Genomic DNA, 109102 nt, shown 5'->3' with positions numbered 1-109102 from the left:
TCTGGCTATTCACGTTTCTCCTTGGAGGAGAGCAAGCTGGGAAAATATTGTTGAGGCCTTATCTGTAAGATCGACTTACAAAAAAGCTGGGAAAGAGGCAACTTGAGAGTTATTGGCCCTGGGGTTGCTCTTCCTAACACTGTCTATCTCAGAGCCACGAGCATGTAAAATTTGGGCTTCATAATAGTACTTTTTACCCCTATGCCCATCCCCATTTGCCTCAAAACTAAGCCTGTGAACAAAAATATCATTGAAGTCAATTAAAGTTTTGCCCCGGGGGCTAGGGTAGTATGGAATTTACAATGATTAGTCTATTATGAAAGTAGGAAATGAGTCAGAAATACCTCCTCCTTATCCCTGCACTGGCCCTTCGATGGTGTTTGAAGTCCCTGGTGCACCCAGTCATTGCAAAAGAAGAAAATGAAACTCTGGGATTGCACCCTCTCTTCCAGTACCACAAAGTTGAATATGATCAAGATATCCCAGTTAGTCAGATGTCATGTTAAGTGCTGTTTCCTACCCTTTACCAGGGAGGCCCAATGCCTGCCTAGCTTTGGAGATTCAGTGGCTGCAGGAGGTGGGTCACTCCAGGATTCCCAGATAATGAGCCTGCTCTAAGTCAAACATCCTCTCCTGTTGGATACTTTTTTCCCTCAGAGCATTTGCCTCTGCTCTGCCCACCTCAGACATCATCACCAGAAGAAATGCCCTCAGAGGCAACATACAAAAGACAAATTTTACACCTCGGTATCATCCACACAATTCCCAGCTAATTTGATCAAGGTAATCATGATTTAATTAGACTCACAACAACAGAATATGATACGGGTGGCTGGAGGACAACACTACATCTGTCCCTTTTGCCCTTTCCATGGGCTTGATTTTCTGGGTATAAAACTGTACACATTGCTGCAAAGCTCTCGGTTCTTTTTTTTTTTTTTTTTTTTTTTTTTTTTTTTTGCTTTGCCTGCATACTCACTCATCTAGAAGCACAGCTAATGAATTGACTATTTTTTTTTCAAGATACATGTGCCCAGAGTTAAGTCTGCAGATTGGAGTCACATTGTTACGTCTTTGTATGGATTAGCAACAATTGGGGACCAACTTGGAAAGCATGTTTCATCTGTGCAGATAAGGAGACACTGAGGGATCAAAAGCAGCAGTCAAGACAGAGGAAATTTGTCATGACACCAGGATCTTTGGGAAGGAAGAAATAAGACAAGGAGTAAGTCTGAGAAGTGAAACATAAGAATTTTGCCTTCCGTTCTGGTTTACCTGTGATCATCCAGACTTCTTCCCAGCTTCCACCTTACCATCCAACAGAGACATACATTTTTGTATCAAGGATGAAATGAAGGAAGCAACATTAATAAGCAATTCCATCTGAAAGCAATGAGTGATTTTTCTTTTTCTTGAAGAGTACATTTTATCAGACCTCTTTGAGGTTGAGGGCTAATTTACCTGCTGAATCTCTTCTTATTTTGATCTGTGAGCCGAAATCAACTGTGTTTTTTCTTAGGTTCTAGATTCTTATCTATATATTAGGTTTCTTACTAACCACCGGTTGATGCTGTGTAGGTTTTGATATTTTATTCTGTGGAACCAACAAGCCTACCTCAGATCTCATGCTTCCAGATCTCAAATACCCCTGAGGAACCTTCTCATCCTTTTTTCTCCATAAAAAGGAAAAGTAGGATAGGTATTGCATGGGATTGTGACTAAACTATCACTGAACTTTGTCTTAGAAAATATCCTCTTCCAGACAGGACTTCTGAGCACAGCAGGTTCCAAGAAGGAGGAATGTAGTTCTTTAACATTTTCTGAGTAGGTATGTTTCCTGCAAATCATTCAAGAAAATGTCAAACAGAGGGAACATTGCCCTGCCTATGCGGGGTCTTTAACTCTCTCTCTCTCTCTCTCTCTCTCTCTCTCTCTCTCTCTCTCTCTCTCTCTCCCATTGTTCAAGTAGGGATTGCACTCTCTTCCTGTAAATTGTTTCTGAGGATCATGACTTTTGATTGACTTTCCAGAAAAGCCAGTGGAAATGAACAAAGAATTATTTTTTGAGTTATCAGAAGATGGAGGGAATGACAGATTCTACATTCCAACTTCATGTTCTTTGACCAGCAGTTTCCACTGATGTGAGAGACACAGCTTCTTTTGAAAAAATTGACTAGCCAAATCAGTAGGGGCTAATTCATCTCCAGATGCATCAGAAACAAATTCAAAGAAACAAAAAGAAGCATATAAAGGTACAGAGGCTTCCTTCTTTCCCTAAACTGTGGCCAGATAGAAGCCAAATAAAATGTTTTCAGTGATGTCCAAGGCTGAAAGATTTTAAGTTTCTGAGGTCAGCCAATGACAGCAGTTAAGCTAGATTGCTTCAAGGAGCTTGGGATATTTAGAAATAGTAATGGCATTTAATCAAGTAAAATAATAATGCATTTGAAGTGCTTTGTAAACTATTGGTATTACTTGTGAGAGCTGGCTAAGAACTGTGGGATTCCTACTTAGAATCTTAAATCTGTGACTTGAGGGGAAGGAGAATGAGGTAGAAATCAGCTCCTTAGAGTTCCTTCAATACTAAAAAGAAAATCCTTGATAATACTTTGGGTGCAGATTGCAACCCCATCATGCCTTAGGAAACAGATCTCGTGAATTTCTATAGTCATAAAAAGACCAAAAAAAATTATCTGGTAGCCAACTTGTGGTTAAGAGCTTTTCTGCCATTGATCAGACAATAGATACTGTACAGTCTATAAGAAGATCCTATATTGGCAATCTTTCCAGTATGGTAAGACTTGCCAAAATATCAGTTATGATTGTATAGCCTTTTCAAATCAAAGTCTTTTCCACCCAGGATATGGCATCAGAATAGTACTTTAGGAGATGGAAACAGTTCCTGTTTAGGAAAAATCCTTCTCTCCCAGCTTTCTTTAAACCAAGTTCAAATAAATAGAGCCATATAGTAGCTGACTTCTCAGAACTAGAAGAGAAGAAAGGTATGGAGGATTCAGTAAAGTTTGTATTGATTTGTGGATCAGGAAGAGAAAAAGAGAGGTGGAAAAATAGTACCCAGAAATACTAAATCCACCTCTCCCCCTAAAACAACTTATCTCTATTTCCACTAGGAAGCTGAAAATGCATAAGATGTCAGGTGACCTTGCTTATGTGGAAGCTGGAAGAGAAACTAGTGGCTAAAACATGACCTTTGGGAAAGACTTCTCTCTGCTTTTTCCTCTCAGCACCTTTTCTAGGTTCTTTTCCATATGCCTTTTCCTAATTTTCACCTTCCCCTCCTCCACTAAAGTGTAGATGGTGTGGAAGGGACTGAATAATTCAATCTTACATAATCAACACTTCAAAACAAAAACTCTTACAAACTGGATGGACTGCACTTCCTCGTTCTTTTCTTGGTATTAATTCAAATCAATGTTCAGTTTACTGAGACCAAGGGCAATTGTCAGAGGGAGAGACAAGCCTTCACAAACTCAACTTTGTCTCTGAGTCATTTAAAAAGAAAAGATAGGCATTTTTGGATTCTTGGAGGGAGAAAGAGAAAAAGAAGCAGAGAGACAGAGAGAGAAAGAGAGAGAGAGAGAAAGAGAGAGAGAGAAAAAGAGAGAGAGAGAGAGAGAGAGAATGAGTTAGTTTATGGGCTCCTAGGACTTAGGATGAAATAATATGGAGTTAATTGTTTCTCATCTGAGTTTCTATTATGTTACTATATGGTAATGTCATCCTTTGTACATAAAAAAAATCCTCAACTTATCAAGAGTTCATAATAGGCCAGCTGTGAAATACACTTGATTAATTTTATCAAGCAGAATTTAGTAAAAAAGGATGAAATTTGAAGTAGTTTGAAATATTAAGGATCCCATTCCATTGTAAATAATATTATCCTAAAGTAGCTCTAGCACATTATTCAGTGGTGATACAGTTTGGTGTGTGGTTTTAGGATTTGTTTTTTTTTTTTTTAAGCATCTCTTTAAAATACCTAAGAGCACTTCAGAACAGAGCTTACTAGAGCCTGACCTAGGACAAGGTGAAATATCACATATAATCTTGCTTTACCTCCCTTTTCTGTATTGATTTTTGGAAAACCAGAGGATGCTGGCAAAGGTAACTGAACCACAATGTAGCTGATCTAACATTTTAGAAATGTGTACTAAGATACTGCCTGAACCAGTCAGCCTCCAAGTTCCCCTGGGCAACATGCCTTAGAGACCTTAGACTACTGCTGGGAGGCAAAGCCCTTTGTGCCACTCTGTAATGTTCTCTATAACTCTCAGGGCAGCTAAGTGGCACAATGAATAGAGTGCTGGGCATAGACTAATCTTCATGAGTTCAAAACTCGAACTCTTACTAGAAGAGTGCTCCTGGGCAAATTGCTTAAGTTTCAAGTCACTGAGTTTCTTCATCTACAAAATAAGCTGGAGAAAGAAATGGCAAACCACTTTGTTATCTTTGCCCAGAAAACTTCAGAGGAGATCACGATGGCCTGAAGGATCTGAAAAAAACAACTAAGGTACCCAGTGCCTCTGCTTTACTAAAACCTGCCCTTAAGAAAAAGATCAAAATTTGCCAGTCATCTAATACTTATTCAGCCAAACATCACAAGGCTGGCTCTGGTATCAAACTATCTGCTTCCTCTTTCCAAATCATTGTGAATAGAGGTGGTGGATAAAATGTTCTTTGGACATAGAATTTGTGAATCCTGTAAAACATAATTATTGGGAGTCTTGCCATGCAACCTATGGAGTTTCTTATATACACACTGTAGCTATGTTGCCTCATATGCAAAGTAATAAATTGGTCATTTATTCCATAGTAATCCAGGAATCATAACTTCCAACAACTGTAATGTGTTTTCCCCCCTCCACCACCAGCATCAAAATGAAGTTTTCAACTGTATTTTAATATTCTAACTCTAGGGGAAATAACTTAGTGAGGCAAATCTAGGAGTATCTTAACACTAAAGAAAAGGCTCCCCCATTTATACCCTCAGAAGATCTTCCCTGCCCACCCCACCATCCATAGAAAATTGAGCCTTTGGCTTTAGAATGAAAACAGAATTCTTAGTTTTTCTTGAAAAGGAAGGTCAGTGACCCAGGGCTTCAACTGGTTAGGAACAAACATTTTCTAACATGGTTAGAAGACAGCAAATAAAAGGACTATATCATCTCAGGGTGTTCTCAGGATTTCTCTTTTCTAAAAATAGCCAATTTGGGTGATGTTTGGGGTTTTTTTTTTGCAGTGGTAGTATTTCTTAGGATTCCTTTTTTAGGCACAAAAAAAATTCAAAACAGGTTAAACTGGAAAGAAATTCAAAGAAGACAAAGTAATAGCATTTATTGTCCAAGGTATGAAGTCATGATTACAGGCTTTCAAAGTTGAAACTTATTCTGTCTCTGTTATTGATTCACTGTGTGGTCCCAGGCAAATCATTTAATCTTTCTGTGCCTCAGCTTTAGTAAAATGGGGATAATTACTATTTTCACAGTGTAACCTACCTCTACTAGCTATTGCGAAAATGAATGGTCAATCAATTAATGAGTATTAAGCGCCTATTTTGTGCCAGGTGCTTCATAATAAAAAAGAAAAAAAAAAGAAATGGGGGAGATGACATGTAAACAACTATGTACAAACAAATTTTATATAAGATAAATTGAAAATAAGCAACAGAAAGAAAGCACTAGAATTAAGAGGAATTGGGAAAGGTTTCCTGAAGGAGATGGGATTTTAACTAGTATTTGAAGAAAGTTAGGGAAGCCAGGGATCTAAGATGAGAAAGGAAAGCATTCCAGGCATAGGAAACAGTGAAAATGCCAAGAATCTGGAGATGGAGTGTCTTCTTCAAGGAACAGCAAGAAGCCTTAAAAAAAAAAAAAAAAAAAAAAAGTTCTAGTCATCTCTGAAACGTTTGCTAAAATACCTAATCTATAGAACAGCTGATTGTCCAGGGACTTTTTTTGCTAATCCAGTCTCCTATTTTTTTTGGTGATCAGCAGTGTATATTTGTAGGATGGCTGGCCTGGTTAGGGGCATATATAGGCATTGAAAACAGGCCTACTTTGACTACTAAAAAAAATCCCAAGTGCCCAAGCTTTAAATGGGGCCAGTTTTAATGAATCACCTTGTACAAGTGTTAGAAGTATCAGTATTCTTGTTAGTTATCAAGGCATTGAATGAGCAGAAACCCTTATGAGCCATGGGAAGAGATGGGTCGGGGCTTCTGCCTCCTCACTCAAGATTGGTGCTCACACTCACATATGCACACACACACATACACACTCTCAGATAGCATGCCTTTTTTATGACTGAGGGCCTCACACACCATGAGCATCCTTACATATGAGTGTCTGGACATATGACAAGATACAAAACAAACCTAAATCTAGCAGTAACTTTAAATGAGATGTTTCTAGATAATTGGCAAAATGTCTGGACTTCCAGTGAACCATCCCCAATTGGAGTTTACTGGCCCTTCAAATGAATTAAGCTGTTTTTAAGTAGATAAAGGAATTGGGAGATTAGTCACAGTGTGATTCTTCTGTGAGCATCTATTTATATTTCCCCAAACAGTCAAAGTTCATCACCTGTGGATGTTGCATGCTATACATGAGGATAAAACCATGAGGCTGAGTCCCAGGATAGGCATCTGGCTCAGGAAAGATATTTCTGGTAGGTTTTTAAGCATGAACAAGACTGGGACCACCTCAGTGTTGGGGGGAGAAAGAGTTAGTAGGATTTGGGGTGGAGAGAAGAGAGAAAGATGGTGATTATGAACTCCAACTCTTCCCCTCAACACTGTGACTAGAAATCACTACACACTAGGCATTCTCAATCAGAAATGAATGGAAGCACAGCCAAGAGGCACCATGGGGCAAAGCAGGAGAATTAAAATGCATGAAATAGAATTGCTGCTTTTGCACCAAACTATTGTATGAAGCATGAAAGATGTTAGTTTAAATGTTGGCAAAGGAACTTAAAAAGTAAAGAAAAAAAACGTGTCTTGTTTGGTTGTTTAAAAAAAAAATTCCACCTCTCTTTACCCATCCTTGTTCCTCCTGTGTGGTCACTTTCTGTTGTTGTTCATTGTTGGGAGTTAATGACAGTTGTTGGTCACATTTGTGCTCATGTGTTACTGGAGAGAGGAGGAAAGGAAAGAAAACTTTTTTCTAATTTTTGTATTGGTAGCTGCAAGCATTTGTATTTTTTGAATTGGAAACACAAGTGTTTTTTGGTCTTTTGGGGTTTGGCTGAACTTTATGTATTACTTTTTGGGAAACCTAAGTTTTGCCACTGTCTTAACCAGATTTGAAATAAATTCTTTTGACACTGCCAACAATCTGGAGAAAGGTGTGGTCTGTGATTGTTACGTGTCCTCAGATCTCTAAGTTTCCCCTTGGTTTGAACTCTTTCTACCAGCTCTTAATAGTTCACCAAATTGATGAAAGAAGAAGACTAACCTGTTCCCAAACACAACTGAGTTAAGTATTTCTGTTAGTGTTTGGTGGTGGTGGTGTTTTAATTGTTAAGTTGTTCAGGTCAATGTTTCTTTTCTCTAACAAAGAAAATTTAGAGAATGTCTTTCTCTGGATCTTAAATATTTGTAGTTGCTGAAGAAGCAGGAGCTGCAGCTCCCAAAGGGAAAGATCAGATTGCATCTCCACAAAAGTTACTCACTTTGATAGTGGGACCAAGTACTGAAGTTGAAGAAGAATGGAAGGACTGAAGGGGATTGCTATTCCTGTGACCTTTGCACTCAAGATCCTGTCTGTTCTATCAAGGTCTAAGGGGAGATGATGTTCAAGGTTGTTTAGTCTTCCTGGTATATGCATCTTCTGCCTTTCCTTCAGATGCCTTGCTGCTTCACTTTAGGTTAACTTATCTATTCTTCAATGATAAGTGATATTGGTTTTAACATTCTGGGATAATCAGTGCAACAATCAGATTGTCAATCTATTGTCCTTTACTCTTGCTACATAGCTAGTTCACCTTCTTTTCCAATTATACATTTCATGAATAATATCTTTTACGTCATCTTTTACACACAAAATATCTTTGGATGATGTGCCTTTTAAGACCTACCATGCATGTCACTGAATCTTTGGGATCTCTGAAATTTTTGATTCTTTGAAGATTCCAGTATTCTATGATTTACAATCATTTATAATTACAGAAAGAATACCATCTTTAAAAGATACTGTCAAAACCAAATATAGAAAAGCAAAAATAATAAATACATCCTTTTCAAATCATAATGCAATAAAAATTGCATTAAATAATGCACAACAGAAAGAGATATTAAAAAGTAATTGTATATTAAATAATATCTGAAAAAGTAATTGAAAGAACAAATCATAGAACCAAATGATAATTTCATTAAAGAAAATGACAACAATGAGGTAACATACCAAAACTTATGGAATGAAACCAAAGCAGTACTTAGAAGGAATTTTAAATCTCTAATTGTTTACATCAATAAAATAGAGAAAAAGCAAATCACTGAATTGGGCATGCAACCAAAAAGAAACCTAGAAAAAGAACAATTTAAAAATCCCCAATTAAAAAAAAATTAGTAATCCTGAAAATCACAGAAGGAACTAATATTGAAAATAAGAAAACCATTGAACTAATAAAACTAGAAACTGGTTTTATGGGGGGGGGGAGAATAATAAAATAGATAAACCATTGGTTAATTTGATTTTAAAAAGAAAAGAAGAAAGCCAAATTACAAGTATCAAAAATTAAAGGAATAAATTCCCCACCAATGAAATTAAGACAATTGTTAGGAGTTACTTTGCCCAATTATATGCCAAAAAAATTGACAATCTAAATGAAATGGATGACTATTTACAAAAGTAAAAATTATACAGATTAACAGGAAAAGAAATAAAATATCTAAATAACCCAATCTTAGAAAACAGAAATTGAATGAGTCATTAATTTTTCCTAAGAAAAAGTTTCCAGAACCAGATAGATTCACAAGCAAAATCTGTCAAACATTTAAAGAACAATTAATTCAAATACTCTGTAAAATATTTGTTTAAAAAAAAAAGGCAAAGAAGGAATCCTACAAAATTCCTTCTACAATACAAATATAGGACTGATACCAGGAAAAATCAAAGCAGAGAAGGAAAATTATAGATCAATCTTCCTCATGAATATTGATTAAAAAATTTTAAATAAGACACTAGCAAAGTGATTACAGCAATATATTATAAGGATCATACACTATGACCAGGTGGGATTTATACCAGGAGTTCAGGATTGATTCAGTCTTATGAAATCTGTCAGCATAATTGACCATATTAATAGCAAAAACAAAAGAAATCATTTGATTATCTCAACAGATACCAAAAAATCCTTCAACAAATTCATCGCACTCATTCCTATTAAAAAACACTAGATAGTATAGGAATAAATTAAAAAGATTAGAATCAACAGTGAGGAAATAAAAATGATGTTATACTTAGAAAATTCTAAAGAATCAACTAAAAATTACTTGAAATTATTAACAACTTTAAAAAGTTGCAGGATACAAAATAAACCCTCATAAATCATTAACATTGCTATATATTACCAACAAAGGTCAGTAGTCAGATATGAAAAAACAAATTTCATTTTAAAATAACCGTAGACAATATCAACTAGTTAGGAATCTACTTACTAAGACAAACTCAGGGACTATTTGAACACAACTATAAAGCACTTTTCACACAAATAAAGTCAGAGCTAAACAATTGGAAAAATATTAATTACTCATAGGTAGGCCAAGCCAATACAATAAAAATGAAAGTTCTGCCTAAATTTATTTATTCAGTGCCATACAAATCAAGCTAGAACTATATTTCTGTTATATAGTTCTTCTATATAACAGTTGTGCTGGAAGAACAAAAATTCAAGGATATCAAGGAAATCCATGAAAAAAAAGTCAAAGAAGGTAGTCTAGAGGGGCGGAGGCAAGATGGTGGAGAGCAGACATGACTTTTTGTGACCTCCTCTGACCTTCTCTCAAACCAACAGCAGATTAAGCCTCTAAATAAACTGGTCTTGGAGCCAAGAACCACAAATATCTCAAGTACAACACATTCCCAGAAGAAGTTATCTGGGAAGAACTTCAGAAAAGGTCTATTCCAATCAGGCAGGGGGACAGTCTGCTGAACCCAGACCACAGCATAGGGAGACCGGGGCAAGGAGCTGGGGTGGGGAGTCAGAGTGTTGCATTTCCATGCACCTGGGTATCTTCTGTGAGCCTCTTAGGCTACTCTGTCCTGGTTGCAAGCAGTTGGTTTGGTAGATTTGCTGCTAAAGGCAAATTGAAAACCACTGAGCCCCAGAAGAACCCTAGACCTAGATGCCATTACTCAGCATTGGAAATCAATCAGCAGAACTGTCCCAGGGCAAATAAAAGTAGCTGCCACCCCTTTGCATTGAATAAACCTTAAGCTTTTAAAAAAATGAATAAAGAACCAAAAGAATTCTCACCATAGACAGCTTTTATAAAGAGAGAGAACAGACCTCAAATCCTGAGGTTTCTAAAGGCAAAGCAATTTCGGATGAAGCTCCAAAGGGCGATATGAGCTGGTCCCCATTTCACACTGCTTACTTGGAAGACTGCATAAAGAATCTTAAAAGAGAATTAGAAGAAAAATGGGGAAATGAAATGAGATCAATGCAAGAAGAAATAGAAGAAACATATAATACCCTACAAAAAAATATTTAAAAAGACACCAATTCACTGAAAAACAAAATTTGTGAAATGGAAAAAGAAGGCAATGAACAAAAAACATTCAATTGGCCACTTACAAAAGAAGCTAAAAAAGGTAACTGAAGAAAATAATACACTAAAAATTAGAATTGAACAAATGGAAGTGAATGACTCAGTAAGACTTCAAGAATCAATCAAACAAAAACAAAAAAATGAAAAAATAGAAGAAAATATGAAATATCTCCTAGGAAAAACAACTGACCTGGAAAATAGATTTAGAAGAGACAATTAAGGATTATTATAATCTGGGGATATTAGGATTGCAGGAAATACAGAATTAGTAATTTTAACCATAAATGTGAATGGTATGAACTCTCCCATAAAGAGGAGGCAGATAGCAGACTGGATCAAAAGTCAGAACCATACAATATGTTATTTACAGGAAACACATTTAAAACAGGGAGATACATGCAGAGTAAAGGTAAAAGCCTGGAGTAGACTGTATTATGCTTCAGGTGAAGTAAAAAAAGCAGATCAAGTAAAAGCAAAGATAGATCTAATTAAAAGAGATGAGGAAGGAAACTATATTTTACAAGGGTAGCATAGATAATGAAGCAATATCAATACTAAACATATATGTACCAAGTGGTATAGCATCCAAATTCCTAGAGGAGAAGTTAAGAGAGATGCAAGAAGAAATAGACAGCAAAATTATACTAGTGATGCTAGGATATCTAGCAACAAGAATGCTAGGGAACAGAATAACAAGTGTCTGCATTAATCTTGAGACCCTTCATTGTGTACCTTGCACATAATGGCCCATTTGCATAGGCAACAAGTCTGTGCAAAGACAAGTCTTGCGTAAACTTGACCCTTGTGGTCTTTGGCTGGTTGGATCTCAGTCAGCTGACTCTTGGGAATGGATGGTGAGGTTTCAGGTGTAAGTTCTGCCTCATTGGCTAAAGGTCCGCCTGTAGACACACCAGGACAGGTATCGAGCATGTACCAAATTGAGATCGCTCCCACCATCTCAGGAGTTGGGCTCTTGGATACACAAGCTAAACACATACTTGCTGTTGGGGCACGTTGACAAGGGCAGATGAGAGGGGTATAAGTACAGGACAGCAGAGGGAGAGAGAGGAAGCAAGGAAGCAAGGAAGCAGGGAAGCAAGGAAGCAGGGAAGCAGGGATGCAGGGAAGCAGAAAAGAGAGGAAGCAGGAGGAGAGACAAGATGATGTAACCAAGCAATAAAGCTTCTCTAACTGCATAACTGTGTCAGAACTACTCTGTCATAACCAGAGACAGAGATGTCCATCTCCGAAGGTTGTAAAGGCAATGATAATTGTGGGTAAGTGCTCAGACACCAGCTGGTGTCAACAAGTCTGCACTAGCTAGGGACCCCAACAACGTGGGAGATCTCAACCTTGCTCTCTCAGAACTAGATAAATCGAACCACAAAATAAATAACAAAGACATTAAGGAGGTAAACAGAATATTAGAAAAGTTAGGTATAAAAATGTAGCCTATCCATACCAGATTTTAAACTGTATTATAAAATGATAATTATCAAAACCATCTGCTATTAGGTAAGAAATAGAGTGCATCAGTGGAATAAATAAAGTACAAATTACATTCTCATAAATGACCATAGTTATCTAATATATGAGAAATCCAAAGATCAAAGTTTTGAGAAGAAAAACTGCTGGGAAAACTGGAAAACAGTTAGAAACATCTCACACCATACACCAATATAAGGTCAAAATGGATACATGATTTACAGATAAAAAGTACAAATTAAGAAAGCATGGAACAGTTTATCAGCTATATGGATTAAGAAGAATTTAAGACCAAAGAAAATTTAGAGAGCATTACAAAATATAAAATGGATAATTTTGATTACATAAAATTTAACCATTTTTGCACAAACAAAACCAATGCAACCAAAATTATAAGGAAAGTAGAAGGGGAAAACTTCCCCAAGTGTCTCTGATAAAGGACTCTTTTCACAAATAGATAGAGAACTGAGTCTAATTTATAAAAATATGTCATTCTTCAGTTGATAAATGGTCAAAGAATATGAACAGGCAGTTTTCAGATAAAGAAGTCAAAACTATCTATAGTCATATGAGAAAAATGTTCTAAATCACTACTGATTAAAGAAATGCAAATTAAAACATCTCTGAGGTATTATCTCATAATTATCAGATTGATTAATATGGCCAAAAGAAGGGAAAATTGTTGGATGTTAGAGGGAATGTGAAAAAACAGGGACACTAAAGTACTGTTGATGGAGTTGTGAACTTATCCAACCATTCTGGGTAGCAATTTGGAACTATGCCCAAAAAGCTATAAAACTGTGTATACCATTTGTTCCAATAATACTACTGCTAGGTCTATATCCCAGAGACATCCAAAAAACATTTTATGCAAAAATATTGATAGCATCTTTTTTTTGTGGTGTCAAAGAATTGGAAATCAAAAGAATGACCATCAAATGGGGAATGGCTAAAACAAAACAAAACAAAACTGTGATATATGATTGCAATGGAATATTTTTGTGCTATAAAAAAATGAAAAACAGGATGATTTCAGAAAAACCTGGAAAGACTTACATAAACCAATGCAGAACCAGGGAGAATGTTGTATACAGTAACAACAATATTGCTCAGTGAAGAATTGTGAATGACTTAGTTATTCTCAGCAATACAAAGAACTAAAACAATACCAAAGGGCAAATGATAAAACATACTATCCACCTTCAGAGAAAGAATTGTTATTATTTGAATACTATTTTCATTTTCTTTTCTTTTATTAAAGTCTTCTTTTACAAATGATTAATAAGAAAATATTTATATATAATTGTACATGTATAACCTATATCTGATTGTTTATGATTTCAGGATGGGTGGGAGGAGAGGAAAGAGAGAAAGAATTTGGAACTCAAAACTAAATAAAAATATTTAAAAATTTAAAAAACGAATAGGAAAAAAAATTGTGAGTTTGTATACGTGCAGCTTGAAATTATTGAAAGTGTTGGTCAATTTCTCAAATCATCCCATTTTTTCTCCTCTTGTTCAGGTCTAGACCCAGTTAATTGCCTGTCTGATACTCATCCAAGATCATTGTACTAATGTACTTCTTTAATGGTCTTTATATCATGGTCAGGATACTTTTGATGAGCATATATCTACCTATGATTATATCTCACTTCATATTGATAATCTCAAGATAACTGAACAAAGTTATCTTTGTTATTCTAGACATGAGAGGTTGCCAGAAATTTACTTAATGGTTTGAGTTTAAAATTATTCTACGTAATTCTCAGCCCCAACTCACTAAATCTCCTACTTTTGGCTCAGTTAGAATTATTACATGATTCCATATGATAGTGGAAAATTGATTTAAAACAAAAAGCAGGCACAGCTAAGTAGTGCAGTGGATAAAGCACCAATCCTGAAGTTAGGAGGACCTGAGTTTAAATCTGGTCTCAGATACTTCCTAGCTGTGTGACCCTGGGAAAGTCACTTAACCCCAACTGCCTCAGCAAAAATAAATAAATAGAAATAAAAATAAAACAAAAAGCATTTTGACTTGCAGGGCAAAAGAAATCAAAAGATACCTCAAATCTAGTCATCATTCCCAAACTACCCTCTCCCTTGCTTGTAACTGCAATCCTGCATCTCCTGTCACATGGTTTATACTACAGCCACTTTCAGATTATAAGAACAAAGGTAAATTGTGGTCTTAAAAAAAAAAGCACAACTTGTCACAAATGACTGCTAAAGATGCTATGATTTGATTCCTGTCTTGTGACTGGGGTGAACCCTCCAAACTCTGGTAGCCACAATGTCCTACTCAAAGGGGTCTGTGCTGTGCAGCATGTTGAGTTCTCAAGTCTGGGTAAGTCACTCAACCCCAATTGCCTCAGGAAAAAAAATTCATATTAGTTTATATGTAACTAATTTTTGAAAAATTTATCTTGTTTTCATTTTGTACATAAAACTCTTAGGTGTCCATGTGAAGTACAAAACTTATTTGTTGGCAATTCATTCTTCACTATCCATCTCTTGGATAGGGGTAGGAACAGAAACCTCCTAGTTTAATTCCCATAGCTACCTCTACTCTTTGCTGCAGGCTCAGGGAGGGGCCTTCCTTCTTGGCCCCTGCCTCAATTTCCCTTTGCTTTAACTTTCTTTGAAGTTATGAGAAAGGAGAATTCCTCAGCTCTAGGGCACCTATAACTATAAAAACACTTATATCCAGAAAAAATAATGTCCCCAGGCTCATATAGATCTCTTTCTCTACTGTCTACAGAGACAACTGGTAGGTCTAGTGCATAGAGCTGTGAGTCTGAAATCAAGAACACCTGAGTTTGGATTTGAACTGAGACACTTATTAACTACTTATTCTCTTTCTGTCTCAGTTTTCTCAACTCAAAAATGTAGGTAATAATAATAATACCTTTCTCACAAATAATATTGGGATTTTAAAAATGTTTAACTTTTTTATTGTTTTCTTTTTCTGGTTATATATGTACATTAATGTTTTAACACCTATTTCTTTATAAATCATGTTGAGAGAGAAAATCAGAACAAAAGGGAAAAACCACAAGATAAAAAAAAAAAAAAGAAAAAGAAAATAAAAAGTGACCATAGCATATGTTGATTTACATTCAGTCTCCATAATTCCCTCTCTGAATGCAGATATGCCATTTTCTATCCAAAGTTTATTGGGATTACCTTGAATCACTGAATTGATGAGAAGAACCAAGTCTTTCACAGTTAATGATCTCACAATCTTGCTGTTACTGTGTATACTGTCTTCCTGGTTCTATTTGTTTTGATTAGCATCAGTTCATGTAAATCTTTCTAGATCTTACTAAAATCAGCTTGTTCATCATTTTTATAGAATAATAATGTTCCATTATTTTCACATACCATAACTTATTCAGTCATTCCCTAATTTATGAGCATGTACTCATTTTCCAATTCTTTGCCGCTACAAAAAGAACTACTACAAACATTTTTACACATATGGATCCTTTTCCCTCCTTTATGATTTCCTTGGGATACAAACCTAGTAGTAACACTGCTGGATCAAAGGGTATGCACAGTTTGATAGTCCTTTGGGCATCCTTCCTTCCTGATGATCTCCACAATATGAATTGTTAAAATCCTTACAAGGTGTTAAGTCCCTGGAATTGATAGAAACAATGCTTATGTTTACACCTTTGAGAGTTCACACATTAGCTCACTCATTAGTTCACAAGTTTGGGGGATTTCAGGATTCAGTATGAGATTCACAAGTTTACACCTCCCACAATCCCACTCTCTCAGAGGAGGAGTCAATCTTTGGGTTCACATCTTTAAGAGATCATATATAAGAAGCTCTTAGAGCTTCAGTCAAGAGACTTGAAGAGATTGAGAAGTGAGAAGTTGAAGAGATTGAGAGCCAGAATTCAGTCGAGAGAATAGAACCAAGAGTCAGAGAAAGCTGGAGACTGAAACTGGCAGTCAAGCTGCAAGAGCTCTTGGAATCAAGGAAGGAGATGGGTCTCTAAGAAAACTAACCGGGCTATTTTGGAAGAGACAATAAAAGATTGGATTTTAACTCCTGCCTGCATTTGAGGTGATTATTACTAAGAACTGGAACTAAGGCTGCCTCCGAAAACCTCCCCAAGAAACCTGCTCCCAGAGAACCATCATATATTAGAAAAGAAGAACACTACAGTGGATCATTTCATAACTCCACCAACAATTAATTTGTGTCCCAGTTTTCCTATATCCTCTCCATCATTTATCATTATCTTTTCCTGTCATCTCAGCCAATCTGAGAGGTGTGAGGTAGTGCCTCAGAGTTGTTTTAATATGCAATTTAATATGCAATTCTCTATCAATAGTGATTTAGAGCATTTTTCATATTACTATAGATGGCTTTAATTTCATTATTTGAAAATTGTCTGTTCATATCCTTTGACCATTTGTCAATTGGGGAATGACTTGTATTCTTATAAATTTGACACAATCCTTTATATATTTTAAAAGTGAAATCTTTATCAGAAATACTGGCTATAAAAACTTTTCCCCAGAATTGTACTTCCCTTTTAATCTTGTGTTGATTTTGTGTGTCCATAAACTTTTTAATCAGATTAGATAAAATTGTAAACCACTTAGCATTGTACATAGGAGTCTTTATATAAATGCTTCATAGTGTTGTTAATAAGTATAATATCTGTCTCTAGATAGCACCCAAATAGAAAGTGGCAAAGTTATTTGAAGCCACTTAGCTTTCTATCGGTAGAACACTCAACTCATTTTTAAGTCTCTAACTTCAGACATGCAACATTGAGAATAATCAAAATTCCTATCATCATTTTTCTAGAGAAACCAGACCAGAAAAGATATTGAAACAGTAAAGATGAGCTTAAAAGGAAAACAGGAAGCTTTTTATTTTGATCTCTGCATCCTCAAAAGGGTGGGGAAAGAGGAAAGGAAAGTGAAAATACAGGAAGACCCACTTTCAGCCACTTGAATTGTGGAGGTGGGATCATATTTTGATGCCTGTAGTGGCCAAAAATGTTGGTCATTCTGATGTTGAGGTCATTGCTGCTGCTTCTGCCACAGCCTTTCCACTACATCTATGGTATCAATTCTCAACAAAGATCTTTATGCAGGTTTTCTACAAGGCTTTCATAATTTCTTACAGTTCATACAAAATAATGTGATATTTTGATTGTACATGTACGATTCATGTCAGACTGCTTGCTCTATTAGAGAAAGGGGAGATAAGGAAGGGAGGGAGGGAGAAAAATTAAAACTCAAAATCTTACAGAAATGAATGTTGAAAACTATATTTACATGTAATTAGAAAAATAAAATACTATCAAGTAATGTGATATTCTCTCCATATTTTCTAGGACTAGAAAAAGAAGCAAATGTTATAAGCATCAGAATTCTTAGTATTCCATTTGGAAGATTACCTCAAAATAGCTGTTATGTTCATATTCTTTATATGTGTTCATGTTGTCTTCCCCATTAGACTATAAGTTGGATTAATTCCCATAGCAACTCAAAAATATATAGTCTTCAGAAGATGTTATCTTAGGGGGAAGAACTGGGAAAGCAATAATAGCCAACAAATTCTGAGATGGCTTGGGAGATAGCTGTATCAGATTTGAAGATAATATAAGGTCTGCAGTCTAGATCCACTAGCAGTTAGATTAAATTTATACTCATCCAAAAAGGTAAATGGGTCCCAGGGCAGGAATTACAAAAATATCTTCCAGAGTCAATAAAAGCATAGTAGTACTTTTTCTAATTGGATTTTATTCTTAAGGATTTTATTCTTGGGAAAAACATTACATTAATACAAGTTCTTATTTTAATTATATTTACTTGGGATCCTTAGACCAAGATAAAGCTGAGTGATAAGCCACCAAAAGAGAAACAGAGTTAGCTCTCAAAAAAAAAAAATCCCTCTCCCTTTTAAGAGCAAATAGAATGCCAAAACATGTTCAGAAGCACCCTGTGTTTTTTTTTCCTTACTTTTTCTAAAACTATCATCAAAGAGAGAAGAGATGTTGCCTGGCATTAAGGTAAGCCATTACTACCTTTATTTATTCCCTGGATATTCTACCTGTCTTGATTTTTCCATTTGCTTTCATGCTTTCATGACAGGCTATTGAGAGAGAGGTCAGTTCTTCAGTTAGTTTCTCTGCTGACAGGCCCTTTTTACATTATTCTGTTTTTTAATATAAACAGAACTTGTTGGTAGTGTTTTTCAGTGCCCCTTGTTCTTTAGTGTTCCACAGGTCACTTAGTGTATCTGGCATGGACCTCCTGAACATCATTTTATTATTTAAAAACAAAACCTCCTTTCCCCTTTTAGACAGGGATGGGCTGGCAAATGTTTGACAACTGACTTGCTGAGAGGAAAAAAGAAATGTACACTCAGCATGCTTTTAATTTTAATCTGTATTATTAATATTTTCTCCAACATTTTATTAAGTTTAAATAATCAACAAAACAATAAATGAAACCTTGATTTAGACCATGTGCTAATTTCTGAAGTGATGTGTTTTGAATATTTGAATTTTGAAATTTAAAATTTGAATATTAGCTCTCCCCAGCCATTGGAGCTGAAACTCAGCACCTCTGTAACTTTAAATATTTCATATTTCTTCCTTCTTGCACTCTTACAAAAACCTGGTTTGCCTCAGTGATAGCAGAGGACTAGTGTCACTTTAGAGATAAGGAACCAATTATGATGTATCCAGAAGAAATATGTGCCTAAAACAGCAAGCTTTTGTATAAATGATGCAATCCATTTAGACACTTAAAAACTTTTAAAATCAAATATTACGGTGGAGTGCTTTGAAGTATAAGAACATTCCAATTCTTTTGGTTGGCTTTCATAATTTAACCTCTTTTGAGAAGAAAACTCTCTAGAATACTCACCAGTCCTTCTTGTCTTCCTCTCTTCACCTTGTTACATTTCTTTCCTTTTGATCTTCTCCACTATGGTGTTCCTGCCCAATGAGAGGGGTTTGTTATCAAGATGGGCATTGGGCAGAAAAGAAGCAAAAGAACAATACATGGAGGAAAAGAGACAGGGAAAATCCTCTCTCCTAGGATAGAAGGGAAACATTCTTGTTTTTATTTTAATTGCCATTTCACATCCCTGTTAAAATTCTGTAATTGTTATACTGCTTCTCCACTGACCCTTATATTTTCCACTCTTTCTCCTAATCACATCAGGAGATTTGGAAATGCTACAAATTGCATCTTAGACAAGAAGGGCCACTAAGATCTTTCTCAGTTTTGTTGTCTGTATTTTCTCCAACAAGAGCATCACTGTATACCTCTACTTCACCAAATATGTGTGGTAATGTGTCTAGGAATCTATTTTTAAAATCTTTTCCTGGCTCAGCAGACTATGTCCTCGATGCTGATACTCTGTAGCTATCACAGGACTAAGGCACTAATAAAGTGATTTTTTTGTTATTCCAAAACAAAAAGAGTAAGTTATTGTAATTTTCTGAGAGTGAGGAGATGAGGGTCTGTACCAGCTGTCAGAGGAGAAGGCATGAATTTCTAGACTCTTCAATTTCCTGAAGGGAAAGAGAGGTTCTAGGTAGAAGCTGACATGTAGAGGAGCTGTACTTCATTTGGAAGACCAAAGAAGACCAAGATCTCTCCTTTCTATCATAATAACATAATTCAAAGGCACTGAGTATTGAGCAGTCTCCACCATTGAGGATAATCCTATGCAAATGACCCTTTGAACGAAAAGTTAACCATAATTTTATCCAGAAGCTTAATATAAGCAATAAATTCAGGACTTTAATCCATTGACTATGTTACTTCACTGCCTTAGAAAACAAAACAAGCAATAACAATATACTTCAACTTTTCCTTAGAACAAAAATACTACACAAGCTCATCTCTGCACATCAAAATCATTTAAGATTCCCTGGAAGAGTGAAAAGATCATGCTATATCACTCATTGGTCTTAACAGAAAAAAAAAATCCATTATAATATTAGCACGCTTCTTTGTCTAATGGGAGTAATAACTGTTCTACCAGATCTGTGAGGATCAAATGGAACAATGCAAAAGTGCCTTATAAACTGAAAATATGCAATCTATTACTGTTTTAAGGGAGAAAATGGCCTAGGAAACTGTTATGGGCCAGAACTCTAAAACAAGGATTCTTACAAGGTGTTAAATCAGTAGAATTGATGAGACAATGGTTATCTAGTTTAGCATGGTGATTAATAGTTCTCTAAATTCAGTATGATTGATTTAATCTTACAACAAATAATGGTTTCCTAATGATATAATGATTGCTTTATATTTAGTGTAGAGCATATAAGCTGGGCTTCAGAGTTGGAGAGGACAGAGGACTGGAAGTGAGAGCTCAAGGAGAAAGATTCATTCCATCTTCATCAGTCTGCTCCTCCCACTAAAACCAAGACTCTCGAGGGCCTCAAGAAAGCTAACTGCGCCCCAGGCAGGGAGATAATAAAGGATTTGAACTTTAACACTTGGCTATTCTTGTGGTGATTACTGTACTGAAAAGAAGGCTGCCCAAGACCTCCAGAAAACCAAAGAAACTTTCCCATTTTCCCTTGGAATCTTGGATTCTGCCCCAGAGAAGCTGAGTTCTAATAGGTGAATTTTCCTCTCATCTGGTTCCAAAGCAGGTCCCAATATTACTACCCAAACAACTCCATAGTATGCACCTATCCTCTCATTTACAGCAATTTATGCTTTCCCTCCCCTCACCCCTTAGATTGTCTTGCTTGTAGTTGTCTTCAGAATTTAGTACCTTTCCTGACACATAGATAAATGAGGGCTCCTTCTCTTGCTCTCTCTCCTCACTTTCTCCATCTCTCTCTCCTCTCTTCTTGTGTCCTCCCCTCCTCCCCCCTCACTTCCTTTCTCTCTTTATTGTCGACAAAGTTATGTTCATTATTCTTGTTTGCTTTCCTCTCATTCTTTTAAACCTTATTCACTATGATTCCTAACATTATAAGAAAATTGAAAGTGCTGCTTCAATAAATAACCTATGATCTCTTAAACACCTAATCTAAAGCCCTCTTCTCAGTTCTCAACCTTCTTGATTTTTCAGTAGCACTTGATATTGGTGATTGCCTTGTCTGCCTGAACACTCTGAATTGTTGTGACACCATTCTTTCTTGATTCTCCTCTTACCTGTAAAATTCATATTCAGTTTTTCTTGCTAAATTTTCATATATATTCATACACTAATTATCACTGTACAAGACTCCTAGAACCTCTTTTTTTCCTCTCTATACTTTCACTTGGTGAAATACAAGTAACCTTTTTGTGTTTAATGATCATCTCGTGCAGGTGACTCCCAAACTTCATCTCTCCCACACTCCAGTCCTGCATCACAAACTCCATATTGAATGCTTTGAACAAGATGCTCCATACACATCTCAAATTCAACATCCAAAACAAAATGTTTTCTCAAAAATCATTCCCTATCTGTTCTCTGCATAGGTTTGTTCAGCATTCTTTCATTAATCCTAGTTTGTTAACTTTGGTGTCTATCTTTGACTCCTTACTCACTCACCCTACATATCTAATCACTTGCCAATTTTTTTTCTATTTCCATTTCTAACACACCTATTCACCACTCACTGTTCACACATCCACCACACTATTTCAGATCTTCATTATATCTCAATTGTATTACTGCAATAGCCTATTAAAATTTATTTCCCAGATTAGTATGGCAGAAACTAGGCATTGATTCACATCTAACATGCTATATCAAGATAAGGTTGAAATGGGGTCATGATTAGACATAAAAAGTGATATTATAAGTAAATTAGGACAAAGAATAGTTTACCTCTCAGATCGGTGGTGAAGGAAGACATTGTGGCCAAAGAAGAACATTATTGAATACCAAATGGATAATTTTGATTATATTAAATTAAGAAGATTTTGTGCAAACTAAATTAATGCAGACAAGATTAGAAGAGAAGCAATAAACTGGAAAAAACTTTTTACATTCAAAGTTTTACATTAAAGGCCTCATTTTTAAAATATATAGAGGTTTGACTTAAATTCATAAGAATTCAAGCCATTCTCCAGTTGATAAATGGTCAAAGCATATGGACAATTAACACTATTTAATGGGCTTATGAAAAAATGCTCGAAATCACTATTGATCAGAGAAATACAAATTAAGACAACTCTGAGGTACCACCACTACATATCTGTCAGATTGCCTAAGATGACAGTAAAAGATGATGATGTGGGAAAACTGGGACACTGGTACATTGCTGGTGGAGCTGTGAACTGATTCAACTATTCTGGAACCTTTGGTTCAACTAACTTGGAACTATGCTAAAAGGTTATCAAACTGTGCATACCCTTTGACCCAACAGTGTTTCTACTGGGTTTATATCCCAAAGAGATCTTAAAGGAGGGAAAGGGACCCACATGTGCAAAACTGTTTGTGGCAGCCCCTTTTTGTAGTGGCAAGGAACGGGAAGCTGAATGGATGCCCATCAATTGGAAAATGGTCAAATAAATTACAGTATAGGAATGTTACAGAATATTATTGTTCTGTAAGAAATGACCAGCAGGATGATTCCAAAGAGGCCTGGAGAGACTTACATAAACTGATGCTAAATGAAATGAGCAGGACCAGATCATTGTACATGGCAACAGCAAGAATATTCAATAATTATACAATTATACATCTGTTGGACGTGGTTCTCTTCAGCAATGAGATGATTCAGGCCAGTTCTAATGATCTTGTGATAAAGAGAGCCATCTATGCCCAGAGAGAGGACTGTGGAAACTGAGTGTGGACCACAACATAGCATTTTCAGTCTTTTTGTTGTTGTTTTTTGCTTTTTTTCTTTCTCATTTTTTTCCTTTTTGATCTGATTTTTCTTGTGCAGCATGATATTTGAGGAAATAGATATATAAGAATTACACATATTTAATATATTGGATCACTTGCTGTCTAGGGGAAGGGGTGGGAGGAAGGGGAAAAATTTGGAACAAAAGGTTTTGCAAAGATGAATGTTGAAAATTATCCATGCATATATTTTGGAAATAAAAAGGTTTAATTAAAAAAAAGTTACATCTCTGCCTCAAGTTTCTTTATACCAATCTATCCATTATCCAGCTAGTAGTGATTTTCCTACAGCATAATTTGACCATGTCACCCTTTTGAACTCTAATAAACTCCAGTAGTTTCCCTAATGTCAATGAAAAAATATTAATACTAATATTGTATGTATTCCATGCTCATCATTTAAACTAGGAATAATTTTACAATTTTTTTTTACAAATTAATTTAGCTAATGCTAAATCTCTATATAATCTTTATAAATAATCTATGATTTACTATCTATGTATACACACACACACACACACAATCTATATATTCAAACTATTTTCAAAAAAAATTACTTGGTATTTTTCTCTAGTTACATGTAAAAGTCATTTTTAACATGTTTTTAAAACTTTGAGTTGCAATTTATTTCCCTTCTCCCTCCCCACTCTGCCTCATTGAGAAGGCAAGTCATTCATAGTTGATCATTTTACAATACTATTGTTACTTTGTACATAGTACATTTTACTTTGTATCATCAGCTCATGGAAGTCTTTCAGGGTTTTTCTGAGTGCATTCTGCTCATTATTTTTTTGCAATACAATAGTTTTATATAATCACATAGAATTTATTCAGCTATTTTTCCAATTGATTGGGCATCCTCTCGTTTCCAATTCCTTGCCATCAGAAAAGACCTGCTATACATATTTTTACATATACAGGTTCTTTTTATCTAAGCTATTTTTTAGCTTGGAGAGAGACATGTCCAAACAGACATAGTTGCTTACTATATGCTATCCAATATATCTTCTCTGCCCCAAGAAGATATCAATAAGTTATGGGAATTCTGAACAAGATCACAATATATTTGGGGCTAACATTCCAGAATTGTTTAATAAGCAAATTCATTCCCTCCTGGGCAACTCCACTCACTCCTGAGGTAAACAAATCCTTTCTCAATGAAGGATGGATCTTAGCGGGTGAATGGGGAGCTCCGGGAATGAGTGAAATTCAATTAACATTCTGCATTCGTATTCCTAAGAAGATCCTTTTTGTCTTAGACCTGTTACCCAGAACTGTTTTTTAAGAGGCTTCCCCAAGGATTTTGAAAAGGATTTTTTAAGAGAAAAGAAATATGATTTAATATTTCTAGACAAACAAATGCTATCATTGTTAGGATGATTACGTGTGTGTGTGTGTGTGTGTGTGTAAATGATATATCTTACCACCATGTTTTAGAATCACTGGTGTTCTACAAGACTAAACTCAAAAACCTGGCTTTGGCAGACTTTGATTGTGCCTCACCTCTGCCTTTCAGACTAGGTTACCTTGAATTATATATATATAATTGTTTTCAAGGTAACCTAGTGAACAGAACCAGCTACACCCAGAGAAAGAACTATATATATATATATATATATATATATATATATATAGTAGGCTCTTTGAGGGGAGAGATTATTTTGCTATTGTCTTGGTGACCACACTGGACCCAGGACTTGGTCTTATAAAGTGTTGAATAAATCTTGTTGCCTAACTGATAAACATGTTCATCATACTTGTCAGATTGCCTAGGATAAAACATTCCTTTAGGCTCTTAGAATTAACCACTGACATCCTCACATAAAATTTTTGCCCATTTTTTTCCTTGGCCCAAATTTATTCTCCAATGGTAACATTAAGTAATTATTTTAGTCATATGCCCATTTCTCCCATCCTCACTCAGGTTTTACTAAACTCCCCATTCTGATTTATCTCAAGTTTCTTGCCCCTGGCAGCATTGATGGTGTAGCCTTCTTTGTCCTGTGAAGACAATTATAACCCAAACCTCAAGTTTTCTCCAGCAAGGGGTTATCCTCCCATTAAGGACACTGCTCCATCCAATATATCCCCTCAGCTTCTTAACTAAAAGACCATCCAAACCTGCTCAGCTGTAAATTTGTGGCATTTCCTAAAAATCAGATGGCACTTGCTTGAGAAATAGCTAGCATCTATATAGACTTGCTTCATCTGAAAAATAGGTAAGGTCTAGCAGGATGAATACAGAGAGGCTTGGAGAGACTTAACATGAACTGATACTAAATGAAATGAACAGAACCAGATCATTGTAAAAGGCAACAAGACGACTATATGAGGATCAATTCTGATGGAAGTGGATATCTTCGGCAACGAGAAGATTCAATTCAGTTCCAATTGTTCAGTGATGAACAGAACCAGCTACACCCAGAGAAAGAATACTGGGAAATGAACGCGGGCCTCTTGCATTTTTGTTTTTCTTCCCAGTTTATTTTTACCTTTCTAAATCCGATTTTTCTTGTGCAACACAAGAACTGTATAAATATGTACATATGTATTGTATTTAAGATATACTTTAACATATTTAACATGTATGAGACTACCTGCCTTCTAGGGGAGGGGGTGGAGGGGGGGAAGGGAAAAGTTGGAACAAAAGTGATTACAAAGGACAATGTTGAAAAATTACCCATGTGAAGTAACAAACTGGGAAAACATTTTCGCAGTTAAAGGTTCTGATAAAGGCCTCATTTCCAGAATATATAGAGAATTGACTCTAATTTATAAGGAATCAAGCCATTCTCCAATTGATAAATGGTCAAAGGATATGAACAGCTAATTTTTAGATGATGAAATTGAAACTATTTCCACTCATATGAAAGTGTTCCAAATCACTACTGATCAGAGAAATGCAAATTAAGACAACTCTGAGATACCACTATACACCTGTCAGATTGGCTAAGATGACAGGAAAAACTAATGATGAATGTTGGAGGGGATGTTGGAAAACTGGGACACTGATACATTGTTGGCGGAATTGTGAACAAATCCAACTATTCTGGAGAGCAATCTGGAACTATGCTCAAAAAGTTATCAAACTGTGCATACCCTTTGATCCAGCAGTGTTTCTACTGGGCTTATACCCCAAAGAGATACTAAAGAAGGGAAAGGGACCTGTATGTGCCAAAATGTTTGTGGCAGCCCTGTTTGTAGTGGCTAGAAACTGGAAAATGAATGGATGCCCATCAATTGGAGAATGGTTGGGTAAATTGTGGCATATGAATGTTATGGAATATTATTGTTCTGTAAGAAATGACCAGCAGGATGAATATAGAGAGGCTTGGAGAGACTCGCATGAACTGATGCTAAGTAAAATGAGCAGAACCAGGAGATCATTATATATCTCAACGATACTGTATGAGGATGTATTCTGATGGAAGTGGATTTCTTTGACAAAGAGAAGATCTAAACTAATTGATCAATGATGGACAGAAGCAACTACACCCAAAAAAAGGAACACTGGCGAATGAATATAAACTGTTTGCATTTTATTTTTCTTCCCAGGTTATTTTTACCTTCTGAATCCAATTCTTTCTGTGCAACAAGAGAACTGTTCGGTTCTGCACATATATATTGTATCTAGGATATACTGTGACATATTTAACATGTATAGGACTGTTTGCCATCTGGGAGAGGGAGTGGAAGGGAAGGGAAAAGTCGGAACAGAAGTGAGTGCAAGGGATAATGTTGTAAAAATTACCCAGGCATGGGTTCTGTCAATAAAAAGTTATAATTATTAAAATAAATAAAGTTAAGGAGGAGAATACTTGTGGAAAAACAAAAGTGAGAAGATTCAGATCAGTTCCAATGTTATCATGAAGAAAGCCATCCACCCCCAGAGAGGAGACAATGGGAACTGAATGTGGACCACAACATAGTATTTTCACTCTTTTAGTTGTTGCTTGCATTTTTTTTCTTTTCCCTTTTTGATCTGATTTTTCTTGTGCAGCATATTTGTGGAAATATGTATAGAAGAATTGCACATGCTTATCATATACTGGATCACTTACTATATAGGGGAGAAGGTAGAGGGAAGAGAAATAAAAAAATTAGAACACAAGCTTTTGTGAAGGTGAATGTTGAAAATTATCCACTATGTATTTTGAAAATAAAAAGCTTCAATTAAAAAAAAAAAAAGAAAAATTACCCATGCATATGTTCTATCAATTTAAAAAAAGAGAGAATTTAGCAATGAAGGGGAAAAAAACAGGTTAAGGTCTGAATTATCGCGTCCTGTGAAGAGCCAACATCAACTACATGTTGCAAGGTCCAGATTTTCTTGTCTGGTTATTGCAGCTATCACTGAGAATTGTGAAGAAGGGGCCCTACTTTTCTCATCACCAGCTACAAATGCTGTCCAAAATAAGCCCTGGGAGTGACAACACAGACATCATCTGGGGAAGCAGCCCCCTGGACAGAAGTAGCCAGTATTCCCAGTAAATGCCAACCACCTATCACTCACAGAGGCAGAGGAGCTCAGCTTTGTAATTATTCAGTTCTCTCATACTCTTCATGACCTCATTTGGAGTTATCTTAACAGAGATCCTGGAATAGTTTGCCATTTTTTATTCCAGCTCATATTATAGGTGAGGAAATGGAGGCAAACTAAATGTGACTTGCTCAGGTTCATAGTGTTCAGTCTTTCTGACTTCAGACTGAGTACTCTGTCCATTGCACTATCTGGCTGCTCCCAAATCTACCTAACTTAAGCCATTAAGCAGCATGTGCCAAGCAAGTCAAACCACCACCCCATTTGGACCACCATTCCTTTACATTGAATGGAGACAGATCAGAATCCTGGATCTAAATCCAAGATCCCTGGAAACAGCAATGCTTCCACCCAGTGCCCTCAGGCATGATGATCATAGAAAACATCCCCTGTGGAGATGCAGCTGGCTGCTACTCCTACAGGTGCTTCAGCCATCACTACTGAAGACTCAGAATGGGAAACTGTTGCCACCTTGGCATTGTCAAATAGTACATCAGAAATGATTTTATCAGAGTACATGACAATAAAGCAGCATTCATATCTTTTTTTGGTTGCACTCTTATGGACTATGGGATATTTCCATCTGACTTGCAGCTGAAACTTTTTGTGTTTTTCTCCCATTTGAATGTGAGCTTCTTGGGAACAGTAAATCTTAACAGTAAATCTTACTTTACTATTTGTATCCCCAGAGCTTTCGAGGGTGCTGTGCATGAATAAAGTTATTATTAATAAAGTTATTCATTCAAAAGGACTTAGTTCCTCAAGTTACTTTCAGAAATGTTGCACCACTCCACTAATGTCCAGGAAGGATATGGTGTACCAGTAAAGGGGGTGGAATTTTACTAAGCTACATCTTAGGAAATCTATGCAAATTACGCAGTGCTAATGTTTTGAGGATGTGAATTATTATAAGCCTTGACTACTTTATCCTATGTAATTGTATCCCTTTTATGGTCTATTTAGACTAATTACTATTGGCCTGTTTTCTGGTGTTTTGATCAGTTGACCCATCGTGTCAACTCCATGAATGGCTGCCACCAGCAATCATTCTCCAGCTTAGTCTAGCCTAAATTATTAGCTCTAAAGGTTCTATCAGTTTTTCAGCTGGAAAAAAATTCTAGCGACAAGAATGTTCCCATGTAGATACTAGGTTACCCTACACGTGTTTGATATATAAATAGAAAGTAGGCTCCTTGAGAGCAGGCAATGGTTTGCTATCATCTCTGACAGCACTTAAGCACAATAATGAAGGGTTCTGAGAGCTAAGGAACTGCTGCACGGATAGAAAATGGTACTGTTCTCGCTCTCTCTCTCACACACACACATATTATATAAAAAATACATACATGAGATACTTTATATAATATATATGATCTTATCTTATGAAGCAATTGAGGAACTGAGAGATGACCAATCTACTTGACCTATAACAGAGCCTACTATAATTTGTCAGGTTATCCAATGCCCTACAGAAACTGGAAACAAACTTAAGACACTCATGATTCAGAGACAAGCTGTTCCGGACAGAAATCTACTCTTACAGCCTTTAGTCATAGATGACTGTACTGATTATACCATGTAGGTAAAAGCAGGCAGGGTCTAGCCACCGGGTCACCAGTTCTATGTGCACAGTAAGATAACCAGGGCAAAAAGCTCTATTAACTCAACATTAAAAAAAAAAAAAAAAGTAAATAAGAAAGGACATTCAAAAAGAACATAGATAAGCAGGGAATTTTTGAAAATAATGTAACTGATTGCTTTTTTAAAGAGCAAAAGGTTTGAAATGGAGTTTCTTAGTCTCATATAGAATCCTCTGCTCCATATAAACACATCTAGTGGCACAGTGTTTAGACAGGAAGGTCCGAGTCCGATTCTGGTCTCAGATTCATACTAGCTGTGTAACACTGAGCAAGTCACTTAATTTCATAAAATAAGATAGCACCTATCTCTCAGTGTGGCTATGAGGATCAAATAAGGAAATATTTGTAAAGTGAATAGTACAGACTTAGTTATATTACAAATATATATATGAGAATGTTCATTTGCTTTTGTTTTTAGATATAAGAATTCAGAATTTTTAAAAATGTTATGATAATCATATTCTAGTGAAAGCTTTTGGACATGAAAAATTTTTGTAAACTTTTTTAAAGCCAATTTATACTTGATAAACTATGAGAGAAAATGATGATATAATGGGGAAAGAGAATTAGATTTGGAGCAAGATGACATGGATTTGAATCCTAATATAGTCATCTATTGTTTATGTAACCTCAATCAAGTCAATTTCCCTTTCAGGGAATTTAAAGGGAAAAAGATTTTAGAAAATGCAGAAATTATATAGTTGAGCATATATTCCCTCCCAACCTCCTCCATTCCCCAACTCAATGATAAAAAGGTCACACAGACACTTTAGTTTGATGTCTTATATTTTTTCAGAAGCACTTTTTGTAGTGATGGGTTAATAGCTTTTAAAAAAAACACCAAAAACCTATGGTACATATCTGAAAGAAATGGTGAAGGCAGGGAAATATGGGAAGATATATATTAATTGATGTCAGTAAAAGAGAAACAGGAAAATAACATACTGAATGAAAATGAAAAGAGCAACAATAAAACAACAGAAATAGAATCCTTGAAATTGATCAAGTTTGGCCTTAGAGCAAGAGTAGAAGAAGGTGCTTCCCTTCTTTCTTTGCAGATAGAGATAGAAAACAATGGGTATGGAGCACAGGCCACAACACTTCACTTTAGTTATCTGTTGCTTGGTTTAAATGAATTCTTTTTCTTTTTTGTTTCCTTTTGTCAGAAGCCATGGCTCTTTGGGAAGAGGGAACGATATAATGGAAATGACATAAAAAGCCCCAGCAAAAATGTGAAAATAAGGAAATTTTTGAATGAATTTATAATCTTCCTTTAGGATCATGGAGCTTATTTCTGTTTCTCTTCTCTTTTTTCAGCTGATTCAGTGAAATATTTCATTTAGTCACTTTAGAAGAATTTATTTTCTTGATATCCACACTACTCAGAATCAAGGTCCCATTTTTGAATTTTCCAATTTGTCCCGCTGATCCTGTTGACAAAATGTTGGGAGCCAATTTCTTCTTTTTGGATTTCCTAGATTTTAAAATAAGAGAAAAAGAGGATATAATTAAGTTGAGTGAACAAGATACACAAAGTACCTATCAAAAGTCCTAACTTAAGGGGAATCAAAGATGACATCTTAACATGGACATTATGAAAAAAAAGGCTATTTTGAGCAAAAGATTACTGAAATGATGAAAATCATAACAAAAGAATAAAGCACAACAATACTGAAAATTACTAATGTTCTATATTACATGGTATTGTATCAAAGAAAATGGAAAGGTTTGCGCGCTCAAGATCATAAAATCCAATGATAGTCCTAAAGAAAAGATAATGAAACCTATTTCTTCCTTAATGATAGAGGGATAGAAGACCACAAAGACAATGTACTGTATACATTGTCAGATGTGGCCACAATATCAGAGGTGTTTCCTAAGTGGTTTTCTTTTTTTTTTCCTTCTGCTATATAATTGTTTTAACTGATCTGAAACAAACTAATTTAACACCAAGTACTTATACAATACTGTTTGATACTATTTGGCACTAAATAATTATAAAGCATTCATTCGTGGTAGACATAATTAAAGAAGTGGTATTACTACCATCTGCTCAGCCAATATAAAAAAGCAACTTTTAAAAAATGACTAGAAAGCCATGATTTAAAAAGCAAGGGGGGAGACCTCTAATCAAAGCTAGCATTTTCTTATCAAATATCATGATTCAAGTGTCAGAATGTTCCTTGCAGGTATAGGGGTTAGTGGAGTTTAGGGGGAGTAATAAAGTGTAGTTTTGGTGTTACACATGTATTTTAATTCAAAATCCCCTCATTACATCTCAGGGTGAAGAGAGTCACCTAGTCCTAGAGAAGAGAATAGGAGATATGTTTTAAATAAGGAAGCATCCAGACAGCATTATTATACATTGGCATTAAGAACTAAGAAGTTTCTTCTTCTATATATATTTTTAATCTCTTCTAGCTTTCTGGTCAAGTTTGGAATTTCACAGTTCTAAGCCAGATATATATTGTTGAATTTAAATCCTAGCAAAAACTAGGAGGGAGAGATGGAAAGTAAAGGGAGGGGTAGGAATGGAATTGGAATAACTGTGATACAAAGAAAAAGGGCACCAACAAAATGTATTTTTCTTTAAAGAGATTGTCATATTTTATTTTACAAATGAGGAAACTGAAGCCCACGAATTAGGTGATTTGTCCAGGATCATATAGACAAAGTAGAGTCAGTTAAGTGATATTATTGAGGATGGAGTCCGGAACCTTCAGGTAATTCAGGCCTCTTGTCATTTCATCCTTGTTTGCCTCAGTTTCCATCTGAAAATGGAGAGGATAATAGCATCCACCTCCAGTTGTGAGAATCAAATGAGATAACAGTCTCAAGATCTTATTTATAACAGTGGCTGGCACACAGGAGGTGCTTACAGTAGATGCGTAATAAATGCTTATTCTTAATAAATGCTCAGAGTATCCTCTTAAGCTGGGCTGAGATGGTTTCAGAAACATAAAACTGAAGATGACAAACATGAAAATATGGCAGGTTAACATCGTCTTAGACAAGACCTTATTAACAAGGCTCTCAACACAAGAATGAATTGCTTGGGATTCAGGCAAAAGATGGAGAGAAAAGGATTCTAGAAGTTCTAGTCTTGTGTTGTTGCCAATAGGAAAAAAAAAATTGAAAATTTACCTTATTTTTTTCTTTGAAATTGATGCTGAGTTTAGAAATGCCAATCTTGGATCTATAAGTACTATAGACTGCTATGTATGGGGGTAAGGGCTAATTTCAAAGATCTGTGAGCTTGGCTACAGTTACTGAGTTGTCTAACAAAAAAAATCTTTGATTCAGGGAAGTTAAAGAAGATTCAGCTTGGTGGAAATGGGAAAAATATGTTGTTTGGGAGAAGTTATTTCTCTACCTTTGGATTTTTACATATAAACTGGGGATAACAAAATTATCCTACCTATATTTCACCAAGGTTATTGTGAAGACAAAACTGTATAAATGTAGGATGGATCATAATTGGATAAGTAAAAAATGTCTTATTAGTAGCAATATTTTGTTATGACTCCTAAATGGGAATTTAATCATTAACTTTTTGAAACTTAGTACTCACCTAATATCCTCTGAACCTTTCCTCTTCTTTGTTCTGAAAGCATCTGTGACCTGGGCCTAATTTCAGAATTTCAAAGAATTTTTATGTCAAAGTAATATCGTGTTCCAATGTCATTACAAAATACTAATTCTTACAAAGACATTCAGTTTATTTCTAATAGGTCATTCAATTAAAAAAAATAATTAAGAACCAACAGTGTAAAATTCAAAAGAAGAACCAGAGTATCACAGGAAAAAAAATGAAAAAGTAAGAATGAAAGGGGAAATAGCACTTCTCGATCTTAAATTCTTATTATAAAGCAGTCATAGTCAAAACCTCTTGATATTTCCTAACAAACAGTTCCACATGTTTAACATATATTGGATTATTTCTCATCTAGGGAAGGGTGTGGGGAGAAGGAGGGGAAAATGTGGAACACAAGGTTTTGGAAGAGTCAGTGTTGAAAAATTATCCATACATATGTTTTGAAAATAAAAAAAACTTTAATAAAAACAAATAAATTAGAATGAGGGGTGGGGGGGAACCAAACAACCAGTTCTAAATCATGCCAACTTCCCTCTGACCTTCTTTCCCACCTCCTCCTCCCTTTAAATTTGAATTCCATACCCTGAACTTTGAATTCTTCCCCTATTTGGCTGGGACATAGGGCTTCAGTTTCAAACTATGCTAGTTCCACTTAGGCCTTCATCCTAATCTATTCCTCAGTAGAATATGTTTTTCCCCATGAACCATCCTGGGTTTTTATCTTATGTTCCCCAGAATTAAGCCTCCACTATGCTTTCCAGCTATTGTTTTATATGGGGTCATAGGCTCCCCTCCTCATTCTTCTTCCTATCTCTCCTTTATATAAGATCTTCTTAAACAATGTAAATTTTTTAGAATATAAGCTTTTAAAATATAAACTTTTTGAGGGCTGTCTTGCTTGCCTGTATCTGCCATTTTAACATGGTGCCTGACACATAGTAAAATAATAAATGCTCTATCTATTGGCAGAAAAAAAATTACATCAGTGGAACAGACTACATAAAGAATAAGAAGAAATAACTGAACTCAATAGTCTAGTAAACTAAAAAGTGAATTACATAACAAAGAAGTATTTATTTGATAAGAATTGCTGGCAAAAGTAGAAATCAGTCTGGCAGAAATTAGGTTTTGACCAACATGTTACATCATATTCCACAATAAATTAATTCAAAATGCATAAATGTCATAAACATATGAAAGATTATACCACAAAAATAAAAATTAAAGTAGATCATATGCTTTTTTTCAAGTGTGGGTAGGAGATGAATTTAACCAAACAAGTGAGAAATGGATGAGAAAAGATGAAATAGAGAAATTAGAGCTTTAACATTAATAAAACTGTTTCATCTAGGCTAAGAAATGAAACAGTTGACTAGGGAAAAAAATCTTTCTATCAACTATTTCTGATAAGGGTATGATATCCACTCTATATAGGCCTCAAATGAAAGTGTAAGAACAAAAGTCATTCTTTTCACAGTTAAGAAAAGTGGTCAAATGATTAACAACCATATATTTCAACTTACTGATAATGAAGAATGTAAATTAAGAAATCCTTAAATTCTACCTCACAACTAGCATATTGGCAAGGATGGTAAATAGTAAATGTTGGGGAGATAATGGAAAGGTAAGCACACAAATGCACTATTGATGAAGCTGTGAATAGGTAACAAAGAACTGGAAAAAAACAGATCCCCATCTATTGGAAAATGACTATATGATCCAGTGTGTAAGTTATTCATCCTATTTGCCTCGGTTTCCTCATTTTTAAAATAAGAGCTAATAAAAAAACCCATTTCCCACAGTTGTAGTGAAGCTCAAATGAGACAATAATTGTAAAAGTACTTAGCACAGTGTCTGGCACACAGTAAGCACTATATGAATGTGAGTTATCATTATCAATACCATCGCCAACACCATCTTAATGGCTTCCCTCTAAAATCACCCTAATTTGTCCTGTACGTATTATTTCTATATAGTTATGCATTTTCACCTTCATTAGACTGAGGGCTCTCTGGAAACAAGTACTACTTTTTGTCTTTCTTTATGTCTCCAACATTTTAAAGAATGCCTGGCACATAGTAAATGCTTAATAAATGTTTCTTGATTCAATTTGCCTTCCCATTCAGAGCTAAATTGGTAGGCTGTGGTGACTTAAATACACAAAATCTTTTCAGGGTATAAAAATATAAAAAGTATAAAGGAAAAAGATCATATTCACCATTCTTTTCTCTTCTTCCCTTGCTGCCTTTTTTTCTTTGATTTGTTCCTGCAAAATCTTGTAATTCACATAATTATTTTTTGGAGGCTGCAATGAAATAAGAAACACCATTACTGATCTTAACTGAATGGCAAAAATCCCCCTCAAAACCTATCTTTCCCTATCACCCCCTAAATAGCACAGGAAGGCAGAAAGTAGCAGCTGACCTTAGCACCAAGCATGATGGCTCTCTCCTGTTCCAGGATCCGTTCTTTCCCCTTCCCATAACCAGTGATCCCAAATCGATGCACTTCCAAACGGGCCTGTGAACACAGAGCAACAATAGACATCAATTACCATCGTAATTGCACTAAAGAAAACATTCCATGCACTCAATACTAACTATGCTTGTACTCTTACAACTAAAATTACCGACTATTAATGTTACTAATCTATTAAGAGTAATTTCTTTAATCTTTTATGTTTTAAGTCAAGGAGTTTTAGTGATTAAAAAACATTAAGAATGTACATAAGACACCACCACCTTGAATCTTCCCACTTCTCTATTCCTGTAAAGAATATTTATTCATTAATAAGGGAAGTTTAATGTAAAGGGCAACTTCTGTATAAATCAATGAGAGAGGAGGAATAAAATTCAGAATTTGCCCAGGATTTATGTTCATTCCTCCTCTAAAATCTCTTCAGAGGATCTTCAGGTACATACCTTTTCCAAATTAAACTCTTGTATACCCACATCCTTCTCAAGGGCACTGATTTTTGTCTGGAAGAAAAAAAAGAAAGGTTTTCATTTAATCAATTCATTACCACACTGGTGTAATGCCCATGACTGTTGATTCCAGAAGTTTGGCCTAATACAAAAACAATCTCTAAGAAGGTCAGAATGTGTATTCATATTCAACTTGTTTACTCTAATCAACCTGCCCTTTTCCAGTCATATCCTTCTACCTTGGACCTCATAGAGAACTTTGTTCTGCAACTTGTGTATTTATAATATAATTTTTTTTTTGGGGGGGGGGGGGAGGAAGAGCTACAATACAAGGCCTCTATACCTGGGATTTTATTGATGCAGGGTCTTCCTCATGAATAAACCCCTACTACTAATAGTTTGGCAAATGCTAAGCAAAGTATACTTTTGGTGTACCAGAGCACTGATATTAAGTGACTAGTCAGTATATGTTGAGATGGGTAGATATGGATTCTGGCATTCTTAAATTTGAAATTAGCTCTTCATCTCCTATACTATATCGACTCATCCCTTGTTTTCTATGTACTCTATATAATTGTACTACTATGTAGTTCAGGCCACTCACCATCTAATACCTGTACTATTTTTGTTCACTCCAAAGGTCTCCCTTACTTCTTACTATACTTTTGACTCTAATGACTTTGTCAACATAATTCAGTCAGATATCTGACTCATCATCTGCCATCTAAATATACTCTAGTATCATTCCATTTTGTCAAGCTCCCATATTTCCCATTCATGAGCTCTTTTCCTAAACTTCATTTTGGAAATAAGCAGAGACCAAATAAACTTCATTCTCCTTTCAGCTGTGCCAGACTTGGACTTTGCCACCATGCCCCTTGCTCAGGTACTGATACCTGTCCTTTACCTCCTACTCACTAATGTTGTCTTCTCCAACTAGAATAAAAGTAGATTGAGAACAGAGAATGTCTTTCTTTTTCCTTAGCTTGCTCATCACTAGTAAACACTACCAAATGCTTGTTACTTGTCTACCTACTTGTCACTGTCTCTGGATTTTCTTCTTTTCATCCAATCTTCCACATAGTTGCCAAAGTGATATTTCTAAAACAGAAATCTAACTATATTACTTACCTGTCCTAGAAGCCCCAATGACTCCCAATTACTACCTCTATGATTAAATAGAAATTTTTTCTGTTTGGCCTTTAGAAATCTTTATAATCTTGTTTCTACCTACTTTTCTGCCTTATTTCAAATTATATGAGTCCACCACACCCTCTGCAGTCCACTCATTGGCCTTCTTTCTTTCCCCCCTTTACAACATACCACTTCTTGTCTGTATGTTTCTACTTACATGTACAACACAGTGTTTCCTTGATAGTGTAAGCACTCTGAGGGCAACTTTTGTATTTATTTGTATTTATCTCTGTATCTGTAGAATTTAGTACAATACCTGATACATATTAATAAGTGCTTATGAATTATGTAATACTGTGTATTGTGGTATTCCATGTCATGATGTAACTAGTGTGTAATCTTTGAACAATGACTTTGCATTTCCTCTGATACCCTACCTAATAATCTTGATACAATAAGCTCTTAATATACATAATTTTTGGAAAGAATCAGTGTCAATTTCCAACCTCTTCTTAAAAGAAAGTTCCCATTAACTATGCCCAAATGGCAATAAAACTGTGCATACCCTTTGGTCCAGCAGTGCCATTATAGCAGTTGGTATTCCAAGAAAATCATGAAGGAGAGAAAAAAGACCCACATGTGCAAAAATGCAGCACCTCTTTTTGTGGTTGCAAAGAATGTGGACACCCATTGGGGAATGGTTCAATGAGTTGTGGTATATGAAGGTAATGGAATATTATTGTTCTATAAAAAATGATGAACAAGCTGATTTTAGAAAGGTTTGGAAAAATTTACATGAACTGATGCTGAGTGAAACAAGCAGAACCAGGAATACATTGTACATTATAACAGCAAGAATGTACAATGACCAACTATGAAAGAGTTGATTTTTCTCAGTGGTTCAATGATCCAAAACAATCTCAATAGACTTTGGACAGAAAATGACTTCTGCATCCAGAAAAAGGAGACAGAATATAAATTAACACACACTATGTTCACTTTTTTTTCCTGTTTTTTTGTCGCCCATGGTTTTTCTCTTCCCAATATGATTCATAAAGAAATGTGTGTTAAAAAAAATAATTTTAAAAAAAGTTCCCCTTTCTATTGCTTCCTTAATCATTTGTTTTGAGGAAGAAAACTTTATTTTTTTATCAAAAATAGCAGACTGAATGTAAATATTCATGACTTTAACCTGATTAGCACATAATAAGTAGGCATCTAAGTTTCCACTTTTGAAGACACTTTTGAAATGCAAATTATAAATAGCAATAGTTTAGGGGCAGCTAGATGGCAGAGTGGATAGAGCACTAGCGCTGAAGTTAGGAAGAACGGAGTTCAAATCTGGTCTCAGACACTTAACACTTCCTAACTGTGTGTGACTTGGCATCAGTTCATGTAAATCTTCCCAGGCCTTTCTAAAGTCAGTTTGTTCATCATTTTTTATAGAACAATAATAATCTATTAACTTCATGATACCACAACTTATTCAGCAATTCCCCAATTGAAGGACATCTACTTATTTTCCAATTCTTTGCTAATACAAAAAGAGCTTAAGCATACTTTTATTAACCAATCCATTTCCCCAAGTTTATTGCCTAAGTATTTTTTAAAATTTATTCTCAACTTATAAGACACCAAATCATATAAGCATTTTTAAAAACAAAGTAAAATAGAAAGGATTGTACTAAAAATTGTGAAACTCTATCTGGCATATTTTTCTTTTTAAGCATATAAATTTCACATGTAACTTGGGGGGGGGGGGGCGGCACGCGCCAGTTGTACGCTAAATTTAGATTTAGTGCCGTTAAGCCACATTAAATGAATTTCACAATTCTCCTGCATCTGGAACTTTTGTCATCTTCCCCAACAGAATAAGCAAGTACTTTTCTTGGAATAGGTAATCTTTCACAAGACTTCCTTTATAGAAACTTGATTAATCAGTCGAGCATAAACACAATTCGTAAACTATCCCTCAGCTTCCCTCATAGCTATCCCTAGGGAAAATGATGACATCTACTCCCCAGTCCTTCTTATCTTAATCTATGGTTGTGACTAGTACATCAAACAACAATGATTAAGGATCTAGGACACCCAAGTTACTGATTTATATGACTAATATGTTTAATATAGTTGAAAACCATTCTTTAATGAATTCATGACATGCTTAATCACTTATGTTAATAATAGTAGATGACTTAGAGATCTCTAAAATCCTATGGAACAAATCCCTTCATCTACATATGTAAAATAGCTGTGATAATATTTATTAATTCAAATAATTACAGATCTGTAATCACTGATCAACAGCTTAAACAAATTAAAGTTGCTTCATGGCCCAATTTATTTCCAATTTGATTGGTGGTAGTAAAAGTTTTCCACTGCCTCCATAGTAAAGAGGACCATGCTAATAGAGAAATTTAAGGGCTAAATACTTTATGGAAAGGCCCTGCCCATCAATTCAAGGTTGCTCAATATCACACTGTAACATCATTGAGTAACTCCTATTTGGCGTAGGAAAGCATTACACCATCTGGTAAGGGAGGTGGCTTAGAAGACCTTTAAGTTCCCCTTGAAGCTGATTATAAACTTTTTGCAAACATTTTAGTTAGCTACAAATACATGAAGCCCTGATGAACTCACCAGTGAATATATGTCTGTGAATCTTGTCAATAAACTATTAACTGTCTACTATGTAATAGCACTGTGCTAAGTGCTGAAGTTAGAAATAGTCCTGCCCCGCCAAAAGGCAGTCTTTGTCTTGAAGTTTGCAAACTAATGGGGGAAGACAATATACAAAGGGAGGCTGAAAAGGAGGTAGGGAGAAAGTATCTACAACAGAAACAGGATGGCAGCACAGGTGCTCTCCTTAACGAAGGTTTTAGGAGGAGCTCTTAGGTCTGCCCTTTAGCTCCCACTTGGAAAGGCAGAAGTTTCTGGTCAGGGGTGGGTACCAGGGGACTTGCTGGATAATGAGGTTCTGGATGAGATCCAAAGGAGCACAAAGGGGCATCCTCCCTAATCACTACAACAAGATTATAAATTCATTAAAGTCAGGGACCATGTTTTACACTTCATATAGTAGGCGCTCAATAAACATCTGTTGTTTGATAACACCCAACTTTCCTGTCTACTCCCTATTTAAACTCTTACAGGATTTCTTGTTTTTCAAGAATCTGTTTTAACTGGATGCTTGTTAACAATACAAAAAACCCTTCTGCCTTGCAAGGCTTCCTGTTCATATGACCTATAATTTAGGCTAATATTCTAAGTACTATTTATCTACATATATTATGGGTTAAGCAGGCTTTTGCGTGTGCTGCCCTGGAAATGCAGCTACCATTTAAAATACTTGATCTAGGCTACTCAAGATAAATGAACAAGAATAGTAATTGATTCTACTGTATGTATATGGCACTTTCACAAAAACTGACCATGAGTTAGAGCATAAACACATTACAAATGAATGCAGAAAAGTAAAAATTTTAAATGCATCTTTCACAGACCATAATGCAATAAAATTATATTCCATAAAAGAATCTTTGAGGCAAAGACTTAAAATTGATTGGAAATTTTCACAATCAATTAATTCTAAAGAACAGGTAGAAAGAAATCATAAAAGAGAGAAAAGAACCCACGTGTGCAAAAATGTTGGTAGCAGTTCTTTTTGTAGTGGCAAGAAACTAGAAATTAAGTGGATGCCCATCCACTTGGGGATCCAGTTGGGGAATAGATAAATAAGTTATGGTATAGGAATATTGTAGATTATTGTTCTATAAGAAATGATGAGCAGGCTGATTTCAGAAAAGTCTAAATTTACATGTACTGACGATGAATGAAGTGAACAGAACCAAGAGAACATTGTACATAATAACAAAATTATGTGATGATCAAATCCCAATAGACTTGAGATAAAAAAGGTCATCTGCATCCAGAGAGCAATTATGGAGACTGAATGTGAATCAAAGCACGTTATTTTACCTTCTTTTTTTGGTTTATTTGTTGGTTTTTTTTTTCCCCTTTTGGTCTGATTTTTCTTGCACAACATGACAAATATATAAATATGTTTAAAAGGATTATATATATTTAAGGGAGGGAGGGAGAAAAATAAGACCACAAACTCTTACAAAAATGAATGTTGAAAACTATCTTTACATGTATTTGGAAAAATAAAGTACTATTGAGAAGAATAAAATAAATAAAGATAAGGTGGGCCAATCATAATCATAAAAACAATCAATCATTTTATTAAGATAATGATATCAATGAGACTACACACCAAATTTTTAGGATGCAACCAAAGCAGTTTCTTACACTTCACCTAGAGACAAGAGAACTCAACAGATGGGGGTAGGGGTGAGGTTAAAAGAGACATAGATGGATACAGAAGCACAGAGAGAGCAAAGATCAACGATATAGGCAGACAACTAAAAAACACTGGAAAATGACAAATATCAAAATAGAAATTACAAAAATCAAAGAACAAAATTGAGCCCAAAAAATCTACTGAAAAAAGCTGGTTTTAAAAAACCCAACCCAATCAATAGAACAGAATATTATTGCCAGGGAAAAGTACATTTCAAATGCAATCCTCAAAGGGCACTGCATTCCAATCAATGCAAAAAACAAACCTGATTTCACAAAAGTATCAGGGAAACAATCTTCTCCTTTCCCCAAGTAAGTAGCTTAAACTTCCTGAGATTCAGTTTTCTCCTCTGTGAAATGAGGGAACTGGATAAGATGACCTCTAATTCCCCTTCCAGTTCTAAATCTATGGCAGTATTAGTTAATAATTAGGCTTGCTCTATCTATTCAGACTTTTTGTAACAAGGGAGAATTCTATGAGTGAGCCTATACAAATAAGTTACATAACAAACTTTTGGAATCAATCCATTTTTAGCTGGGGCAGTCTTCATTACAATTAGTGAACTGATGGGGAGTAGGTCAAAGATCAAACTGAAGTATGAAAAATTGGTAGGATTTCAGTAGAGTACAAGAGATGACTTATACAGAAAGTTCTTATACTTCAGTCACTTAAAGAATGAGTATACTGTGGGTCTGGGGTAATCCTTAAAAAGGCTGTTTTTATCTAGCAACACATGTTATGGATAGGGAGCCAGCTTTGAAGCTGGGAGGACCTAGTTTTAAATCTCACCTCTGCTCTATTCATTTTAAAGATGAACAAACTGATACCCAAAGAGAGAGATGAAGTAATTTGTTCTAGGAACTTGGTGATAGGATTGGGTTGAAGCCCAGGAGCCTGAGCCTGAAACCAGCATTTTTACTGGAAAATATCCTCTGAATATTGTACCTGAGATTAGGACAGAAACCAAGGTCGGTGTTACTTAGGTTACTACAAGGGACCTCTGGATCATTAGTATGCAGTTTGAAGAGAGTTTGGAATACACTGGTGGGTGAGGTAGGGGGGTATATAGGCACATACAGACAGATGCGCATGCGCACACACATGCACGCACTTTTAGAAGAAAATAAGGTCTATAAGCCTGTTTATAATTTGGCTACTGCCTGTGTGGCAGATATTACAGTCAAAAATCCTTAGCTTAGTATCTAAAGGTAGAAAAGTAAGTGTTAGTCAAAGATTAACTATATTTATATATTTCTGTTGATGACATGTTAGTCTATCCTATCTCAATTATGATTATGGGACTCCTGAAAGGCAGCAAACAAGGTCTATTTTTTAATATGTAACATAAGCAACTAAAATGTTATTATACATTCTCATTACCCCCAAATCACTGATCACTCTTCTGGTTTTAAAATAATCTCTAATCTAAGAATTAGCACATTAATTTGTTTGTTCATGTTGCCTTATAAATGTCTTTTTAAACTAAATATTCCATTTTCCCAACACATACATACATACACACACACACACACACACACACACACACACACAGATGTACATAACCAAAGACATAAATGAATGAATGGAAAGTTTCTGTTAGAGTGTCAGGCAGGCTAACTGACTTCAATAATACTTAAAAAGAACCTAGTATGTGAATAGGACAAAGATCAGAAATAAACCAGCAAGTATTTACGAAACATCTACATGGAGTATGGACTGAAGGTGGGAAAGGCTGGGAGACCAATTAGATTATTCTAAATAATCTAGATGATAAATGAGAAGAGACCTGGGAGGTGAAGACAGGAGTAAAGGAGAGAAAGACAGATATGAGAGATACCTGTAAGTATTATTAGTAGACTTGAAACTGACTATTAAGGTCAGACTATAGTGTCAAGGATGATTCACAGGTTGCAAATCTAGTGATCAGAAGATGGTGCCATGATACAAAAAGAAAGGTCAAGGGAAGGAGTAGCCTTGGAAGAAAGATAAGTTTGGTTTGGGGTATCTGAGTTCAAGATACTCATAGATGATACAAGCTACCAAACAGACCCAATTGGAGAAGGGAGACTTGACTGCCTGGAACTGATGAGAGATATTACTTGAATCCATGAGAGTTAATGTGATGATCAAGACAGAGTTATATAAAGAATGACCCAGGGCAGAGACCTGGAATTCCTCCATAATAAGGGGCAGGATAATAATCTTGTAGAGGAAATTGAAGAGTGCATCGACATGTAGCAGGAAAATTAAGAGAGATCAGTGTTGTGAGAATTCAGGAAGGACAAAATAGGTGACATTGTCAATTGTGCAAGAGGAATCAACAAAGACTTAAAGAGATCAGTGATACTCTTGGAAAGAGTGGGGACAAGATAAAAACAAAAGTCAGATTGTCAGAAGTTGAGAAAATGAAAGCAAAGAACACAGACATCTTTTTTTTTTTTTTTAAAGAATTTGGCTATGATGCAAAAATCTTAAATAAAACAATTAGCAAAGAGATTGCAGCAAAGTTATCCCCAAGATAATAAAGGATCTATACCAGAAATGCAGGACTGGTTCAATATTAGGAAAACTATTAGCATACTTGACTATATCAACAACCAACTAAAAAGAAATCATCTGATTACCTCAATAGATGCAAAAAAAGCATTTGACAAAATTCAACACCCATTCCTATTAAAACACTAGAGAATATAGAAATAAATGGAGTTTTCCTTAAAAAGATCAATAGCATCTATTTAAAGCCATCAGAAAGCATCAGATGTAATGGGGATAAACTACAACTATTCCCAATAAGATCTGGGGTGAAACAAGGTTGCCTTACTATCACCATTACTACTGAATATTGTATTAAAAATGTTAGCTCTGGCAATAAGAGAAGAAAAAAGATTAAAGGAATTAGAATAGGTAAGGAGGAAACCAAATTATCACTCTTCGCAGATGATGTGGTGGTATACTTAGGGAATCAACTAAAAAACTGCTAGAAACAACTCACAACTTTTACAAAGTTGCAGGATACAAAATAAATCCACATAAATCATCAGCATTTTTTTATATATTGCCAACAAAGTCCAGCAACAAGAGATAACAAAGAGAAATTTCATTTAAAATAACTATAGATAATATAAAATATTTGGAAGTCTACCTGCTAAGGCAAAGTCAAGAATTATATGAACACAATTACAAAGCACTTTCCACACAAATAATCTCTTGGAAAAGTATCAAGTGCTCATGGATAGGCTGAGCTAATATAATAAAAATGACAATACTACCTAAATTAATCTATTTATTCAATCCCAGCAATCAAGCTCCCAAGAAATTGCTTCAAAGAGCTAGAAAAAAATAATAATAAAATTCATCTGGAAGAACAAAAGGTCAAAAATTTCAAAGGAATTAATGAAACAAAATATAAATGAAGGCCTAGTTGTACCAGACTTAAAACTATATTATAAAGCAGCAGTTATCAAAACCATTTGGTACTGGCTAAGAAATAGAATAGTCGATCCGTGAAGTAGATAACTAAGTTCACGGAACAAAATAGTCAATGATTATAGTAATCTAGTGTTTGACAAACCCAAAGCCTCCAGCTTTTGGGATATGAACTGATGGAAACTGATGGGAAAATTGCAAATTAATATGGCAGAAACTAGGCATTGACTCACACATAACACCCCATAGCAAGATCAGATCAAAATGGGTTCATGATTTAGACTCTAAGAATATCATAAGCAAATTAGAAGAACAAAGGATAATTTACCTCTCAGATTTGTTTAAAAGGAAGGAATTTGTGGCCAAAGAAGAATTTGAGTACATTATGAAATGCAAAATGGATAATTGTAATTATATTAAAAAGTTTTTCTACAAACAAAACCAATTCAAACAAAATTACAAGGGAAGCAATAAACTGAAAAAAATTTTTTACACTCAAGGATTCTGATAAAGCCCTCATTAAAATATATAGAGAATTGACTCAAATTTATAAGAATTCAAGCCATTCTCCAATGATCATAGGATGTGAACAGGCAATTTTCAGATGTAGAAATTAAAACCACTTCTAGTCATATGAAAAGGTTCTCCAAATCACTACTGATCAGAGAAATGCAAATTAAGATAATTCTGAGATACCACTGCACACCTTTCAGATTGACTAAGATGACAGGAAAAGATAATGACGAATGTGGGAGGGGATGTGGGACAACTGGGACCCTGAGCCATTGTAGGTGGAACTGTGAACGGATCCAACCATTGTAGAGAGCCATGTGGAACTATGTTCAAAAAGTTATCCCAACTGAGCTTACCCTTTGACCCAGCAATGTTTCTACTGGAATTATATCCCAAAGAGATAGATCTTAAGGGAGGGAAAGGGACCCACATGTGCAAAAATGTTTCTGGCAGTTCTTCTGGTAGTGGCAAGACACTGGAAACTGAGTAGTTGCCCATCAATTGGAGAATGGCTGAATAAATTATGGGATATTAATGGTACGGAATATTATTGTTCTATAAGAAACGACCAGAAGGATGATTCCAGAGAGGCCTAGAGAGAGACTTACATGAACTGATGCTAAGTGAAGTGAGCTGAACCCGGAGTTCATTGTACATAGTAACATCAACATTATACGATGATCAAGTCTAATGGACATGGCTCTCATCAACAATGAGGTGATTCAGAACAGTTTCAATGGTCTCATGATGAAGAAAGCCATCTACACCCAGAGAGAGGATAATGGGAACTGAATGTAGACCAAAACATAGTATTTTCACTCTTTTTTGTCATTGTCTATTTGCATTTTGTTTTCTTTCTCATTTTTTTCCTTTTTTGATCTGATTTTTCTTGTGCAGCATGTTTGTGGAAATATGTGTAGAGGAACTGAAAATGTTTAACATGTACTAGATCACTTGTTGACTGGAGGAGGGGATGAGAGGAAGGAAAGAAAAAAATTAGAACACAGGGTTTTGTAGTGGCGAATGTCAAAAATTATTCAATCCAATCCAATCCAAAAATAAAAAGGTTTAGTTAAAAAAAAAAAAAAAAAAAGCAATAAAGATACAAAGAGATGAAAAAATAATAATTTGGCTGTGAGGAAGATTGAATATACTTGTAGACATCAGGAAAGAAATCAGAAAATAAAGAGATGAAAAATTAAATAAAGATGAGGGTCAAAATTAGGGATCATAGAAGCCAGAAAAAAGATGGGGGATTGGTGACATTGGCAAGAGCCACCTCTTCCTATAAAGCTGAGCAAAGAAAAAAAAGATGTTAAAAATTAACTCAGAACTACAAATTCTTCTAGCTTTGCCAACACATTTATTAATTGTGTATAGAAGGGAAGAACTGGAACATAAACTTACAAGCATATCTTAGAACCATGTTCTTTCCAACCAAGTGAAGTACATTTGATCAATTTACAAGGTTGAGAAAACAATGAATAAATTGGGGGAGGTGGAGTTTATAGACAAAAAGCTTGTACAATGCTATGCTTGTACAAGGAAGAATAAAGTTAGGAGACTGGAAAAGGTTTGGTTAAAAGGACAGTGACTGATCCATTCAATCCTGGAATTGGAACAATACAGAAAAGAAGTATTAGAAACGAAGTCCCAGCTTTCTATGGCCCTACCTAGGGGCAGCATTCTTTTCCCACAGAAACACATTTTCCCACAGTTTCTTCAAGTTAACAACTCTTATTCTATCCACAATTCTCTGATGCTAAACTCTCCAGAAGCACAGTAAAATAAGAGATCTGGAGTGTTGATTCCACAGGTGATATCTGGGGGGAAAAAAAGTACTAGCTAAATCTGTGAGAGCCTCCTCTGAGATAACATAACATAAATCTGTATTGAATCCAGATAGCAGAATTGTATGCTTTCCTCCAATGGGCTTTTAATAGCATTTATCGATGAACAGAATATGCAAATGATGGGAAATAGTGTATAGTTGAAATTAGAAAAGAGAGCAACAGGATAAGGAGGCAAGGGACTTGGGAAGAGAATAAGCGTAAAGCTGAATCTAAAACTATAATCAAGATTTTGAAGGGGATGAAAATAATGTTAGAAGTGATGGCTTAGAAAATCAGACAAAGTTGGACTAGACTGAAGGTTACAGTGAAGTCAAAGAATAGGTTTAAAAGAGGTGAGACTGAAGGAGAGATAGAAGGTTAAGAGGTTGTGGTCAAATAAGGAATTTTAGAGTTATGGATGGGAGAAATGGTATAAACATAGAAGAAATCCAAAAGTCATGAAATGATGACATCAATGATAGGATCATTCCCAAGGGCGGTTAGAACAGAGTGAAAGTACCAATCATAGGATTTGAGGAGGCTGATTACCAGAGAGGCACTATATTGGAGAGTACATCAATACGTAAATTCAAGTAGAAAAATAAGTATACGGTTAAGAATGGAGGTGAACTTGAAGTCTGTGAAAACTCAACTGCAAATTTAAAAAAAAGAAAGGTTTTCAAGCTATCTTTGGGACAAAAGGAACAAACAACAATTGACTGGTTGCTTTAGTTAGGGCAAGTGTAATGCAGATAACTGAAGGTCACATTTACATGGGCTATTTTACACTTAGAATCAATGTCAGAATTTTTGCTACCAAATCTAATAATGCTCTTTCCAAAATGCCATTGAAAAGCATGATCTGCAAGCTACAAAAAGTGTGAAGAAAGTGTGAGTGTGTGTGAGAGATAGAAAAATGTGCGAGAGGACACTGAGACACAGTGTATGTGTGTGAGAGACAAAGCATGAGTGTGTGTGAGACTAACAGAAAGTGAATGTGTGAGAGAGAGACTACAATGTATGTGTGTGAGAGACAAAAGTGTGAATGTGTGTGAGACAAAGTGTGTGGGATAGAGAAAGTGTAAGTGTGTGTGAGAAGACACAGTATGAAAGAGTGTGTGTGAGAGACAAAGCGTGAATGTGTGACAGTCTCACACACATTTTTCTGCCTCTTACACACGCTCACTTTGTCACACACACTCATGCTTTGTCTCTCTCACACACATACACTGTGTCTCTCACACATTTTTCTGTCTTACACTTTGTCATACACACTTTATCTCACATACACTCATGCTTTGTCTCTGTCTCTCTCACACACATTCACACTTTCTGTCACACACATGCTCTGTTTCTGTCTCTGACATACACATACACATGCACTTTGTGTCTCTGTCACAATCTTACTCTCTAAAATAAAAGCCTGTAGATAGGATCCACTCCTGAGTGTTTTTTTTCCTACCAGAAGCCTCATTATCCCTTCCCTCTCCCATTTCTCACGCTGGAAGTAGAGACTCTTTTCTCCTGTAGCCTCTTCCTGTTTGGCTGGTTCTCCTGGAACTTCCACTTTATGGAAACTAACCAGACCAGCCACATCTTCATTCTTTTCCAGATATAACTTCGTGACTGTTTGGACTTTCTCTGCCAGGTAGCACCAGCTTGGGGACTATCCCTTCACTTTCTCCCAGTCTTTCAGTTTTCTCTTATGTGTTGTCTCACCTTATTAAAATGTAAGCTTCAAGAGGATTCTGGGAAGATGGCAGAATAGGTCATAAAATCCCAAACTCGCTAGATTTCCTCCATAAGCAAGATAAAATAGTACTTCAGGGTGAACACTGAGTCGTAAAAACAAACCAGAGTTGGGGCAGAACAGTGGTCCTCCTGGGAAAACTGGAGCATATAGAGAGAAGGATTACAGGATGGAGATTTGGTTCTTGTGAAGTACAAAGCGGGTGGGGGGGGAGGGGGGCGGGGGAAGGGAAGAAGAGGGAAAGAAGGAGAGAAGAAAGGGATGTGTGAAAGAGGGAGGGAACTTCTGCTTGATAAGGCATGTCAGGTGCAGAGACATGACCCTGGGCAAAAAAAAAAAAAAAAAAAAAAAAAAAAAAATCAACCCATTCCAGTTGAGCTCAGAAGCAGCAGGGCAGGGACACCATTGGTTATGGACACTTATAGGAGGGCAGACTTCTTGGTTTAGGTTCCAAGCAAGAGGGGAGAACTGAAGGAAGTCAGAGACACCATCCCCCAAAGTCCAGGATTAGAGCTGATTACAATAACATATAAATAATTTTAAGTGAACAGGTAAAGTGTTAGAATAAGAGGGGAAATGTAGAAACAGAAAAACAATCCATCAATTACCACCTGAAAAAGATACTATAAGGAAAACCTCCAGGAATATCATGGCCAAATTACAAAACCTCCAGGCCAAGGATAAAATATTATGAGCAACAAGAGGTTTAGTAAGGCTGAAAGGGCTATTATGGTAGCTACTGCAATGTTACCATTGGTGATAAGTTCTTTCAGGATAAGTCATTTGGGCATAAAACCGTTAAGAGATGGCAGACCCCCTAGGAACAGGAGTGTAAGGATGATGATGGTTGTTGGTGTTGATTTGTTTCACAGGCCTCCCAGGGATTTGATTTTGGTGATGTTTGAGAAGTTGAGGGTTAGAAATGTGGTTAGGGTAGCTATGATATAGATAGTAAGGTTTGGGATAGTTATGGTAGGATTGATGTAAACAATAATTGCTATTCAGCCCATGTGGGCGATGGATGAGTAGGCTAGGATTTTTCATAGGTGGGTTTGGTTAAATCTTCCTCATCCACCTAGGATAGTAGATAAAATTGCAAGGGTGATGAGGATGCTTATATTCAGGCACGGGGCAATTTGGTAGATGATGGATGTTGGGGCAATTTTTTGTCATGTTAGAAGAATTATTCCGGTTAGGAGTGGGATTCCTTGTGTTACTTCAGGCACTCAGAAGTGGAAAGGGGCGAGGACTAGTTTAATTGAGAGGGCCAGTATTATTGAGATAGAGGCTCATTAGTCAGAGAGTTGAAATAGTGTCCATTGGTTCACTGATCATGCGTTGCAAATGATGGCAAATATTATTATCATGGAGGCGGTGGCTTGAGTGAGGAAGTATTTTGAGGCAGCTTCTGTGGCACGTGGGATGTTTGGGGCGGTTATTATGGTGATGATAGCTAGTGTGTTGATTTCTAAGCCTATTCAAGCTGTAAATCAGTGATTGCTAAACAAGGTGAGGCATGTGCTGATAAGGAGGCTTAGTGTTAAAATGATGAGTATGTAGGGGGACATTAGTATGGGAAGGGTGGCTATATTAAAAGACCGCAGGTCTTGGAAAACAATATATAAAAAGAGTAAAAGATCTGGATTTGTGGCAAAAAAAATCATTCAGCAAAATTAAGCAAAATACTGAACAGAAAAAATAAGTGGACATTCAGTGAATTGCCAGACTTTTAGTTTTGTTGTAAAAAAAAAACCTGGACTTAATAGAAATTTTGATGTATAACATTCAAGAGAAATATATAGTAAAAGATTAAAATTATAAGGGACTCAAAAAGGACAAACTTTTTTTTTTAATATGCAGAAATATAAACTGCATGTCTAAGACTGTCATTAAAAATTGGGGAGTTCAAAAGAAAGATTATGATAGAGTTGAGTATGATGTGATTCTAAAAAGCAAAACCATGTCAAAATGGTAAAAAGAATAATTATCTTATGCAAATGAGATACAAGAGAAAGAGCTGATCTCGAGGAATTAAATAGGGAAAGAGGACTGGTAGTTCTGGAACCCTATTCTTATTGAAAATGAATTAAAGAGGGAACTCTCTCTCTCTCTCTATTTGTAAATATATATGTGTGTGTGTGTGTGTGCGTGTGTGTGTGTGTAATGGGAGGAAGGTGAGGAAAGGATTATTAGAGGGAATCCTATTCACATCAGATCTAAGTAAAAGAGAAAACAACATACATTTAAATGGAAAGGAGTAAGAGGTGCATAAAGGATGATATCATAAACAAATCAGAAGAACAAGGAATAATTTACCTCTCAGATCCTTTGGAGAAGGAAGGCATTTATGACCAAAGGAAAACTAGAGAACATCATGAAAGGAAAATGGACAACTTTGATTACATTAAATTAAAAAGTTTTTGCACAAAAAAATGTTTGTGGCAGCCCTTTTTGTAGTGGCAAGAAACTGGAAACTAAGTGGATGCCCATCAGCTGTAGAATGGCTGAGTAAGTTATAGTATATGAATGTTATAAAATATTATTGTTCTATTAAAAAAAAACCCATCAGCAGGATGATTTCAGAGGCCTGGAGAGACTTACATGAACTGATGAAATAAACAGAAGCAGGAGATCACTGTACATGGCAACAACAAGATTACATGATGATCAATTCTGATGGATGTGGCTATTTCCAACAATGACATGATTCAGATCAGTTCCAATAATCTTGTGATGAAGAGAGCCATCTATATCCAAATAGAGGACTGTGGGAACTAAATGTGGATCACAACATAGTTTTTTCACTCTTTCTGTTGTTGTTTGCTTGCATTTTGTTTTGTTTCTTTTTCCTTCTTGATCTGATTTTTCTTGTGCAGCAAGATAATCGTATAAATATGTATACATATATTGGATTTAATATATATTTTAACATATATTAGATTACCTGCCATGGGGGAAGAAAGGGAAAAGTTGAAACACAAGGTTTTGCAAAGGTCAGTGTTGAAAAATTAACCACACATATTTTGTAAATAAAAAGCTTTAATTAAAAAAAAAAAAAAAAAGAAAGAAAGAAAGAAAAGAAAAAAAAAGTTTTTGCACAAACAAAACCAACAGAAACAAGATTAAAAGTCACAAGTACAAACCTGGTAAAAAATTTTTACAGCCAGAATTTCTGATAATTTCTAAAATATATAAAGAACTGTGTCAAATTTATAAGAATACACATTATTCCCTAACTAATAAATGATCAATGAATATGAACAAATTTCAGATGATGAAATTAAAGCAATTTATAATTATATGAAAAAAAGTCCTAAATCACTATTGATTAGAGAAATGCAAATTAAAACTCAGCAGTACTCACACCTCTGAGACTGGCTAAGATGACAGGAAAAGATAATGACAGATGTTGGAGGGAATATGGGAAAACTGGGACATTAATACATTGTTGTTGGAGTTCTGAAATGAGCCAACCATTCTAGAGAACAATCTGGAACAATGCCCAAAGGGCTATAAAACTGTGCATGCCGTTTGACCTGGTAGTGCCAAGGAAACCATAAAGGAGGGAAAAGGACCCACATGTGCAAAAATGTTTGTAGCAGCTATTTTTATGTGGCAAAGAATTGGAAAGGGAGTGGATGCCCATCAATTGGGAATGGCTGAATAAGTTGTAGTCTATGAAGGTAATGGAATATTATTGTTCTATAAAAAATGATGAACAAGTTGACTTTAAAGAGGCCTGGAAAGATTTACATGAACTGATGCTGAGTGAAACAAGCAGAACCAGGAATAGAACCAGGAATACATTGTACACAGTAAGATTGTATAATGATCAACTACGAAAGGCTTTGTTTTTCTCAGTGATTCAGTGATCCAAAGCAATCCGAATAGACTTTGGATAGCAAATGCCATCTGCATCCAGAAAAAGAACCAAGGAGACTGAATATAAATCAACACATGCTATGTTCACTTCTTTTTTCTGTTTTTTTTTTTTTTTTTTTTTTTTTAATATCTCGCATAGTTCTTCTCTTTTGCTCTGATTTTTCTCTGCCAACCTAATTCATAGAACAATGTGTATTAAAAATAAACAGAAGAAGAAAAAGGGATTAAGAGTTTTCTAAATTAATAAAGAAATAAGAGGTTGAAGAAATAAGATGGGGGGATATAGAAGGATATATAGATTAACAAGAATGTGATAAAGAGGGGACAACTCCCCTTCCAAACTATATTTGGAAAGTTAAAATAATCTTCTAAATTCAGAAGGAAACAAGAAGATAAGAGGAAAGGGTAGGGGGAAGTATTAAGGGGTGGTTAATTGGAGAGAAAAGTAGGCTAAGTAATAGGAGGACAAGGTGGGGGTAGAAGTAAAGGAGAGGAGTTAGGACAAATAGGAAATAAAGAGATAACCATAAATATAAATATCAGAGTAGAATTTATTATGTAAAAAAAAGCAGAGGTAGTAATTAATCATGATCTAAAAATTAAAACTAAAATAGATTTAATCAAAAGACAAAAAATAAGAAAACTACATGACGTTACCCATGTTAGAAAAATATAGATGTTATCTACCTTCAGAGAAAAAGGACAAACATGTGTAGTATAGTCTTACATACATATGAATTTATGTGTATGATAATATGTGTTTGTATATATATTTACCTGTGTGGGATGGGGATTTCTGGTTAATGTCTTACAGAGATCCTTTTAAAAATGAGACAACTGGGTAGTCAGCAAACATTAATTAACTTGCACAAAGAATGACAAATGAGCCAGATTTATAAATGGCACACCTTCAGAATTTGGAGTTAAGCAATATCAATATTAAACATATATGCACCAAGTGGTGTAGCATTTAAATTCTTAAAAGAGAAATTAAGAGAGCTGCAAGAAGAAATAGCAAAACTATAATAGTGGAGACCCAACCTTTGCACCTCAGAATTAGATAAATCAAATCCAAAAAAAATAAGAAAGAAGTCAAAGAGGAAATAGAATACTAGAAAAGTTAGAATGATAGACCCTGAGAAAAAAATGGAGACAGAAAGGAGAACTTTCTTTTTCAGAGTTCAGGAACCATACAAAAAATAGACCAATTAGACAAAAAACCTCAAACCAAAGCAGTAAGGCAGAAATAGTAAATGCATCCTTTTCAGACCAAGATGCAAAAAAATTACACTCAACAAAAAGCCAGGGATAGTAGACCAAAAAATAATTAAACTAAATAACTTTATACTAAAGAATGATTGGGTGAAAAGCAAATCATAGACATAATTAATAACTTCACCCAAGAAAATGAAATAATGAATCATATCAAATGTGTGGGATGGCCAAAGGGTAATAAGGGGAAATTTCATTCTAGAGGCTTACTTCAAAAGTGAAAAGAGAATAACAATTTTGCAACTAAAAATGCTAGAAAAAAATTAAACCCCCAGTCAAACACTAAACTTAAAATTTAAAATAAAAGGAGAATCAATAAAATTGAAAGTAAAAAAACTATTGAATTAATTAATAAACAAGAGTTGGTTCTATGAAAAAAAATGACAAACCCTTAGTAAATCTGATTAAAAAAGGAAAGAGGAAAATCAAATTTTAGTCTTAAAATGAAAAGGGAGAACTGCCACTAATGAAGAGGAAATTAAGAATAATTAGGAATTATTTTGCCCAACTTATGGCAAAAAGAAATTTAAATGAAATGGAAGTACCTTCAAAAATAGTTGCCCAGATTAAAGAGGAAAAGTGAATATCCTAAAAGTCCCATCTTTTAGAAAAAGAAAAGAAAAGTATTAACCAACTCCCTAAGAAAAAATCCCCAGGACCAGATGGGATTTAATGGAATTCCCACCAAACATTTAAAGAACAAAACCCTAATGCTATATAAATATTTGAAAAATAGGGAATGAAGGAGTCCACCAAACCCTTTTACAACACAGACATGGTATGATACCTAAACCAGGTAGGTGAAAAAGAAAGAAAAAAACCAATCTCTAATGAATATGATGCTAAAATCTTAAAAAAATTACAAAAGATTAAGAAAATCATCCCAGGATAAACACCATATCAAGTAGGATTTATACCAGGAATGCAGGTTTTAATATTAGAAAACATTAGAAATTGACTTATCAATAAGCAAACTAACAAAACCATAGAGATCTAATTATGCAGAAAAGCATTTGATAAAACCAACATCCATTCCTAATAAAAAACATTTGAGAGAAGGAATAAATGGACTTTTTCTAAAATAGGGAGAATTTAAAACCTAGTAAGCCAATGCAATGGGAAAATAATCTTTCTCAGTAAAATCTGAGGAAGGGTTGCCCCCCTGTCACCATTATTATTCAATATTGTATTAGAAACACTAGACCGGCAATAAGAGAGAAAGAGATTAAAGGAATCAGAATAGGGTGAGGAAAACCAAACATCACCTTTGCAGATGAATGATGGTATACTTAGAGAACCTAGAGATTCTATTAAAAAGCTATTGAAATAATCCATAACTTTAGAAAGGAGGTTATAAAATAAACCATAAACCTCGCATTTTATAACACCAACAAAATCCAAAGAAGAGATACAAAGAGAAATTCCATTAGAATAATCAAGCATAAAAATTTGGGAATCATCTACCAAAGGAAAGTCAGGAATTATATGAGCTAAATTACAAAAAACTTTCTATACAAATAAAGTCAGACTTAAACAATTGGAAAAATATCAAGTGCTCCTGGATAGGTCGAGCGAATATAATAAAGATGGCAATACTCCCTAAACTAATCTATTTATTTAGTGCTATACCAATCGGACTTCCAAGAAAATATTTTAATGATCTAGAAAAAATAACAACAAAATTCATATGGAATAATAAAAGGTCAAGAATCTCAAAAGAATTAATGAAAAAAAAAATCAAATGAAGGTGGTCTAACTGTACCTGATCTGAAACTATATTATAAAGCAGCAGTCACCCCAAAACCATTTGGTATTGGCTAAGAAATAGATTAGTTGATCAGTAGAACTGGTTAGGTTTACAAGACAGAATAGTCAACTATAGCAATTTAGTGTTTGACAAACCCAAAGATCCTCACTTTTGGAATAAGAACTCATTATTTGACAAAAACTGTTGGGATAACTGGAAATTAGTATGGCAGAAATTAGGCATGGACCCACACTTAACACCGTATACCAAGATAAGATCAAAATGGGTCCATGATTTAGACATAAAGAACGAGATTATAAACAAATTGGAGGAACATAGGATAGTTTATCTCTCAGACTTGTGGAAGAGGAAGAAATTTGTGACTAAAGACGAACTAGAGACCATTATTGATCACAAAATAGAAAATTTTGATTACATCAAATTAAAAAGCTTCTGTACAAACAAACTAATGTAAACAAGATTAGAAGGGAAGCAACAAACTGGGAAAACACCTTCACAGTTAAAGGTTCTGATAAAGGCCTCATTTCCAAAATATAGAGAGAGCTGACTCTAATGTATAAGAAACCAAGCCATTCTCCAATTGATAAAATGGTCAAAGGATATGAACAGACAATTTTCAGATGATGAAATTGAAATCATTACCACTCATATGAAAGAGTGTTCCAAATCGTTATTAATCAGAGAAATGCAAATTAAGACAACTCTGAGATACCACTACACACCTGTCAGATTGGCTAAGATGACAGGAAAAAATAATGATGATTGTTGGAGGGATGGGAAAACTGGGACACTGATGCATTGTTGGTGGAGCTGTGAATGAATCCAACCATTCTGGAGAGCAATCTGGAGTTATGCCCAAAAAGTTATCAAACTGTGCATACCCTTTGATCCAGCAGTGTTTCTACTGGGCTTATACCCCAAGGAGATACTAAAGAAGGGAAGGGACCAATATGTGCCAAAATGTTTGTGGCAGCCCTGTTTGTAGTGGCTAGAAGCTGGAAACTGAGTGGATACCCATCAATTGGAGAATGGTTGGGTAAATTGTGGTATATGAATGTTATGGAATATTGTTCTGTAAGAAATGACCAGCAAGATGAATACAGAGAAGCTTGGAGAGAATTACATGAACTGATGCTAAGTGAAATGAGCAGAACCAAGAGATCATTATATACGTCAACAACGAAACTGTATGAAGATGTAATCTGATGGAAATGGATTTCTTTGACAAAGAGACCTAATTCAGTTTCAATTGATCAATGATGGACAGAAGCAGCTACACCCAAAGAAAAAACACTGGGAAATGAATGTAAACTGTTTGCATTTTTTGTTTTTCTTCCCGGGTTATTTCTACCTTCTGAATCCAATTCTCCCTGTGTAACTAGAAAACTGTTTGGATCTGCACACAAACATTGTATCTAGGATATACTAGGACATATTCAACATATATAGGACTGCTTGCCATCTAGGGGAGGGGGTGGAGGGTGGGAGGGAAAAATCGGAACAGAAGTGAGTGCAAGGGATAATGTTGTAAAAAAAAATTACCCTGGCATGGATTCTGTCAATAAAAAGTTACTATAATAAAATTAAAAAAAAAAAAAAAAAAGAATTTGGAGTTAATGAATCAGCAAGTTATTTATTAAACTTCTGCTATTCCCTGTGGGAATAAAAAAAAATGAAACCATCCTTGTCCTCAAAAAGCTTGCATTTTACATAATTGCTGCCTGTTCCTACGTCTGGCATTATCTCCTAGAAAAATCAAGCTTTTTTGGAGGGGAAAAAAAAACAGTGCTTGATTAATATTATTAAGGTAGAAACGCTATATGTTACCAAGTAAAACAGGGTTCAGGGCACTGTATTAATTAGATATAAACAGATATTTATTACCTTTGTGTCTTCAATCTTGGGTGGTTCTACTTCAATTTTCTTCTTTTTATTCCAGCTGCGAAACTCAACCACTTCCACTGGTTCTCTTTTCCCCCTTGTTAGCAGTGGTACAGGGGAAATTGTTGCAGAGACTTCTAGATGAGCAGGAGCAGTGGAACCCTTAGAAGGGTCACAAAGAAGCTCTTCCTTAAGCTTTTTGAAGAAGTTAGAAGCACTTTTCTTTTGACCTCTGGAAAGATCATCTGCCTGCAAGGCTGTGTCCACTGTTGAGACTTCTGAAGTTCCTGAATCTCTCTTGTTCTTTTTATTTTTGCTTCTTTTCAATGTCTTTTTATCTAAGATCTCTCCTGTGCTTTCAAGGACAAAAGGAAAATATAAACACATTGAATTTTAATGGGATGTCATCATCCTCAAAACACAAATGTGAAGTGACATACATAAAGGTAACCCAGTCACTTCAGTGGAACAATAAATGGGGCACTTCGATTAGAATCAGGAAGACCTGAGTTCAAAAGCAGCCTCAAACACGTACTAGCTGTGTGATCTTTGGCAAATCACTTAATCTACTTCAGTATCCTCATCTGTAAAATAGAGAGGATGACAACATCTACTTCCTTGGGCTGTTACAAGAATCAAATGAGCACAGTGCCTGGCACATACTAAGTGATATTTAAATGTTATTGTAGATAGCAAAGAAAACTTTGCCAGAAATTCCTCTATTGTCCCTGTACCTATTTGTACTGCAACCTCCCCATTTTCCCTCATTTCCCTGTCTGGCACCTTCCTTATTGCTAAAACAGCAAGAACAATCCTTTTCTATCAAAGCAGGGTTATAAAAGATAACTAACCTGAAGATTCTTTCCTGTTAACTAACTCTGTCCAATCATGGGATACCACATTTATTTCTAGCCCACTAACACCCAGCAACAACCTCATCCAATCTCAAGGTATGTAATATCCAGTTCATCTCCTGCCTAAACTGAAATTTAGATGAGCTTTGTACTTCTGTTGAATCAGGGAGTTTTCACTCATGTAGTGAAGAAGTTCCTTTCCTGGTGAACTTCTAAATTTATGGAACTGGGCTTGAGGTATGGCTTTGGCTTGGGTGTTTTGGTTCTGATTTGGTGAAAGCAAAGACATAAGAAGACAAAAGTTCAGATAAGACATTCCTCCCATAGTGCACAGAATTTAGAAGTAATAAAAAGTCCTAGGGTTAAGAAGCAGGATAGAAGAATGAGCAAGCATACAAACAATCCATATGGTAATAAGAAAACTCAAAATACAAACCTAAAAGAAAAAAATGACTTGAAAACATCTATAAACAAAACTTCATGAAAAAACATAGTTTGAACAAAAGTTCAATAAGAATTCCTAGATGAGAAATTTTATACAATCCTAAAAATTAATGAAAGTGGTAGAGAAAAAAAATGAAATCTATAAAATAAAGAAATGAAAAGAATTAACAACTTGGAAAATGAGAAACAAAACCATACTGAAGAAAATAACTCCTTGAAAATTAGATTTGATCAAATAAAAGCTAATGATTTCAAGAGGCATCAATAAACGAAAGTCAAAAGATTAAAAATGTTCTCATAGGGAAGAGAACTGACATGGAAAACGGACTGAAGAGAGATAATTTAAGAAGTCAATGGACTGGGGCAAGTAGGTAGAACAGTGGATAGAGAACCAATCCTTAAGTCAGGAGGACCCGAGTTCAGATATGACCTCAGATACGACCTGAGTTCAACTTTGATCTCAGATACTTAACACTTCCTAACTATGTCACTGGGCAAGTCACTTCAAACAAACAACAAAAAAAAAGTCAATGGGCTACCCGAAAGAAGAACCAAGACATTATTTCAAATCACAAACAAACAAACCCTGTCCAACACCAAGTAGAAACTGAATAAAATCATTGGCTACTTCCCCCCCAAAATATCAAAATGTAAACTATCAAAACCCAAAACTTCCAGGTTAAGGAAAAAATACTATAAGCAGCCAGAAATCATTGAGATACCCAGAAGCTATAGTCAGAATCACACAAAATTTACCAGCCATTATTCTAAAAGGAAAGGATAACTTGCAACATGATATTCCAGAAGGCAAAAAACTTACTCAACAAAACTGATTATGGAAAAATGGACTTTTAATGAAATAGAAAATTGTTACGAATTCTTAATGAAAAGACTGAGCTGAAAAAATCTGACATGAAAACACCAGAGACAAAAGAAGCATAAAAATGTAAACAAAGAAATGACCAGCAGGAAGATTTCAGAAAGGCTTGAAGACTTACATGAACTGATGCTGAGTGAAATGAGCAGGACCAGGAGATCACTGTATACTTCAACAACAGAACTATATGATGATCAATTCTGATAGACATGATTCTCTTCAACAATGAGATGAACCAAATCAGTTCCATTTGTTCAATAATGAATAGAACCAGCTATACCCAGCGAAAGAATGCGGGGAATTGAGTGTGAACCACCACATAGCATTCATTTCCAATCCCTCTGTTTCTGTTGGCTTGCATTTTTTATTTCTTTCTCAGGTTAATTTTACATTACTTCAAAGTCTGATTCTTCTTGTATAGCAAAATAACTATGGATATGTACACATATATTGTATTTAACATATACTTCAATATATTTAACATGTATTGGTCTACCTGCCATCTGGGAGAGAGGAGGGGGGGGAAGGAGGGGAAAAGTTGGAACATATATCTTGTAAATAAAAAGCTATAATTAAAAAAAAAAAGGTAAATATAAGCAAGAAATCACAAAGAACCAAATAAAGTTAAAACTGTTGATATTTTTATTTGGGGAGATGATACATGTAACTCCTAAGAACTCTTTCATAATCTGGAGTTAGGGAGGGAGTCTATGTAGAAAGGACCTGGAAATGTTTTTATGATCTTAAGAGAAGAAATAAAAGATAGAAAAGGAATATACTAAAGGGGAAGAGAAAGGAAGAATGGGGGAAATTATCTTACATAAACGGAGTATACAAGTATAAGTCTATAGGGGCAGTAGGAGAAAATGGGTGACACATGAATCTCACTCTTACCTGAACTGGTCAAAGGAGGAAAAAAATATAATTAAGTCTAGAAATACATCTTACCCTACAAAGAAATAGGAAGGAAAGGGGAAAGAATAAGAGGGAGAATAAATGAAAAATTTAAAGAAGAGGCAAGAAATTTGGAACTATGCTCAAAGTTATCAAACTGGGCACATCCCTCCAGCAGTGTTTCTACTGGAATTATATCCCAAAAAGATCTTAAAGGAGGGAAAGGGACCCACATGTGCAAAAATGTTTCTGGCAGCCCTTCTGGTAGTGGCAAGACACTGGAAACCGAATGGTTGCCCATCAATTAGAGAATGGCTGAATAAATGATGGGATATGAAGGTTACGGAATATTATTGTTGTGTACCCAGCGACCAGCAGGATGATTCCAGGGAGGCCTAGGGAGAGACTTACATGAACTGAAGCCAAATGAAATGAGCAGCACCAGGAGATCAGTATACAAGGAAACAACAAGACTATAGAGATCAGTATACAAGGAAACAACAAGACTATAGGATGGTTGACAGAAGTGGCTCTCTTCAACAATGAGAGGAATCAAACCAGTTCCAGTTGTTCAGTGATGAAGAGAGCCATCTACATCCAGAGAGAGGATTGTGGCAAGTGAGTGTGAATCACAACATATCACGCTCTCTCTCTGTTGTTGTTTGCTTGTATTTTTTCTTTTTTTTTCTTTCTTCTTGATCTGATTTTTCTTGTGCAGTAAGATAACTGTATAAAAAGGTATACGTATATTGGATTTAACATATTTCAACATATTTAACATGTATTGGACTACTTGCCAGCTAGAGGAGGGGGTGGGGGGAAAAGAGGGGAAAATTTGGGACAAAAGGTTTTGCAAGGATCAATGTTGAAAATTTACCTATGCATATGTTTTGTAAATAAAAAGCTTTAATTACATTTATTTTTGCTATCACTTTGTCTGAAATCATGATGGCAGCTCCTTATTTTAACTTTGCATCTTTCTGTTTCAAATGTGTGCATTAATAGGAACATATTTTTGGATTCTGGTGTCCAATTGGTTCCTCTATCCTTTTCCTTTTTTGATGGATGAGTTCATCTCATTCACAATTATGATTTCTGATTATGTGTCCCTCCATCCTATTCTCTCAAACTTTTCCTTTTTGAAGGTTAGACTTGCTAGATCTCTGGAAAGTACTGAATGGGAATAAAAAGGAATATATTACTCTCTCTCACAAAAACAAAAAGGTCATATATGTTAAGGTATAAAAATTTTACAAAGATATAAATGCAGAAATGTTCAGTCTTCTTTTACCAACGAAAATGTTTTAGAGCTTTTAACACAATTTGTACTGTCCTGCAAGGTATGGCTTCCTCATAGTGTTACTACTTGCTTTGGTGAATATTAAGAGTAACATTTTATTTTATTTAGAAATTATATCTTTTAAATGATCAAAGGATATGAACAGACAATTTTCAGATGAAGAAATTAAAACTTTTTCTCGTCATATGAAAAGAGTCTCCAAATCACTATTGATCAAAGAAATGCAAATTAAGACAATTCTGAGATACCACTACACACTTCTCAGATTGGCTAAGATGACAGGAAAAGATAATGATGAATGTTGGAGGGGATGTGGGAAAACTGGGACACTGATACATTGTTGGTGGAACTGTGAATAGATCCAACCATTCTAGAGAGCAGTTTGGAGCTATGCTCAAAAAGTTAACAAACTGTGCATACCCTTTAACCCAGCAGCATTTGTATTGGTATTAGATCCCAAAGAGATCTTAAAGGAGGGAAAGGGACCCACATGTGCAAAAGTGTTTGTGGCAGCCCTTTTCATAGCGGCTAGAAACTGGAAACTGAGTGGATGCCCATCAATTGGAGAATGGCTGAATAAATTATGGTATATGAATGTTACGGAATATTATTGTTGTGTAAGAAACGATCAGAAGGATGATTTTAGAAAGGCCCGGAGAGACTTACATGAACTGATACTGAGTGAAATGATCAGATCCCTGGATCATTGTACATAGCAATATCAATATTATACAAATGATCAATTTTGATGGATGTGATACTTTCCAACAATGAGATGATTGATGCCAGTTCCAATGATCTTGTGACAAAGAAAGCCATCTACACTCAGAAAGGACTGTAGGAACTGAATGTGGATCACAACATAACATTCTCACTTTTTGTTGTTGTTTGCTTGCATTTTGTTTTCTTACTCATTTACTTTCTGGTTTTGATCTGATTTCTCTTGTGAAGCAAGAGAACTGTATAAATATTTATACATATCGGATTTAACATATAATGAATTGCTTGCATCTAGGGGAGGGAATTGGGGGAAAGAAGGAGAAAATCTGAAACACAAGGTTATGCAAGGGTCCATGTTGTCAAATTATCTGTGCATATGTTTTGAAAATAAAAAGCTGTATTTAAAAAAAATTATATATTTTTAAAAAACATCCTCAGCAAAGATATTTTTACTGCATTTTACAATCAATGGGTGACTTATGCCATCCTGTTCCTAAGCCTGAATTACTAGATTTGTTTGAGTTTCATCTGGTTTAGAACACCCATCTGTGATCACTGCTTCCTCTTCTAGATATCAACTCTTTAATAATATGTTCTACTCTGGCTGTGTGACTCTCAGGAAATTTGCATAACCCCTCTAACCCAGACAATTCTCAAAGACTATAAGTTAGAGAAGAGTTGATGATTTGCCTTGAGGGAAGTTTCCTCACAGGAACACTCTATACCTTGAAATCATAAGACTTAAAAAAGAAAGAGAGAGAGAGAGATGTATTTTGTAAGTCAAACTCACTGGTTTATAGTTTTTAGAATTCATTTTCTTTCTCTAATTAAAGGTCAGGATATTTGCTCTTCTTCAGACTCTTGACACCTCTTCCATTCTCTAGGATCTTTCAAAGAACACTGACCCAACAATTTTATCTTACAGGACTAATATAATGAAGATTTAATTCATTTGGGTCTGGTGGCATGAACTTATCGTCTAGAGCAGGTAGAGTTTCTTTTCCCCTACTTTTTCTATTCAACTCCTTATTAGCTATTTTCTGTTCTTTCCAGTCCCAAAATCATTCTCCTTAGCAGAGAAAACAGAAGCAACATAAGAGCTGAATAGTTTTGCCTTTCTTGAGTCTTCATTATCATTAGCTTTGATTAGCACAGAGGAAGCCACATATAATGTGGCTGAGATGGATTATAGCCCTGAAGACATAAACTAACCTGCATCTATCATTATTTCATTTAATTTCCCACAACATCTCTATAAAAAAGGTGTTGTCATTATTTCCACTTTACATAGGAGGAAATAGATTCAGAAAGGTTAAGTTACTAGCTCAGGGTCATACACATTGAGGCAGAATTTAAATCCAGGTCTTTTTTACTTCAGTAGTTTATTTATTATAGATTCTACTTCTTACAGACAAATATATAACAACACATAAAGGACACAGAAAAATAGTAATGCATTAAACAGTTTAAATTTTATGCACACTCATTGTTCAGTCATTATACAATCATGTATACTCTGTGACCTCATTTGGGGTTTTCTGGGCTATAAAAATACTGAAATGACTTAATGTTTCCTTCTCTAGCTCATTTTACATGTAAGGGAATTGAGGCAAAGGGTTAAAAAGATTTGCACTAGGTCACACAACTACTGAGCATCTGGTGCCAGATTAAAACTCAGGAAAATGAGGCCAGGTCCATTGTGTCATCCAGGTGCCCCATGTTTAGTAATAAATATCTATTAAACCAATCAACCCAACTGATCCCTTCTTTTTCAAAATAAATCTGTTGTTCTGTTTTGATGACTTCACCTTAGCAAACAGCTTTCCAAGATGGCAGGGTAATGACATTTACTTCTTATCAGGGTGGTTTTGTGGTAGGGTATTTGGAGTTGGTCCAGACAAGTATGCCATCATGATGAAACTAGTTTGATCCTTCTCTAGTGTTTTTTCATGGAGTTGTATCTGATCTTATCGCCTGTTTTCTTGCAACTCCATTAAGAAATAGAATAATTCTGCTTCTGCTTGTTTTCGAGAAACTTCTTGATTCTGACATTTTGTTGGGAGGACATGGTGAGGACTCTCCTGTATCTTCACCACCAGATTAGGATAAGCCAAAAAAGTTCTGACAATTATTTTTAGAGGACCATAACACATTCTGGGTATTCATTCTGTAACCTGCCTTTGCTTTCATCATCCGTTCATGTTTTTTTAAAAATCTTGTTTATTACCCACATTTTTGTGCATCTATATATGAACACTTGAAATTTATTTCTGGCATTTTCCTGAACCTTGTTTTCTATAAATTTCTGGCCTTTTCTACTTCTGAGATTTCATTGTACATCTTATCTTACAGGTACTTTTTAAACTCTACCTTTTCACTTTAAAGTTTTTTTTTTTTTTTTTGGTGTGATTTCTAAGACTGTTAAAGGAATTTAGATGTCCTTCATTTACTCTGGGCCTCATTACTTTATTTTAAGCCAAATACCATTCTGAAATTCCATTGCCTTATTTTTCTGCTTGTATAGTGAACTAAAGCTGACTGTGGCATCGGAGATGGTCCTTTTTGCTCAAAAAAAACTTTTCCTGTATTATGAGACAGAAGATATAGAATCTTTTCGCTAAGATATCTTCTACATGCAAAAAATTAACACTCAACCTAGACCTAAAGCGCCAGTAAATCAGTAAAGGCCTATTTTCCCTAAATTACAATCATATTCTTGGTTGAGTAGATCTGTCAATCATCTAAGGGCCTCTTCCCCACCCCAAAGTTAAAAGCTTCTCTAGATTTATCTAGTATTCATGTCTTTAAAAACACTCAATTCTATGATCATCTGTACTGCCTAACTCCAGATACCAACTAACTTAGTTCCCATCCCATAGGTTTGCATATTTTATAATGTGGAGTATTATAAACATATTTAAAGATATATAGTTTCCTCCATGAGACTTTAATCTTCAGTCTTCTGCTTCATTTGTAAATGCCTCTGCTTTCCCCTCAATCCCCAGGAACAAAAACTTATTTTTATATTAAGGTAGGCTAGAAATCCACTCTACCCAGTCTCAAAACAGACAACTAACATTTCTTTTTTTTTTTCTTTTTCTTTTTTTTTTTATTTAATAGCCTTTTATTTACAGGTTATATGCATGGGTAACTTTACAGCATTAACAATTGCCAAACCTCTTGTTGCAATTTTTCACCTCTTACCCCCCACCCTCTCCCCCAGATGGCAGGATGACCAGTAGATGTTAAATATATTAAAATATAAATTAGATACACAATAAGTATACATGACCAAACCGTTACTTTGCTGTACAAAAAGAATCAGACTCTGAGATATTGTGCAGTTAGCTTGTGAAGGAAATCAAAGATGCAGACAACTAAGATTTCTAATACCGTAGCTAGTTTGCGTTTACATTCGCACAAGGATTCCCATGAACACTTATTGCCCACAGAAGGATCTTTTTCCCTCCCTCCCTCCCTCCCTCGACCTTCTCCTAACCTCCTCCTCCTCCTCCCATCATTGGCTAAAGGGGTGTGGCGCTACCTTCCTCAGGAGAAGCGCCAGGTAGGAACCGACCTTCCAACTCCTAATAGCAGGCTTCGGGCCCGCTGAGATAAGGAAGCCTCGGTTTATTTTGGCTAGGGACTCAAGAGGCGGAGAAAAGGTTTGTTTAGGAAGGTCTCGGTCTGTTCTCTCCCAGCTCCCCAGAGGGAGGAGGAAGCTCTGTTCCTAAGTCCTGCGTTCCCCCAGCGAGGAACTGTAAGGCAGCCTAAGGAGGCAGGACTAGAGACAGTAAAAAAAAAAGAGAAACAATCGATCACCTGGGCTGGTTTTCTGGGATTTACTTTTTGTTTCATTTTATTTTCCCTTTCGGAACGACAGAGGAAGGCATGGAGAAGACTGTGAACTTGGCAACTGTATCCCCAAGTACCCCGCTGCCCAGAGCGCTCAAGAGGCAGAAGGAACGGCACGGCCCACAGGTCGGTACCGGGCCGACAGAAACGCAAGGAGATGCCGGGGGGGAGGCTATTCCTGGGAGGAAGAGGGATGGAGAGGCTGGAGTTGTTCCCGGGGGAGGCGAACCCTGCCACTGCTGCGTGGGGGAGGGGAGCCCAAGGCTACTCGCCTGGAAGGGACAGCGCAGGGCCCCGAGCGCCGGTGCTCAGGCTTGTACGCTGGAGTAGCCGACGCTCTGGGCCTGGCCCGGAGATAAGCAGAGGCTGTGGGAAGGGTCACTGGGCACCCTTTAACTAACTCCCGCGCGGGCTCGGCTCCCCACACGGGGCTGGAGGGGCCGGTCCCTCACACCCCGCCCCCCCCCCCGAAAAGCGCGCCTCAGGCCCCGCGCCGCGCCCCCAGGCCGCCGCTTCTTCCCCACGTGGGCGCCGCCGCGGCTCCTCACACTCACCGAAGTCGTAGAGGTTGCTCAGTAAGGTATCCAGGAGACTCTCGGCATTGGAGGAGCCATCCGGCCCCGGCTTCCCCTCCTCAGCCATTACGGGGTGTGCCGCGAAGGGAGAAAACCGCGGCACGAGCGGCTCCTTTCCGAGCCCCGACGCAGACCTTTTAGTCCTCGGCAATTAGCGGGGAGACCCCAGCGACTTCCGCTTTTCCGGGGCTGGGCCTGAGCTCGCGCTTTGGCTCTGCGCGGCTTCCGTCCGGGCCAAGATGGCGGCGCCCGGGGCCTCCAGCAGCGTCCGCCGCGGGTGCCGCCGCCCCAGGCGAGGTTGGGCCGCTGAGCGCGGGTCCGCAGCCGTCAGCGCCACCCTTCCTGCTTAGCTGGGAAGCTCCGGCGTCTCCCGGAGAGCTGCTGCAGAATCATGGCAGCGCCTCGGTCATCCGAATGCTTGGTCGCCGTTGCTTCCACCTCTGCCTCCACGGTCGCCGCCCCCACACCCCTCTACTCGGTAGGCGCCGGGGCGGGGAGTGGGGCCGCCTCGGAGGTCGCGTTCTCGCCCCGCCGCGGGGCTCTGCAGTCTGGCCCCGGGGTGCCCGCCGGCTCGGTGTCAAAGTTGGGGCACCTGTTTCCTAGGCGACAAAGGTCCCTCCCCGGGGTCTCCCCTTCTGCTCCTCCCCCACCCCTTGCAGACCACTCTCCTCGCGGGGAGGGCGTGGGGGAGAGAGCGACCCTGATTCTGAGAAAGCGCGGACTTACACTCCTCGGAACTGGGCTCCGCGGCTCCGGGAACCGCGTGGGGAAGGGCGGGGGCCCGAGTGGGGTGTGGAGTGGCAGCCCTGGGGTCCTAAGGGCTCGCGTCCCACCTGCGGAAAAGGAAGCGCCTTCCTTACCGGTCCCATCTGCTCCTGGGCTGGGCCACCTAGTCCCACACTCGTTTTTCTTTTCCTCGAAGAAATTCTCCCCGAATTTGGAGTTTGGGTGTAATTGGGAGAATGTGTTCGGCTTTGGAGTGGACCAAATTCTAGAAGAAATCTTTCTAGAAATTTTCATCGCCTGTTTTTGCCTTCTGACAATTATCGAGAGTAATGGACAGGAACAACTGACACCACGAGGGTTTTTTTTTCTTTTTAATCTCCCCTCGCTTACCCAGCAACTCATTTCTTCTCTCCTCCGCTCCCTCCAAATGTCTTCTTTCCTTCTGATTTATCAGAATTGTCTGCTTTATTTAGTTCTGATTTATCAGAGTTGTCTGCTTTATTTAGTTCTGATTTATCAGAATTGTCTGCTTTATTTAGTTCTGATTTATCAGAATTGTCTGCTTTATTTAGTTCTGATTTATCAGAATTGTCTGCTTTATTTAGTTCTTCCTTTTCACCAGTACATCATGATCTCTTTAAAACTTCCAAGAAGAGGAGAAGCAGTCCTGTTTTCCAGATTGCAAAGTCATGGAATTAGAAATTAAACTGCCCTGTTATTTTTTAACCAGTATTTTAATTTTTAACCACTTCTGGAGGAAACGAAAAAGTTGTTTTTAAGAAGCATGTGAATGCTAACCTCTGACTTAGAAATTTAGTTAAAAGTACAAAAAAAAGGAGATAAGTATAGTCAGTATGTTAATTTTTTTCGAGATTAGTCTAATAATATTAAAGCTTCTGTATAATTTCCATTATATTCTTAGCTTGTAGCTTTTAATATATAAAAATAATGAGGGGAAATTATTATTAGGAAAATTAATTGGCATTTAACCAACTTCTAAGATGTAGCACTTCCAGTTTTTTTTTATTGGTCCACTCTCTTACATTTGATTTAATATTCACATATTATAATTCCACTCTTCCAATATGCTTAACTCCTTTGATTCCTTCTTTGCTAATTCTTTTTCTCCTTGTATCTTTTTGCCCCCTTTCTCAGTTTCTTTGAATCAACCATAGTCATATATATGAAGGGACAGGATTTCTGGTAGGTTAGACTCTTTCAAGTCTGCTTTTTCTGTCAATGAAACATTGGTTCTGTTTTTTTTTTTTTCCTCATTTGGAAAATGATCTCTAAGGTCCCTTTCAGCCCTGAATCTCCTAATAAAGTTGTTTTTTTTTTTGTTTTTTTTTTTTTTTAATTAACAAAGTCTTTTATTTTCTCCTACTCCATTGGAAAAAAAGGAAATGGAAAAACAAATTCCCTTATTGGCCATGATCAAAAAATTATGTTTCAGGAATCGTGGTCATTATATTGATCATAGTTCTTACTGCTTTCAGAGTTTTCTTTTCCTTTGCAGCATTGTTGTTAATTGTATTATTTTCCTCCCAGTTCTGCTTGTTTCTTTCATTCGTTTATAAAAGTTGTTTATTTTTAAATTATTGATATTATAGTATAAATTGTGCTTTTAGTTCCTCACTTTCTCCTTTCAGCATCCCTTTGAAATTTTTTTCTCATTTCTTGCAGTACACTAATAATTCCATTATACTCATAGACCATATTTTGTTCAGCTCCTCCCCAATTGATAAGCATCCCTTTCTTTTCTAATTTTTTACAAGCAGAAAAAGAGATGCAATAAATATTTTTTCAAACATAAGGCCTTTTTTCCTGTCTTTGAAGTAATGGGAAAAGATACTCTCACCTTTTTATTGAAGGGAAAAGGTGCTATTCTGTTGCACTGCATCAAGTGCCTAGTCTTTAGTCTCCCTTAGAAAGAGAAGAAATGTTCTTATGTCAAGCATTAGACTCCTCTTTTGGGGTAGAGAAGAAGACCGCTCTATTAAGTATGATGAAATCAACTCTAATTCAAATGTCCTCAGATTATTTTTCATCTCCAGCTCCAGGACCTTGTTATGCTCCTGACATGGGTATTTTCCTCTCCCTTTTTGGAGGTTTTGTTTTATTTTTGGTCTTCCCCTGTTAGATTATGAATTCTTTGAAGGCATGGTCTTATTATCCCTTTTTTCTTATTGCCAGTGTTTAGTACTATGCCTGGGACGTAATAGGCAGTTAAATGTTTATGGTCTCTTTACCTCCTAATACTCTAGCTAGACTCACATTTCTTTAACATACTTGTTTCCCATAACTTATTCTTCCCCTCCACCTAAGCCACATATAAAAATGGCCATATCCTGGATCTTGCCATCACCCACAAATGACCACATCCATCCATGTTCATGAATTCTGAAATGTCCTTATCTGATTACAATCCATTGTCATTCTTCCTCTCATAACTTCCAATTTCTTGACCCTTTAGTTCTTTCCCAGGGATGCTCCTGTACTGGCTACCCTCTTTTTTGTCCATCTTGAACTTTCTTTGAACCAGTTCAGCTCTATACTCTTTTTTTTTTATTTTTTTTATTTAATAGCCTTTTATTTACAGGTTATATGCATGGGGTAACTTTACAGCATTAACAATTGCCAAACCTCTTGTTCCAATTTTTCACCTCTTACCCCCCCCCCCAGATGGCAGGTTGACCAGTAGATGTTAAATACATTAAAATATAAATTAGATACACAATAAGTATACGTGACCAAACCGTTATTTTGCTGTACAAAAAGAATCAGACTTTGAAATATTGTACAATTAGCTTGTAAAGGAAATCAAAAATGCAGGTGGGCATAAATATAGGGATTGGGAGTTCAATGTAATGGTTTTTAGTCATCACCCAGAGTTCTTTCTCTGGGCGTATCAGCTCTATACTCTTGAGTCCCTTATGTCTTATCCTATTGCCCATCTCCTGCCAAGCTTGAATCATTCTTGATGTTTGCTGCCCATACATATGTGGGAGATGGGAGTGAACAAAACTGCTAAACAAAATTGGAGAATATCACAAAGCGACTAGTTCCACTACAAATTTATGTTACATAAACTTAACTCCTTTGGTCTCATTGCCATATCTTCATTCAAATCATACCCTTTAACCACAGGGTTTTGTCCTAGGACCTTTTCTCTCTTCTAAATTATTCCAGTTGATCACATTCAATTATCAGTTCAGTGCTGATGATTCGCAAGTCTGCTTCTACAACCTTATCTTCTGTTGTCTTCTAGTCTGGCATCTTCATCTATCTACTAGATTGTCTTCAACCCAACATGTCCAAAACTGAACTTATTAACTTTTCCCCCCAAACCCTTCCTGCTCCCAGATTTTCCCAGTACTTGTCCCCTCCCCCTCCTAGTTCCCTAGATTCACGGAGTTTCTCTCACCTTCCCTTCCCTACCCCCACTTCTCATATCCAATCTGCAGGCGGGGCGGGGAGGGGGGGAGCACTTGCTGATTTTACCATTGTGACATCTCATTCATAGTCCCCATTCACTAGCACTTTGGTGCCAGGCCCTTATTCTCTCACACTGGACCCTACTAGCCACAAGTGTCTTCCCACTCTAGTCTATTCTCTACTTAGCAATCAGTGATTTTCTTAAAAGCACATGTTTGAGGACTATTGGACAAATTCCAATAATGGCCTACAGGATCAAATATAAAATCTTCTTTGGGGCATTAAAAGCTCTTCATAACCTGCCCCAACACTCATTATTTTCCCCTTTACAATGTGTTGATTGTGAAGATAAACCTCAGAATTACTTTAATTTGCATTTCCTTTAATTATTACTAATTTGAAATGTTTTTGATATAATTATAGATGCCTTGAGTTTCTTCCCTTGAGAATTCCTGTTCATATCCTTAAGATCATTTATGAATTGAGAATGATTCTTTAAATTTGAATCTGAATTTCAAGAAAAACTTGTTGCAAAAACTTTTCCCCTAGTTTATATTTTAACCTTAGTTTTAATGATTTTATAAGGCAAACTTTTAAATTTTACTTTAATCTTCCTATTGTTTAGTGATAACTTTTTGTCTTTCCATAGATCGGAAAGGTGAGATGAATAGAATGGTAGCAGACTATCTTATGTTTATTTTGTATTCTCTATATATGTATATGCATGTATATTGCCTTATTAATTAGAATTTAAGCCTCTTGAATGTGTTTGTTTCATTTTTTTAGCCTTTGCCACCCCGTTACCTGATACATAGTACATATTTAATAAATGTTTAATGATTGATTGATCAAAGACCTTGAATGTTTGAATGGTAACTGAGTGGTTTGGACTTGTTTCTATGAACAGTGTCTATTGAAGCCCTTTGTGAGCCAGGACATAAAGAAAATGGGGTTTTAAGTCAGCCCAGCAGCAACCAAGATTTATTACAGGGGAGGGAGACTAGACAGTAATTGCAATATTCCAAATAATTAGGTATTTATTCTCCTATTTGATAGACTTTTAACTTTGTGTAAATATATGTATTTATGATGTTGACATGGGGAATATTTTAATTCTTTAGGGAATTTGATTAAAATTGGGTTACTCCCACTGACAGTGAAGGATAAGTAAAGACTAAATGTTTGCTGGAAGGATTTACAGAAGAATCCCAAACCAGTGAACTCTCCACCAGTTCTATAGAGGAGTTGTAAGAAAAAGGTGATAATTAGCAGGTATAATAGATAGAAAAGACATCACAGAGGAGACAAAACTTAAGCTAATGTACAATCTAAACAGGCAGAGAGTGTCTGGAAAGCCATTACAGTAAATATAGGCAAAAGCACTAGAATTACGGTATAGTTTGTCAGACAATAACAAATCGGCTAAATTGGAGAGTAAGATTACTTCTATACTTAAGTGATCTAATCAGTGTGGTACTTGAGCTGCTTCTTGAAGAAAAATTAGAGATTTTGTGAAGAGGAAAGAATCCAAGAATGCATGTCACAATCCATTATGATTTATTCTATATAATTTTTTAATCTGGGTCCTCCCATAAATATGATCACATGTATAGGGGAAGAGAGAGGAAGAAGAGCTGAGGCCAGGGGTGGGGAACACTTGGCAAAGTGGGATGGGGAAGGGGAGGCATTTCTCAGTATGCTGAAAATCTCTTCTCATGATCTCTTAACAAAAGTTCTTTTTTTGACACTGTAGTTAATTCTCTTTTCTCTTCTACACACACTAGATTTTCATGATCATGCTCTATTTATCTGGCTGTTTCTTCTTAGTCTCCTTTTTTGAATCATCTATGCAATTTACTCAAATTGTAAGTATAGCTCCAAGCTCTGTCCTGGACTGACTTCTCTTTACACACTCAATAATTTCATCAGCTTACCTGGATTTAATTATTGCTATTCAAATGATTCACAAATGCATATACATCCATCTGGAGCTCCTTCTTGAGCTCTAGTTTTATATTCATAATGAGCATTTCATACTGGATATTCCAGAGATAACTCATTCAGCACATCATAAACAGAATAACTTATCTTTACACCCACCCACCCCAATTCTCCTTCTACCTAACCTTATTTTTGTTATAGGCACTATCTTTTCTTACTCCCCAAGGTTCCTATCCTTACTATTACCTTTGACTCCTTATTGTTCTTTACCCAAAATATCCATGTCTGTTGCAAAATCTTGATATTTCTAAATCTACATCTCTTAGATCTCACCCCTTCTCTCTTCTCCCATAACTACCACCTTAATTCAGGTGACGTTATCACCTCTATCCTAGGCTCTCATAAATTACTGCCTCCTAATTCAGCTTCTTGCCTTAAGTCACATCATGCTGTTCCTCACTTGACAACTGCCTAAGTGATCTTCCTTAAGTACAGACCTGATCATGTCACTCTTCTACTCAAATTCTAGTGGCTCTATATTGCCTCAAGGATAAAAAATAAATTCTACTTTATCTTTTACAACTTGATACTAATTTACCTTTCCAGCTTCCTTACATATTACTCTCTTCCCACAAATTATGCCAAACTGTTTCTCCTGGTTTCTCACACATTTCACTTTCCCATCTCTGTATCTTTTCAATAACCGTCTCCCATACCTGGAATGTATACTTTCTTCATACTTCTGCATCGAAAATTTCTTAACTTCAAAAAACAAAAATAGCACTATTTTCTCTACCCAAATGCTACTGCTTCCCTTACTAACAATCTTGCATTTATTTTGAATATATTTGTTCCATTTTAAAATCTGGATTTGTAGTATTCCTCGATAGGATGTAAGCTATTTCTCCACTCTTATTCTCTCTGCTGACTCCAGTCTCATATCTCCAGTACCTTTCAGATATCTTAAACTCAAATATCTTAAAATATCCAAAATTCATTATTTTTCTCTTCTCCCCACTCTATCCTATCCCAGCCTCTCTTTCGAGGGCAACACCATCCTCCTATTGTCTCAGACTCAAAACCTAGATGACATGACTTGACTTTTCACTCTTACCCCTCATATACTCCTCATATTGCTAAGGTGTGTTATTTTACCTTTGGAACACCTCTCAAATGGACACCATTACCACCTGATACAGGTCCTTGTCAATTATTGTTTGTGCTATTGCTATTCGGTCTGCCTCTCAAGTCTCTTCTTGCTCCACTCCATTCTCCATTTAGTTGTAAAAATGATTGTTCTAAATTGAATTTTCTAAATGTAAATCTTAACTGAATTATCTACCAGATAAACTCTCTGAGCTCCTCATTGCTTCTAGAAAGCCTCTGGCCTTCAAAGCCCTCTTTAACCTAGCCTCCTCTTACCTTTCAGTCTTCTTACACTTTACTTTCTACCACTTACTCTGATCCATTGACAGTGGCTTTTTTTATTATTTATTCCATGAATAATATTTTGTATGTCGACACTTAACAAACACGTCCTAGCTGTGCAATGCTGGGCAAGTCACTTAATCTCAATTGCCTCAAGGAAAAAAAAAAGATTTTGTATGTCTTGGCTCTGAGCATTTTTTCTGGCTGTCTCCCATTCCTGGAACATTCTCTTCATTTCTGCTTATAAGCTTCCCTTCTTCCTTCAACCTCCAAATAAAATCCCATCTTGTACATGAAGATTGCCAACTTTTCTTTTTCTACTTTGCCTTCCATATTTTCATTCTTTCCTGTTTATTCCTGTATCTAGCTTGTTTGTGTGTATTTTTATTTGTTTTTGTCCTCCATATTGGATTGAGTTCCTTGAGGGCAGGGACTGTAACCTCAAAGCACAGCACAGTATCTGGCAGATAAGTAGGTGCTTAATAAATGTTTAGTGACTGATTTGGTATACTTGACAAGCATGCATTTCCCTATTTTATGCTTTACTTGATAATTAGATAAACATTGGTCATCTCTGTTGTGTCTGTCAATGAGTTTCTATGAGCTTAACATGGCAGAGAATTAGAAGAGAACCTTTAAAATAACAAAATGTTAAATATGGGATTTCATTTCCTTTGTACTTTGTAATTTGTCAATTGTGTTCCTATCAGATAACTTGATCCCTTAACCCAGATGTGTCAAACTCCTGGCCTAGGTGCTCTTGCCATTTTTGTTTTCTCTAATATTACTTCCACATCCTCAAGCACCCTATCAATCAGCACATAAGAAACCAGGATGTTCTATGAGTTCCAATATAGTAATTCTGCTCTCAGTGACTTCCCTAATATGATGAGGTGAAGTCTAGTTTTGAGGGCTCCCATTATGGGAACCAAAAATATGATGAGGGTTAGGTTTAGGGGTTCCCTTTAGTAGGGAACCAAATGATAAGGTCTAGATTTAGGGAACCAAAATGAGATTAGGGTTTCTGATGGTCAGGGAGTTAAATGATAAGGTCTAGTGGCAGGTTTGGGGTTCAAAGAACCAAATGGAGAAGTTTGGCTCCCCTACACCCCATGGGAGTCGACACAAGGGTAGGGAGTTTTGGGAACCCCTTTCTGGTGGCACAGAGATTCTCTGTAAAGGAATTTACAAATCCCAAAACCTAGATTGATTTAAAAAAAAAAAAAAAAAAGGTTTATTATAGGGATTGGGAAATAAGGTTAGAAATCCTGACAGAGAGGCGTAAAGTCTTTTAGGGAACTAGGTTGAGGATAAAGAAAGGATAACATTGGAAAAGACTATAATTCCAGTGGGCAGAGGTTTCCTTGGCATGGTATAGCATAGCATGGCATGTTTAGAACCTCTGCAAAGAGGATTTTAGATTGGCTCTTTTATAATAGAAGCTTTGGCTACAAGCTAAAGGGGGCTAGTGGGTGGAGTTCTGTCTCCTTCTGTACTTGTACCCCCTAGGAAAGGTTTCAAGGGCTCTAGGTGCTATCTGCCTCAGTCCAGCTTCCACCTGCAGAAACCTTGGGGGGGACCTCTGCCTCCTGCTCACCAGGATCTTTGATGTCTGATCTCTGGCCTCAGGTAAGGCTAACCTGCTTCTTGTTCAGTAGGGTCTGGCTTGACTTTTTTGTGACCCCATTTGGGGTTTTCTTGGCAAGAATACTGCATTAGTTTTCCAGTTTCTTTTCCAGCTCATTTTACAGATGAGGAAACCAAGGCAAACAAGGTTATGTGGCTTACCGACGCTGTCTGAGGCCTGCTTTGAACTCAGGTTGTTGAGTCTTGTTGCCTTCAGCTCTGTATCCACTGGACCTCCCAGCTGTGCTACAGGGCAGATCTCTAGCCTTAGGTGAGGCTGTGGCTTTAGGTGAGGCTGTGGCTGACAAGGATGCCTCTGACTGGTTCTTCCCCTTTGCCCCAGGAAGCTCTTATTGAGATAAACTTCTTCATCCTGTAAGATCTTATCAGTGTTAATGCTCTACCTCATCACTACTTCCTACCTCTCTGCTTTGGGGAGAGTGGCTGAGAACTTTAAACCTACATGTATGGAAAGATACACCTTCCCCCTTCCCCTACTAGCTCAAAATATCTCCTAATTTCTCACCTGACTGCAGTACTTTGGGATTTGTCTGACCTCTCCTTTTTTCCCTGCCTCACCCTGATTTTAGCTGCCTTTTTGTGTTTTGTCTTTTTGTCTTCTCCCAATAGATTAGTGACTGACTCCAGGCAGAGACTATCCTTTTTTCATCTTTGTGATCCCAGAGCTTAGCACAGTGCTTGTCATAAAATAGGCACTTGATAAATATATCTGTTGATTATTGAAGAGGAGGAAGACCTTCCTCTGACTAAGCCTTCCATCTCCTATTGTGCATTTCCCCTGAAGAAAGGTGGCGTGGGGTTGAGTGACTTCCATCTGCCTCAAACATAGCATGTCCCTGCTCACACGAATTCTGCTTCCATCTGCCTGCCTGATCTCTTAGCTAAGATATGAAGAACCTCCCATGCAAAGAAGAGCAACCTACTCTTTAAAGGCCTTCCGCTACTACACCTGTCCCTTGAGGGAGGAAGAAAAGTGGATGGAAAGTGTATCTTTTATCTCCTGCTCCACCGTCTCTTGCTTAATCTCTAACCTTTTGGAGGGAAAAGTTGTGAAACAGGGCCTCTGATCTGACCATCTAAACCATGAACTTCTATTTTATGGTGCTTTTATCTCCTGCCTGATCTCTCACCTTTCCTGAGAAGGTGCTATTCCTTATAGCACCTTCCAATCAGTGAAAACCATTTTCACACACAGCAACCCCCTATTTATTCAAAGATTCAAAACTCCTCATAGGCCAATTATCCAGGCTCTATTCTCCACCCCCTAACCACAATTCCTTTATTCCCTTCTCCCTGAACTCTCTTATTCCAAAATTCTACCCAAAGACTACCTACCATTTGCATAGTCTTTGTATTAGGAGATTTTTATAAAGGAATATAAGGTGAGGGATATTGTAAAGAAAAACAAAACCTTTTAATGACTTAAAAACACTGATTGATGACCTAATTATTGTTCTACAGGACTAATGATGAAGCATATTGCCCAGCTCTGGTTTTTTTATTCTTGTTCTTCCTTCTTCGACATTGTTGCTTTACTTGGCTGAGTATTTGTTAGAGATTTTTTTTCCCCCAATGGGAGAGGCCGATGAAAGGGAGGGAGAAAGAATTGGGATAGGATTGCCAACAAAGAGAGAAAGGAAAAAAAAAAGTTATTGATTATCCCAGTTTGCCAGATCCCACATAAGAAGTTTGTTGTCTAAGGACAATTTTAGCCTCCTTTTTATTTTTACCTCAGACTTGTTTTTTTATTAATGTGCAAATCTTACCTTTTGTGCATACCTATTTTAATTGTATACGTTTTATCCCCACACTTTGACTTACTTTTTTAAAAATTAAAGTCTTTTGAAATAGAGGTAAGCTAGTAGTAAAATTTTGAATAGAACATTTAAAACAAGTTTAGTTATAAAATGTAAACAATGATACACCACAATTCCAAAGAACACATGATGAAAAAATGCTGTTCACCTCCAGATTAAAAAAAAAAAAATTTGATGGACTCAGTATATAGTGAAGCATATTTTTTTTCCTCTTGCTTTTTCTTTTCTTTTCGGAACATGGCTAATGTGGAAGTTTATTATGTATGATTTCACATTTGTAAAGTGCTTTTTGTTTCTTTTCTTAGTGAGGGAGGAAGGGAGAGAATTTATGAAATAAATGAATGAAATGAAATGAAAATAAAATTGAATTAAATTTGAAATAATTGAAATGAAATGAAATTGAATTAAAAGAACAAGAAGATAGCTGACAACAACTTCAAGACTACTGTATTGGTGTTTCAATTTTATTAATTTTGTAAATTATGCGTCTATATACAATATCGTCTGATAATAGTTTGTATTTATATAGTGATTTATAGTTTACATAACACTTTTGTTTATCTAAATGCACTATATAACCAGGAGATCATTATATACTTTAACAACAATACTATATGATGACCAGTTCTGATGGACCAGGCCATCCTCAGCAACGAGATCAACCAAATCATTTCCAATGGAGCAGTAATGAACTGAACTAGCTATGCCCAGAAAAAGAACTCTGGGAGATGACTAAAAACCATTGCAATGAATTCCCAATCCCTATATTTATGCCCACCTGCATTTTTGATTTCCTTCACGAGCTAATTGTACAATATTTCAGAGTCTGATTTTTTTTGTACAGCAAAATAACAGTTTGGTCATGTATACTTATTGTGTATCTAATTTATATTTTAATATATTTAACATCTACTGGTCATCCTGCCATCTAGGGGAGGGGGTGGGGGGGTAAGAGGTGAAAAATTGGAACAAGAGGTTTGGCAATTGTTAATGGTGTAAAGTTACCCATGTATATATCCTGTAAATAAAAGGCTATTAAATAAAAATAAATAAATAAATAAATGCACTATGTAAATATATTCCTATGTATATTACATATATTTATAATGCATTTGTTTATTTAGTTGCATTTACAAAGCATTTTCTTCACAAGAAGCCCATAGGATAGGTTGTGTATTTTTATGCTCATTTTACAAATGAAGCAACTAAGCATCAGAGAAGTAAAAATCACTTTGTCCATGGTCACACATAGAGTGCTTTTCCCATTCCGTCCTATGATACAGTTATCCCTTTCGTATCTAGGCAATTCGGTGCGTCCCCTCAATCTGGAAAATCCACTTAAGATATTTCTTCCCTCTCCTCTCCCCCTCCCCCCCCCCCCCCCCCCCCCCCCCCCCCCCCGACCAGAGAAGTAGTATAATTTTTTTTTTCTTTTTTGGAGTGTTTCTAGTACCTTATTTTAAAGTTTGGGTTAAGTATTTGATTTTAGACTCTGGGTCAGCCTTTTTATGTCATCTTTTGCTTCTGCAGAACTCCCTCAAAATTCCCATTTAATTTCTTATGCCGACCCATAATATCTTGAAACCACGATGGGCAATGCCACGTAATGGAAAAGATAATTCTGTATTGCTAGCCAAATATTCTATAAGATCAAATGGCAAGAAATGGTAGGTTATGATAACTCCTTTTCCCTGGAAAATAAAACCTAGAACATTGTAAAGACAGAAGAAATATGGTTCAATCAAACAGCTGGAATTTCATTAATACTATGCTTGTTCAGTTTTACCAAAAGGAGTGCTGATTCTCTTGACCCAGTTTTCTCCTAAAACTTTTATTTGATGTATTGGCAGAATGATGATACTATAGAGCAAGAATGGGGAAGGTCTAGCCCCCAGGTGGTATGAGACTGAAGAAATCATTTGTTAAGACAACAGAGCTGAAAGCTAGGTATTATCAACCTCCCATTGCTTGAGTTCTATAACTTGATAATTTTATATAGCCCTTGAATGATGTGATGTTATATTCAGATGGTCCTTGGCAGAAAAAAGGTTCTTCAAGCCTATTGTAGAGAATATTAATGGTAGTTCAGCATATATTTGCTAGACCTAATCATATTTACAAGTAAATTTTACATCAGGACAAGAATTTATCTACTGGGAGAAAATACCTCTTATCGTGTAATTATCATTAATGACTTAGAAATAAAAACTCACCCCTACAATTGTCAGCTTGAGTTTAAGATCATATTCTCAGTGTTTTCTTTCTTTTGTCCCTTACAACAGAAAGAACTTAAAAAGTGGGATGAATTTGAAGATATGTTGGAAGAGAGGAGGCATTTCAGTGACCTGAAATATGCAATGAAATGCTATACACCTACTGTTTACAAGGGGCTTTGCCCTTGCAAACCAGATAAAATTAAACGTTGTGTTCTCAAATCTGAGGAGGTTCAGTATATTATCAAGCAGGTGAGTGGTTCCTATCGTTACTAGAATCAGATATCCTCAGCATTTTGTTTCTTAGGTGTTCAATGAGTACTTTCCCCTTGGATGTTTTTATTTTGCTCTTTGTCTTCTAAATGTCTAGAATTATTTAAATCAGTTGATTTGAGTTCCCTGTTTTAGATTAATCTTGATTTCAAACTCTGTAGTTCGGTTGCTTTCTTTGTTTTGGTACCCAGAGAAGAGAAATAAGGATCTGCTCTTCGCTCCATTCTTACGCTGGGAACTTTTTGACTCTTAACTTTTGCTATCCTGAGTTATCTCCACATCCCAATTTAATTCAGCAGATGTTCATTAAATACTTACTCTGTTCAGAGTATCATGTCGTTCTTGTTGCCACTTTCTTTGATAGCTGAGCTGTGGTTAGAATCAGAACGAACCAAGTTCAAATTTGACCTCAGACACTTGTTAGCTGTGTGACCCTGGGCAAGTCACTTAATTACTGTTTGCCCCATTTTCCTCAACTGTAAAATGGAAATTACCTCAAAGGTTTGTTTCAGGGATCAGGTGAGTAAAATGCTTATCACAATGCCTGGCACAGAGTAGATACTATATAAATGACAGATTATTGTTATTGTTGTTGTTATTTCTATAAAAGGCTATTTGTTTTTGAATAGTGGATGATGAGAGTCTGTTCTTTTCCCTAATCTCGTTTCCTGATTTAAATGCCAACTTTCTCTTAATCTAAAACAGAATTATGTCAGACCAAATTGTTCATACCCTTTGACTTGTTCATATTTTTTTACTAGGCATATGCTCCCAAGGAAGACAAAGACTGAAACAAAGATCCAATAGATATCAAATAGTTATAATATTCCTTTTTATGACAGTTAAGAAATTGAAACTAAGTGATAATAAATGATGAATAGCAGGAAAAACTGTGAGATATGAAGAATGTATTGTAATGTTTTGTGTAGTAAGAAATTTTGAATAAATGGAATTCATAGAAATGGGGGGACTTGTATAAATTGATTCAGAGCAACAGAAATAGAAACAACAGAACAGTATATTCAATATCTTCAATCATGTAAATGAAAATACTGAGTACTGAATAATGGGGAAACCAAGAATAGTCCTGCATCATAGATGAGAAAATTCTTCTCTTGGTATAGAAGTAGGAGACTGCTAATACAATATTGTATATACTGTCAGATGAGACTATCATTTGGGATGTTTTTGCTTAACTTTTTTTTTGGTGGGGGTAGGTTCATTGTGGAAATGAGGGGTGAGGACAGTGTTAAAATTGTGAGTCATGTAAGTGAATAAACAAACATTTATGTGCCAGGTTACTGTGCTACTATCTGAGAATAAAAGAATAAAATGGAGATAGTCCTTACCCTCAAAAACTTCTTTTTGTGAGGAGGACATAACATATTTTAAGGAATGCTGGCTGGGAAGAGAGTTTTGATTTAGGCTAAAGATCTTTAACCTTTTTGTGTCATGTATCTGTGTGGCAGTCTGAAAAAACTTATGTGCTCCTTTTCAGAATGTTTGTAAATGCATAAAATAAAATACACAGGATCACAAAGGAAACCAATCATAGAAATATAGTTACCAAAATATTTTGTTAAAGAAGTCCATGAAACTGGGGTTAAGCAAATCTGTGGTCTAAAAGTAGTTAATATGAATTGTGAGTGAAGTTATAGAGTAGTATAACCCTTGCAAATAGCATCAGTAAAATTTACTAAAAGTAATTTGACGTAAACTTTGTAACCAATAACATAAGACATTCAAGTGCACAAACAAGAGGAAGAAAACAATTATACTTGAAACTTGCAAACTTCTCTTGTTTGTAGTTCATACAGAAAAGGGAAAAGTGTTTATTTTAGCAATAAAATAACAAAACTCTCTTAGCTGCCATATCTCTTTCTAAACTTGCTTTTTTTCTTATGTAGTCTGAGATTTTGTGGATTTTATTGCTATATTATACTCAATGTGCAGCTCTTTTTATCCTGTGTCCACTTAAATTTTTTTAATTTTATTACTTAATTTTTAACATTAAAAAAAAATTGAGTTTCAAATTTGCTCTTTCCTTCCAGTCCCTCCCCAACCCATTGGGAAGGTAAACAATATAATACCTATTAAATATGGGAAGTCATGCAAAATATGAAATACTTCTTTATAAGCCATTCCTCCCTGCCCCCCCCCCCAAAAAAAAAAAGGTAAGAAAAATAAAATGAAAAACTGTGAATCAATCAGCACTCAAGAGTTCACACATGTCTCTCTTTGGAGGTAGATGGCATTTCTCATCATGTGTCCATTAGGACTGTCTTTGATCATTGGCTTGATCAGAGTAAGTCTTAAACAGTTAATCATCATTATAATATCGCTGTTACTGTTCTACATCACTTTGAATGAATCCCTGTTTCCCTGTATCTTTTGTGAGTCCCTCCTCTCCCCCTTCTTATAGTGGAGTAACATTTCATTATATTCATATACCATAATTTGTTCAGTGCTTTAGCAATCAGAAGACAGATGTAATGGGTTTTTGTTGTTGTAGCTTTATTTTAATGATGCTGCTAGGAATGTTTCAGTACAGATAGTTTCTTCTCTATCATTAAGGTTTAGTCTTTGAACATAAAACCAAGAGTAGGACAACAAACAATTGAAAAATAATAATAATAGCTTCTATATATAGTGCTTTAAAACTTGCAAAGTACTTTATTTAAATGATCTTAATTGAACTCACAACAATTCTGTTAATTTTATAGGTGAGGGAACTGAAATTCTGAAAGGTTAAATGTTTTGTCCAGCCATTTAAGTGTCTGAGGTAGGATCTAAATCCATGTAACACCCACTAATATCCTGAGTTATCTTCTCTTTTTTTGATATAAACTCTATTATTTTGTGGTCTTAGTCCTGATGGGTTCAGTTTTGCTCTATGTTCTGATGATTCCTATATCTGTTTATCCACTCCTCTTCTCTCTCATGAGTTTCAATCTCCTATTATCAACTGCCTGTTAGACATTTCAAACATAGACATCTCATATTCACTAGGTCCAAACAACTCATTACCTTTCTCAACCTTCTCCCCTATTGAGGGCACACTGTCCTCTCGGTAACCCAGGTTTAAAACTTGATTATGCTGAACTCCTTTTTAGCTGTCTAATTTCTTTCCCTATATCTTATATCTTTCCGTTTTTCTCTATTTACACAACTGCCACTTTATTTTAGGCCCTTGCTAACCTATGTCCTAGACAATTCAGTTTCCTCATCACTCTAATCTATTATAAATTCAATTGCCAAAGTGATTTTCATAAACACAATTCTTTGTTGGCTTTGAAAGCTTTTACAGTTTGGCCTTTTTTCTACCTTCCCAATCTTACACTTTACTACACTCAGTATCCTCTCCTGTTCAGCCCTACAGACTTACTTGCTATTTCTTACATATGACATTTCATCTCCTATCCTTTTCTTTGCACTGGCAGTTTCTTATGTCTAGATTGCTTTCCCTATTAGCCTTGGATTTTTAGAATTCCTGATTTCCTTTAAAACTCTATTCAAGACTCACCTCTTTTAGAACAGAGCTTCTTAAACTTTTTCCACTTGTAACTGCTTTTTGCTTGAGAAATTTTTATATGACCCCAGATATATAGGTATATAAAATGGGTATTCAAATCAAACATTTACTGATAACAGATCATAATTTTGTGACCCTCACATTCAGTTACAAGACCCCATAATGAGATCTTAAACCATAGTTTAAGAAGCTAGGTTCTAGAAAGACTTTCCTCATACCACAATTATTAATGCTGTTTCCTCTAATGTTATTTTCTATCTACTCTTTATTTATCTTATATATTCTGATTTATATAGATTATCTCCTCTGTTGGCATGTAAGTTCCTTGAAGACGAGGACTTTTTTTTTTATTCTCAATGCATAGCAGAGTGCCTGACACATAGTAAACAACTAATTAAATGCTTGTTGATTGATTAATGACTCCAAGTTTCTCTCTGAAACAAAGACCCATATTTTTATTTCAGTATTTTTTTTTAGTGTTGTTATATTTGTCTTTAAATCATAGAACCCTGCAGTCTTTGAAGAATTGAGATTGAAAAGTATCCAAAGAACAATGAAAGTGCATCATTGCCATGAGCAAATCATATTTTTAAAAATCACATTAAAAACAAAGATTGTGGGTTATTTACATGGTGAAAATGAGGGGCAATCTTTGGCCAGCCACTGGTGTGATGAGAAGAGATGGTGTGAAGAGAAAATAAGCAAGGGCTCTAGCTCATAGGACAGACAGTGCCTTCCAGTGTCCCCATGAACAAATTATAGAAAGGTATAGACAGGAGAATTTGACTTTGAAGATTGGTAAAGAGTTAGATTAGAATTTAGAAGAGGAAAAGAGCATGTATAAAGACATTGGGGTAGGTGTTTATGGGGAACAGCTGATTAGTCCTACATTTATTTGGAACATAGATTACATGAAGAGGAATGCTGGAAAATAAGGCTAAAAAAAGAGGAAGCAGATAAATTGTCAGAGCACTTTATTTGATGGGCAATAGAAAGCTAATGAAGGTTTTTGAACAGTGGGATGACATAACCAGAATTGTGCTTCAGGAAAACTAATATGGAGCAGAGTAAGGAGGATTGCAGGGGGAAGAAGGTAAGACTATAGGTCAGAAATTGATTAGTAAGATATTACAAGAGTTTAGAGGAAAGATAATTATGGTGATGAGGATGCTAGAGAAAAGAAGATGAATTTATTTTTTGCTGAGGCAATTGGGGTTAAGTGACTTGTCCAGAGTCACACAGCTAGGAAGTGTTAAGTGTCTGAGACCACATTTGAACTCAGGTCCTCCTGACTTCAGGGCTGGTGCTCTATCCACTGCACCACCTCGCTGCCCCAAGGAGATGAATTTGAAAGATTTGGTAGAACTGAGAAAAGATTTAATATCTGCTTTCTCCTTTGGTTCAGGTCCTTTTCATCTCATTTTGTAATTCAGTTGTTTCAGTCATGTCGAATTCTTACTGACCGCATTTGAAGTTTTCTTGACAAAGATACTGGAGTGATGTGCAATTTCTTCTCCAGCTCACTTTATAGAACTGAGGGCAAACAGGGTTAAATGACTTGCCCAGGATCACATATCTAGTAAGTGTCTGAGGCAGGACTTAAACTCAGGAATATGAGTCTTTTTGACTCTAGGCCCAGCACTCTATTGCACTACTTAGTTGCCCTTTCATCTCATACTTCAATCTTTATCTGAAAGAAAAGGATATCTATGCTTATTTCTTCAGAAGTGACTCCGTTTCTCTTTCTGTCCAGATATCCAAGGAAACACATGAGTCCACTGATATAATTCAAGAGGAAGCTTCTGTAATCCTGGATGAAATGGCTCACAAATTGCGTTTGGGAGCCATCCGATTTTTTGCTTTCAGTTTGAGTAAAGTGTTTAAACGTATTTACAAGAAGGTGTGTGTGAATGAAGAAGGTATTCAGAGAGTGAGTATTGGCATAAACATATAATTTCAAAAGGTGGGTCTGCTCCTCAGCCACTCATAATTCATATTTATAACTTTCTGCTTAGGTATAATATCTAAAAAAAACTAGTTAGCAAAAAGAAATTGTGATTAAGTAATAGAATGAGCCACAAAGACTAGTCAGAAGAGAATCTCATGATCATGACAGCTTATTTTTATTTGGAGTGTATTTTGATATGTGTACTTGTTCAGACAACCGCTCAATCTCTTATTGTCCTTTCTCTTCAAACCTTTTAACCTCCCTTTTTCATTTACTTCATTTGCTTTCCTTTTTAATGATTTTCTTTTATTCTTTTTACATTTGTGAATTCACTTCCTAATCTGATCAAGAGTCTGAAGTAGACTTAGGACCTCTTCAAATCCTAAGTCTCTATCATTCACATGGCCCTGTAGAAGATACCAGCCTTCTACTCCTACTCTTAACAGAAACTTCCCTATTATAACTACAATTTTTATCTGAGTCTCCAATGGTCACATGTCTGGCTGATGGGTTTATTTAACAGTGCTACGTAGGTGGAGCTTCTTCCACAAGCTTGATATCAAGATTGTCAGAACTGTAGTTTGAATAAAGGTTATATTGTTTGAAAATGGAATTAAAGAATTGGAAAGGGGGGGAGATATATAATAGGGAGTAAAAAGTATAAGGTAGCATTAGGAGTTGTAGAGGATATTTAATTGTTAGAAATTCACTTTTGCAAAAAAAAAAAAAATTTGTTGGCAAGATGATTCACAAATTTCTCTGTTGCTCTACTCACTCTAATACCGAAGACCAGGTCACCTTCTCAAATCAGGTCCAATCTTAAATGAGTTTCCTGATCAGTTACAAAAAAAGAAAACCAGATATTCTAAGAAGCAGGGGTGAGGAGTCCGAGTATTCTAAACAAGGGGAACAGTTACCCTCTATAGAGGTTTTAGAATACAAGCTATCATGCAGTTCCTTTAGTTAATTCTATCTTTGATGTAACCTAAGTTGTAGATTAAATATTTTTTAATATGTAGGTTGCTTTTGTAATTTTTTGTTTCTCTATGCTATTGTCTATAGCTGGGTTAATTTTAAGTTTTGTTGTATCTAGTGCCAAGTACAGATGCAGACTCCACAATTAAACTGACCTTAGATTTATATGAGTTTTTTGGTCCTAGAGAAAGCTTTCTAGCACTTGTACTATAAGACTATAAATCTTCAGTTTTCTTATGCTGTGGGGCATTACTGAATTGGATCCTTGAAATAGTATTTTTACTGTCAATTCAGGTTAAGTGGAAATTTGGAGTTAGAATAGAGGACATGAATCCAAATGGATCATAGACTGGCAGTGTATTTCTAGTCCATTCACAGACATTCTATCCTATTCCTTCCTTTTCTTATTTGAGACAATTTGTAAAGCAACTATAATTAAAATTGTACTATTTTTGTCTTATTTTAAAGCTACAACGGGCTATTCAGGAGCATCCAGTCGTTCTGCTGCCTAGTCATAGAAGTTATATTGATTTTTTGATGCTGTCTTATGTTTTATACACCTATGATTTACCTGTACCTGTCATTGCAGCAGGAATGGGCAAGTATTCTACTACTAACAAATCATGTTCAAAGTAGACAGATTAAAAAAGCAGAGTGCTAATGAGGGAGACAACTATGGAAATACATAAATAGTAGATGTACTTAATAAAGTTAAAATATTGCTGCCAGTGTTACTTTTTGAATATTCCTAGTTCCCTGTGAAGATCTTTATCTGACAATTGGAGACACTGAGGCATTCAGCTATTAAGGATCTTGCCTAAATTTTTGAGAGTTGAGATCAGATCTGCCTCTTTTTATTGAATCAATAATCCTGTTTGTTAGTGGACAAATATTATAACCCAATTGACAGCTAAGTGGTATAGTAGATAGAGTACTAGTACTGATTTTGGGCAAGCAAGTCACTGCATCTATCTCAGTCTTAGTCTCCTTATCTATAAAGATAATAATTGCACTAATCTCACAGGGTTGTTGTGAAGCTCAAATGAACTAAATTATATAAAGTGTTTTGCAAACTTCAAAATGCTATATAATTGTTAGCTGTAATGAGGATGATGATAGAAGGGAAAGAAAGAAGGAGTAATAGTAGGTCACACAAGGCATGGCAGCCTAATTAAAGTAAGTAAAAAATATTCATGTTGAAAGTCTCATTTTGGGATCAAGAAGACCCCATTAAGATGGTTGTGAACAAATAACTTCGTAAATTGTTTATAAGTGTAAGTTAACCCATCTATCAGTGCTGACTTCAGGCTGGACATAGTGGTGATTAGTGTTGTAAAGGATTGATCAGAAAAACCATTTCTGGATCATATCTGGCCCATAGAATTTTATTTCTCATCCTCCTATTAGACCCAGCTTCTTACTGATGTTAATTATCATAGTAAAACTGGACATTAGGAATATTTTACCTACATACTATCACCTTTCACTTTGGACTGTGAGTTTATATCTTTAGAAAAATCAACTTGTACTTGTGAATGAACATTGATACTTATGTTATGTGTTTTTAGACTTCCTGGGAATGAAATTGGTGGGTGAGCTGCTACGAATGTCAGGTGCTTTTTTCATGCGACGTACGTTTGGTGGAAATAAACTCTATTGGACTGTGTTCTCTGAATATGTAAAAACCATGTTACGGGTAAATACAATTAATTATCAAACATTTCATGTGAAAATTCAATTACTTGCATTGAAGTTTTCTATTAGATGTCATTAAAATGCTTAGGGTCTGCTAAATGAATTGGCCATCTTTTCTGTTTGGGACATATAGTTTGTGTTTGATCAGTGCAACTCCCTTGATTAACAATAAATGTAAATCCTTTGTTAAATGTTAGTTGGAGGACTGAAGAAGGGAACTTGAGAAAAGGAATAAAAATAACTATTTGTTTCTTTGATTACTGATACTGGGTTATTGTTTTCTTCTGTCTCTCTCTCTCTCTCTTTAAGAATGGTTATGCTCCAGTTGAATTTTTCCTTGAAGGAACAAGAAGCCGTTCTGCTAAAACCTTGACTCCCAAATTAGGTAACTCAAGTTGTAGACTGGATCATTATAAGAGAATTAGGTTGATCTTGAAGAGAATGAAAAATATTACATATATTAGACATAACTGTTTAATTCTGGTATTTCATAAAATATTTCTCTTCTTCCATGAACAAAGTAGTAGAGTTCAGTGTTGTGTGTGTATTTTTTTTTAAGTTGGCTTAGAATATATTTAAATATATATTTTGTTTATATTATGATTTATAATTTAATTTGATTATTTATCATCAGGTAGCATGAGACATTTTCTTCTGTTTATAGGTCTTCTCAATATTGTGATGGAACCATTTTTTAAGAGAGAAGTTTTTGACACCTACTTGGTTCCAATTAGCATCAGTTATGATAGGCCATTAGAAGAAACTCTATATGCACATGAACTTCTAGGAGTTCCTAAGCCAAAGGAATCAACAACTGTAAGTAAACGTCTTAATTGTTAGCCATAATGTAATTCTAATTAAAACATTCATGCTTCTTGAATTGATATTTATCTTTTTTGTTGTTGACCTTTGTTCTAATTTTTAGGGCCTATTGAAAGCAAGGAAAGTACTCAATGAAAATTATGGAAGCATTCATGTGTACTTTGGAGAACCTTTATCACTCCGATCCATAGCAAATGGGAAAATGAGTCGAGGTCCATATAACTTAGTTCCCAGGTACCAAGTGCTATGTTTTAATACATTTTTGAAAAAAAAATTGTTCTGAATGTAAAATATGGGTTATTATGATTCTAATGATCACCATTTTGGATTAAAGGTAGGTTTGCTTATATAGCAAGTTAGTGAGCAGATCAGGTTTTGTTTCTCTTAGAATAATTTCAGTAAAAAATATATACATACATACACACAAAAATGTGTGTATGTGTATATATATATGTGTGTGTATATGTGTATGTTTATGTGTACATAGATATAGATATGCACATATATAAATAGATATAGCTCTGAGTATAGACTTCTGAGACACTTAATAAATATATGTTAAAGAGAGAAGATGAGGTGATATGCTTTTTCTTTTATAGGATGGAGTCAATATATTACTAGCTTCCCCTAAAAAATCCAATATCGGGAAATACTTAATGACTATGTACAGAGCCAGCTGATTGGCCAACAAATCACATATGTATGTTTATATTGGTGGCCTGTAAAGAAAAGATATTTTTGTCCTTATCAAAACATAAAAAGTCTTTAATCCAAGATTGTACAAGATAGGCCAATACATGCTCTCTAGTGCATATAGACCTTACAGAGATGGAAAAGTCTAGAATGATATTGTAGAAAATCTTGTGTTGAAAATGGTTCCGTTTTGAAAGTTGTGAAAATACTTTGTGAAGTAGCTTTTTAAAGGTAGCCCACAGAGCAGGATCTTTTCTTTATTCACATTGTCCTAGATAGTAATCTCTTTTCTGGCTCTTTCTTTTAGACACATCCCCCAGAAACCCTCTGAGGATATGCATGCATTTGTTAGTCATGTTGCATACAAACTGGAACTTCTACAAATTCAAAATATGGTTCTGAACCCATGGAATCTGGTAGCTACTGTATTTCTTCAGAATTTACCAAGAATGGACTTTGATATTTTGGTTAAAAAGACTGTTTGGCTAAAAGATTTAACACAAACTTTTGGAGGATTTCTAATTTGGCCTGGTATGTTGAAAGTTTGAACATCTTTTTTCCTTTTGTCTTAATTCAAGAAGATGGTGATCCTTGTTAGAGGTACAGAGTCATTTGAGTTAAAGCACTGAACTGAAAGGCCAAAAAAACCAAAACAAATATTTGTTTCTATAGGCTGTTAACCATTTAACCTCTTCTTAAAACTTGTTAAACTTTGTACAGTCATTGACTAATGCTTGTTTTATAAATATTCTTATGCGGTTTTGAACATAATCCTGTGAATATCGAATGTGGTGAAGCAAGAGTTGGAGCACTTAAAAGAGACTTTTTAGTTCTTATATAAAATGCTGTGTGTTTAAAGTTGGCTTAGCTGCATGTCCAAAACCTAGCAGGGATTATCTTTTTAGTTGCAAAAGGACCGTCATTTACTGCAAAATGTGGGTTCACTGTCTGGGCCTTTTAAAGCTTCCCTTGTAACTAGGAATAACTGCTAGGAATAAGGCATTTGTTTTTGTTTTGTCTGAAGTTTCCCAGACCCAAAGCTTTCTATGATAGTTTCATGGAATAGAATGGAAAAGCATTTAAGTGCTTACTATATATCAACTGTGTCAAACACTGGATGGGAATACCAATAGAAAAATGATAAAAGTCCCTGCCCTCAAATAGGTCACATTCTGACTGGGGTTGAGCTGAAATAAACAGGACAAATCAGAATTCCCAACTGAGGGAATATAGACAGATGGAGAAGAATCCTACTTACAAGTTTCTTACCTCTTTAACCTCACCCCATATCCCTGCCTAATGAAGCACTGTACAGTCAAGGGGTATACAGTCTGCTCCAAACACTTATTAGTGGTAAGCTGTGTCTTGGGCAGTCATTTAACCTCTGTTTGCCTTGGTTTCCTTAACTGTGAAATAGAGAAAAAAGATAGCACATACCTCTTGGTATTTTTGTGATGATCAAATGAGATAATACTTGTAAAGCACTTGGCACAGTCCTTATACATAGTGGCCTTTATAAATTCTACCTATTGTTATTATGATTATCTCTAACAAATCTTATAAACAAACCCCCTACAACTGCCTACTCAGCATGGGTTTTTAAGTGGCTTCCTTCACAAGGAATATCCTTCTTATCATACACTCTCAAGTACAAAAAGGAGTGAAACATAGATATAAAGATATATATATATAATTCCTAACTTCCAAGACCACAGTCTCTTTGCTTTCTATAATACCACATAAACTTAGATTCAATGTGATTTTATGGAATTGCTTCTTGATCTATCTGTAATAGAATGGAGTAAAGGTGAAAAAGAACATAATAATCTGTCTCAGTGTGAATACATGACTTGAATTCAAAAATAGTATTTCATCAGATTGTTACTTTTTTATCCTGGAGGTTTGTAATTCTCTTTATCATTCATTTTCAGCTCTGTTCTTCTTATGATGTATAGAGGCCTAGAGAGCCTTACTTGAAGTTGTCAGATTGACAGACTTTCATTTCCTTCTTAAGGAATCCATCATTAAATTATAGAATAATGGTATCAAGGGATCTTAGCAATCACTAGTCCAATTTCCATGGAAATATACCAATCAACTGATAGGAGATTATATAAAACAACTCAATGCAAATTAGAACATTTACATCTTAGGATCTTTGCATGATTTTCTTTCATGAATCTAGGAAGCATGTTTTGAACTAGTACTGGTTTAAAATGATATCTCAGTAGGAAGAAATCATACAAACTTTTTGCCTCTTTGATCAAGGCATTTTCCATTACTATTTCCCCCACATATGTAAATCCAATGGTTCACCCAATTTTGGGCACTCTGATTCTAAGGTGGCATGTTAAATATGTAATCATTTACCAAAGTTATGTAGTAAGACATATCAATTCCTTTTTAAATAGAGAATTTTAGTTTTTATGTAGGTTTTTTGGTTTGTATGTTGTTATTATTGTTTCTGTGTTGGATGGATCAAAATGATGGTTGAAATGTGGCACTATTTATTTTTTAAAAACTTCAGTTGAACAGATCAGATGATGAAAAGAAATATTTGTAGAATGTTAGAACCAAATCATGTAGCATTTTTGGGTACCTGGTGCTTGTTTATTTTTATTCTTGGCAAAAAGGAATGTTTTAAGAACATGTGATAAATGTTATCAGAAGCCTTAGAAGACAGAATGTTTAGAAATCCCTTCAGAGCTTAAAAAATATTTTTAAGAATAAACATAGAATGAGGTCCCTTCTATTTCTTTTTGTCATTTACTTGCATCTTCTGTCTTTATGTGTACAGATAATATAGCTGCTGATGAAGTTATACATTCTTCCCTTCTTCTACATTCTAACATCGTCAATTTTAACAAGGATCAGGTGATTTTGAAAGAGGAAAGTGAAGAACCAGGAACTGCTGAAGGACTTGTTTTCCAGCATATCACTATACTCATGTGTGTGGCTTACAGAAATCAGCTGCTTAATATTTTTGTCCGCCCTTCTTTTGTGGCTATATCACTGCAGATGACGCCTGGTTTCAGGAAAGGTAACTTTCCAGAATATAATTGTGTGTTTGAAAAAGGTTTGTCCATAATTTGTATGTTTGCAGCCTTCTTGATATCCTCTTTTTGATAATGCCACATATTTAAATATATGAACTAAAGAACCTGTAGTACCCATAGCACTTTAAAACTTCTTGCTCAGGTATATAACCACATAATTCCTTCAACTTTCAAATTTAGAGTTGCAAGGGATCTTTGGAATCATCTGGTTTAATTCCTTCATTTTACAAGTAAGGAAACAAATTAATTGAGGTGATATACTTCCATCTGAAAAATGCATGAGATGGAAAATTCAACCACTATATTTATTTACTGTCTAAATACTATTGTGGGTCTTGGGGCTACAAAAGTCCTGTCCAGTAAGGAACTTAGACATTAGATAAGAAAGTATGCTTGATAGTCATATCCAGTGAAAAAATGGTATATCAGTATATAATGTACTGAAAATGACAAAAAAAAAAAAAAAAGACAAAATACAGGGAACATGAGAGCAGCAAGGGGCTGGAGATGCAAAGAAGTTCCCTTCTTTCTCCATCAAGAAACTATTGGTATGGGATAACTAGAAGGGAAACATGAGAGACTTCTAAGGAACTTTGGTAAGCAATCTGAAACTTTGTTGATTACAAGTTCAATTTAAATCAAAATCTGGCTGTCATTAGCTGTAATCATTTAAAAACTGGGCTGTACTGAGGAAATTTGGTAATAGATATGGAGGCTCATGTAAATTTTACCACATAGGTGATTTCAACTCTTTTGAATAGAACTAAATTCTAATTTCTGGCGTATATGAGTAAAAGTTGGATCATTGTACTCTTTGAAATGTTGCAGTTTATTTCATAGATTAATTAGTATTTTCTAAAGATTTTTGTTGGCTGCCTTGAAAAAAAAGAGTATTGTAAACTTTGGTAATGAACTTATTTCCAGAGGACATCTACAGCTGCTTTGACTTCCTACGTGATGTGTTTTCAGATGAATTCATCTTCTTTCCAGGAAATGCACTGAAGGTAAAGCTTTTATAAACAAAACAGAATATGTGTAGCTTGAATTCTGATCACATTAGTTACTTAGTATAGCAGGGCTCTGAAAGAAATTAAATATTTGTGATTTATCATTGAACTTTGTCTAAGTCTAAGCATTTCTAACTCAGACATATTCAGATTGACATTGTGTTCCTCTCTTCTCTATACTCTCAGATAGCTCTATCCCAAGATACATTGAAATAACATTTATAAGTATCTTGAACATGGAAAAGTTCAATTGATTAAATTAGCACAATTGATTAAAATAGAGTTTTTAATTAAGATTCTATGCCATAAGTAGTTGTATCCGTTCCTGTATTCCAAATACTGTAATACTGGGATTCTTAACTATTTTCTTGTCATGGATCCCTTTGGTAGTCCATAAAGCCTATAAACCTCTTTTCAGATAATTTTGTTTTTGTTTTTGCTTTTTTTTTTCTTTTTATTTATTTAATTTTTTCACCAATTACATTTAGAACAAATTTTTTTTAACATTTGTTTTTAAAATTTTTGAGTTCTAAGTTCTCTTCCTTATCCCCACCCACAATTAAGAAGCTACATATGAAGTAATACAAAACATTTCCATAAAAGTCAAGTTATGAAAGAAAACATAGATCTCCTGCTCTAATGAAAATAAAACCTCTCAAGAAAAATTAAGTTTAAAAAAAAGAGAGAGAGAAAATGCTTTAATCTATATTCAAATGCAATTAGTTCCTTCTCTGGGTATGGATAGAATTTTTCATCATAAGTCCTTTAGAGAAGTCATGGATGATTGTACTACTAAGAATAGCAAAGTCATTTACAACTGGTCATTCTAAAACATTGCTATTACTTCATATATAGTACATTTCACTTTGCTTGGGTTCACGGAGGACTTTCCAGATTTTTTTTTTCTCTGAGATCATTTTGCTCATCATTTGCCACAGAACAATGCTATTCCATCACAAGCACATACCACAGTTTATTGAGCTGATGGACATCCCAATTTCCTTTTTTTTTTTTTTTTGCCCTAAGAAGAAAGCTGTTATGAATAATTTTAGTACATAAAGGTCATTTTCCTTTTTTTTTTTTTTCCAATCTTTTGGTATTCATGCCTATTAGTTGTCTTGTTAGGTCAAAGGATATGCATGAATTTATAACCCTTTGGGCACAGATTATATCTTTTGATCATTTATCAATTGGGAGATGGCTCTTAGTTTTTGTAAATTTGTCCATTTCCTCTATGTTTGAGAAATGAGGCCTTATCAGAAAAATTTGCTTTGAAATTCTTTTTACAATTACTGTTGCTAACTGTATTTCCCTGCCAATCTATTCTTTCTCTCCTTTCACCCTGTCCCTTCTCAAAAGTATTTTGGTACTGACCACTCCCTCCTCCAATATGACCTCTTTTATCACCCTCCTCATCTTTCCTATATCCCGTTCCCTTCCTATTTTCCTGCAGGATAAGATAGATTTCTATACCCATATTAAATATGTATGTTATTTCCTCTGAGGCAATTCTGATGAAATAAAGACAGAATAATGTTTTTAAATACATAAGATTACAAAGGAAGCTGGTTTTACTGAAATAAGTGCGTAATTTTTTCCCATCAGGATGGTGGACCTCATTTTATGAGTCCCTGGTATAATAGACCAATTTTGATTTCATCTTCTCCTTAAATTACTCAAGTTCCTTCCTTAACCCCTCCTTCAAGACTTGAACAAGATTCCTTCCTGTTATCTACATATCCAGGTCCATTCAGATAGAGAGTACTGCTCTTAGGTGGGTCATAACTCATCCCTTCAGTGAGGTAAAGGCAATAATCTTAATTTGACAAGAGGATTGTTGTTGTTGTTTTTAATTTAAGGTTGTTTACCACATTTAATCCATTTTCTTTTTCTTTCCTTGGTTTTTATTTTTTACCATTTCCACTTTGCTGGAGGGCAAACTAAAAAGTCTTTAGCTAAATATTTATTTCTTAATATTTTCAGTTAAATTATAAAGACCAGACTATTAAAATATTTGAGTCTCGTATACTTTTTGTAAGAATAATATATCAATGCAAGTTTTCTCAAACTTGCTTGCTTCCAAAAAGTTGTTAGGTAAGACACAATTCTTCTTCAGATAAAATCAATAAAGTTTAAGTATTTTTACTTTTTAACTCTGCCTATCCTTTCTACATCCCAAATTATGTAACAATGTAGTTTTCCTCCTAGTAACATGTTTTACAACTGTAAAACCAATTGGTATTAAAAAATTATGACTTTTTGGATAAAGAATTCCTTTTCTTCTTTTAAAACTGGTTTCCATTATATTTATTTTAAATGAATAAAAACATTGCCAAATGCAAGAAAATGATATACCTAGTTTATAACTCTTTTTCTTCCTTCTATTGGACTGGACATTCTAAATATATTTGTTTAATTATCATTTATCAAATGTGTTCAAATTCATATTTCATTTTATCTTTATTACAACACTGTAAGGCATGCGAAACAGGAAAGTTGTCAAATCTCATGGCTCCCAGGACCTGGGAGCTTTTTTTCTATATCATTTGTTTTTTAAACCATATATGACTTGACATGATTTTCACATAATTTAAAAGTTTTCATATAATTAAAATGCTAAAAAAAAAAATCACTAAAGCTACACATGGCATAATTTAATTTTTGAATAACACTTGAGAATCTCAAAATTTCGTAATCATTATCCACATCAATTATATTGTTGCAGAGGGGTAATGTGGATGTATTGGTTAATAGAGATTTTCAGTTGAAGGGATGCTAAATACAGGAAAAAAATAAACAATAAAACTGTAATAGTGAGGGATATTGATTTATTCATCTCAGTCCTTGATAAGTCTAACCAAAAACAAAAACAAACAAATGAAGGCCCTGAATAGAATTTTAGAGAAGTTAGATATGGTAGACCTCTGTAGAATAAAATAAATGGGAATATACCTGTTCTCAGCTTAACCATATGTCAGAGCAGGTGTTCTTAAACTTTTCGGTTGCAACCCCTTTTTGCTGAGAAATCTTTACAGGTTATGTAGGTATATAAAATAAATATACAAGTCAAACATTTACTAATATAATTTCACAATCCCCATATTTTGTACGAGACCCCATGTGGGGTTGTGAACCACAGTTTAAGAAGCTGGGCATTAGAGCATTAAAAATCATAAGAGTTTGATGTTGATGGCTCATCTTGGCAAAGGGCTGCTTGAGCTGTTCAACTTCTAATATTTCTAGCATTTAGTTCAGTGTGTGGCACATTTGTTGTTCAATAATTGCAGTGTGTATCTGACTCTTCATGATCCTATTTTGAAGTTTTTCTTGACAGAGACACAGTGGTTTGCCTTTTCCTTCTCCAGCTAATTTTTACAGATGAGGAACTGATTCAAACAGAGTTTTAAGTATCTTGCCCAGAGTCACACAAGTAATTAGTATCTGAGGCCAGATACGAACTCATGGAGATGAGTTTTCCTGAATCCAGATCCCAAAGCTCTATTCACTTTGATACCTAGCTGCCCTTTTCCTGGCACATAGCAGTTCATTACCAGAAGGGTAATTACAAGAAGTTTATTACTAGCAGGATGACTACTGATAGAAACCTGTGAGTCAAAAATTATTAAAGGGTCTTTCTTTAGGACTTCTTGTTCCTTTGATAATTAGGCATCTGAAAGAATATTGGTCCCTGGGAAAGTGATCAATGGACCCTACCTCCCACTTTGTACTGATGCACAGACAGGTTGGTAAATATTGTTTCAAGTGAAAATTTTAAAAGAGAAAAAATTACATAGGGATGAAATTGTATGAACTAGTATGACACAAGTAAAGAGAGGCAAAAGAAACTGACAGGAAATAGTCTTTGTAGTTCATTCTCAGAATATACAGATATGTACTTAAAGGTTCGTTAAGATGATTCGGAGACATCTGAAGAGACTGAGTCTTGAAACTTCAGTCCCTAAGAAAAGTGAAGCTAATTGGTATGCAGACATGGAAAGTAGAAAGATTAAACAGAATGCTTGTTGATGATATTTTCTAATATGCCATTATGCATTTAAATAGACTGTATCCTTGTCCTAAATGAACTACGCCCCTGTGAAACTGTATTGAAGCTGAAAGAGAATGAAGGGGTATTTGATTTTGTCTCACTCAGCATAAGGGAGCCACCATCCAGGCATGGGGGCCAAACATACTTATCTTATTCAGACAATCACTGTTTGCTTCACATTCTGCTCAATTAAATGTCATTTGCTTTAGAGTGATATGTCATTTGGTCTGATTTGGTATAGTGGTACATTGAAATAAGCTCAGAGCAGTGGTTTTGAATAGGTAACTGATACCAAAAATGCCAGTTCTAAGGCATTTTTGCTAATGCTTTAGCAAGCTAAGGAAGTGGCCACATTTATCTATCTATCACATATAACAGCCATGTTTGGCCATATGTAGATCCCATGTACTTATGCAGTAATATTGGAAGTGGCAGAAAATAGGGGAAAGATACTAGGAATCAGTTAGTTTTTAGACATTTACTGTTGATATTCTAAATATAAGGACATTACTGAAAATATTGTTGGAATAATTGAATAATATCAATCTTAAAATTTTAACTAAAAATGAAGTCAGAAAATGAAGAAATTTCAGCTAAATGGAAAGATAGCTCACAGGTTTGCAGTAAAAGAATTGGTAGAGTTGCTTATATCCTTTCTCCAAAAGAAAAAAAGACATCATTTTAGGGGAACAATTAGTCATCTTAAATTGCAGTTCCTATAAAAAAAACTTATGTGCCAAAATGTATTGCAAAGAATGAGGAGGGGAAGACTATAAGACCCTCCAAACTCAATCTAACCTTTATTGTAATACTTGTTTAGCCTCTGTTATGAAGATGAGTATGAAGAGTTGAAGGTATAGGGTAGGGGGAAAATGTGTTGGAAATACAGCTGAAGATCAAGAAATGAAAGGAACCAAAAGTTTGAAAAGTACATCGAAATCTCATGACTTTATATAATGAGTATTTTTCTTTAAGAAGAGTGACTAGATATAGTAAGCATTGAATTAGATCACAAGAAATTAAGTTGAAATCCTAAAATGAAATTTCAACAGGAAATAACTGATTACTGATGTTGAAATAAATTTTTAAAAATAGATTATGTTTTGTTTTTACATCAACTTAATTTCTCTCAAATCCTACATTATAATAAAGAAAAAAAGGAGTCGGGGTGAGGAAGCAGTTCAGTATGCCTCACCAACACATTAACCAAATTTAAAAGCATATGCTGTATTTGACATGCATAATCCTCTTTGTTTGTAAAAAGAGATTTATTTTCTCAATTATTCTCTGAAGCCAAGCTTGCTCGTGTTTTGTAAAGCATTTAAATGGGCTGCTCATTTAATGGACTCAGTGTTCCATTTCAGTTTTATGTACTTTCAATTTGTATTATTGTAGTTATATATATTGTTTTCCTGGCATTGCCTCCCTCATTCAGCGTCAATTTGTAAAAAAAAGTCTTCTGATGTTTCTCTGACTTCTTCATATTCATTGCTCCAGTGAATGTATTTTTTAGGATGAATGTATTTTATAGGAGTAAAATACATTAATATTTCTTTACATTAACATATCACAAGGTCTTTCCTTAATTAGTAGGCATCTTCTTTGTTTCCAGTTCTTTTTTATCATAAGAAGTGCTATGATAAATATCTAAAATAAAATATGATAAATATTTTGTTGTACAAGGGGCATTTCTTTCTGTCTTACCTCCTTGGGACATATGTATACCTAGCTTTGGAACTCTGGATCAGAGGCCATGGATATTTTAGTCCCTTTTTTAAAGCACAGTTCCAAATTACTTTCCAGAATGACTGGCTCAGTACACAACTCTATGAAAAATAATTGTGTGCCTGTCTTGTGGGAACTCTTTCTTCATCATCTGTCTATAGATAGACCATTTGGATTTGCTAAATATTGATCAGAATCAATCCTGAATTCTTTAAAATGACATGGCATGTGATTAAAATAAATTTCATTTACCCATATTTAAACATACTTTTGCTTTTTAATTCAATTTTATTTTCACTTCCTAATTTATCCCCTTTTTTCTCCTCTCCTATTGAGTAGGCAAGAAAATTAAAACAAATGTGTATAGCTAATCAAAACAAATTTCTGAATTAGCTATGTTTGAAAGAGAGAAAAAAGAAAGAAAAGAAAATATGTTTAAGTCTGCACTCTGAATCATCTCTCTGGTGATGGATAGCATCTTTTGTTATGAATCCTCTGGATTTGTAGTTGGTTATTATATTCATTAGACTTCCTAAGTTTTTCTAAGTAATTAGATTATTCTGAGAAGACATCATGAATAAAGAAACATATTTGTGGGTCATTATGATTTATTGTGGAAATTTAAATGGTATAAATTCTCACAGTCAAAAACTAAAAAAACCTAGAAACTATTTCACTAAACAACCTTTGATCTCTTTGGAAAAGTGGAAAAATGTGTTGACCTAAATTGAATATAAATTCATTGAAAAATTCTAGATGGAGTAGAGAAAGAAGTGAATTATAAGTATTATTTCGATACTCAGAGGGCCTTTCTAATCATCTCAGTTCTGAAGTTTCCTCCAGTGATGAAAATCAAATCTCATACATCCATACCTACCCAAATTATTTCTTGTTCATTTCCTCCTATATGTTCATCACAAGAAGTCCACCCTATGTGCTAGAAGCCTTTCTTAATTTCTTATATAGTGGGGACTGTAGAGTCATAATGAATGAAGATGATATAGTTATACTAAACTAAAGGAAGATATAGGTTTGCAGGTAATATGGTAGATTCTTGATACTTTGGTGGTGGATAATTTGACCCATAGGAAGCTATAGCAATTTTCAAATTAGAATAACTTTTTTTGTTTGTTTAGTTTCAAAATCCAAACATGCATTAGGGGGTTATCTATCAGAATATCCAGAATGCCAACTTTGTTTCCAACCATCATTCCAAAGGTTGTACAATTAACTGCAGTGTTGGTATTTTTCCTAGGAGGAGGAGGAGGACTGGCTGCATTTGATGAGGGTAGTACTCTATTTACTTCCAGCTGCCAAGTATGATTTTCCATTTCCTTTTGCCTCTTTTCAGGACTTTGAAGAAGGCTGTTACCTGCTTACTAAAAATGAAACCATTCAAGTGACTCCACAGGACATTTTAGTTACAGACAAGGGAGATACTGTGGTATCATTTTTAGCATTACTCTTTAAGCCCTTTGTGGAAGGTTATCGGGTATGTAATTGTTGATAAATTCTCTGCTTTCCTTTCTTTCTTCCATCCCCCCCAAAAGACTCTAAGAATATTTTTTCTCAAAATTTGACTTGTCTTCTGTCAGATAATATATTTCTTCTTTTTTTTGAGAGGCAGTTGGGTTAACTGACTTGCCCAGGGTTACACAGCTAGGAAGTGTTAAGTGTCTGAGGCCAGATTTGAATTCAGGTCCTCCTGTCTCCAGGGCTGGTGCTCTATCCACTGTGATATTAAGAGGCCTCCCAGATGATACATTTCAATAAGAGACTGCTCATTAACCAGCATTCTGGGTCCAGCAGTAGTTGACTAAGGAAGTTTAAAATAGGGTTAGAGTATAAAAATGCCATTGGGAACTGCCTCACTGATATCACTCTTGTATAAGTTTAAAAATGACTTGATTTTTAAACTTTGCCAAGAAGTACACACTGAAAATTAAATATTCATGAGAAAAAGCAGCCCATTTTGAGACACCTGTGGGAGTCTCAAACCACAGAAAACTGTGGTTATGTTTCCAACTTGTTTAGATATCTTGTTGAGATTTTATCTCAGTAAAGCTTCTCTTAACCAAAGATCTCACGTTTATATCCAGACTAATCTATTCACTTTATCCTTGCATAATACACAATTTACATGAATGAGAAACATATATATATATTTCACAGAATATCAAAGTTACTTCTGAAGGTATCTATTCCAATCTCTTAACTGAGAATATAATTTGCATATACATATAATCATCCAGCCTTCACTTGAAGATTTCTAGTAAGAAAGAAACCTGTACTTTCCGAGGCAGGTCACTGTTTTTGGATAACTTCAATGGTTAGGAAGTTCCCCCTTCCATTAAGATAAAAGATGCAGCCTCTGCAACTTTCACCCATTGCTCCTAGCTCTACCCTCTGTGACCAAATAGGACAAGTCTTATTCTTCCTCCTCCTTTTGGATAGCAAGATAATCTTGTCTGACTCTTGACTGAATGAAGAGAATGATGGTATATTATTCCATTTTGCGATCAAATTCTATGATATAATCATTGATGATGTTTAAAAATATTTTTTCTTTCTTTTTTCCCCCACTTAAAAATTCAGATAATTTGTCAATATCTCCAGAAAGAGGAAAATGAGGGTTTCACTGAGAAGCAATACTTAACAGGAATTAGAAACTATAATTACTGTCTTCTTCAATCAGGTCAGTCTCCCATTGACAGTGCTGGGTAACCTCTTTTAGTAGGTGACCAAAAAGTCCATTGACTTTTATTTTCCTTCTTTTTAGGAGAATCTGAGTGTTATGAGCTGCTTTCTTCTGATATGCACAAAAATGCATTAGCAGCTCTTGTTCGACTGGGCGCAGTATCAAAAAACAAAGTGTAAGTGGTATGATGTTGCTGGTGGTTTTCTGGATAATGTGACTTTTCCATAAAAACTAGCTAATTGCAGCTACATGCATTTTAGATCATTGTGCATCATGTATATGTGATTTAGATAAGATAGGCAGATAATAGGATGTATTTTTATTACATTTGAAATTGACTCAATGCTATGTCTATCAGTGACTAATTAGCTAAACGTGCAACCCTTTTTAGAATCAGTACAAAAACTTTCCCTTAGTTCTGCCAAGAAAAGTGAATGTTTAAAAAAAAAAAAAAAAAAGCAAATCTATGACATAACCTGTAAATTTGTATTAAAAGAGAACTCTGCAGGATTAATCATTACATATTATTTAAATAACTCAATATTTGCTCGCTTAGATTCACATGACAACCCAAGTCTTTTGAGGATTGGATTAGGGTCAATCTTGGGCAACATTGAATCCAAAAGGCATATCTGTAGGTGCTAAGGTTCCTTTGTTTTTTTCCTAAATCAATCCTTCCTCAGAACTAGAGTTCAGTGACTTCTTGTTTGTTTCCTTCACATCCCATCGAAGTCTACTTTCTGGATAAGATTTGGCAAATTGATTGACTCCAAGGTATAAATGATAGTGTGTTTATTTTAAGGAAATATGTTTCTTAGTAGATGCTTGTCCCTCTTAGCTTGGTTAGAGGAATGAAGCTGAAGGCAAAATTTGAAAAATTGAGCTAAAATTTGGAAGAGTTCTAGTGAAATGACAGCACTTTTATAATGTCAGCAACATTTGTTCCTAAAATTTTGCAAGTGAGACAATTTAAAATTGTTGCCATTATATATCAGTGATAAATTACTATTTGCCTCCTTTTTTTCTTTGGAATGGAATAACATTATTAACTTTTCCTCTTAGAAATGATGAATATACTTATAAAGTGAATGATGAAGCCATCATAAAGTTAGAAGAAATGCTTGGTAAGTTCTACTTATCAAAAAGTGATAGTTGGCTTTGGTGTCACATGCCTATAATCCCTGGGGAGTACTGGAAAGGCTCATGAAGAGAGATCACTTGAGCTCAGGAACTGGAGAAAGACGAAATTGCTCTAGTGTCTTCATAAAGGATATCACTATTATGCAGAGCCCCCAGAGTCAAGGGACCACAGAATTGGGCAGGAGGGGCCAAACAGCCTAGGTCAAAGCTTCTGTCCTGATAAATAGTAGAATCAGGTTTATAAGTGAATACTGCACATGCAGCCTAGAAACAATAGTAAGATGAGAGCCCAGTGTCCAAAAACAGAAAAGAAAGGCAACCTTTCATGTTGACCCTATTGGTATTTATAGTAGGAGGAAGTGAATAAAGTGCTGGACTTTTATTCATGAAAACCTGTTAAGGACCATACCTAAGTGAAGGGGCAAGTCAATTCTCCGAGAGCCTCCACAGCTGTGAATTATATATAATACTTGAAGGAGTTGCAAAGCAGCCTTTGCAGATGTTCTTTGTGGATTGGGAATAAAATAAATTGGAGGCAAGAGGAGAGAGGTCAGAGAATACAAGTGTTTGTCAGTCTCTTTGTATCATCATCATTATCATCAACCTCTCACATGAAGAGATCCATTCTACAGGTCTGAGTTAGACTTCCAGCAGCCACTGGCAGGTGGCTCCCGTATCACAACAAAAACTTGTGTTGAAATTCTCCTTTTTGACATTTAATGGAAGAAAGTTAGAGGTGGCTGAAAATTTCATAAATGTGATGGTATTTATCAAATTCTGGTATTTAGATGTATACTTCTACATCATCTGATACTGTGAATATATTTCCAATTTGATAGGACATACCAGAACATAAGGCGTTCTGGCATATAATTTAAAAACAATTTGGTGTCTTGATGAATGAGGTGTCCTTGATTTAAAGACTAATGTTTAAATAGTATAATATATAAGGAAACAATTATATGAAAACTGCTTATTTCATTATTAAATGATGAGTGATTTCTCTCTTTAGGTGCCAAAATACCCATAGGAAAACCAGTAACAGCAAGACTTTAATCCTTCTCTGCAATTGTATGAGGAAGAATGTTGCAGAATGACTATTTAAAAACAAAGCAGGAATTTAGAAGAAATACATTACCTATCATCCCTCTAACTCGACGTCTTTGGAAGTATATAATAAAGGAGAAAAAAGGTGTTCAACTGAAGAAATGAGTGTGGGCCTTTGAACTCTTGATGCTAAAAACTGCATTTGTATCATCTTCCCTGAGTGTTTTTGAATAAAATAATCTTTTGGATACATATTTGGAAAAACAGCACAACTACTACTTCACTACCAATTCTTACACAGGGTATTCCATTTCTGTAGATTTCTTCATTAATATGTAACTTAGAAAATAAAATGTTTGAATAATGAAAAATGGAAAGGGGTTGGTCATCTATTCCAGTTGTAATGCCTTTTTAAAAAAGTTACAAATATGATGAAATAATAGATGCAAATAAATATAAATACCAGGTTATTAACAAATATTAATCTAAAGCCCCTTTTTACCTAAATTGCCCACAGAATTGGAGAACATAAAAAATTCAAATATATAATGAAAGTATATGTTTTAGATTTATAACAAAAGGAAAGCTGTGAGTTTTTATCCTACGGACATAGCTATTTGGTTGGAAGAAGGGGACAGTAACTGAAAGAAAATTCTTAAAAATTTTCTCAAAAGGTAAACATTCAGTTCATGTGATGTAGCATTACTATCACCACTACTATAGAAATGGAGACACTTCTAATGTGCTATTTAACGCAAGGTGTGAAATGGCCATTTCTAATGATTTTCTTTGTTGAGTTTATATTCATGATTCATTGGACATAGTAGGAGACTAAGAATTCTTTCTACCCGTTGCCACATGAGATCTCTCTAACGTCTTTAAAATCAGTAACTACTCTTTTTTAGTTTTTAACTTTTATAGCTTTTTATTTACAAGATAAACGCATGGGTAATTTTTCAGCACTAACAGTTGGAAATCCTTTTGTTCCAACTTTTCCCCTCCTTCCCCCGACCTGTTCCCCAAGATGGCAGGTTGACAAATATATGTTAAATATGTTAAAGTATAAGTTAAGTACAATATGTGTATACATGTCTATACAGTTATTTTGCTGTACGAAAAGAATCAGAGTGTAAAATAGTGTATAATTAGCCTGTGAAAAGGAAATAAAAATACAAATTAGACAAAAAGTAGAAAGTTAGAATTTATATATTAGTTAATAATCATCTCCCAAGTTCTTTAACTTTGAGAAAGATTTAATTCCATTTATGCTCTATTGGAACTGATTTGGTTCATCTCATTGTTGAAGAGAGCCACGTCCATCAGAAGATCATCGTATAGTATTGTTGTTGAAGTTTATAGTGATCTTCTGGTCCTGCTCATTTCACTCACCATCACCTCATGTAAGTCACTCCAAGCCTCTGTTGAATCATCTAGCTGGTCATTTCTTACAGAAAAATAATGTTCAAAATATTAATATATCACAATTTATTGAGCCATTCTACAATTGATGGGAATCCACTCAGTTTCCAATTTCTGGCCACTACAAAAAGCCTCTCCTTTTTTAAAGTTAATATATATCTGTCATTCAATCAAGATCTTGGTAGATATTGTCGTCCAATACACAATGGATCATTAAAGAAAACTGTTCTCCTGCTCAACTCCTTCCTTTATAGAAGAGAAATTGGATAAACATACTGATCTTATTAAATGCAACTTAACTTTACTTACATAAGTAACTGCTTAATTGTACTACTATCTGTTCCACTGAAGCTACACAAATATAACAACATAACACACCATCTGGGGCAAAACTCGTTTCAAAGAATTCAAAATTTAGATAAGTCATCTTTGGGCATTAGACAAAATTCTAGGAGAAACATTGTTTTGTGGAGATAAAGTAAATAAAGGGGGAGAGAAAAGTTTGGTGTAAAACAAAAAGCTGAGGCTCCACTGCTCATGAGGTATTGTACAAACAAACCTAATGGCATAGAAGACAAGAAGGGAAGCCATCAACTGGGAACCCATTTTTACATTCAAAGGTTCTGATAAAGGCCTCATTTCTAAGAGAAGGAATTCCATGATAAGAATTCAAGCCATTCTCAGATAAATAGTCCAAAAGCAAGCGAAAGACACTTTTCAGAATGAAAAATGAAAACGATTGTGTCCTATGAAAGTGCTCAAATAAAGGCAAATCAAGACACCTCTGAAGATGCCACTTTTCGGAGGGTAGCTAGTGACAGGAAAAGAATAGCCCAGTGTGGGAGGATACTTGAGACAACTGGGACCCTGAGCCATTGGAGGTGGAACTGTGAGAGCGGATCCAACCATTCAGGAGCCCTGTGAACTATGCTCCAAAAGTTATCCCAACTAGGCATGCCTTTGGCCCAACGTGTTTCTACTGGGATTATATCCCAAGAGATAGATCTGAAGGGAGGGAAAGGGACCCCATGTGCAAAAATGTTTCTGGCAGTTCTTCTGCTAGTGGCAGGCAGCTGGAAACCGAGGGGACCCCATGCACTGGAGAATGGCTGAATAAATGATGGGATGAAGGTTCACAGGAATCTTCTTGTTGTGTACGGAAGCCAGCAGGATGATTCCAGGGAGGCCTAGGGAGGACTTACATGAAGTGAAGCCAAATGGGAATGAGAGCAGCACGGGAGATCAGTATACAAGGGAACAACAAGACTATGGGAAGGTTCCTTCTGACAGCAATACATGTGCATTGCAGCACTTCGTTGTATTGCTGGTCTAGAAATATTTATGTGTGGCTGGGTTTTGAATAAAAGAGAAGGCCTAAAAATTAGGTGGGGAGCTTGAAGCAACATCATTGTAACGTGGAGGTCTCCTAGCAGGAACTGGATTAGGAGAGGGAGACTGTGAAACAGATATTGAACCTCTTGGGAAAGGAGAAGAGGATAGTACAGAACAGTCACGGGATGTAGATTGGATAGAAACTTTTTTTGGTACTTCACAGGACAGACTGCTGAAATGAAGGACAACCTCAGAGTGACCAAAGGAGAGTATATTCCTGATTCTCCTCAGGAATATGAATTGTGAAGGGAAAGAAAGATACAGTGTTGGAACATGGTCATGTGTACTGACTAATTATCTGAAACCAGACCTTGTTCTAGTAGAAAGAAAACTGAAAGATAAAGGAATGAAGGAAGTTTGTACACAAAAGGGCACAGCCTGTGATTACATAATAGAGGGAAAGAAAGAAAGAGATGAGTAGGAGCTTGTTAGAGGGTTAACAGTAGGCAGCACACAGAAATAATGATGGAAGAATTGTCCCACTTGCAAGGCAGAGGTATTTCAATTCCCTCCTGATCAGCTATGATGGCCTTAGCTCAAAAGCATTAAAATTAGGCCAATTCAACAACCTTGTGTTGAAGAAACCATTTGCACCAGAAGTTATAGAGGACTGAATATGGATCACAACATAGTAATACTTTCATCTTTTATTTTTTACTTTTTTCTTATTTTTTCCTTTTGATCTGATTTTTCTTATGCTGCATATGATAACTGAAATATCTTTAGAAGAATTGCATGTGTTTAAACAATTATTGGTCTACTTGTTGTCTAGAGGGGGAGTGGGGAGAAAGAGAGAATTTGGAACTCAAGATTTTGCAAGGGTGAATGTTGGAAACTATCTCTGCAGGTATTTTGAAAACAAAATGAAGTTCCTTTTTTTTTTTTAAAGATAAGGAATGACTGAGGGCAGCTAGTGGCAAAGTGGAAAAAGCGCCAGTCCTGGAGTCAGAGGACCCGAGTTCAGATGTGGCTCCAGACTAGCTATGTGACCCTAGACAAGTCACTTGGCCTGGTCTGCCTCCCCAATAATAATAATAAAGCATGTTTGGCTTGGGTTCACTGCACACCCAGCCCTAGCATATAATACAATGCCCAGCACTTGGATTTTAGTAATGGTTGATGGATTGACTGACAGCCCTCCGCCCAAGGAGTTTGCCTATTTATCACTTCTGAGGCAAATTTCCCAGGGCTGAGTGGGATGAGGGAATGGGGTGCTGTAAGGTGCTCTCCCCCCCCCCATCTAGCAGCCTCCTTATTTGTGGTGGA

The 109102-nt window shown here is 35.6% G+C and overlaps 2 protein-coding genes and 1 pseudogene across 6 annotated transcripts; 1 reads left to right on the top strand and 2 right to left on the bottom strand.

The window, feature by feature from the left end:
- Nucleotides 1-30073: 30073 nt before the first annotated feature.
- On the bottom strand, nucleotides 30074-67361 carry C4H1orf131 (chromosome 4 C1orf131 homolog). The gene is made up of 7 exons (XM_031966884.1): nucleotides 67139-67361; nucleotides 57644-57990; nucleotides 35817-35873; nucleotides 35320-35415; nucleotides 35114-35200; nucleotides 32872-32927; nucleotides 30074-30774 (listed from the first exon to the last, which is right to left on the bottom strand). Exons 1-7 carry the CDS (start codon nucleotides 67224-67226, stop codon nucleotides 30636-30638), a joined length of 870 nt encoding a protein of 289 aa, XP_031822744.1. The 5' UTR covers nucleotides 67227-67361; the 3' UTR covers nucleotides 30074-30635.
- LOC111720461 lies at nucleotides 64639-65851 on the bottom strand (annotated as a pseudogene).
- On the top strand, nucleotides 66249-105291 carry GNPAT (glyceronephosphate O-acyltransferase). 5 transcript variants are annotated; one of them, XM_012547985.3, is made up of 17 exons: nucleotides 66250-66394; nucleotides 66613-66710; nucleotides 80436-80618; nucleotides 85925-86101; nucleotides 87563-87692; nucleotides 88663-88790; nucleotides 89099-89174; nucleotides 89454-89605; nucleotides 89715-89845; nucleotides 90612-90835; nucleotides 93102-93344; nucleotides 94285-94364; nucleotides 101492-101632; nucleotides 102736-102835; nucleotides 102920-103013; nucleotides 103901-103962; nucleotides 104991-105291. In XM_012547985.3, exons 2-17 carry the CDS (start codon nucleotides 66621-66623, stop codon nucleotides 105032-105034), a joined length of 2055 nt encoding a protein of 684 aa, XP_012403439.1. In that variant the 5' UTR covers nucleotides 66250-66394; nucleotides 66613-66620; the 3' UTR covers nucleotides 105035-105291. The 5 variants fall into 5 exon arrangements, with proteins under 5 accessions (XP_031822739.1, XP_012403439.1, XP_031822741.1 ...); XM_031966879.1 differs by having other exon boundaries at nucleotides 66249-66710; XM_031966881.1 differs by lacking the exons at nucleotides 66250-66394; nucleotides 66613-66710 and adding an exon at nucleotides 67382-67637.
- Nucleotides 105292-109102: the final 3811 nt, after the last annotated feature.

This window comes from Sarcophilus harrisii, chromosome 4 (assembly GCF_902635505.1).
Source record: "Sarcophilus harrisii chromosome 4, mSarHar1.11, whole genome shotgun sequence".
NCBI lineage: Eukaryota > Metazoa > Chordata > Mammalia > Dasyuromorphia > Dasyuridae > Sarcophilus > Sarcophilus harrisii.
This window is presented reverse-complemented; position numbering and strand designations above follow the sequence as displayed.

Coding starts and splice junctions, on each gene's coding strand:
- GNPAT (XM_031966879.1), top strand. CDS start 66,621: ATGGAGAAGACTGTGAACTTGGCAACTGTATCCCCAAGTACCCCGCTG. Junction 87,693..88,662: donor TGTCATTGCAGCAGGAATGG/GCAAGTATTCTA, acceptor ATGTGTTTTTAG/ACTTCCTGGGAATGAAATTG. Junction 88,791..89,098: donor ATGTAAAAACCATGTTACGG/GTAAATACAATT, acceptor TCTCTCTTTAAG/AATGGTTATGCTCCAGTTGA.
- C4H1orf131 (XM_031966884.1), bottom strand. CDS start 67,226: ATGGCTGAGGAGGGGAAGCCGGGGCCGGATGGCTCCTCCAATGCCGAG. Junction 32,928..35,113: donor GGGAAGAAGAGAAAAGAATG/GTGAATATGATC, acceptor TTCTGAAATTAG/GCCCAGGTCACAGATGCTTT. Junction 30,775..32,871: donor AAAGGTTCAGAGGATATTAG/GTGAGTACTAAG, acceptor TTTAAAATCTAG/GAAATCCAAAAAGAAGAAAT.